Below are 144179 nucleotides of genomic sequence, written 5' to 3' on the forward strand. Positions count from 1 at the left end.
TTATGCTCTAATAAATTTGTTAGTCTCTAAGGTGCAACAAGTACTCCTTTTCTTTTTGCGAATACAGACTAACACGGCTGCTATTCTGAAACCTGTCATTAATAGAGGTCAATGAATGTTATGCATTCAGGTGCTGGCCTCACACTATGGCCACAGGTACACCTTTAAATCCAGACTCTTATTAACATATTATATTCATTTTTTGCTAAAGCTTAATAGTAGTGATGCTTTTAGTAATCCTGGTGGCAAAATCTGCCCTTGAATTCGGGGCCAAAAAAAGTGCCAACAGAAATCATTGGCAATTTAGGGTTTGGTTCTGTTTTCCATGAAAATAGTTTCTCACAGAGCAGCAGAGCTAAAATTACAACCATGATCACTAGGTTTTCCCTGGATCTCTCACACAAAAATCAACCTCTTTCTATCCACCGGATGAGAATTCATTTTTTTGCGGAAAAATGTCAAAGAGAGTTTGGCCTCTGCACTCAACAGTCATCCTTGATTTAGATACCGAGTAAAATCTTTAAAAGCACCGAATAATTTCAGACCCTACATTCCAATGACTTTTCAATTAGACTTTGGCTTCTAGTGACTAAGTCATTTTTGAAAATAGGATTTAAGAGATTTTGAAAATTTTACCCACTGTTTTGTCTTACCTGGGCACAACAGGGCATACATACATACATTGACAAACATAACCCAATTCCACAAAAGAAGTGTAAAATGAACATTCAAGTCTCACATGCCCATTTCTACACACACAAACACACACATACCTTCCATTATACATTATAAAGGGCAAGTCCACATTATACTAAAAGTTGGGATATACAACTCTAGATTTTACCATCAGATTTTATTGTGCAGCAATAGTGGCGTGGCTTCAAGCAACATTTTTTGCATGGCACTATGGGTGAAATGACACATTTGCCTCCAAAGACTCAACTACCTATATTAATTGTCATCAGACTTCTAAAGGAGACAATTAAAAAAAATAAACTTAAGTTGATTCCTGAAGACTATGTTGAAAAAAATCAATTGCAAACAGGAATTAAATCCAATTGCAAAATACCTGTGGTATTAGGACATTTATAGAAGACAGCTAGAAGGTAAGTCCTAGAAAGTACTTTTAAATATAATTCAGTGTTAACTGTACGTAGCACGCATGCTGATTTCAATGGGACAATCTCCCTTACTATGAAGTGTGGAGACAATTAGGCGCTTAAGCAGAACTGGGACAAGAATGAGACAAAACTGAAGGTGATTAACAATAATAAACATGATAATATCTTGCATTTACATATCACTGAAGGTGATTAACAATAATAAACATGACAATATCTTGCATTTAATATCTTGCATAGAGATACTCTCATCCCAAAGGATCTCCAAATGTTTATACAACAGACACCTCTGCAGTGGAACACAGCAGCTGTCGAATAGCACAATAGAAAGATTACATGGGAGTTTATAGCTGGAAGTGGAGTATAACTTAGCCAACATGCAAGGAGACTTTTAGGTGGGCAAAATATGAGCTGGAATTTATCCAGGACACAGAGGATAACACCCCAGTCTACACAATATGCCATGGGCTCTTTAACAAAACAACTGAAACATGTCTTGATTTTATTTCTCTCCCTAAAGATGGATCGAAACCCAACAAGTAGTTTAAATGTGTTTTCATTCCAGTACTTTAAAAACTATCAAATACAGTACAGTAAATATGCTCTTCTGAAGTTGTATTGCCCATAGTGATATCTTTGTCAAATGTAACATAGTGACTTATACTGTAAAAAAACAATGCCTATTTCTGTACTATGACAGGTTTCAGAGTAGCAGCCGTGTTAGTCTGTATTCGCAAAAAGAAAAGGAGTACTTGTGGCACCTTAGAGACTAACAAATTTATTAGAGCATAAGCTTTCGTGAGCTACAGCTCACTTCATCAGATGCATCCGATGAAGTGAGCTGTAGCTCACGAAAGCTTATGCTCTAATAAATTTGTTAGTCTCTAAGGTGCCACAAGTACTCCTTTTCTATTTCTGTACTGACCACTTTCATACTGTGCTTGAATAAATCCAACTAGATGACACACCTATCATAGTATATTTTCAAATACTGGAATAAAACTAAATTAGCACATTGCCTTGTGTCATGAAGAAACCCTATTTTCATATCAAAAAGTAGAGATAAATATTTATTCAGTCATGATGACCTACAATATGTAAATTATTAGTATAGAGAAGAGGCATATATGTAGGGAGAATCTAACCCATCTATTTTGCTGTACTATATATTCATTATAGGAAAATACCCGAGTAAGAATATTGCACAAAGCCAAGAGAATCAGAATTAACAGTGATACCTTATATCTTGGTAACAGCTAACAGATAAGGAGTACTTGTGGCACCTTAGAGACTAACAAATTTATTTGAGCATAAGCTTTCGTGAGCTACAGCGAAGTGAGCTACAGCGAAGTGAGCTGTAGCTCACAAAAGCTTATGCTCAAATAAATTTGTTAGTCTCTAAGGTGCCACAAGTACTCCTTTTCTTTTTGCGAATACAGACTAACATGGCTGCTACTCTGAAAGATAACAGATAAAATCCTGACTATCAGGTTGAGTGAGTTCCTACACCAGGATACTAGACACTGTACTAAATAAGAGGGAGCCTTCTAGTCTCGCCTTACTTCTTACAGCACCCTCTACAGGAATTACATTCCAGAGTCAGGATCACATTGTAGCCAACCTGATCTTATAGGAAAGAACCACACAGACAATTCACAGCAGAAGACGGATTCCAATTACTCTACTCACAGATATTTTGGGGGTGCAGATATACTACTAGGTGGGGTACTTTCTTATCAGAATTTTATTGACAGAGTTGTATGCAGAGGGAGAAAGTATATCCAGCTCATATTTAGATTCACAACATATGTTGAATCAGACTCAAATTATCCCTTGAACTCTATACCTCACTACTAACAACCAAAGCTGATTCTTCTTCTCTTCTCTCTTCCTGTAGTGATTAGAGAACCTTCAATAAGTGTAAACATACGATCCTGTTCTATAGTTCCTCTGCACAGTACTTAGCTACTGAGCATTATTACCTACAAGGCCTTAGCAAAATGCATCATCCTGGCCAATTCTGCTCGCTAGTCTGCTGTTCACTTCAGGGTTCCATTCAGGAGTCTGAGCTACTCCCATTCACACATACAAAGTGACCCGTCATGTGATCCTGGTTGTGGTTTTGTTTTAGAGTCAAGGATTCCATTTAGTTACTTGAGTCAAATTGTGCCTGAGATCTATACACCCAGAATTCAATCAAGTCAAAAGAGATCTGAGAGCAGAATTTGGCCATTTGAGTCAAGGGCATTTGTATCTCTGATGTTGGACAATGGATACAAAAATAAATTTAAGGGCACAAGTCAGACAAATAATTTTGTGAATTTTAGATACAGTATTTAGGGTTTGCACTGGTTGGTAGAGTTAGGCTGACACAAGGCTTTAAAAGATATATTATTTTTAGTTTAAGAAAAACTGATGTACTGTTGCTTTTAAGTCATTTCAATTGTGTAATCTTTTCATCAAAAATAGAATATTTCTTACCCCTCTTAACACGGTGTCATTTGGATTAGAATACTCTAAATATTTTGGCTTTTCAAATGTTCTTCATTTAGAATAAAAACAAGCTGGAATATGTACTGTTTGAAACCATCTATGTCGTTAGATCACATCATCACATCATGATGCAACGTGATGTGCTTTCACAGGCTTCAAGTGAGCTGCAAGCAAGTGTATTACACAAAATAACCAGGGTAAAAATCAAAAGTACCAAGTTCAGCAGCAAATGTCACAGGCCTTCATATGCATGTTCCAGTATAGGAAAATCAAATAGACATTGACAGGTTTCAGAAACGGATTTGCACCTTTACGTTTAAGATTTATAAAAATAGGTCTAATCACACTGCTCTAAAGCACATCTATACAACTCAGAAATTAACAGATCCCAATATCTGTTAAAGGATTCCAACACAATCTCAAAGGACTCAGAAAAGCTCTTCCCAAAAAAAGGCGACAGTCAAACTCACCCACTTCAAGGAAAAACCTGATCAGAAACCACAGAAGGACCTTGTAACATGCTCTTGTGTAACTCAACAGTTTGTGCCTTAAAATTTAATTTCAGTTTTTTCACTGTTTACCAAAATCAAAAAGGAGGAGATATTCTGGCATAAACTACTAAATTTTTAATTAGTTTCCAGTTTAGTAAACGTGGCAAGATCCCTAAACACAAAATAGTACACACCTGCTTTCATTACCTTTTCTTCTCTTGCATTCCACTTGCTGAACAACATGTACTCTGAACAGTGACTAAATCCGTTTAAACTCAATAAAATTATTATTAGTTATATTTACATAGGATTTTTCATACTAAAAGGATCCCATTAGACAGGCATGACTTCCCCACCACTGAAATGCAACCATCTCTGGAGTGGAATCCAGCAGCTGATTTACAGTGCACAGCAACATTACAGAACACTACAGTATAGGGCAGGAAAAAAAGTAAAATACTGTACCCAACTGCAATTGAGTTAACCAATTGGCTCAAGTGACTCTAAAATAGACATTCTGATCTTTTAGGTACACAATACGTTTTAAAAGCAAGTATCCTGAGGGAGATGACTATATGATCTGCCCTATCCCATTCGGCCTGATGCCAGGAGTTCTGCACAACCTTTGATGAGCTTCCAACAACATTTACATACACCTAAAAATGATGGTTCTGCCCTTCAACATGCACATGCAGCTCCCACGGAAGTCAATGACAGCTGTGCCTGTGAAGCTGAGGGCAGAATTTGGCCTTACGTACTTCATTATCAAAAAGAGACCAAGTGAGCTCTTTTAAGAACTCAGTAAGTTTAAAAACCATCTAAGAAAATGCGCCACTGCTACAAAAGGACTTAGAATGCTCCAACAAAAACAAGTGCACAAAACTCAAGTTTTAGTAGTTGCAATGATGTGACTTAAAACAAATATATAGCAGAGAAATCAAAAGGAAGGTTTTGTCCTAATAAAAATAATCTTTAATTCATATGATGTCAACATTATTATTATTTTAGGGAAGATGGGTTGAGCTAGATATGATGTCTAAATCTTAACTTTAATATTCCTGACACTCATCAGTTTATTTTGGACCTTTAACACTATTTAAACACAATTTATTGTATAGGGTATTAAAATCCCTGCTTTGCAAAAAGAACAGCTTTTCCTCTTTACATTAAAAACAATGAATGAAGAGGTAGAGATATTTCTGGCATTGTCACTTCCTCACTATATTTAATTTTATTTATTTATATGGCAAAGCGAAAAGAGAAGACAACTGCCCAAGATCAAACAAGAAGTCTGTGGCAGAACCAGGTATAGAACCCAGATGTCCTGATTCCCTGCCCTAAGTTTTAGCTCACAAGAACATCCTCACCCTGTAAACAGTAGTGATACTGCAGTGAGAATATTTTGCAATTCTATACTAATACTGGTAAATTGACACATTTGAAGTGTGCAACACTAGAAAATTAAAAACATCACTGATTATTCATGTGGCTTATGGAAACTAGCACAAGAGTACCTCATTTCAGGTGACACTGCTTAGCTTCTCAAAGTGCTTGTGATGTGACTTCAAAAGGTACTTAAATGATTTTTGGGAAAGTAAATATTGATCTGTCCTATTCAGAAAATACCTTCAAAACCCTTGTGATACTGTACCATTACATGTAATTTGGGATTTTCATTGTCAGATTCTGAAGAGGAAAAGTGTAGTATGTCATATCCCCAGTATTTTTTGAACACTAATCACTGAAGGCCAAATCCCAAACTACTATAAATCAGTGTGGCTTCACTGAAGTCACACTGATTTATATCAGCAGAGGATCTGGCCTTGTTTCTTTAAACAACTGGAAAATGAAGTTTCAGTCCTCACCATGATGATGAGAACACATTTTACATCACATCAGGAAACAGAAATAAAACATTGTTCTAAGTTCTCTTGCAATTTTTAAAAGTTTTTAACTTCTGACTATTCTTATTTCATTTCTTTTACTGTCAATGAATTTGCTAACATTTTAGCTTCTGTATTGACCTCTCTAGAAGAGCTGTGTACTCAGAAAGAAAGTTAATATAGATACAAGGGAAAGCCTGCACTCAGGGACAGATTTTCAAGAGCTCAGCAGCTGTAAGGGAAGGGGAATAAGCTATCCAGGTATAAGGCACTTTTATACTGGTATAATTGCATTCACTCTAGAGCTGCTACAGGTATAAGTATATCAGTAAGAAATCACACCCCTAACTAAAATAGTTATTGTAATAGTACAAAAACTGTGCATAGACCAGGCATTAATATTTTTTACATTCCATGGTGCCAGGTTCCCAGCTAAAGTGACACATACTCCAGTAGACCCAGTGCTGACTCATGCCAGAGCCATTCCAGTGCCTTTCCTCACTTCTCCTTTGAAAAGAAACAGCATTCACATCTGTTCTTTAAACATCACCTTGTTTGGATTTAAGCCCCCAGCTCTCCTCCTCCCTTGCCCCTCCAAGTTACTTCTTGTACTCAAAGGCACAAGCTTCAGTAAAGCCAAAGCAGCAAAGAGGCATGCGTGAGCATAGTTTTCTTTAAACTTCCTGTTTCGGTGCAAATTCTGTATGGCTATTCTGGGACTGCCACTGCAGCACAAAAGAAAATCACCAAACATTCTGGGTAATCCCCTTCTGTCACTTTTATTCTTCTGACAAATAAATTAGTAATGATGTGTCTACTTAGGCATGGCATTGGGCAGCAGGGTGTTCTTTATTTGCAGTTAAGTCGGGAAATGAGTAATAGATTTCCTCTACAGTCACACGGGTGTTTTTGACTGGTTGAAAAGAGCCTTGCCCTGTCAATGCTTCAGCCTTGTTCCGAAAGGGACTAACAATATGTAGCACTTTCATAGTCTTCACATGCTGTTGAACACTTATTAACTAACTAAACCTCATAACAGCTCTGGAAGATAAGTAATTAGCCCCATTTTATAGATTCAGAAACTAAAACAGGGACAGGTGAAGTGACTTGCCCAAAACCACACAGGCAAGTCAGTGGCAGAGCCAGAAGTAGAAGTCAGGACTTCCTGATTGTCTATCTAAGCTCATTTTCCCTCAAAATTTCCAACCATTATTAACACAAGTTCAGTTCCTCCGCTGGTAGCAGTAGTGGATTGTTAGTGTAGACATTCAACCTGCAGATGGCTTAATTATTCTATCATCTAATCTTGCTTAGATCAGGTCCAGATGACATGGTGAGAAAAACACAAGCAGCCACCTATGCTCCTTCTACATTAGACTTCCTACCATTAGTCCCACCGATGAAGATGCAATGGTGGGAAATTTTAGCAGGGAAAATATTAGTGTAGACCAGAGGTTCTCAAACTGTGGTCTGCGGAGCACTAGTGGTCTGCGAGCTCCATTTGGGTGGTCCGTGGATAGTTCCCTCTAAGGTGTGTGCCTGGGCGGCTGCACATGAGAGAATGAAAGGCCATCCACCTAATGAGTGGAGCCGCGCAAGCTCCACTAATTAGGTGCCTGGACCCTGGAGAAGACGCACACGTAAGGTGAAGTGGTGGCCTTGGGGGGAATGGGGGTAGGTGGGAGGGAGCAGTGGTGTGAAAAGAAGAGGTGGGGGGGTGGGAATTTGGGATGTGCAGGCTCTGGCGGCCAGAGAAAGAGGTGACATTCCCCAGCTCCAGGACTGCGGCTGCTGGGGAGACACGGTCCTCCTTCCCAGCCTCAGCTCTGTGGCGGTTGTGACAGGGGAGTGACCCCCCTTCTTCCCAGCCCCAGCTCGGGGGCTACTGTGGCGGGAGAAAGGTAAGACTACTGATATTAAAATATGAGTTGTGTGCTTTTATTTGTAGAACAAAAAAAATTTTAATTATTTTTAAGGGTTTTTTTATATAGTGGTTTTATCCAAAGTGCTTTACAATAGTTAGCTAATGGTACAAACAACATTTAGAAAGATCATTAAGTGGTCTGCCGAGACCCTCAACAATTTTCAAGTGGTCTCCAAAAAGAAAAGTTTGAGAACCACTGGTGTAGACAAAGCCCCTAACTGGAATCTTGTGCTCATGTCTCTAGCCCATGCTGTCTTTCCAGGACTAATCTTACATTTGAGAGAACAGCTCAGTCTCTGTATCCCTTCTTCAACAAAGCTGAGATTGCCAGCCTATCTGCCAATTAGGGCCAAAGATTCATGCCAGTAAATTTCCCTCTGTAGAAAAACAAATTCATGGAAAGGGCTAAGGCCCAAAGAAGTCTGGGACAAAAATGAGTTATACAAGTTAATACACAGTGGGAAGAGTCGAAAAGGAAAAAACAAGTAAAAAAAATCAACGTTTAAGTTATTTTGGTTTCATTAGGTTTAAAATGGATCACTTTTTTCAAAGATTTTGATGAAATTTTTAATCAAAATCACTGTAAAGGGAAAATTTCAATAACCATTTTTATTCAAAAAAATCAACTACTTGTCAGAAATTTTTCACAAACTTTTTTTTAAACACAATTTTTTGACAAATGCATTAAAATGTTTGAGTTGTTCCTAATAGTGAGCTATTCTCTTCTGGGACAAAAAAGTATTTGTAGTAACTGACATTCGGCATGTATACAGAGAACTGCACTACTACACATATAACAGCATCTGAAGTAGTGGATCTGGGAACTCATAATTATGGAGCAGCCTTAAATTAAGCCCCCTGCAGTCTGAGACGAAGCCCATTCACCACCCTCATTTGCAGATGGCCCCGTAAATGCCTCAAAACCCAATGAAACATTTACATCATTCCACACCCAACTGCAGATGTTTTCTGATAATAAATTAGTGCTGCCTAGAACAATAAATCACCCTAGGTCATATCTGCAATGGCAGAAATTGACACAGCCCCACTTAAGTCAATAGATCTATGTTGATTTACACCAGCTGAGGATCTGCCCTATGTCTTAAGCGGATCCCCACCCCACACCCACACCCGATATTGTATGTAGCAATTTAGCTGTTCATTTACTACCTCTACATTAAAAACCCCCATCTGTGCTTTATGAACATCTTTGAGGCTTTTTAGTGCAGGGCCTTTTCTTCTGTCTTCATCATATCATCTAGATGGTCTTATTTGTGTTTAATTAATTTATGTGTAGGATTTCAATGCAGCTTTTGAAGTTAAGCACTATGTTTTTTCAGTGTCCAGGCTAGCAGACCAAGTATCTAGGACTGCAGTACTGCTTCTGCTTCAGTTTCCATTTAGGAACATCTTTCGCAATTTCACTTTTTTTAAGTTATGTCAAATGTAGGACTTGTGACATGTGTCAGACTGATAAACTTTGCGATTAATTTTTTCTCAAAAGAACAGGTACAGCTTCCCAATGCTGCTCTGCAAATGTGCCTCACACAATCCTAGAGAATCTCTACAGATGAGAAAAGATAGTTCCATTTTCCACACTCATTCTGTCCTAGCAGCCTTCATGGCTGACACAGCCAACTTGGCCCCTGCTGGGTCTGAATTACTACTTGTTTTCCTGGCAGAGAGGGAACAGCTGTCCCAACAGCAGTCCTCAGAGCCCTGGCCAAATACTAACATGTTAATTGGAGTTTGGAAAAAAAGAAAAGAAAAAGAAGAGCATGTTCTGAACTCAAGGCCCTCATGGGTCTAACTAGCCTCACTAATGTCCTTGAAGTCATTTCAGTCCCTCCCCTTGTCCATGGACCTGAGAAGATTGTGTCCCTCTTTAATTAATCAATCAAAAGAAAAAATCACGTGTTAATATGCATTTTAAAAGCACCTTTTCCTGTCTTAACAACTCAGCTTCTGGAATATGAAATAATTTTCACAACTGGTGAACTTGCTTTTCATCCTGTGGCTTCCCCTCCCCTATTGTCTTCCTGGATTTCACTCAGATTGAAGGCCTGATTCTCCACTACTCTGCACCTTGTGCAGTCATTCACATCAGTGCAAAGTGGGAGTAAAAAAAAACTACCAAATATAACGATAGCATTTTATGCCAATTTTGTACAGTTTGTAAATGACTACTCAAGGTGCAAGGACTATGGAGAATCAGGCCTTGAACTCGACTAGTCTATTATAGTGAGTTTCACTCTCTGATTCTCATTCACTACCACAATAGGACTAAGTGTTTCCAACAGCACAGAGGAATCTTCACTCAACCTCCACTTCTCCCTCTATCACTAATCTCCCTTCTTCCCTTTATTTTGCAGCTCCTCACATGCTCTGTTTATTCCCAGTGCCTAGACTTCCTCTCTCCCTACTCCCTCTTTGATCCTCTCTAGTCTGGTTTCTGCCCAGTCTACTAAAGCTGCATTCATTCTCATCCTCTTCTTTGCCAACTCATTCTCCTTGATCTCCCTGCCCCTTGTTACATTGTTAACCGCTCACTTATCTTCGAGAACCCCTCCCCCAATTTATCTGACGCTGCTCCTTCAACCATGCCAACTGCTACATCATCTTCAACTTCAGTGGGTCTTGTCTCCCTTGCTGCTCCCTATGGATCTCTCTGTGGACTTCCTCCATGCTGACCACTCTCAACCCAAGCTCTTTGGGGAAAGGGATATTTTCTTTACATATTTTTTTTAAACTGCCATGAAAAATGAGGCAGTAAAAATAGTATTTTTTATACTTTTAAACCAACAACAAATATTTCCATTACTACCAGCTCAAATCAAACATTTCATAATTCCATACCTGAGCAAAACTCTCATCAATTTAGAAGTTAGCACGGTTTAAAACTTTTCAAACTTTTTCTTTGAAAACAAACAAAGAAGCCCTAAATTTGGGGGCTAAAACTACCTGGAGGCAAGCTAATGAAAAGGTAGAAAATTAAAAAGATGATGATTAAGCAAAATGATCGAGAAGGATAATTGTCTTAATTAAGGTGTTCAGGTAGCAAGGTGATGGGCACAATATAAACATGAGAAGAATAGAAAACAATATAAAATACCTCATGTACCTTCTGATTCCATTGAAGTCAATGGCAAAACTCCTACTGAGCAACACAAGATCAAGAGCACACACCCAAACTGTGTGCATGAGGGGGTGAGGGCAAAGGAGTGGAGAACTGGATGTAGGACTCCATTTGTCTGCCTGTCTTGTGTGTGTGTGTTGGGGTGGGGAAGGGTTCTGGTTACTATTTCCCTAGATTTTTTTCTTGTAAAAAATTTGCATACCCTTGTTTCCACTTCAAACCGCTATTCTGAAAAATCCACATAGAAAACCTATTTAAAAAGAAACTTTCAAAATTACCAGCGAAGCAGAAACTCTCATTCTCGATGACTCGCTCGTGTTATTGCCCTGTACGTGCTGCTGACCTGTGTTTCTTTTTTTCTCCCTTCCCCCAGAATGAAGACCTGACTCTGGACTCTAGTCAAAGATATCCTCAAGGTTTCTCATGCTGTTCTACAAAGGGATGAGCAATCAAGAGGGTGATGACCAGCAGTCTTAGCAGTTTTGGGAGAGCCAGAAAGATGAGGGATATTTAGAGACCCTCAAACTTAATTGAGTAAAATAATAAAATAAAATAATAATAAAAATGGGGGATGGGGGTCTGCAAAGAGAATTTTCAGATTTCTGTCTTTTCTGCTGTAGAAGTGGAATCCAGGCTGCCTGATCTGAGGACTGAATATGCACTGCTGTGATATTATGTATCCAGTTTTACTGGAAAATTATGGCAGGGTTAAATTCACCCATGACCTAAGAGGCCAGCACAAAGCAGTCTCCCTGACTCTTGTGATATTACTATGACTCTTGCAATATTTGGTATCCAGCCTCAGCTGCTGGAGTCATACAATTTCATAAGAATCTCCACTTTCATTTTTAATAAAGTCAGTACATTTCTAGGCATCAAAGTTACAGAGAAAAACTTGAAAATGTGAAATCTAAAGACTTAAAACCCAGTAGGTTAGTATAAAGGACCCCAAATGTATTACTTTTTAAAAAATACTGATTTTTTTTTTTGGCCAATCTCATAATTCTGACCTGGCATCTGGATCTATATGCCACTTAAGTCTCACTTGGGCCCTTAGGCCGCAATTTGGCACTTACGCATAGGAGGGTAAATTCATGCCCTTCAATAGTCCCCACTGAGCTCAATGGGACACTTCGGAGAGGTGTAAAGTTGCTCACATGTGTAAGTATTTGCAAGTTTGGGCCCTTAGGGCTTAAATGAGATGTAAGTGATATAGCCTTTGCAGTGCCCTCTGCACCCAAAATAAGCTGAAAGTTTAAGGACTGCTAGGTTCCACATTTTGTTGCAGCATTTTCTGCACATTCTGATAACTTCTAGGTTGGTTTTGCTGTTTTTTTTTCTCCATTTAACTACAGAATCTAAAGTAGCCAGCAGTATTAGCGAGTACTACAAAAATAGCCATCCCATTCCCCTTTCCAAAGTTAGACACAAAAGACAGAGAAGTGCAGGAAAATGGAGAATTCAACAACTCACTAACCTAACAATGGTATGTCTTGCTTTTTTATCTCTCCTTTCGTCAGATTTGTTCTCTTCATCTCCATATTATTCTCGCTCGCTCTCTCCAGTTCTTACTGTGAAAAATACCATCCCATTTTAGGGTCTCAGTCCCCACCTCAGCTCTCTCTCAATGAAATTACCTCCAGCACATAGGGTGAGCGTACATTCTGTGCTCCAGTTATGCCCTCAAACTAAGGCTTGCATGGGACTGCAGTAATGCCTAGGTCTGTCTTGGCTCTCTGCACAGGGCAGAATTATACACTTGAAGCCTAAATATGCTCCTATTAATTGCAAGGGAATTTTATCACTGACTTCAGTGGAGGCAAGATCAAGTCCTCTCCTGCTTTTTCTCTCCCCTACTAATAGTCTTCCCCACGCTCTCCCCCTACCCTTGCCTCCCCACGAACGACAACCTCTCTGAGTATCCCCTTCTCACATGGTACCTTCTTTCCCCCACACTTCTTCACTAAAGCTCACTCTACTCTCCATGATTATAGCATTGGAGCATAAGAATGGCCATACTGGGTCAGACCAATGGAAGATAGGATACTGGGCTAGCTGGACCAACAGTGGCTGGTGCCAGATGCTTCAGAGGGAATGAACAGAACAAGGCAATTATCGAATGACCCATCCCGTCATCCAGCCCCAGCTTCTGACAGTCTGAGGTTGAAGGACACGCAGAGCACAGGTTACATCCCTAACCATCTGGCTAACAGCCATTGATGACCTATCCTTCCTTGTCTCATCAAACTCTTTTGCCTTTACAACATCCCCTGGCAATGAGGTCCACAGGCTGACTGTGTGTTATGTGAAGTACTTCCTTATGTTTGTTTTAAATGTCCTGCTAATGAATTTAATTGGGTGACTTCTGGTTTTTGTGTTACATGAAGGGGTAGATAACACTTCTTCCCCCACTTTCTCCATGCTTACTCATGATTTTTTAGACCTCTACGCATCCTTCCCCCCTTAGTCATCTCTCTTCTGAGCTGAACAATCCCAGTCATTTTAATAAAAAGAAAAGGAGTACCCGTGGCACCTTAGAGACTAACTCCTTTTCTTTTTGCGAATACAGACTAACACGGCTGCTACTCTGAAACCAGTCATTTTAATATCTCCTTATACAGAAGCTGTTTCATACCCCTAATAATTTTTGTTGCCCTTTTCTGTACCTATTCTAAATCGAATATATCTTTATGAGAGAGGGTGACCCGAACTGCATGTAGCATTCAGGGTGTATCACAGATTTATCCAGTGGCATTATGATATTTTCTGTCTTGTTGTCTATCCCTTTCCTAGTGGTCCCTCACATTCTGTTCACTTTTTGACCACCACTGCACAGTCCGTCCTTCCACAGACTCTTCAACTGTTAGCTGCTACGGAGGGAGCGGATGAAGGGTACTCATCCTCTCCCCTCATATGCTAGCTGCCTGGAAGCTTAGCCTCTTCCTCCAATGAACTGCCCAAGCCGCCCAGAGGGAGAGCTGGCTCAGCAGCAGCCAGCTAGCCTGTCACTGACAGGGAGCTCACAACCGCCTCAACAGCAGCAGTGGAAACTCAGGGGCTGCCACACTGACAACTCATGATACGTTTTAGGACTAATGATCAATTTGCATTTTGGTGGCTAGCGTCACAACAACACAGTCTGGATGTCTAACTTAAAAAAAAAAAGCAAGCAAGCAAGCAGAGATTAACACTGGCACTTCATAGTCCCATAAACCAAAGTTCAAGTCCCAAAACCTGCATCTCATCCCTCCCTGATGTAAATGGAGAGAATTTCACCTTTGATATCCAATCTCATTTCTATTTAATCCTTTTCTCTCACACTATCAAAGTTCAATTAAAAAGAAACTATGCTTACCAGCTCCAGTGCTTTAATAGCTCCATCCCTTAACTCCCTGTATTCTGCTCTCAGAGGAGATCTGTATTGTGCTGTCTGACAACCACCCACCCACAGACACATTGTATCCAGCCTATTTTGAGTAGAATACAAGACACACTGTACCTTAACACAAGGAAATGTACTGTACAGTCCGTAGTCATCAGTGAATATTACCCATCCAAGAGAGGGCAAGGAAATCTCTGTCACAGAGTCAAAAGCATGAAAATGCACTTTTTAAGTCCTCTGCAAGAAAGATAGATAAATATTCTAATTGAAAATTAAACCAAGAGGCATGATACTAGCAAAGTATATTTATTGTGTTAACATATCATTTGTCTTCTGGGCAAGCTACTAAAAGGTCATTTGTTCTTCATTGCAAGTGTTGACAATAGTTTATGTTGAGGGTCTAACTTAAAGGAACAATGTCAAAACCCTCTGGCCCAAAATGACCTTTTTACATCAACATAGAAATCTAAATCTTGTAGTGAGGATAGTGGTGATGTTTACATTTAGTTTCTCCCCGCTTGTTTCAACTCCCCCTTTCTACATAAAATACCTCACAAAAGAGAAAATGGACTGCAAAGTTAATGCACTTACTGTATGCCTCTAAATCCTCATGCCCAACTCCACCATTGCTGCCCGGTGCCAAAGGCAAGAGACTTGCTGATGTGGCAAGTTCCCAAATCGCTCTCTTGCCAAGTAAAAGGGTGGAGGAGTGAGAGAGGAAGAAAAGAAAATGCTAGTATAGCCTCTTGGAGGAAAATGAACATATGATACCATATTTTTGCGAGGTAGAGGGGGACAGGTCTTGACTGCTTCTTGCTTTGAAAAGTTAAGGAGACTCCATTCTGCTAACTGAGTAGAGCAATTTTTGGAGGCAAGTGGCCAAGCCGTCTCTCAGAGGGGCTTGGCTGTTCATAAGAGGAGGGACCGCAAAATTGGGAAGGTGATACTAATGAAATAAAAGAGGCTGATACACATGAAAGAGTAAAATTCAAGGAAACATAATAGCTTAAGGGAGTGGCAATGCATTTGGAGTCTAAAATCTAGCCCACCCTCAATGGATTATCACTATCCCATGGACGTTCATGCAAAATCAGCTTAGTGGTCAAATCCTGATCCTGGCAAGATGCTGAGTAACCTCAACTCCCATTAGACCAAGAGTCTTGTGGGATCAAGCCCCAGGACACAAGAAATAGCATACAAATAGCACTAAGTGGCACCTCAGGAAAAAAAGCCAAGGTCTGTACAAGGTGGGTGAGGCAGTATCTTTTACTGGATCAACTTCTGTTGGTGAGAGACAAGCTTTTGAGTTTATACAGAGTTCTTCCTCAGGTCACCTGTAGCTCAAAAGCTTGTCTTTCTCACCAACATAAGTTGGTCCAATAAAATATATTACCCTACCCACCACGTCTCTCTAATATCCTGGGACCAACACTGCTACAGTAACACTGTGTACAGCAACGGAAGTCTGTTTGCAGTGCTGTTGTAGATGAGGTCCCAGGATACGAGAGAGACAAGGTAAGCGAGGTAATATCTTGTGTAGTGAAAGCTTGTCTCTTTCACAGAAAGTTTTCACAGCTTGTCTCTTTCACAGAAGTTGGTCCAATAAAAGCTATTATGTGACAGAAGGTCTGTACACACATGGAGCCTTAATTACCCATTCACTCCCAGAGATGGTCCCTCTAGGTCAGGCCTGAGTGGCGTGGCAGAGTAGGGGAGGTTGTACCACTGCTGCCTATATCACATCCAGCCTGCAGGACCCTTCTGCCCGGCCCCTGAGCTTCTGGCCCAAGAGGCTTGCCCCTGGCCCTTCCCCTGCTGTCCTCCCTCCCCCACAGCCTGACCTAGCCGCACCATGCTCTGGGCAGTGGGGCTGCAAGCTCCTGGGGCAGCACAGCCGCAGGCACCTGCCTGACCCAGTGCTCTGAGCTGTGCTGTGCATTGCTGGCTCCAGACGGACAGCATGGCTGTAGCGCTGCCAGCCACCGGTGCTCCAGACAGCACGGTAAGGGAGCGGGTGGTTGGATAGAGGGCAAGGGAGTTCAGGGGCGGGGGTGTGGATAGGGTTTGGGGTGGTCAGAGGGCGGGGAACAAGGGGGTTGAACGGGGGCAGTTAGGAAGGGGGGGGTTGGATGGGGCGGCAGGGGCAGGCTTTCCGGGGATGGTCAGGGGAGAAGGGGTGGTTGGATTGGGCAGGGTCCCAGGGTGGGGGGAGGGAGTCAGGAAGGAGAGGAGGGGTTGGATGGGGCAGTCAGGGGCGGGGGGTCCAGGGGACAGGGAGGGGTGGATAGGGCAGGTGTCCCGGGGGGGCATCAGGGGATGAGAAGCGGGGGGCGGAGGCCGGGCCACGCCTAGCTGTTTGGGGAGGCACAGCCTCCCTAACTGGCCCTCCATACAATTTTGGAAACCTGATGTGGCCCTCAGGCCAAAAAGTTTGCCCGCCCCGGGTCTATACTATACCTGCTCCATTCTATGGGAGAAGAGAGGCCTTCCGTATCCAGGGCTATCAATCCAATACTTTTCAGAAAAACTAAATTCACTTAACAACAGGTGTTAAAATTTGAGATTCCTGGAAGCATGCTGAGTCTTCTCGTCACAGACTTCACAAAGAGGGAGTTGCAGGCAGAAGGCACACATTATAGGCAGAATGCTGCAAGGTGAAAGTGTCTTGTAAAGTAGTATTGAGGGGGTGGAAGGAGAGGTTGCATCACCTTTCAGGAGGCAGTCAGCAATTTGCAAAATTTAAGTGCAAAAGAAGTCTCAAAAAGACAAATTTCATTTTCCTGAATATGCAGCTCTGGCTGCCATTTGTGACAAAGTTCACACATTTTAGTGCTGCCCTGTCACATCTGGGTAGCAAAAAATGGCAAAGTATAGATGCCATGACAAATAGATGAGATTTTTTTCTCTTTAATATTCTTAGGTTCAGATTTCCCTTCAACATGTAGAGGGAAAAAGAAACCCTTGCAAAGCAGCTTCAGTTTAGTTACTTGGTAATTTTTAGAAAAATTAAAAATAATTAAAATTAAAACCATGAAAAACAAGCTGTGCCTTATGCTTCTTGAAATTCTGGGAATTATAGTAAATGGTTGTTATTATAAACAAACTATATTCATATTACACACACACATACACACCCGCATTAGGCATGAGCTCCATTGCAGATCTCTGGATTACAATATTAAGCAATTTTCTAGAAGCCCTTTTCTTTGTGCCTGTTGCACAGACCACTGTTTTAAAGAAAAATATATGAACAAGACAGGCAAGGCAGATACATTTTAAAATATGGGACAGAGGTTGTGCCCCCAATTATAGTTCAAATCAGTTCAGCTATTTCTTTTCCATTTATGTAAGGAAATACAAGAACAAACTGGTTACAAGGTCATCTAACAATTTCTCTTGGAAAGCATTTGTGGAAATCTGGCTGTATTTAATACTAGCTATATACATTTTCAAAAAAGAGTATTGTGTAGGTGGGGTCTGGAGAAGTAAGGACAGTAAGTTCATACTATGTCTGGACATGAATTCCATTTGGATTTCACATTTGGTGGTGGCTCTGGGAGGCCGGAGGATGTTACCCAGCCCACAGATGGAAACTCTCCTAACGGAAAGTCAGAAGCACAGTCAGTCACCAAGGGGTTTTGGTTCTCTCACAACTGCATGAAATGGTGTCACTGAAACAAAACAAAAGCATTAAAAAGGTTACACTGTAAGCCCTATTTCCCCCTTCCTTTTTTCCAGTGAAACCTGTACTGTGTGTGTATGCTGGTACTCATCAAAACCAAAATTCTATGTAGTAAGAATTAAAAAGTCAGAGCATGCTGACTTGAGGTGGTATCCCCTCCTTTTAGCTCATGCATGCCTTCCGAGTCAGGGTCTTTTATTAAATGTGCAAATTAACACTTCTCTTTTGGTAGATTCTATCCTTTTACCTCTGTGGCAAACCCCATCCAACTGACGGGTAACTGAATTGAACTGGGTCCCAACATGGAAATTTTCCCACACCCTCGTCACCTGTGTCTGCATCCAAACCAGCATATCTAAGTTGAATCCAGCAGCCATAGCCAGATTATTTTAAACTGCAAATAGTATACTCCCATTACTTCAATGCGGCCAAGATTTCCACCCATTAAGAATAACAAGGAATTCATTTTGCAAAGTTGAAGCTAAAAGGGCCTGATCCAATTCCTACCAAAGTCAACGGAAAGACTCCCATTCACATCAGTGGAGTGGATCGGACCCTAAGGTACTCTTGGCAGAGCTAGGAGCCATATCCTTCACAGATAGTGAAAGAATTGTTGTAAATGCCAGTCAGAATTACGCAGTATGAGAACAATCGGTACTTACACAGGGTTTTACCAGTTCAAAGCACTTGGCAGGCAATAAAGTAAAACAAATTACAATTATAATCATCTCAGACTTTTCAATATATAAAAAACTTGAGACATTTTTTATTTTAATGGTTTAACTAAGGAAAGAAGGCATAGATCCATAACAAACTATTTCAATATAGAAGTTACATGCTTGAGAAAGGAGGGGGTCGGGAAGAGGAGAAGTGAAAGAAAAACAATTGCCCCAGCAACATTTCTCATGGTTAAAACAAACAGTAAACTTTAGAAGTAATAGTGACCAGTTAACCAGGAGTGATGCTTCCTAGATACCCTTTTTTATCAATGTTTTTGCTTTCATGCCATCTTCTATATGATGGCTATTAATACAGACATATAAAAATGGTCAGATTAGAAACTGTGATAGGCAGTTGATGTTGTCATGAAAAATGTTATTAGCATGGAATAAGGTTTCTAGCTCAGGCTTATTAATATTAGTTAACGCACAGAAAATGACAGAAATCAAGAACATTCCCTGAGATCATTTTTCATTGCAAGGGCTTCACTGTGGCAGGAGTAGATGTTATGATTGTGTTAATAGTTATGGGGCTGGCTGTTTCATGATATTGGCATGACTGTGTTCAAAAGAAAACTATGACACAGCAAGTGGCCACATATTTGCAATTTGTTTACTGCTTTTTTTTATCCCTCAATCCTCACCAAGTTTAATTGCTTTGAGATAATGAACTATAAACAGCAATGGTTACAGTATGCAGTTGACACACAATTCCTTCCTCCTGGCTTAGTGAAGTCTTCAAATTCAGAAAGCTCATCCAATAAACTACATGACAATTGTAATGGAGGGAAAGGCAGCTTTGTTTATACCATTAACTTTCTAGCTTCCAAACATGGAATAATGTAAGTTCACCAAACTGGAAAGTACCATTGAAGTGCAATAAACAACAAAATGTCAGTTGTTGTATCAGTAGCATTTCATATCTAAAGGCAATGAGTTTATTAACTTCCATGAACTTACAATAAAATATGCACGTGTCATTCGTCTCAGCTGTTTGAACTCCAGTAGAATAACATGGATTCTCACCTCTTCAGCATGGAACAAAGGAAGTCAGTTCTTCCCAAAATAAATGTTTCATTTCATGCAAAAAGTATTTATTCCCATAGGTATTTCTGCTTTCAACAGTTTGGACAAAGAGCACCTAAATACCTAAGAGATTGTTTTTGTCTCTGTTAATAAGCAATAGAACATAACAGCACATCAGAATTGTTCAAGAACTTAGAAAATATCCTTTAAAGCTTCTAAGACACCAAAACACACAAGAAGGTAAACAATCAAGAAACCCTCCTTACATCAAAGATAAAGGTTCTCTGCTTTTCCTTTCAATTGGTCCCACTTCATCTCACTGTAATGTGATAGAGCTAATGATGAGCAAACCTCCAAGGGTTCAGATATAGTTAGGTATAGACAAACTAAAGAAAATATGAATGCTTATAAATGAATCATACAAACTTTCTGAGGTCTTACCCTCTCCCTTCCTGTTCTTTGCATTCCATCTGTCTCTACATATCTCATACTACTCAGATCTGCTGTGCTCCTTTCTCACTTCTCCACCAAAATCTGCTCCTTGATATCACTCCCTGCAAATCAAATTAAATCTTGGAGATTGTCTCGCATGAACTCAGGGATTTTTACCTCTCCCCAAATCTTTCTCCTCTTAAGAACATAAGAACGGCCAAACTGCCCAGTATCCTGTATTCTGACAGTGGCCAATGCCAGGTGCCCAGGAAGGAATGAACAGAACAGGTAATCAAGTGATCCATCCCCTGTTGTCCATTGCCCATTCTGGCAAACAGAGACTAGGGACACCATCCCTGCCCATCCTGGCTAATAGCCATTGATGGACCTATTCTCCAGTAATTTACCTAGTGTGTTTTTTTAAACCCTATTATAGTCTTGGCCTTCACAACATCCTCTGGTAAGGATGTTCCACAGGTTGACTGTGCATTATGTGAAAAAATACTTCATTTTGTTTGTTTTAAACTTACTCCCTATTAATTTCATTTGGTGGCCCCTAGTTCTTGTGTTATGAGAAGGAGTAAATAACACTTCCTTATTTACTCTCTCCATACTAGTCATGATTTTATAGACCTCTATCATATCCCCCACTTAGTCATCTCTTTTCCATGCTGAAAAGTCCCAGTCTTATTCATCTCTCCTCTCCATGGCAGCCATTCCATATCCCTAATCATTTTTGTTGCCCTTTTCTGAACCTTTTCCAAGTCCCTTTTTTGAGACGGGGTGACCACATCTGCACGCAGTATTCAAGATGTGGGCATACCATCGATTTATATAGATGCAACATGATATTTTCTGTCTTATTATCTATCCCTTTCTTAATGATTCCCAACATTCTGTTTGCTTTTTTGACTGTTGCTGCACATTGAGCAGATGTTTTCAGAGAACTATCTAGAGTGACTCCAAGATCTCTTTCTTGAGTGGTGACAGCTAATTTAGACCCCATCATTTTATATGTATAGCTGGGATTATGTTTTTCAGTGTGCAGTACTCTCCCCCTCCATTGCAACAAGCCTACTCTTTGCAACAGTCTGTCCATCAGTTCTCAGAATCAATGAGGAAGCAGGAAGACAAGACAAATACCTGTATGACTAAACAGCAAGGAACTGGCCAGCCCAGTATCTTCCATAAAATGGAGATCCACCATTAGTGAAACCAATAGAATGGAGTATAAATAGTAGCAGGTAAGTTATATGATGGACATTAGGAGTGCTAAGAGGGAATTTGAAAATTAGATAGAAAGAGTGCTGGTGAAAGAATAGATAATCAATTTGAGCAAAAAACAAAAATCAATATTTTAAAATAATTTTCTTTCCAAATGGAACAAAGTGTTGAGATTTCAACATTTTCCATGAAACAAAACTGATCATTTTGAATCAAAAATTGTCAAGAAAAAATGTCAACATACTTGTATTCAAAAGACATGAAATTTCAAATGGAATCCATCAGAAATTTCCACTTGAAAAGGAAATCCCAGAGAGGTCATTCTGAATTTATTTCTCAGTGTGTCAGGCAAGGGAAAGTGCACTGTCCCCTGCAAGGCTCACTTAAAACAGAAAATACCAGACCAAACCAATCCAAAGCAAACATACTCTGCCAGTGCATTGTTGAAGGAGGTGGTAATGAGATGGGATAAGGATGAGATGGAGGAAGTGGTGATGGGTGGGAAAGTAGCTGAACCCTCTCAGCAGCACAAGGGCAGAAGAGGGAGAGGGCTTCCATATACCATCTTGGAGCCTAGGTCACTGATTTCATGATTTTGCTTCCTGCAATCTCTACAAGGGGGCCCAGATGTTAGCAGGGGGCAGGAGTCAACGTCCAGTACCCTGTGGAGCCATCTCCAGAGAAAGTACACAGTTATTGTTGGGTACTGCAAGGATCCCAAGGAACTGTTGGCCCCATTTCCCTCCCTCCCCTCCCAACACATGTATAAAAAATCTCAGTCAAGAAACTGCAGTCCTCAGTGACAGAAATTTCAGTCCTAAATCCCTGTTGCCCACTCCAAAGATTCAGAGTAGAGACAGGCAGCCCCACAGCGAACCACACTAGCAGATGTTCGGACTCACTACATACAAGGCCTGTCCAGAATCCCCATGTAATAAAAATCCTAGTTAAGGAGCTACAGATTATAATGGTCAGTGAGATAACACCAGCCAAAATCCATCCCCTCTCACTAAAGATTGAAGTGGAGGGGTATACAGCTCAGCAGCCCTATAGGGAACCTCACAAGTACATGGTCAGTCCTGCAATATATCCTGTGACTAGGCCCATCCCATATAATGCAGATGTTCACCCTTGAACCAATTGCATGCTGTCCCAGTATATATGAAAACACCGACTCAATCCTAGAAGGCCACATAATGTGACAAAACTCAGTTACCACTCACAAGTGACAGTGCTTTTTTTTTTTGTGAAACAGCAAAAAAATAAAATAAAATAAAATAAAATAAAATTATACTGACATTTGCATCCAAAATGAAAAATTTCAAAGACATCAGTGGATTTTCATGACACATTTTGCTTTCTTTGAAACGGCAATTTTTGACTTTTTTTTAAATCTGAAAAATTTTGACCAGCATTAGTCATGGACAAAGAAATAAACAAAAATAAATTAAGCCCATCAGAAGCAGGAAACGTAAAATAATCTTTCAGTCCATTGATAACCAAGGAGTAAAGTGAACTATTAGGAAAGATAATTATACCTTCTGTACAGACCAATCATGCAGACCTCTATTAAAACAAAATATTAATTTAAAAGTTAATTTCCTTTTCACTGTTTATGCTCTTTGTTCACTTTTTCATTGCTTTCCGCTTTGATGACTAACACAGATGACATGTTTCTAGAAAGTTTCACTTTCAAACTCTAATACACAAGTGCAATGCTGTGAAATTTAGGTTACAAAATTGCTGAGGAAAGTTTGTTTAAAAATAAAGTTTCCATAAAAAGAATTAAATCATGGAAACATTTGGAAATGTTTAGATTTTAGATTCTGTAAAAATGCGGGGGGGGGGAGGTCATTTTGTTAACTTTAAACAGAATCTAAACTTTGGGTCACATTTCACCTGACAAAAAGAAAAGGAGTACTTGTGGCACCTTAGAGACTAACAAATTTCCTTTTAGCTGGAAATGGGAAAGAAAAAACCCAAATGGAAAAATATCGACCTTACTGTTTTGGGCTACTATCAGAGGGGTAGCTATGTTAGTCTGTATCTACAAAAGCAATGAGGAGTCATCTGAAGAAGTGGGGTTTTTACCCATGAAAGCTTTTGCCCAAATAAATCTGTTAGTCTTTAAGGTGCCACTGGACTCCTCGTTTTTTTGGCGCTACTATATATACACACACACAGCATAGACAAGACCCTGAGTATACTAAGAAGGATGAAGAGGAGAGGTCCCTATTATCCATAACTTCTTCCTGATTTGCTCCCTCCATTTCCTTGCATGATCTTAGGAGAGTTACCATTTTCCTCCTGCCCCATCTCTCCTACTGTGTGCTACACCCACTACGCCCACTTATCGCTCCTTGTTTCAAATCAAGTCATCAGTTCATCTATAGATGCTTACAAAGCCTAGCAGGAGGAGGTCCTGAACCACATTAGGGCCCTTGATCACTATTACAATACAAATAATGAAATTTCCCTAAAAATTAACTTCCCTAAGTGGCTAAACTTGACCAAAATAGAGCAGAATGTCAAATAAGTCTTCAGCATGGAGTAGTTTGAATTTATCTCCCTGATAATGGATACCACTATTTTCTTGGAGACCAAGCGCCACTGAAGTTTCCCATAAGAATCGTAGCTTTTTGATGACAATGTGTTATGCAAAAAAAAAAAAAAAAGTCTTGAAAATTTCATAGGCAACATCAGACTTATACTTCTGAAAGGCCTTAAAGTAGTGTGGGTGGGATGGGGCAGGTGATCGGGGTTTTGAGTGAACTCCCCTCCCAATTGTGGTACTGAATGATAAGATTGGACCAACCCATGTACTACAAGTCCTGTGCAAGCCTCCCAAAAGATGCATGATCCCAAGCAATAGTTTGCATTATTATACCTACGGTTGATCTCAAATGTGGCAATGATGGAACACACATAGATCACCAGCAGAACTCTAGGGTAGAATTTTCAAAAGCATTCAATACTGTTATTAAATCTGCTTTCACTGAAGTCAGTAGAAGTGTCACCATTTAATTCCATAGCAGTAGAGATAGACAAATGATTAGCACATCTGAAAATACCATCCTCTACAACAAAAGCAGAAAAACCAGCATCAAGGTCTCAAAAATCCACTTAAAAACATTCACAGAATAAAGCCAGACTGAACCGTACAAAATCACCCAACAGGTCTCAACTCTAGAATATTTCTTTGTCATGATGACTGGCTTCAATTAGCAATAACATTTCTGATACTTCACTCCTCAGCTTTCCTTCCAAAAACCCCACCCTTTAAAAAATAAGTTAATAGAGTAGTACTGTAGTATTATACATCACTGGGAGAAAAACAAAGGTGGGAAAAATGTGATAAAGAGAAATAAATTGGCATTAAAAGAAAAAGAAAAAACCCAAACACTATCTATTACCCTGGTCTGAAATAGGTTAATTCTGTTTGACTCCTGGATATATTGGCTGAGTGGCCATTGGCTAAGACCTGAGGCAGTTGAGGGAGGGATTTCAGTCTGGAGGAATTTGCTGAAGGGAATGTGGGTTTGAAGTTGTACTGCCCTGCTGAATGGCAATCTGATGATATGTGGTAGGGAGGAGAAAGGGGAAGTGCTACTGCTGTGTACAGTTTTTGCAATAACTCATCTAGCACTGTGTTTTTAAACATATAATGAGGGTGCCCAGAACTTTACATAAGCACTCTTTGGTAGAGAGTTGTTTTTTAGAACAAAATAAAAGTAAATACAGTCAAGTTTCTGCCATCAGTATTCCTGTTGAGTAGCTCCTTACTTGGCAAATGGTACCATTGGTTTCATTGCTGCTACTCTCAAAGCAAGATATTTTCAACATGTGTAATGCGGGAAGAATCTGACCCTAATTATGGACAACAGTGTGAATTCTAACTATGGATGAGAGTGTGAACCTCTGCTGACACGGAATTCAGTAGGAGTTTTATCATTAACTTCTGTGGCAACAGACCATTAATTGTGACTGCTTTTAAATAGTGTGTGAATTACACTGAATATCACCTTATACCACGACAGTCCTATTGAAGGCAGTGGAGCTATGTATGAAGTATGGTGCTACTCAATTTGAGAAAGAGTTCTCTCAGTCTGGCTCTGAGTAAATAATACAAGACTAAATCTTTGTAAGAGTTCACCAGACAAAAGATTCTAAAAACACAAAATATTCCCCAAACACGGACACCTGAAAGGGTGCAAGTTTAAAATTGCATTTAGTACAAGTTGCATGGGTTAAAGCAAATAATAATTAGAATTAAACCAAATAAAATGTTTGTCAGAATGGAAAGAAAACAAATCCTGAATCTTGACAGCAACATAAAAGCACAATTCTTCCTGTTCCTTTCATAATGTCTTTTCTATTGAGTTTCATTCTGACCTTCCATTACTTTTCTAACACTGAAGAATACTGCCTTTCAAAATTCTTCATGTCTCTGCTCCCTGAGCCATTATTCCTGTTCCCATTGTTAAGAGTTGTTAGCTACCATTATTCCAATATGCACTGCAGTCTTCCATATCCAAAAGAGAGGCAGGAACTTAAATACTTTTGAGAAATATTGAATGTTTCTCTCTTCTTTCTAGAGCCTACATCCAAGTTTAGAAATAAAATGAAATAAGAAGTTATCTAACTAACTGACTAACAGTTTATTAAATACATCAAGAGATTGAATATCATGAAATCAATTTCTTGTTGGGGCAGGGGAAGATGGGGAGAGGAAGACACTTTTTTGCAGTTTGACTGAACTTAAATAGACATTGTCCTGATGCTGTAATTGTTCCATGCTCAGAACATCTATTGAGTTAAATGGGAATCCGAAATCCAGATCAACTATAGGATCAGATTTGTTTGGGAAAAAGCCTGCCCATCATTTTGTGAACACAAAACAGACAGACATTGGAAACAAATTTAACTTCATAACTAGCCTACAAGAGTAAACAAGCAAATCCTTCTGCATACAAGGAAACACACGAGCACACAATTTTGCCACATAAGAACCAACTCCTGCTCCCGCTGAAGTCAATAAGAGCCAACACAATCAGGCCCTGGGAGCAACAGTCACAGCATTAGCAACAGTTAGGGATCCTAAAGAATCTGCACCACATCTCTAATGCAGGCTGGATTAGTACTCAGACATAGCCAGGCTTTGCACAAGGGGGAGGCCTATAGCACCAGTGCAATCCTGCCACTAAGAAAAGGTGAAACGTTGGGTCCAGTCCATAGCATCTAAGATCCACACATCCAAAACCAAACTCAGGTTCCAATCCTACAACTGGACCCAAGTGAGCAGACCTTTGCACTCCTGTGGGGGGATCTACTGATTTCAGTGGGGCTCCATGCAGGCCCACAGATCCCATTACAGGATCAGGGACTTAATTCCTAAAAATACTGAAAGATGGAGCTGCCATTTTAAAATGGGGGTAATAGATAAAAGGAAGCATTAAAAAAATCTCAGAATATTAATTTTTCTTCTCATTCGTTTCTAATTGCCACTTTAAAGTTTAATACTGCAAATTCTTTCCTTATCAATGCTATTTTTTCTTGCACTACAGTCACTATTTTTATATAATTTTTTTGTGCTCCTGGAGAGTGTGTCATGAAATCACATCTCATTTTTGTTCGGCTCCCAGGTAGAAAGTCACATACAGTGCTATTTGAGTGCACCTCAAGACAAAGTCAAACAAACAATCTATCACAGGACACAGTCTAAAAGAGACAACTAAACTAAGCAGTAAAAAAAATTCAGTTTACTTTATACTAAAAATATTTTTTGCAAACAAGAGATCAATAATCACAAAACATACCACACGTGTGGCTTTACACTTCCTAAATGCTGTACAGTCATTAACTAATTCAAAATTAGATTCAAAGAGACTAAATTCCACCACTGGCTTTAGGAGTCTGTCCACCAGGGGCATGCCCCCTCTCCCTCATTCCCCCTCGGCTAAGTGGTGGGGAGGAGGAGAGGGACAGACAAAGCCTCAAGTCTGCACACTTATTCCAGCAGAGAGTTCTCCTCTGATAAGCAAATTCTCTGCTGGTCATTTGTGGTCAAAATCAGATCCCTTTCAGCCATCTGAGTGGTACAAAGGGACCAGATCGCAACAGAACAGTGTTTACCAAACTTCTTACTAAGGTGACACATGTTGTCTTTTTGTGCACACCCAAATTCATTGGGGCGGGGGGAGGATGGCGGCAAAAATCATAGGCCAGCATTCTTCTCCTCCTCGTCTCACCAAGGGGGTGCCAACCACCCACATCAGAACCCTCTGCCCAGGCACTGCAACCTTAATCTAGCCCAAATGAGGAGGGGAGGCCTCAAGGAGATCCACCATTTGGGAAACACTGCGATAGAGCAGTGTTCTCAACCAGGGGTATGCGCACCCCTGGGGGTACACAGAGGTCTTCCAGAAGGTACATCAACTCATCTAATTATTTGCTTAATTTTACAACAGGCTACATAAAAACACTAGCAAAGTCAGTACAAACTAACATGTCATACAATGACTTGTTTATACGGCTATATATATAATACACACTGAAATACAAGCACAATATTTATATTCCAATTGATTTATGTTATAATTATATGGTAAAAATTAGAAAGTAAGCAATTTTTCAGTGACAGTGTGCTGTGACCCTTTTGTATTTTTATGCCTGATTTTGTAAGCAAGTAGTTTTTAAGTGAGGTGAAACTTGGTGGTACACAAGAAAAATCAGACTCCTAAAAGGTTTCAGAGTAGCAGCCGTTGAAGTGAGCTGTAGCTCACGAAAGCTTATGCTCTAATAAATTTGTTAGTCTCTAAGGTGCCACAAGTACTCATTTTCTTTTTACTCCTAAAAGGTGTACAGTAGTCTGAAAAGGTTCTGAGCCACTGCAGTAGAAAATCCCTGCTCCAGCATCTTGAAGCCAAACACTGTGGAAGAAATGTATGACTTGTGGATGGGATGATAAGCCTTGCAAATTTAGACTCTCAATTCAAAGACTGCACAGGTCAGGAGTGACCATAAAATGGTAGGATGGTGGATGAGTGGAGTGAAATTAATTGGTAATTTCCCCATCCAACCCCTAATGGATTTAGTCCCCCATCACAAAAACAAACACCTCGCACCATTTTCCAGTCTCAAAAAAAAAAAAAAGAGTAGAAACAGAAAGGGTCACAAAAATGCCTAGAGGCATGCAAACACTTTCACATGAGGAGATAAATAGGACTTTCTAGTTAAGAGAGGAGGTTGAACAATAGGGGACATGACAGAGGTGTGTAAAATAATGAATGGTACAGAGAAGGTTACTTGCTTCTATTTACACTCTCATAATACAAGAATAAGAAGGCAGCCAATGACATTCAAAGGCAACACATTTAAAATTAAATACACTTTAAAGAAAGATAAACATTTTTTACAACACATAATTAACCTGGAGAACTCATTGCCACAAGATACTGGGACCAAGATCTTAGCAGGATTCAAAAGCGGGATTAGATATTTATATGGAGGAGAAAATCCACATTTGCATTAAATCTAATGGAAAATGAATAAAGGGTTATAAACCTTCATGCTTAAGGGCATGAGCTAGAACTCAGGGGTTAATAGAAAACCCCCTATGGTCAGGTTATTCCACAATTATCAGTTGGGTGGTTTCCTATACCTCATTGAAAAATCTGGTACGGTTGCTGTCAGACAAAGGATACCAGAGAGAACGCTAGTGTCAGATACAGCAATTCTTATGTTCCTGCACATGACATTGAACCCTTGTTGGCAGTCTCAGCAGAGTGGGTAAGCACTGAGTAGGTCTGGAGACTGAATTAGCCCCTCATTCATAGCAAAGGTTGTACATTTCAGTGAAGCACATGGGTAGGGCGGTGAGGGGTACAGCTTGCTTTGCCACGTTTAATCTGTTCTGAGGCTAACCAGAGGATCATCCATCTGGCATGTTGCACAAGTCCTATGAAATATTCTTAAAGAAAAATATTATTAAAACACCCCAAATAATGGGAGTGCTAGTTTTTCGGTCCACTAGAGGAAGAGCAATTGTTGGGGTGTTGTGTGTTCTGGTACTTAAAAAAAACCACCCTGAATTATTCATTTCAAAAAGAATACAAACACAAGGTAAAGTATCACATACACTTTATATTCAGATATGGGGGGGGGGAAGATATGGCATTTTAAGTAAGCCAGTTTTGTGTCTCTTCAAGACACAAACAATACGCATTGAAAGAAATAAAGAAAAAACCCTCAATAAATAATGCCACTATCTAGCCGCTCTTACAAACACTGTTCAACACCAAGCACTAGAAGAATAAAAATTAATTGAGAAATATGGACACAGATTCAAAACAAGACTTGCTTCTCTTCCCAGTCATCACAGTTTAAAGGTGTGAACCTGATCTCTAGTTTAAAAACACAACAACTGGATTTCATTTCTCTGATTCATACCCACCTTGATGAGCGGATTAAAAAGCCAAGGAAACTGAGCCTAAGGCTAATCAAATCACAGTGCAATTACTGTATTTCCAGCTATCACTGCTGCTTCTCTCACTTTTTTTTTTTTCAGGCTAAACTGAAGATGGTCTGAGGTGCAGGTGAGAAAGAAAAAAAAACTGATAACTATATTAAGTATTAACTTCCAGCACTGGGGTTTGCAGAGATGATGTATGTTACCAACAGTGGGGGCAGAGGGAAAAAGAATGGAAGTGGAATCTCTGGAGTTTAAATTTGCTCATTAATTTGAGTCATCTGAAGATGGGTTATTAAATATTTTATCATGCATATTGATGAAAAAAACTGAAAATCCATTTATAAAAACAAACAGAAAAATAATTTTTCAGAGCGCTAGGTCAGGTCAATAGTTGCATAATATCTGTATTAGGCTACACTAGACTGGAACTTAAAGATCAGAAAGTGAAAAGCCTTGAGGTCTACGTGGCACAAAGAATGGAAGCCATAGAAACAGAAGAGACAGTGAAGTGGAAGCTGGTTAGATGAAAGATCAATACATAAGAACGGATGTGATGGAAACTCAACAAGATGCAAGTGGAAGTTTGTTTCATAAGGAGCAATGGCTCACATAACAGACAGGGGTTGTGCATTCAGGTTCACAGGAACACAGAGAGCTTGCTATTTGTGTTTGCATTTATTCAATGGGATGCTTTTGATCCCATTTATGGGGACAAAATAATAGTGTCTGGTCTGCTTGTGGCATTTCCACTATCCAGGAACTGAAATACCATGAGAAGACTGGATATCACATCATTTTAACCACATAAACACCCACCTGGGGTATTTAAAAAAGCCAGCCTAAACCACAAAGATACATTTAAACACAAATATTAGTTTGAAAATGTCTGCCACAGTACTGATACAAAGTAAATTCTGAGTGCTCTTTTTCACTATGTGTGGGTTGGTATGTCCTTTTGCATTTAGACAATCAGATAACAGCATATTGCTGTTCATGGATATATTCTAAGATTTAGACCTATGTAAGAATACAATGGAATATTTCTCTCTCTGACACACACACATCCCTACTAGCAGAGTACCCAAAAGCTTCATTTCTCTTATGGGTAGCAGCCAAATAGCTGCACAAATCAAAAAGGGATAGAGGGAGTCAGAAATTAAAACAGATTGGATTCACTATTCATTATTCCAGTTCTACACTGATGTAACATTACTGAAAATGAGAGGAGTTACACCCACGTTAAACTGAGATAACACAGGTTTCAGAGTAGCAACCGTGTTAGTCTGTATCCGTAAAAAGAATAGGAGTACTTCTGGCATCTTAGAGACTAACAAATTTATTTGAGCATAAGCTTTCATAGGCTAAAACCCACTTCATCGGATGCATGCACTGGAAAATACAGTAGGAAGATTATATATTATATATATTGTGATAGGGCAAGGCCAGATGGCTATAGAAAATTAGTCTCATTGGGATCCGGGAAGTGGGCGGGCGAAGCCCATCCACCGCTAAAGGATCACCCCCAGCCTAAAAGGGGGATCCACAGGACCTAGATACCCAAAAAATTCCAGGGGACAACTAATGAAATAACAGGGACAGGAGTGTGGTCAAAGGGTCAAATGAAGGGAACCGGATGGGGACACCGAGCAGAGAACCCCGGACAGCGCCCACTGCTCCTCAAAGGCGTCAAGGGAGTCAGAGGACTCCGCCCAGAGGAACTCTGCCTGGATGCGTGAACGGACCGAGGATCGGAAATAGTTCCCACAGTCACAGGAGACTCCATCGGCCAACCTCCTCACTCTGGTTTTATAGATGGCCATTTTAGCTAGGCCCAGGAGGAGGCTGACCAGGAGATCCCGTGACTTTGTGGGGCCACGGATAGGGAGTGCATAAATAAGAAGGTGAGGGGAGAAGTGCAACCAAAAACGTAATAAAATATTGGTGAGGAGCCGGAATAGGGGCTGCACCCTGGCACACTCCAAGTATATATGTGCCAGGGTATCCCTCGTGCCACAAAAGGGGCAGGTGTCTGGGATTGAGGTGAACCGCGCCAAGTACACACCCATGCTCACGGCTCAATGAAGGAGCCGCCAACTGACATCCCTGGCGGGCCTTGGAACTAAGGTGGAATATAGGCTGGCCCACGGGGCTCCTCACCCTCCAAAAGTGGCAGGAGGACCCGCCATTTTGTATCAGGGTGGGACACGAGGGTGAGGGTGTGAAGGGTGTGGAGCACGAGCGTGTAGAGATGTTTTCTTGGCGCGGTTTGAAAGCAGACCGGCTGCATCTCATGCATCTCAGTGAAAGGATGAAGGGGTCAGTTGGGTCCACGGGGCAGGGGTCCAATTAAAAGGTCCGGTGGGCCTGGGGTAGGGGGTGGGTGGGGCATGCCCTCGTGCAGGACCCTATCGAGATAAACCCGAGCAGCGGGCGGCAAAGCGGCCTTCGCCTCCTGAAGTATGCACCGGGGAGTACAAGGTCTGGAAAGCTCCATGTGCTGAGCGAGCGTCAGGGGATCCAGCCAGTCTCCCCGGTCATAGTCCAGGAGGTCTCCGACTCTTGTAACCTCTGCCAGGACCAACCTCTGGCGCACCGAGCGGGACTCCGCCACCTGCACACGAAGCTGGGGGTTGTGTAGCAGGGACTCCACGAGGAGATCTGCCCCCTCGGTGGCCGCCACAGACCTGGTTGTTGAAAAGAATTTCCAGGTCCGGAGGAGATCCTGGTGGAAGCCTGCAAGCCCGGAGAGGTCTCGCGGAAGACCTCTCGGATGGAGATAAAGGAGCTGCCGGTCATATCGGAGCCCTTGGAAGCGGTGCAGGAAGGCATATGCCAGTATGCTCCATAGCGGACTACCTGCACCATAAAGGAGCCTCTGCAGGGTCTGGAGGTGGAAGACATGGACCTGAGTAAGCAGACATTTCAGGCCCTGCCCTTCCTCCTCCAGAGATAGATGGAGAACCCCTGCAGGGACCCAGTGCAGTCCTGACCAAAAGAACTCCAGAATCGATGTCCAGAGGTTGGCCAGGAAACCCGGGGCCGGGCCCAGGGTGTTGAGCCGGTACCAGAGCATGGACAGGACTAGTTGTTTAAGCACCAGCGCTCTCCCTCGAAGGGAGAGGCACCGGAGTAGTCCTGTCCATTTCCGGAGCCGCTCTATCACCCCGCCCTCTAAATTCTGCCAGTTCTCCGATGGAGAGGGATGCGTGGCAGAAAGGTAAATGCTGAGATAGAGCAGCGGACCCGTGCTCCATCGGATGGCTGAAGCGCAGGTGGGCGGGAGCTCGCCTGCCGCCAGTCCCCTACCACCAAACCAGAGCTCTTGACCCAGTTGACCCACGCGGAGGAGGCTCCGAATACATGGCCTGGCAAGCCTCCACCCACGCCAAGTCACCCGGGTCCTGGACCACGAGGAGCACGTCATCAGCGCACGTCGACAGGACCAGCCGCAGCTCCGGCTCCCACAGCACCAACCCTGTCAACCTCCTTCGGAAGAGACAGAGGAAGGGCTCGATCGCCAGAGCGTACAGCTGGCCCAAGAGGGGGCACCCCTGCCGTACTCCTCACCCGAAGCTGACCGGTTCGGTCAGGGTCCAGTTGAGCCTGACCAAACACTCTGCAGAGGCGTACAGCGCCCAGAGAAAACCCACAAACTGGGGTCCAAAGCCAAACGCTTGCAGAGTGCTCAGGAGATACCCGTGATCCACCCTGTCGAACGCCTTCTCCTGATCTAAGGACAGGAGGGCGAATGACAGACCATCCCTACACCCGAGTTCCAAAAGGTCCCGGACCAGATATGGGTTGTCGAAGATGCTGCGGCCCAGGACGCTGTAGGGTCTGGTCTGGGTGGACCACGTCCGCCAGCACAGACCCTAGCCGCAGCGAGATTGCTTTTGCCACGACTTTGTAGTCCGTGCTGAGGAGCGAGACGGGACGCCAATTTCGTAAATCGCGGCGGTCCCCCTTCTTCAGCCATAAGGCGAGCACGGCTCACCTGCATGAAAGAGGGAGGACCCCGCTCTGCAAAAACTTGGCCCAGTTGGTGACTAGGTCTGGGCCCAGGACGTCTCAGAACACACGGTAGAACTCCACGGTCAGCCCGTCCATGCCAGGAGATTTATTGGTGGGCATGCGACGGAGGGCTTCCAAGAACTCGGCCAGAGTGAGAGGCAGCTCTAGCCGGTCTCAGGCGCTGACCGTCGGGAGCTCCTGCAAGAGCACTCTGCAAGCATTAGGATTGGTCGGATCCAGGGAGAAAAGGCTTGCGTAGAAGGCTCTCGCCCTCCCGCACACCTCCACCAGATCCGTGAGGGGGGTGCCATCTTCCGCCAGTAGGCAGATGACATGTTTTTAGCCCCCCTCTCTTTCTCCAGGGCGTAGAAGAAGCGGGAGCTGCGATCCATCTCCTGAAGGAGACGGATGCGGGATCGAACAAAGGCACCCCGGGCCCGATGGTCCTCGAGGGTCCGGAGCTCCTCCCGCTTCTCCCGGCACGCTCCGCAGAGGGACGGATCCTCGGGGCTGGCTGCCAGACGCCTTTCCAGCTCTAAGACCTCCCGTTCCAACTGCTCTATCGCCACATCCCTCCGTTAGCTGGCGCCCCGGGTGTAGTCATGGCAGAAGAGCCGGGCGCGCACCTTCCCTAGGTCCCACCACCGCAGCGCCGAGGGAAAGGCACGCCGCTGCCCTCGCCAGGCCAGCCAGAACTCCCAGAAGGATGCCACGAAGCCCGCATCCTCCAGCAAGCTGTTGTTAAAATGCCAATAGGCCGGCCCCCGCCTCTCCGCGCAGAGGGAGGCTGTCACGGTAGCTATATGATGGTCAGAAAATGGGGCCGGCCGGATGCTGGAGGAGTGGGCTCGTGAAAGATGAAAGCGTGATAAATAAATGCGGTCCAACCGGGAGTGGTGCGACCGATGGGCCTCCACCCGGACAAAGGTGTACGTGGAAGTGTCATCCAGGTGGTGGTAGCGCCAGACGTCCACCAGGGAGTGATGTTCGAGTATGTCCTGGAGGACGGCGGCAACTGCCGGGCTCTGCTCGGTCCCCGAGCGGTCCCGCTCCTCAAGGGTGATGTTAAAGTCCCCTCCCAGCACCAGGCACTCATGAAGATCCAAGGTGCCAAGGAAGGCAGACACCGGCTGATAGAATTGCAGCCGCTCCGGACTCGCTGCAGGGGCATAGATGTTGACGCGGTTGACTACGAACCCCTCCATGCGGACCCGGAGGTGCAGCAGGAGGCCAAGCACAGCCTCGGCAACCCCCAGCACATCGGGCCATAGGTCAGGGGAGAACAGGGTCACCACTCCAGCCGTACAAACTGTGAGATGGCTAAAGTAGACCCTATCCCCCCAATCCAGCCGCCAGCTGTCTTTGGCGGTCGGATTCGTATGGGTCTCCTGCAAGAAAACCACAGAGTACCCCCCTCCTGAAGGAAGGAGAGCACCTGGGACCTGCGGAGACCCATCCTACAACCGCGGGTGTTCACTGTTGCCAGGGTAAGAGGTGTCATGAGGAGGGCTGGGGGAGATCCTCGCCGGCAGGGACACTCACGGCTCCCGACGGGCCGCGCAGCAGTCCGTGACCCACCCCGTAGGTGAGTAAGGAGTCACGGAAGACGCGGACTCATTGGTAGACCGCGGCACCCTGCCTCCCAGTCCTTTTACCCTCCCCCATGAGGGCCCTTGCGGCCCGGAGGATTTGATTGAAGTCCCCCCATCGCTGGAGAGCAAGCTGTACTTTGTTGCAGGAGCCACGAACGTCTTCTAGAAACTCCCGCAACTCCTCTCGCAGCGCATGGGGGGCTGGAGTTATGGTCTCCCGGTTACTCCCCAACGGGGCCCTTGGTACAGCCCCGTGGCCCGCCGAGATGGGCAGACAGAGTGCGGACCCCCGACGGGGCTCCTGATAGGTTGGTGCCTCGAACACTGGGGCGTTAGGGGGCGGCGGAGGGAAGATAGCAGCCCCGGTGGATCGGGATGGGTAAACACAAAGGCCGCTCCCTAGGGGTCGTCTATTGGCAAAGGGAAGAAGACAGCCCCAGGGGCGGCAATAACATCTCGGGAGGTGGACGGGATAGGGACAGGCGCAGGGTTAGAGGTGAGAGTCTGGGCGGGGAGAGGGCTCTCAGTGATGCCGGGCACGGGTGGATTTGGCAGCCATGGCATCAGGAGGTGGACTCTCTTCTTTAGGGCCCCCTCCCGGGAAGGAGGTCAAATGCTCCTCACCAACGAGCAGTGCCCCTGGTGGCTCAGGTCCCAGCCGTGTGCCACTGGCCGTCGCCTCAACAGGCTCGGTGGCCCTTAGCTGGGTGCCATCTGCAGCCGGGTTGATGAAGAAGTCCGGGGGCTCCTCGGAGGTGAGAGTGAAAGCAACGATTAGGGGGAGGGAGCATGGGGAGAGGGGGGCTGGAGTGAAGTCACCCAGATCGAGGCCTGCTGGCATAGGGTCGTCCTCCCCCTGGGTGACCGGGGTCAGACCCAGGGCCTCCATCTCCTCATATATGGATGGGAAATCATTTTCCGCCACCCCGGGATTCTCCCCGTCGGCACCTGATGCGACGGTTGCCTCGGGGCACACTGAGGTTTCAGATGGCGCCTTGGGGGCCTTGGAGGGGAGGCACTCCCGTGGAGGGGAGATATTGCCTTCCAGTGCTGCCACATCTTCCCCAGCTGGCACCGGTGGATGGAACACACCCATGGGTAAAGCAGAAGGCTCCAGGGGTTAGGGGTCAGTCTCTGACACAGGGTGAAATTCCAGCTCCTCTTGCTGCACTAAGGGAGGGGGGGATACAACAACATGGCGGTGGCGTGAAGAGGGTTGAAACAAAAATGGGGAGTGGCACAAGTGCATGGGAGGGGGCATGGGCACACGGAGCGAGGGCTAAGCAGGCTGGAGGTAGGGCAGGGAAACCAAGGGGCTAGCCTTAGAGGCTGGGGCAGGGCAAACAAACAGAGGCTGCAGGAGGAAATGGGCGGGGCAGGCAAACAAACTGAAGCTAGTAAGGGGGGCTGAGGCAAAAAGCAGGGGGCAAAGCTACAAGTAGCAAATAGGTCAGGTAGTAAAGGGTAAAGCTGTGGGGTGGGCAGTCCGGTGGGGGGGGCACCTGCACCCACGTGTGCTTGCACAAGTCTTTTTTCGCTGGCTGCTGCTTCTGGGCCAAAGGGTGAAAATAGGGCGTAGCAAGCCAAGCAAGCAGCTGAGTCCAGAGGCAGGAGCTAAGGCAGATGGTATGCAGCCAGTGGGGGTGGTGGAGGGGGCAGTAGTGGTGGTAATAGTGGTGTGGGTTGGGGGGGACACACAGATGGATCAGGGGGCAGCTCCACGCCACACCCCCTGTGTCCCTGGAAACACAGTAAGGACCCCCATCACAAGAGCACAGTTCAAAAGTTACTCAGTCTTAGGGTCCCCTCCACGGTGGTCTGCAAAGTCTCTAGGTGCTCCCCCACTGGTAGATGGTCCTCCTCTTCTCCTCCTTGGGCTTCAGCAGCTCCAGGCAGCAGACTCCGCAGCAGCAACAGCAGCTCCAGGAACTCCAGGAGGTGGTCCAGGCAGGCAGAAAGGACCCCTCTCAAGTGGTGGTGGTGTCCACAACAGCAGTGGCTGGGGTCCCTCACTCCTCCTCTCTGGGGAGTGGGCTAGCACCCCCCCCCCCGCTCTGGTGCTGCAATTGGGGGTCCAGCACCAGGTAGCAGAGAACAGGGAGTGTCTAGCCCAGCCAGGGAAGCAGCTGGAGCAGCAGGGAGAGCTTAGGGCCTAGTAGCAGCAGGAGTAGCAGCTTCCCATCTCCCTCCAAGCTAGAAAGCTATGGGAGAGTAGTGGGAGAGAGAGAGATTCGCTCCAGGCTAAACAAATCCCTGGTACCAGAATAAGTGAAATGGCAGCTGCTCCAGGTCAATTAAGACACATGGGGCCAATTAAGAACTTTCCAGAAGGCAGGGAGAAGGCTACGTTGATTGGGACACCTGAAGCCAATCAGGGGCTGACTGAAACTAGTTAAAAGCCTCCCAGTCAGTCAGGTGGGTGTGCATGTCAGGAGCTGTGGGAGGAAGTTGCGCTGTTGGAGAGGCTGAGTAGTACACACCATATCAGGCACAAGGAAGGAGGCCCTGAGGTAAGGGTAAAGTGGAGCTTGAGGAAGTGAGGGCTGCTGTGGGGGAAGTAGCCCAGGGAATTGTACATGTCATGTTTCTAAAAGGTCAGCTACCATAGCTGATATTATTAGGGTCCCTGGGCTGGAGCCCGGAGTAGAGAGTGTGCCCAGGCTCCCCCCACACCTTTGCCCCCTGATTAAATCACTGAGACTGGGAGACAACAGAGACTGTGCAAGGAAGGATAGCTTCTCCTCACCTCCCTCGCTGGCTGATGATGAAAATGGCTCAGTAGACTGTGACTCTTGTCTCTAGAGAGAGAAGGGTTATGTGGAGGGTCACAGTGAGCCTCTGAGGCTAGCGAAATCTGCCAGGAAATGCGGGACCCACGGAGGCAAGGATAGAGCTTTGTCACAACTGGTATTAGAAGTGGGATTTTGTTCACAGCGTGGCGGAAGAAAGAGGTTTAAAAAATAAAGTGTGCACTGGGGTTTTGGATGTTTGTTTGTTTGTTTGTTTGCTTTCTACCACAATGGAGGAGGTGGTAAGAGCTCTGGTACAAGCCACCGCAGCCCAGCAGGAGGCCAACCGGATTCAGGCAATGGCACAACAGGAGTCTATGCGGCTACAGCAGAAAACCAATCAATTATTGATGAGCCAGGAGACCCAAGATCGTGCTCTCTTGAGAGAGGTGGTGGACCAGCTGAAGATCCTCACCACCCAGGCCCGGGGGTCCAACGGGACGCGAACGCTGAGGGCCACTGTTTGTCTGCCAAAGATGACGTCAGGAGATGACATAGAGGCATATCTCCTCTCATTCGAAAGGACTGCTCAGCGTGAGGCATGGCCCCAGGAGCAGTGGGCCAGCATTCTCCCCCCTTTTTTGTGTGGAGAGGCCCAGAAGGCCTACTTTGATTTGCCTGCCACAGATGCCACTGACAATACCCCTCTGAAGGCAGAGATCCTAGCACGATCGGGGTAACAGCAGCAGTAAGGGCCCAGAGTTTCCATGAGTGGAAATACCAGGAGAACAAACCCCTGAGGTCCCAGCTATTCAACCTCATACATCTCGCACAGAAGTGGTTACAGCCCGAGGTGTGCAGGCCAGAGGAGATTTTGGAGATCCTGGTCACAGACCATTACATGCGGGGACTGCCGCCAGTTCTCTGCAAATGGGTAGGCCAGAACGATCCGTCCATGTACGACGAGATGATCATACTGGTAGAAAGACGGATGATAGCCAGGGAACTGACCCGACTACCCAAGGAAGGCCTCTTTCGAAGCAAGCACCCTGGAAGGTAGAGCAGCCAAACCCCCGGGGAATCCTAGGTGGAAGAAAGGGGGGCTGAAAACCAGCGGGGACCCCAGAAGGAAGGGATTGGCCTGAGTGGGGGGAACCCCGGGACTAAACCTCCTAACCCCCAGGATAGGGGAGTGATTAAAAGCAATTATAGATGTTATGCATATGGGGAGTGGGGACACATAGCAGCACAGTGTCCCAGCACCGAGGAGCCTATGCAACGTAACTTGGGGGATTGGGAGGTCCCATGCTCCCTTATCCACCTCGTGGGGATCGCATTAGCCCAGCGTAATTACACCAGGCCAGTGAGGATAAATGGAGCAGAGACTACAGCGCTTGTGGACTCTGGGAGTGCTATCACCCTCATATCGGGTAAGCTGGTAAAAAGTAGTCAGCTGCTACAAGCCAAACGCTTAGCAGTGACATGCGTGCATTGGGCCATGAGCCATTACCCCACCATCCCAGTGGAGACAGAGGTTCAGGGAAACCCCATTGAGGTGACCGTGGGCGTAGTTCCTAAACTCCCATATCCTGTAGTCATTGGGAGGGACTATCCATGGTTTGATAATTTACTCCCTCTGGAGAGGCTGGAGGGAGGTGGGGACCCTGAGGACAGCAACTCATCTCTGGGAGAATGTCAACCCCCAATGTTTGCTGAGATTTCTCAGGATCTGTTCTCAACCCCGCAAAAGACCCAGAAGACAAAAAAAGAGAGAAAGGCCGGGAAGGCCTTGGGAACCCGGATCTTGACCCAGGGCCAGAAGACTTCCCTAGTAGGCAGAGGGACGCGAGCAGCCAACAGAGAAACTTCCACCACAGAAGGTGAGCCAGAAGCTGCCCCCAGCCATGATGGCGGCGAGCTGTTGGAAGAAGCAGAAGCCGGCCCCTGGGAGCTTGGGCAGGTTAGTCCCAGGAGAGAGACTTTTGGGCAGGACCAGGCGGAGGACCCCAGATATGATAACACCAAGGAAGAGGTGGCCGAGATCAATGGGATACCTGTGGATGGGAAGGTCCAGGGTCCCGGACCTTACTTTAGAGTGAAGAAAGATCTCCTGTACCACGTGGTACAAATGCAGGAGCAAATGATACAACAACTTCTGGTGCCACGAAAACATCAAAAAGCCATATTGAGTCTCGCCCACAGTCACCTGTTTGGAGAACACCTAGGGGTGGAGAAAACCCAGGCATGGATCCTGTGGAGGTTCTTCTGGCCAGGAGTACATGAAGATGTCTGGCAATACTGCACCTCTTGTCCGGAGTGTCAGTTACATAGCCCTCTCCCGCACTTGCGGGCTCCTTTGATACCTCTTTCAATAATAGAGGTTCCTTTTGAATGGAAAGCCATAGATCTGGTATGGCCCCTAGAGAAGACAGCTTGGGGCCACCAACATGTGCTTGTTGTACTGGACTATGCAACCTGGTACCCAGAAGCTGTTCCCCTGCGCAACACAGCTTCCAAGACAATAGCTAAGGAGCTAGTACAGATCTTTGCCCAAGTTGGGCTACCCAAGGAGATACTGACTGATCAAGGGACACCTTTCATGTCCAAGTTGATGAAAGATCTCTGTTCATTGCTCCATGTACAAGCCCTACGGACCTCTGTATACCACCCGCAAACAGATGGCCTTGTAGAAAGGTTCAATAGGACGCTCAAGGCCATGATCAGGAAAGTGGTGAGCCGGGACGGGAAAGATCGGGATACCCTCTTGTCTTACCTCATGTTCACCATCCGGGAGGCTCCGCAAGCCTCCACAGGTTTCTCTCCATTCAAACTACTATATGGGTGCCACCCTTGGGGCATATTGGATATAGCCAGAGAAGCCTGGGAAGAGGAGCCAAATCCCGGAAGGAACATAGTTGAGCATGTACTGCAGATGAGAAATCGGATAGCCTGAGTTATGCCCATTGTACGGGAACACTTGGAGAGAGCACAGGAGACCCAACGAGCCCACTATAACCACCAAGCAAAGCTTCGACGGTTCCAACCAGGGGATCGGGTGATGGTACTGGTGCCCACAGCAGAAAGTAAACTGTTGGCCCAGTGGCAGGGACCCTACGAAATAATCAAAGCTGTGGGAGAGGTGAACTATAAGGTGCGGCAGCCAGGCCACCGGAAATCGGAGCAAATTTACCACATCAATCTTCTAAAACCTTGTCACGATCGAGAACCATGCTTAGTCATGCAGGAGACCCTTCCCCAGGAGGATAACTTACACGAGCAAGTGAGTATATCATCTGACTTGATGCTGATCCAAAAGATCGAGGCAGCCGACATGATTAATCGCAACCGAGATGTGTTCTCTACAAAACCAGGGCGGACGACTGAGACCTATCACCATATCTGCACGATCCCCGGAGCCAAGGTAACATTGAGACCCTACTGAACCCCAGCAGCCAAAAGAGAAGAAATCAAGGCCAAAGTAAAGAAAATGTTAGAATTAGGGGTTATTGAAGAATCTTACAGTCAATGGTCCAGTCCAATTGTTCTAGTGCCTAAACCTGACGGTACCATGAGATTCTGTAAAGACTTTTGCCGACCGAATGAAATATCCTAGTTTGATGCATACCTCATATCACGCATCGACAAACTGACTGACCGACCAGGTAGTGCCAGATTCTTGTCTACACTGGATCTGACCAAAGGGTACTGGCAGATTCCACTGACCAAAGAAGCTAAAGAAAAGACAGCATTCTCCACCCCGGATGGGCTATTCCAGTACACCGTCCTCCCTTTTGGGCTACATGGGGCCCCAGCCAAATTCCAACGCCTCATGGATAAGCTGCTGCGCCCCCATACTAGTTATGCAGCTGCATACCTAGATGATGTCATCCATACGCCAGACTGGGGAACCCACTTGGAGAAAGTTGAGGCAGTACTGCGCACCTTAAGGCGGGCTGGCCTCACTGCTAATCCCGCTAAATGCGCTATAAGGCTAGCAGAGGCTAGGTACCTGGGATATATTGTGGGAAGGGGCATAGTGAAGCCCCAAACGAATAAGCTAGAGGCAATTCAAAACTGGCCCCGGCCGACCCGAAAGAAGCAGGTCCGTGCGTTCCTAGGCGTGGTAGGCTATTACCAATGTTTTATTCTGCACTTCGCTACTAGGACAAGTCCCCTAATGGACCTGGTGAAGGCCCGAGGTCCAGACATGGTAAAGTGGACCGACGCAGCAGAGGGGGCATTCACAGTCCTTCGGACGGCCCTCTGTAATGACCCCATACTCATAGCCCCAGACTTTAACAGGGAATTTATTTTACAAACAGATGCTTCCGAGGTGGGGTTGGGGGCAGTTCTGTCACAAATGGTGGGAGAAGAGGAACACCCGATCCTCTACCTAAGCAGAGAACTTCTCCCAAGACGACAGAAATATGCAGTAGTGGAGAGAGAATGCCTTGCTGTCAAATGGGCTTTGGAGACACTGCGTTATTACCTCTTAGGCCGGCGATTTACTCTTGTGACGGACCATGCACCCCTCCAGTGGATGCAGCGGAATAAGGAAAAGAATGCAAGGGTCACCAGGTGGTTCTTATCCCTCCAACCATTCCAGTTCTGCATATGGCACAGGGCTGGATGCCACCATGGCAATGCTGATGGTCTGTCATGAGCATACTGCCTGGCGTCCCAAGATGCCCAACTCTATGGTGTTGAGCGGGGGGAAGGGATATGTGATGGGGCAAGGCCAGATGGCTATGGAAGAGTAGTGGTAGATATATTGGCTCCAGGCTAAACAAATCCCTGGTACCAGAATAAGTGAAATGGCAGCTGCTCCAGGTCAATTAAGACATGTGGGGCCAATTAAGAACTTTCCAGAAGGCAGGGAGAAGGCTACGTTGATTGGGACACCTGAAGCCAATCAGGGACTGGCTGAAACTAGTTAAAAGCCTCCCAGTCAGTCAGGTGGGTGTGCATATCAGGAGCTGTGGGAAGAAGTTGCGCGGTTGGAAAGGCTGAGTAGTACACACCATATCAGGCACAAGGAAGGAGGCCCTGAGGTAAGGGTGAAGTGGAGCTTGAGGAAGTGAGGGCTGCTGTGGGGGAAGTAGCCCAGGGAATTGTACATGTTATGTTTCAAAAAGGTTAGCTACCATAGCTGATACTATTAGGGTCTCTGGGCTGGAGCCCAGAGTAGAGGGTGTGCCTGGGCTCCCCCCCAACCTTTGCCCCCTGATTAATTACTGAGACTGGAAGACAACAGAGACTGTGCAAGGAAGGATAACTTCTCCTCATCTCCCTCACTGGCTGATGATGAAAATGGCTCAGTAGACTGTGACCCTTGTCTCTAGAGAAAGAAGGGTTACGTGGAGGGTCACAGTGAGCCTCTGAGGCTAGCGAAATCCGCCAGTTAACACGGGACCCACGGAGGCAAGGACAGAGCTTTGTCACAATACACACACACACACCCCCCACAGAGAGAACATGACACAATGGGTGTTATCATATACACTATAAGGAGAGTGATCAGTTAAGGTGAGCTATTACCAGCAGGAGAGAAAAACGACCTTTTGTAGAGATAATCAAAATGGGTCATTTCCAGCAGTTGACAAGCACGTGTGAGGAACAGCAGGGAGGAAATAGTTTTACTTTGTGTAATGACACATCCACTCCCAGTCTTTATTCAAGCCTAATTTAATGGTGTCCAGTTTGCAAATTAATTGCATTTCAGCAATCTCTCACTGGAGTCTGGTTTTGAAGGTTTTTGTTGTTGTAATATTACGATTTTTAGGTCTGTAATCAAGTGACCAGGGAGATTGAAGTGTTCTGGTTTTTGAATGTTATAATTCTTGACATCTGATTTGTGTCCATTTATTCTTTTATGTAGAGACTGTCCAGTTTGGCCAATGTACATGGCAGAGGGACATTGCTGGCACATGATGGCATATATCATATTGGTACATGTGCAGGTGATCAAGCCTCTGATAGTGTGGCTGATGTGATTAGGTCCTATGATGGTGTCCCCTGAATAGATATGCAGACAGAGATAATGCAGTGGTGAATCAGGTCCAGTTACTACACAATGTGCCAGATTCTCCTCCCACTTACCCTGGTGTATATCAGGAGTAACACCATTGGTTTTATTGGCATTATAATAGCGTAAAACCATGTAAAGGAAAGAGAATGGAAAATGAGGCCTAATGTCTTTAGACAGACATACATATCATGTGACGTTGGCCTGGGTTGCACATCACTCTGTCATTTTACATGAGGCAACAGCCTTGACAGGATAGGCACCACCTGAAATAATCTGTGTAATAATGTGCCAGATATATCTATGTAAGCATTCATAACGTGCCTAATCACTGTGGTATCTTTTGATGGCATTCCCTACTCCTCCAATGACACAGAGCACCAGAACCCAGCAGCATTTTCACAACAGAGAAGTGGACCTGTCATCAACAATTTTTTCCCCCTCACAGAAAGACAATATTGTTAAAAATAAGAGAGAGTATAGGTGGATTGTCAAAGGAAGATGTGGAAAGCTGGAGATCAGGATGCTAGCAGCAGTAGCTACTTCTCTCTAAATTCTAATTTAGAGATTGTTAACTACTGTAAACATCTTTAATGTTTTTATTGGATTTTATTAGCAGAAGTTTTTAGAGATTTAATTTTAATCTTGCTTTTACTCTAACAAACTGATAAAAAAACTCAATGCATCACAATAGGTGAATACATCAGAATCTTGTTAATTCACAGCCATGACTGGGAGACCCCATCTGAACTACTGAACATGGGAAATTATCAAGTGAATATATAACAAAACGTAAAAGAATAATAGCTCACCAAATGCACTTTGTGATTTTATTTGGGGAACTGTAGTTGAGTTTTACTTACTTGTGATAGCAAATAAACTGCATGATATTTTATAAAATTAATGCAGTCTTAGACCGGATTCTGATTGCTTGTAACTCTACTTTTACACATGACACTTACACCAGTAAAGCTGACATTAGAATCAGGACCTTAGTCCGAGATCTCATTAAAGCATGTACTATGGACCAAATTAGTTTCCCAACAGAGATACACAGGGGCAGGACCCATGGAACATTTTCTTTTAAACTTATTATTATGGGACAGATGCTGATCCTATTACTTATGTTGAATAGGACCTTACTGCCTGAGTGGTTGCAATTATGTTAAGGGAACCCACTAACAGAGTAAGGTATTATTCAACATGAGTAAGGGTATCAGAATCTGACCTTAATTGCTGAGGTCCAGAAACATCTGGCTTCTTTCACTCATGCTTTACAAAAATGTAATTTAGCAATCAGTTATTGCATCATTGAAATATTCTGATTTATTTATTTGATGATGTTTTAGAGATAGGAAGACTTTTAACAGATTTAAATCTGAAGAACTTCTGTGCAACCAGATGACTGAAGTTGGCTTGGTTGTTTCCTGACATGGTGAAATAGAACAATTTTCTAATGGTGTGTAGGACAAAAACTGATTAGGCCCATTGGCTTCTGCGCGATCTCCAAGAGCTTCTTTCCAGGTCAATCAAGAGAAATCTGTGCACAATGTATACATTTGTTGAGCAATCAAAACCCTACCCTTGAGCTTACAGGCGGCTCTTGTTATTGAATGAAAAAAAAAAAAAGAAAAGAAATGGTGCAGCCTTTTTTTAAGGTAGAGAATAATAAATTCCCAATAATAACAGTAATTTAAAACCCTGTGGTGAAAGTTGGTCGTATTGAAGATAATTTTTTTCTATGAATGAGAAAATGCTGAGAAAATGCCAGGCACACGCTTGGTGAAAAATAATTTAGAATATGTAGTGAATCTATTTTCTAATAAAAGGTTAAGAATTTTTGTTCCATAGTGTATCATACATCTTACTGGATGTACCAGTATATGTAAACCCTTATTTATTACATGCAAATTTATATGTAGTATTACATATAGGGGGAAACCCAGTTTTGTGGTTAAAGCACAGAACTAAGAACCAGTTGATACAGATTCTATACCCTCCTTTGATGTTGTCTTCCTGTGTGACTTGTCTAAGGCAAAAAACCTCCATATGCCTCCATTTCCTCTTTTCTAATATGGGGATAATAAAGTTACTACAAAGAGGTGCTGAGCCTTAATACATTATTTACTTTGAAATCCTTAGATGGAAAGAGCACTATCAATTATGTTTAAGTGCAGCAAGATCTGTAAAAGTGGGCTCCTTCGAACTCAATTTAAGAGTGTGGAATGGGACAACTTCCCACCCCAGAGCCCATTTAATTCTGTGAACTCCTGGTATGACAGAGGACTGCAAAAGTCTGGCTGCTGCACTGCAAAGTGAATAGACATTTTGGATCGTTGTACTCCCTCAAATGAGAGTTTTTACCTGTCTGTGTTTTTTCATTAAAAAAACACACAAACAAACAAACAGTTTAGCAAAGCCACACTTGCAAGTTGATTTGCAAGAGATAGACTCTTAAATCTGTTCATAGCTCTGTTTGTCTGCAGGGCTTTCCTCACGGGTCTGTGCATATAGCTTGCACGATTGGCCATAAATGTTACATTTTGTGGTTTGAGAACCAAAGAGCTCATCCCTACAATGAGAGGAGACCAGGTTTTTCTGCTTTTTGATATAAAAAAGATCTGAGCTTTTTCTTTTGTATGGAACATGCTCATTTCCAGGTCACTTACATTTACAACAACTCTTCCAGCTTTTGGGATTTGGAAAGCTGAAGCTCTTGTGAAGATTTGAAATAATCCAATAAGATTTAATTAGTCAACACACTGCTCTTGCTTCAACAGTAAGTACTTCTGAAGAGCTGCACCTTTTTTTACGGAACAAAAAAAATGAAGTACACCAATAGTATCACATCAACTTTCAGAGTTCAGAGAGGTTTAAAATTATTGGAGCAGTTAATTTTTTCTATAATTACTTTAATTTGAAGAGAACTAGGCAAAATACCAAACTGAAAAAGAACCTCATTAACAGAAAAATTCACCAGTCAGAAATTAGGGTTTAAAATCAAAATACACAATTAAGAACAAAAAAAATCACACTGAAAAATCTAGAGCAATAACCCTAAAGTAGTAAACCGTAAAGTGCTGAGGCTTGTATTTGTCCTTGTTGACTGCTGGCTTCTGGGGACAGTAGAATAACTCCTCACATTCATTGCACTTAAAACTGCAAAGGGAATCAGGATAGAGTCTAAAGTGCTTTAGTTGAAAAATCAAAGATAAGCAATACACAAGAGGAAACAAGCTTTCCTTTTCAGTTGTATATTGCACCACAGTGGATAACAATCATACCTAAGGATGGATCAGCTAAAGGTCAAACCCTTTTTATAGCATGTTGACAATAGGCTAAAATATTTAGCACCACTGTGGATCCTTCCGTTGGGTTAAGAGCTTTTCAGTACCATGTAATTGTATTTCCTAATGACTTTGAGCTTTCAGTTCAAATTTTAAAAGAAGTTGATCACTTCTGTTTAAAAAACACGCAAATCACCCTATTCAAGGATTTTTCTTCATTTTTCAAATTGAATTCACTGTGGCAAGTCAAAATTAACTAAGACAAGTCTCATCTCTAGTCTTCTATACTTGACATAAATATCCTACTACAAAATGAGGTAGAGTTGACTAATAAGAATTGGTTTTAAAGAGGAATGAAATACATGGGAAACGGACACATGTGTATGTGTTTTCCATGGTGAGGGCTCATTGGTTCTCCTGGCCACATATGCCTCAAACTCATCAAATAATGGATTTTCCCCTATGCCATGTATCACCATTTCCCCCTTTATAGGCCCTGATTTAGTAAAAACAGAAGCACATGTCCAACTTTAAACATGTAAATGGTCACATTGAAGTCAATGGAACAACTCATGCTTAACGTTAGACATGTGCTTAAGTACCTTTCTGAATCAGGGCCATTTCGCTCACCTGTATTCTTGCCATCCTGGGCCCTGATTCACCATTGACTGTACAATTTATATTGGTGTAAAATGGGTGTAAAATACTACTATTCTGAACTGATAGCATTAGGGGTTGCTCTAGCCACAGGCACATTGTGCAGCTGCTTAGGGTGGCAGATTTGGCCCAGCCGCCACTTCGTCATGATGGGGGGCAGCCAGGCCAAATTTAAGTGGCATTGCAACTCCCTGTGCAAGGTGGCAATGCCACTCATATTTGGTGGAGGGGGCAGCTGGGCTAAATCTGCTTAGCTAGGCCTATGAAGGAGGTGGGGGACACACTGAAGTGTTGCTTAGGGCAGCAGCTTGTCATGATGGTCCCTTCTGACCTTAAAGGTCTCTGCATCTATAAGTAGACACATTGGACGCTCACTTCGCGCTGATGTGCATGACTACGTAAGGTGCAAGGTAATTACAAATCAGGCATGGATCGGCTCTGTACCATGCCAAGGAGGTCATTGGAATCCCAACTCTCTTCTGGATGGCTGCTAATAATGTTCTGTGCCTTGGCCAGTGGTGGAGCACACATGCTCTTCCCTTAGAACCCCGGTACTTTACCCGATTCTGTGATGCAACAAAGCTTCAGTCGTATAGGGACCAGGTGTTCCTCAGTGAATTCCAATCTCAGTTTGCCAACATGGTAGCTTCAAAACCATTCACTAGTGGTTCAAAGTATCAAGAAAAGAGGACAAAGTATCCTTGTTGGTCTCTGCTTTTATCATCCCTCATCAAATAAATAAATCAGAATATTTCAATGATGCAATAACTGATTTCTGCCAGCGTGTCAATTTTTATCTATCACACACACACACCCCTACCTTTCTATGGTACGTACAATACTTGAAAAATGAATGGACAGTGGGGAGAGATTTCAAATCAGCATTTATAGGGATATATTGTGTCCTCTATGTCCATTTTCAACTCTATTTCCTCTTTCGTTGCTCTTTAGTGTCATCTTTCATCCTCTCAACTCTTAGCAGAGTGAAGGAGATCAGCTTCAGTGCATTAAGCCATAGGTCTAAATAACTCTTCTATGCACGCATGTGTTTCCCATTCGTGTCAATGAAGGTTAGACACATGGATCAATGGAGAATAGATATCACAGTATAAGGCTTTAGTATGGATCAGTCTGTCAAAACGCTGTAAGGGAGAGTGGCTTTCACCTGCATCCCCACCCTACTGAGATTTAGGACTGGTTTCAGCTCCCCTCCCCCGCAAAATTTACAACATGGATTGCAACATGGGTCATCAATTTACACAATGTAAATCGGGAGTAACTTCACTGACTCCAGTGGAGCAGTCCAGATTTGTTCAGATGTCAGTGAGAGCAGAATTTTTTCCCATGGTGTCTGGGAATTTCTTGAGAATTCATTCAAGAGGCACACTTAAAGGCATAGCGTCTAACAGAATCTTAGAACAGTTTTAAATTAGTTAAAAAAGTAGTCCCAAGTTCTACAGCTGCCTCCAAGCCCATCTGCTTTTTTTGTGGTTTTATAGTCACCCCTCTTCCCCTCCCCACACTCTATTTTTTTAATATTATTTTCTCCCTCGTTGCTGTGTGGGGGAAAAAAAACCACTCAAACATCAAGGGAAAGGGACTGACTACCCAAAGGAAACAGTGAAACTGATTATACACGTGGGCTAGCATTTTTTAAAAAGCACTCAAGCAATTCTCTAATTGTGCTCCCATTTCAGGCATTTATAAAACTTCCATTGATTTCACTGGAAGCAGAGGCTGTTGCTGAGCACTTGTGAAAAATCACACCCCCCTCAAGTGCTGTCAAAGGGACAAAGATAGCAAACTGGAAAAAAAAAAGAAGAATGTTCTTAATCCTGGGTGTTATTTGTAATAGTAGGTCCCAATCATGCCTGAGTGGAGCAATTTCAAGGATTGAGGCCATAGTAGCTAAAAGAAGATATTTCAGACAAAAGCGTGATGTTGAAATTGGCTGTGCCCCTTTAAACCAGCTCTCTCACTTGAAATCCAGTCTGGCCAAATTCTGCCAGTGGGTGTGGAAGAAGAAAAGGAGTACTTGTCGCACCTTAGAGACTAACAACTTTATTTGAGCATAAGCTTTCGTGAGCTACAGCTCACTTCATCGAATGCATGTGGGTCTGGAAGGGATGACAGGATGTGGTGGACGGGGTCCATGCAGTGAGCACAGACGAGGGTATGCGGGGGCAGCTAGGTGAAAACAGAAAAAACAAACTCTCATTTAGGGGAACAAACTAAGAGGTCAAAATGGCTAATGTCCATATTTAAATTTACATTTTAGCTTTAAGCCTAAAACTTGCCATGAATTCCTTTTTCCCTACACTTCCTCCCTCTGACCTTAAATTCAGATAGCTTTAAAGGTTAATCCATTTTCTGGTATTTTTTGTCAATCCCTACATCACCTGCCTGAGTTCCTGGACTATCTTAATCAAATCTCATTGGGGCGGGGAGGGAGGGGGGCTTGCCCAGTTAACACGATGAATACATGATGAGATGAGTATATTCATTTTAAAATCAGGATCATTTTTTAGAAAAAGATTTTTAAGAGTTTAAACTTCCTTGCTCAGGACTTGACTGATGGGGATTAATAAACAAGATTTAAACGTAACTAAGGAACATATTCAGACTTCAAACAGGATGGATTAGGCTAAGTGTACTCTGTATCCACCAGAACCACAGAGCTCCGTACTCAAGACCAGCCAGAGCTAAAGGAGCGTGTTTATGCTTTATCATGTTTGTGCTCCACAACATACTCTACAAAACCCAGACAGGTGCCTATAGACTGTTGTTGGAATAAGAAATCCAGATCCAAAGCCTCAAGGAATTCATTGATAACTTTCCCACAAAATCATGTACCCTCTTTATTACACACAAACATTTTAAACCTGATTTTTCAAAAATGAGACCTTTTCCCTTCCAGAGAAATCAGTTTCCTTGAGACAAAGAGGCTGGGTGCATTCACGATTTTGGAAGTTCTTTTTAGTGTAATTAACACTGAATATATAAAAATCTGATCTGTGTGTGGTTTCTTTTATAGTAGCAAAGGTTTCTTAGATGAAACAGACCCATGTTCCTCATCTCATATAAATGTATTAGTGGAAAATATAAAACCTAGGGACCAATCTCGAAAAAAAAATCTCGTTCTTGAGCATGATCCTTAAGGATGTAAATAGTTCCACAGAAGTCAACAGTATTATTCACATGAGTAAGGTTTTGTGGGGTTGTACCCACTGTGGTTATTTTCTGTAATTAGTGCATGATTAGAATATCTTTTACTTTGCCCCGCAAGTTTTCCTTTAAGCTCCAGTGTTCTAGGCTCTGATTTCTTAAATCCATTCCCTCACAATGGAGAAAGATGCTTAAAATAAAAATGGAGGAAAAGAAACTCAAAAGAAAACACTTTTTTTTAAATCTGTGGAGAACACAGATTTTATCTAAACCAAATTTTTTTTGCTACATTGGCAGTTGATGCAAACTTGATTGACACAACGCTGATGACACCCCACACAAACCCATGGCTAAGAAAATTGCTATAAGTAGTTTTGTTATCTATTTTTTTTGCCCCATCTTTAAAACAGGTAAAAGAAGGTTCTAAGACATCACACATAATTTACATGCAGTATCATTTTATGGAATTTTGCAGGGTGTTAATTAAAAGTTTTAGTGAATGCTAATCATCTATCATTTTCACTGGTAATCTCTGCTCAGCCATATGCTTCACTTTTACACCTGTACAGTATTTCCAGCCAGTTCCTTTAAATTGTTTTACTTTCTTAGAGTAGTATTAGTATTAATATTTAGGAAACAAGGCTGCAACCTAGATTATAATTACCTGAAGTTTATTTACTATATGTATTCTCCAGCCTGTGTGAACCTAGTATGCATGAACTAGAGTTATGCACCAATGCTGTACTTAATAGCCACCTGTGATGCTTCATGGATGTTTTAAAAATGTTTGCATTAATTCAGTGCGTGTGGGAGGTGCAGTACTGACAATCCTGGAGACAGGGCAGGTACAGCACTGACAGCATCAGTATAAGATTCTCAAAACACTGTACAAAGTGTTTTATGCTTTCAGCCCTGGGCCTCCTCGACACTCAACCAGCGTCAACTGACAATCAGTGCCAACTGCAATAGTAGTGGTGTTGTAAATAATGTGCACACTTGTCTATGAAGGAACTGGACTCAGGAAGCACAAGAGCGTGAGTTCAGAGTTCTATTTTTGACCAGACCACGTACTTTATGTATGAACTTGACCAAGTCATTCCCAGTAAATATGATAGATGTTCAAAATGGGTACACTGCTAGGTTCCTTAGCCTGGGCTCCTCCTCACTGGGGCTCAGATACCGTACTGAGGTCCGTCAGGATACCTCTCACAGTAGACTGTGCTGATCTTCATAACAAAAGTCCCTCTCCTTTCTTGCATGCTTTGACCAGCAATAAAACAATGCTGACAATTAAATGATCATCATTAGGATTTAGTGTTAAACTCCATTGAGATGAATGGCAGCAGCACTAACCTCCAGATAAGTAACATATAGCCCAATTCAGTTCCTGTGTTTGGTCTTTTCTCCACCATTGTCAAGTATAAATAGCCTGAATGTCGAGACAAATCAATCAGCAGTATGCAGTAACACGGGCATTAAAAAAAGGAGAATCAAGACTCCAGCCCAATGCTTTTTAACTCAGTAATGAATACAAAGGCTGGCTACTGTACATCTTGTTAATTAAGCTCAGGGTCACAAGTATTAGAGGTGAAGGAATATCCTGGTGATTGCAACAAGTTTCAACATGACTCCAAGCTTTGCTAATAATCACCTGAGCAAGAGAAATAAATGCCTTGGGAGGACCCAAAGCAGGGGAGTAAGAATCAGTGATGTTGATACAGCTCCTGAAAACTCTTAATTCTAAGCCATGGAGAAACGCCAGAGAAGGCCAGTCCTGAGGGCTTGAAGAAGGTGCAAGTTATGTGGAATTCCATTCTTGGCTCTCCCGCTATTAACTGTGTCACACTGGGCAAGTGACTTAGGCCAAATATTTTTCAAGTGCAGACACTAATTTTGAAGGCCCAACTTGAGACACTTTAATTTCCCTTCCAAATGCAAAGAATGCATCCGATGAAGTCAGCTGTAGCTCACGAAAGCTTATGCTCAAATAAATTTGTTAGTCTCTAAGGTGCCACAAGTCCTCCTTTTCTTTTTGCGAATACAGACTAACACGGCTGCTACTCTGAAACCTAACTTTAAGGGGTTTCAAGTTGGGCAGACAAAAACAGAGATACCCAGGAATCAATGGCTGCTTTTGAAGACATGGGACTTAATGCTCTAACATGCCTGATAAACACTCATCCACATGAGGAGTGACACAAAGCTGCCTCATCCCATTGGGACTTCTGGGAAGAATTCTGCTGCTGAAGAGTCCACCCAGAGCTCATTAACACAGATGAAACAACCCTTTTGCTATACCCCTTCAATGAGAGCAGTGTACTGCCTCCATATTCCCAACTCGGGATGTGTGAGGCAGAGCCCTGCCTTCTCCTTGGGAGTAACTTGCACACAATGGGGCACAACGAGGGGCAAATTCTTGCACTTGAGGGAACCCAAGGTCTGAGATTTCACTTGGGCATTTGCTGCTGCAGGTATCCACAAGGCAAAATCTGGACTTTAATCTTTGTGTTCCACTTTCATTGTGCATAAAATAAATAATACACAGCTGCCAGCTGCTGTAAATTCACAGCATTTAGGTGTTTATCTTAAAGCCCAGGCTCCTGAAGCCATGTGATTATGTGAGAATCTCAGCTTAAAAAAAAAAAAAGCAGCATCTAGTCCTCAGAGTTGTGGAGAAAAGCTTGACAATGTGAAGTCATGAAAACCACATGGCAAACAAAGAGAAACACGTCCCCCACCATTTTTTTTAAATTTCATGATTTTAAAGCCAATCTCAGGATTTGTAAGGACCTGACTCAAGATTTCTGAATAGTCAAGGTTGGCAAAAGAAGCAACAACACTGACCTACATGACAGAAACATGTTAATTAACATATACAAAGGGCTGACAGCACGTCCAGTGGATAGATCACACGACTGAAAATCAGAGAACCAGGAATGTTGGGCTCTGCCATTGTGTGATAAAGACAAATCACAACCACTAAAAGCCAGAGTTTTGCTATCTGTGACACGAGGCTAATAATATGGTACTCATCCCACCAAAAAAAAGCACTTTAAGATCTACCAAGGCATAGTACTACATACATTAAGTATTATTATCAATAATAAATAATAATAATAATTAATAATAATATAACCAGAAAGTGCTTGAAGATCTTGAAAGTTACTGTGTAACTGTAAGGTATTAGTGGGGGAGAGATGGTGTGAAGATTAGTACAAGGGAAAAAAACTATTTCTTTTGCTATCCCTTGTGCATCCAACTAATGTACAGCACTCATTTTCCAAGTACCCTCATTCCTATTTAAACAGCTGTTCTTTGGAGAAAATCTGTTTAAAATCATTTAGAAAACTAGAGTTACCTATTGCAAATATTAAATAAAACTGCTGGGAGTTTCCTAGAAATTTCACAAAACAGTAGGAAGCAAATTCTTTGTTTTCCACATTATAAGCCTAATAACACTAACAAAACATACTCATTGCACTATTGCACATTTTGCCATTTGAATTCAGATCCCTCAAGAGAAAAATACAAGAAGCAGAATCACAGGCTGCTCTGGACGTGGTACTGTCACACACTGCACTGTAGGCTGAACTAAAACATGCTAAAGGAAAAGCTGCACCCAAATTGTGTAACAGCTCCCAGAGTTCTGGGAGTTTTTCAGAGAGACATTATTAAGGACACAAGAGCAAACTATCTCACTACATAAGAAAGATAAGAAGTGTAGCAAGAGACCACCTTGGCTTAACCAGGAGATCTTCAATGATCTAAAAATCAAAAAAAAAAAAAAAAAAAAAAAAAAAAAAGAGTCCTACAAAAAGTGGAAACGAGGTCAAATTATAAAGGACAAATATAAACAAACACACAAAAGTATGTAGGGACAAAATTAGAAAGGCCAAGGCACAAAACGAGATCACACTTTCTAGAGACATAAGGGGTAACAAGAAAAGATTCTACAAATACATTAGAAGCAAGAGGAAGACCAAAGACAGGGTAGGCCCATTATTCAATGGGGGGACAGGACAATAACAGAAAATGTGGAAATGGCAGAGGTGCTTAATGACTTCTTTGTTTCGGTTTTAACCAAGAAGGTTGGTGGTGATTGGACGTCTAATGTAGTGAATGCCAGTGAAAATGAGGTAGGATCAGAAGAGACTAAAATAGGGAAAGAACAAGTTAAAAATAACTTGGACAAATTAGAGGTCTTCAAGTCACCTGGGCCTGAGGAAATGCATCCTGAAGTACTCAAGGAGCTCACTGAGGAGATATCTGAGCCATTAGCAATTATCTTTAAAAAAGTCATAGAAGATGGGAGACATTCCAGAAGACTGGAAAAGGAAAAATATAGTGCCCATCTATAAAAAGGGAAATAAGGACAACCTGGGGAATTACAGACCAGTCAGCTTAACTTCTGTACCCAGAAAGATAATGGAGCAAATAAGTAAGAAATCAATTTGCAAACACCTAGAAGATAATGAGATGATAAGTAACAGTCAGCATGGATTTGTCAAGAACAGATTGTGTCAAACCAACCCGATAGCTTTCTTTGACAGGGTGACAAGCCTTGTAGATGAGGGGAATTGGTAGATGTGGTATATCTTGACTTTAGTAAGGCTTTTGATACTATCTCGCATGACTTTATCATAAACAAGCTAGGGAAATGCAACCTACATGGAGCTACTATAAGGTGGATGCAAAGCTGGTTGGAAAACCATTCTCAGAGAGTAGTTATCACTAGTTCAGTGTCATGCTGGAAGGGCATAATGAGTGGGGTCCCATAGGGATCAGTTCTGGGTCTGTTCCATATCTTCATCAATGATTTAGATAATGGCATAGAGAGTACACTTATAAAGTTTGCAGGCAAAACCAAGCTGGAAGGGGTTGCAAGTGCTTTGGAGGATAGGATTAAAATTAAAAATTATCTGGACAAACTAGAGAAATGGTCTGAAATAAATAGGATGAAATTCAATAAAGGACAAATGCGAAGTACTCCATTTAGGAAGGAACAATCAGTTGCACACATACACAATGGGAAATGACTGCCTAGGAAGGGGTACTGCGGAAAGGGATCTGGGGGTCATAGTGAACCACAAGCTAAATATGAGTCAAGAGTGTAACGCTGTTGCAAAAAAAGTGAACATCATTTTGGGATGTATTACCAGGAGTGTTGTAAGCAAGACACGGGAAGTAATTCTTCTGATCTACTCTACTCTGATTAGGCTCAACCGGAATAGTGTGTCCAGTTCTGGGTGCCAAATTTCAGGAAGGATATGGACAAATTTCAGAGAGTACAGAGAAAAGTGACAAAAATGATTAAAGGGCTAGAAAACATGACCTATGAGGGAAGATTGAAAAAATTGGGTTTGTTTAATCTGGAAAAGAGAAGACTAAGAGGAGACATGATAACAGTTTTCAAGTATGTAAAAGGTTGTTACAAGGAGGAGAAAGAAAAATTGTTTTTCTTAAGCTCTGAGGATAGGACAAGAAGCAATGGGCTTAAATTGCAGCAAAGGAGGTTTAGGCTGGACATTAGGAAAAACCTCTTAACTGTCAGCGTGATTAAGCACTGGACTAAATTGCCTAGGGAGTTTGTGCAGTCTCCATCACTGGATATTTTTAAGAGCAGGTTAAACACTGGTCAGGAATGGTCTAGGTAATACTTAGTCCCTCCAGGAGTGCAGGAGACTGGATTAGATGACCTCTCGAGTTCCCTTCCTGTTCTATGATTCTATGAATATGAACCATGATGCTGAGCTTGCCTTTGCTTTATATAAATAATATTCATATAAACACTGAAAGAAAACCTCAGAGGCACTAACTCCATACAGTATGTTTGTTAATCTTCAGGATCATGCTATGAATCCTAACTTCCTTGGTACTTAGGTTCTTTTGTTGTTGGCTTGACAGTGAGAGAAAGGGAGCTCACACGAGTTTAAAGACATAATTGATGTTGTTTTATGGTAAATTTGCCTAGGGTTTGGAGTATTTTTATAATAGGTTTTTCCCATGATGCTCATCATAAAGCTCCCGATTCTGTGCCTGTGAAGCATTTTACAGATGGGGAACTGAGGCACAAAGAGACCATCTTGTGCCTTGCCCGAGGCAATCCAAGGAAACCCCTTGCTAAGCCAAGTCCAAAACTCAAAGCTCCTAAATTTCAATCTAGTGCCTTGGCCACAAGACTATTCTTTCTCTCTCATTGACCAGCATCTTCTATATGAAAATAAAATACATAAAAAGTGACTTGCAATGGCTTTGCCTCTGTGTGCTTGACTTCATGCTGCACAAGGATACAATTAAGTACATCATCATCATGGCCAACAAACTGACTACTTATTTTTATGTGTATTACTACCATAGCACTTAAGAGCCCTCATAATGGACTGGGACCCCATTGTGCTAGGATTGTACAAACACAGAACAGAAATGCACTTCACCCAGCTGTCTGGAACTGAAGCTTTCTGAACTCTCAGTTGCTAAGTAGCAAGAGAGACAAATGAAAAATGGTGAAGACAATTAAAATAACTTATGAAAAAATTTTTCATCAAAATTTTGAAAATTCTAAAAATTTCAGCCAGCCCTATTGAGCAAAAGAACACAACAAAGTGATAGTTATGAGGCATCGTATGTCCAAAGAAGGATTGCAGCCAATTCTGGGCTACGAGCACCAAATGTTGCCATCTTTCAGAGGACACAGTGAGATCCTTACCGTGGCTGACCCAGGTTGCATTTCTTCAAGGCAAGGACCACGTTTGCGTGGACACTGCCTAAATGCACTGTAGGAAAGTCTGGAAATAAATAAACAAATAAATAAATAAATAATACATTCCACACAGGGCCCCTCCTAAGGATTTTCAGTCCCATCTTATAATAATTATGAACTTTCTGAATCACTTTTTAAAAAAATCACTGAAGCCTGGCCCCTTAGGTGACATAATGATTAATTAGAGAAACTCATAGGAGGTGGCTGGGAGAAGTCAGGGGTGTATAGTTTCGCTGAAGTTAACCTATGAGAAGTCAGGGTTTGTACCTACCACATCCTGTTGAAGAAGCGTGGGGGCTGCTCCTTAAGACAAATGGATTTCAGGGATCTGCTAGAAGCACAAGGCCATGCACACAGAGCCCCTGTGATTCTGCACTGTCCCCAGGTCCCCCCTGCAACTTTCCTCCACTATCTGGCAGCACAGTTTCAATGAAATTTTGCTCCCAGGTATTTTCTCTGCTTTTGACAGTTCCTAGAAACCCCCATTTAAGGTCCCAAAAGCAAAAGGGGCTCTGTAAGCAAGTAACTTTCCCACAGACTCTGTACAAGGTAGATAATTCCCATCCATCATTACCTCCATCCCACACCCACCCACCGTGTCTCCTCCCACTCCAGTTAGGCTCCACAGGGAGTCCTGCTTGGGTGAAGGGATAGTCCTGCAGAGGAGGCTAACCCTGTCTAGCCAAATGTTTACAGAAAAGCACTAGCACAAGGACGCATCAGGTTTAAATATCTGGATAGGAACATTAACCAGTTTCTCCTCACAAATCCACTCTGGTGCTATCTCCATTTTATAGGGAGGGAAACCAATGCAGTTAAGTAGATTGCCCTAGGCCACTCAGTGGTTTAGAGCTAGTCCACCCATCATTCCTGACATCAATGGAGGCTCAGAAAAGAGCAGGGAAGAGCTTCCACACCTCAGGTGACAAGAGCAGCATTAATTTTTTGATGACGTGTTTGTTGACTCTTGTCTTGTCATGTACAGCAGGAATAATGTTCATGGGATTAGAGCAAACTTGCAGCAAACAGCTCTGATAATCAGACATCTCAGCTTCACTTGGTGTTTCATCACCTGCCAACCCTCTGCTTCAAAAGTGAAATATTTTTATATTTGAAACAGAAGTCTGTAAAATAGGAGCCCGTAATTAAAAATCCACTAAAATCTGCAGAAAATGTAAAAGTAAAATGATATCAAAGCTTAAAAAGTAAGGAAAAACCTGCCTATTGCACAAGTGCAATAATTAATTTTCATAAAGAGTTTTATTATGCATTTGTTTTATGGAATCATAATATACCAGTGCATACTATTGCTTAAAACACATTTGTCACATAACCCACAACAGTATATGCTGGAAATATGTAGAAAGGATACTACGCAAAAAGTAGCTAAACGTATTCCATATTATGGATCCATATACAGAATGCAAATGATTCTGACTAAGTATTCACAGGAGACAGTCGCTAGGGTGCATGCTGTGAATGTATATTATGAATAATGCATAAAACTTGGCTAAAATCTTAATAAGTCCGTTGACATCCTTTGGGGTCCAGAGTAGACTTGGATCCCAAAGCATGTCAATGGCATATTGTTATTCTTCCCCCCACCTCCTTTAAAAAAGAGACCTACCTTAAAAACAAAAGGAATTAAACCACCAAAAAACTCTTTTCTGACTTAATCCCAAAATTGAAAGCAAATTCAGGGTTAAGACTGGAGCTCTCTGACTTTCCTCACTCTCTTGTGCCTGGATGCTTCACATTAAACCAACATGCTCATGTGACTGTTCTGCAGTGATGAATTGTGGATGGGTCATTATTCCTCTACTCAGAATCTGAACACTAAGAACAGAGGGTTCCCTCTGAATGTTGAAGGAAGGAGGGCAAGCAGCTATACTGCACTGTCCCCCCAAGCCCTGGACACTGTGAGTGTATAGGGAGACTGAGGCACACTGGAAAGCAACAGCTGTTTACCATAAATATCCCCATATCAGTACATATTCCAGCTGAGAATGTCAGCGATGCACAAAGAAAGAAACTGATCAAACTGAGCCATCCTGATAGATACAGCTTGCCACATAAAAACAGATAAAACTGGTAAGGAAAGTTATGGCAGGATTCTGAGTGAAATGAAAAGGATGGACCATTCTATTTGAGCACACAAATATACTGTATTCGCTCAACAAAAACTGTCTTACGTTAGGGAATTAATCAGTTCATATCTTTCCCCAGAGTATAGTATCAATATGAAGAAAAAAAATAAGTTGTCGTCACTTATTTAGGACTGTGTAGGTTCAAAACTGTACAAACAGTAATTAATTACTCCTCACAACATCTATCTGAGGTGGGAAATCTGTATTACCATCTTTAACACATGGAAAGCTGAGAAACAGAAAGATTAAGTGACTTCTCCAAGATCTCAGAGTCCATTGGTGGTAGATCAGGACTAGAACTCATAAGGTACTTGCTCCCAGCAGACACAGGCACTCTACTAGATCATGTTACCATATATAAATTTATACAGCCCAAATACACTAGATTATATTATGTAGGCTAGGTAACAGGTTTTGACTCAAGTCTGGAGGAACCACACCATTTTTACATTTGAGTCTGTCAAACAAAAACAACCGTAAGATCCTATATTCCATGATCCCTTTTTCCAGAGTACAGAGGAGGAAAGAAAAGGATAAGTTTCCTGGAGACAGTCTGAATCAGCCTTGCACTTCCGCCCAGAGCAAGAGAGCACAGAGAAAGGAGGGAGGAAGGAACTGCATGCGTAATAGGCTGCCAAGTCCTCCCCCTGGAACCTGGGCAAAAGCAGGAGGCCAGGTTTGAGATGAGATTCTGCATTTTGCCTTAACTTGTTGGCTAACTGCAGAATAGAGCTGAAAAAGAAATGAAATTTTTTGATCACAGGAAATTTTAATCTTTTTTTCCCCCCAAAACTTTCCTACAAGAAAAAATTTATTTTCAATGAAAAATAAAAACTGAAAAGCAAATCTATTTGTTTTTTAAAAGTATTTTGGCTAAAACATTTCCATTTTCACTAAACATTGTGGTTTCCAAAAAACCTCATTTTCAATAAAAGATTTTGGTTTTTGGATTCCAAGTTTTTAAAACAAACAAACAAACAACAAAGTAATCAAAAAGTTAATTTTCACAGAAAGATCTTTTCATTTTCAACAAAAAGCCATTTCTTGATGAAAAATTCCACCAGTTCTACAGCAGAACCTGACTTTAAACTTCTTTGCACTTGTGCACCTCCAACATAGACGTGGCAATGTCCTTGGCTGTGTTTGTTTATGCATAAACACATGTAATCTCTTTGTACTATCTCACAGTGTTCACCATTTCCATATGGCATGTGAGATTTCTGGGTGGTTAAAAATGAATTCACTGTAACCAATTCATATTTTTTTCTTTGCTAGATGTCTATAAAGTTTATCACAAATACAGTATATAAAAGAACAAAGATCAGGCCTTGACAGAACAATCCAGTCAACCTATTTTACCTTTGTAGCTCACTCTGCACCACTATTTGTACTTACTACTAGTGATATTAGCAATTGCTTCCTTATTTCCTCACTCCTCCCAGATACCACCATCAGAATAACAGAGAGTAAAGTCTCTTGGTAGCACTTTCCTTCTCAGTGGGAAGCCAGAGTGTTTGATACAAAACCTAAATTAGGCCTCTGGAAATTGGTAATGCATAAAAAGAAGCATTTTTGTGTCACAAAAATTATTATTATAGGTTACTGTTAACCCTTGGAAGATGGAGGTGAGTTCCGCAGCTCCCCACTGGGTTATACACTTGCTCACAAATCCTAGGCGCTGATACCTTAGCGGATATTTCAGGTGTACGCCCAGATAAAGAGAACAATCCCATTGACCTATCATGGTCCGATAACTAGCTTAGATGTAAAAGCTAGTAGTACTTCCAGTTAAATAAAAAGGATCAGCGCAGCATGCACAGGCTGAAATGTTCCTGCATCAGGACAACATTTGACAGGGTCTAGATACAAAAGGAACAGTGGAATGAAGGGGGGGGCAGAAGAGACAAAAATCGGGCCTTATTGCATGGCTTGTCTTTTTGTTCTGTGTCTGTACACTACCTAGCACAACAGGATCCTGGCTCCGGACTCAAGCTCCTAGGTACAACAGTCATACAAATAATGAATAATAGCATGTTGCTTAAGTCACTTTCTTGCAAAAACATACCTGAGGCTAATTTCAGCAGTGTTGAAGCTGGAGTTGTGGGTGTTCAGTAATTTTATTTTAAAAAAACAAAAACAAAAACAAAATATTTTTCAGAAGAGAAGTGAACGTGCCCTGTGCTTGAAACCCAAAGATCTCAGTGTGTTTTACAAACACTAGGGTCCAATCCTGCTGTCCTTACTGATGTGAGTAGTCCCAGAACTAAACATGTGAATAAGGGCTGCTAGATCAATATAATTAATTCTCACATCACCTGGGAGAGAGGGGGGAGCTATTTTTGTACCCACTTTACCCATGGGCAAACTGAGGTACAGAGGAGTTAACTGATTTTTCCGGCATCACAAAGATAAGGTAGTACAGCTGGGAATAAAGCCCTGACATTCTGACTCTCGATCCCCTGGAATTCCCCCACTATGCAACACTAACTCCACTGAGTCCCACATTAGTAAAAAGTAGAATTAATTTTTTCAAAGAGGTAAAAGTGCAAAAAAAAAAAATCTATAAATAAACTGTAATTTGCAAGTTATGAATCAGCACTGCTGAAAATACCAGTGCTAGCACCACTTTATCACAACTTCATTACTGGGAATTACAAAGTTATCCCCATTGCCAATGAACTTTGTGGTCAGAACCCCATCCCTGATGTTGAAAGAACTGGTCTCTAATTAAGATGCTAAGATGCTGAAGCCACAGCACCTCCTGGAGCATGATGCGAGTTGCCCCAGCATGACTCACTCATCACTCAACTTGATTCCCAAACAGAACACACAATACTGCAAATTCATATCTGTTATCTGACTACATGGTTTCATTCAAGTTCTGCTTATCCTAAGCTCTTCTTTTTCCTTCACACATGACTACTTCAAAGGGCTGTAAACTGCTCTCTGAAACGCAAAAGCAGCTGCATATGAGTAATTTCCCCTAAATTTAAATTAAAATACATTATTAAAAAGATTAAGTAATGACAGCTACTTGGAAAGCTCAAAAGAAGAATGGAGCTGCAATTAATTGGAGGATGGAGTCAATTTCTAAGTATACCTAACTCATATAAGGTACTGGGGAGCGAGTAAGGATAGGTGTATCTCATATCTTCATGAACAATCAAAGGTAGAGAGCTGTCTGCTAATAATTTGCACTTCTATAGCACCTTTCATCCAAAGACTTGAGTGTTTTGCAAACATTAAACCTCACTACAGGAGCGCTGTTAGGTAGGTAGATATTTAACAGACTAGAAAACTAAGGCACTGAGGGTCAGATCATGAACCCCTTCCATCTGTGAGAGCTATTACTCACACAGGTAACCTCATTCTCGTCAATGGTACTATTTGCACAAGCAACTACTCACCAGGAAGAACAAGGGGCGCACAATCTGGCCCACAAAGATTAAGCAACTTGTCAAAGGTTATACAGTGCCAGAGAGAGAACTTCTGGGGTTTATTCCTAACTCCTAGTCCTCTGCTCTAACCATTAAGCACAAAACTGCCTCTCCTGGTGTAACCTTCCATGGTCTTGGCTGTTTCAACATTATCTAATGACAGGTTTCAGAGTAGCAGCCGTGTTAGTCTGTATTCGCAAAAAGAAAAGGAGTACTTGTGGCACCTTAGAGACTAACAAATTTATTTGAGCATAAGTATCCAATGAAGTGAGCTGTAGCTCACGAAAGCTTAAGCTCAAATAAATTTATTAGTCTCCAAGGTTCCACAAGTACTCCTTTTCTTTCAACATTATCTGTATGTCAGTGTCTGTGGGGAGAGAGCTCACTGCCTCCTAAGAAATGAATAGAGTTCACAAACCTCACCACACTTGCAACACAAATGGAGTGCAGATTCAAACTTCCTGAGGTGAGTTAGCCCCTGCTCTTTCCATCTGTAAATTTAAAAAAAACAGTCCAATCTGTAACATGGGGGAAAGAATTAATCAAATCCCAAAACAGGACAGGAAAAAAACCTTTCATCCTTCCTCACTGCCCACCCCACACCCAGAGTTTTTTTAAATACTAACTTCAGTAATTCACATTTATAAACAGCACTTGTGTTTCAGCAATAGAAAATTAAGACCATCTTTTCTCAAATGCACAAAAATTATTTGCATACAGTGTTGTTGTGGCTGTGTTGGTCACAGGATATTAGCGAGATAAGATCGGTGAGGTAATATCTTTTATTGGACCAACATCTGTTTGTGAGAGAAAGACGCTTTCAGGCTTAAGCAGAACTCTTCTTTGGGTCTTGGAAAGGTACTCTGAGGCCATGTCTACATTACAAAATTATGTCACCTAATGACAGGTTTCAGAGTAGCAGCCGTGTTAGTCTGTATCCGCAAAAAGAAAAGGAGTACTTGTGGCACCTTAGAGACTACAGCCATGCTATCAGAGGCTCGTTCACCTGCACATCTACAAACGTGATATTTGCCATCATATGCCAGCAATGCCCCTCTGCCATGTACATTGGCCAAACCAGACAGTCTCTACATAAAAGAATAAATGGACACAAATCAGATGTCAAGAATTATAACATTCAAAAACCAGTCCGAGAACACTTCAATCTCTCTGGTCACTCAATTACAGACCTAAAAGTCGCAATTCTTCAACAAAAAAACTTCAAGAACAGACTCCAATGAGAGACTGCTGAATTAGAATTAATTTGCAAACTGGGCAAATTAAATTAGGCTTGAATAAAGACTTGGAATGGATGTGTCATTACACAAAGTAAAACTATTTCCCCATGTTCATTTTCCCCCCACTACTGTTCCTCAGACGTTCTTGTCAACTGCTGGAAATGGCCCACCTTGATCATCACTACAAAAGGGTTCCCCCCGCCCTCTCCTGCTGGTAATAGCTCACCTTACCTGATCACTCTCATTACAGTGTGTATGGTAACACCCATTGTTTCACATTCTCTGCATATATAAATCTCCCCACTGTATTTTCCACTGCATGCATCCGATGAAGTGAGCAGTAGCTCACGAAAGCTTATGCTCAAATAAATTTGTTAGTTAGTCTCTAAGGTGCTACAAGTACTCCTTTTCTTTTTATGTCACCTAAGTTATGTCAACATACAGCTGCCACAGCTATTACAACACTTGCGCATGTCCACACTACGCTCGTTGTGTCGGTGGCGTGCGTCCTCACAGGAGTGATTCTATCGATTCAGATTGTAGCATACCCTGGGTAGCTATTGCACTGTGCAACTCACCACTACCCTGCACACAGTATTTTGGGAAGTTTTTGCAATGCCTCATGGGGCCAAAATGAGTCACACAGGGGTAAGTGGGAGCATGGGCTCAATTTCCCATTATACAGTCTACTCCATCCCATAATTTCATCTGCATCCCATAATATTTCATGCCTCTTTTCAAAATCCCCACAAACCTGCTTGCCCCTCTTTACAATCCGTCATTTGTGATGGAAGCTTGGATCCTGCACAGCTCTGCACTATTACGATGAGCACTGCAAGCATAAGGTGCCTGATCCTGCAGTATTTGCTGAGCTGCAAGAGGAGCCGTGGGGAACATGATGATTCCTTGGAGGATAGATTGCAGCAGGACAGAAAACAAAACAAACAAAGAAAAACAGTTCAAGGTTGTTGACGGGGTTCACAGCTGCAGATGCGGGAGCACCAGTTCTGGGCCCGAGATACAAATATTGACTAATGGGATTGCATTGTCATGCAGGTTTGGGACGATGAGCAGTAGCTGCAGAACTTTCGGATGCACTAGGCCACATTCCTGGATCTGGGTGACGAACTCACCCTGGCCTTAGTGCAACAGAGGGACACCAAAATGAGAGCTGCACTAAGAGTTGAGAAGCGAGTGGCAATTGCACTGTGGAATCTTGCAACGCTAGATTGCTAGCGGCCAGTCGGGAATCAATTTGGAGTTGGGAAATCCACGGAGGGTGCTGTTGTGATGCAAGTGTGCAGGGCCAATAATTGCCTCCTGCTACGCAGGATGACGGCTCTAGTAAATGTTAAGGACATAGTGGATGGTTTTGCAACAATGGGCTTCCTGAACTGTCATAGGGCAATAGCTAGCACGCATATCTCTATTTTAGCATCAGACCACCTTGCCACAGAGAACATCAACAGAAAGGGCTACTTTTCTATGGTAATGCAAGAGCTGGTGGATTACCAGGGATGCTTTACCGACAACAGTGTGGCCTGGTCAGGGAAGGGACATGATGTGCGCATATTTAGGAACACAGGACTGTTTAGAAACCTGCAAGCAGGGACTATCTTTCCTGACCAGTGGATTACCATTGGGATGCTGAAATGCCAGTAGTGATCCTGGGAGACCCGGTCTCCCCCTTGCTCCCACAGCTCATGAACCCGTACACCAGCAACCTCGGCAGCACCAAGGAGTACTTTAGCTACAGGCTCAGCAGGTGTAGGATGATAACTGAATATAACCTTGGTCGTTTGAAGGGTTGCTGGCATTTGTCTACTTACGAAATTGAACCTCAGTGGAAAAAAAAAATATCCCAAATGGTTATAACTGCCTGCTGTGTCCTGCATATCATCTGTGAAGCAAAGGGGAAAGTTCCCGTCAGAATCGAGGTGGGGCTAATAGAAGAGCTCAACTTGGAACTATATGGCTCAGGGAGGCTTTAAAAGACTATTTTAATAGTGAGCCAAAGTAGTGTGCTCTACCTGGCCTTTCTCTTTTGCAGCCCAGTATGAATCTTGTACTGAGTGCAGTGTGTAGGAATAGAACACTGTCTATGCACCTATTAATATTATCTGTGAATGATGTTAGGGGCTCTGTGACAAATGAAGTAACAGGAAATTGGTGGGTGTAAGACTGCTCAGGACCAGCCAGCATATGTTGTGAAGATAAATATGAAAATAAAGATAAATTATGTTCCAAAACCAGAATGTTACTCTGTAACCAGGCAAATAAAAAAAATTAGAATGTAATAAAACTTAATAAATTAAGAAAAAAAATGTATGAAGTGGAAAGAATAGTCATTTCCATTTCACGTTCACATACACCAAAGTGTGCCTTTTAGAGGTCAGTTGATGTGAAGCTGTAATTTTCTTTAATGTCCATCCAGGTGGAGTGGTAAGGGTAGAGCACCAACCTCTAATGCCATGTGGAATGTGGAGGTGGGAGGTATAGGGAGGTCCTGACAGAGAGCTCTCTATGGGCTGCAGAGGGAGGTGAGCATGGGCTTGTTGAACCTGCAGGTTTCATCAGAGTCTGTAGCATCTCTGTTTGCCGTCTGAGAAGCACAAATATCTCCTGCTGCATGTCTCCCTCTCCTTTTCCTGTGCCTTTCTCCTCTCTCCACTCTACACTTGTCCATGCTGTCTGCAAGGGTGATCCTCCAAGCCCTGTACTCATTCTTTGACGCCGCACTGGCTTGCAGGATCTCCTGGAATATGTCATCCCGAGTCCCATAGGGGGTGCATGAACTACTAGATGCGGGAGGCTAGCCCCCAGCCCCACCCCTTCTGCCCATGGCCCTGCCCCTTCCACCCCCACTGGAGACCAGAGCCCCCCCCCATGGCCGCAACCTCCTGCTCCAGGCTAGCCCCCTCCCAACCCGTCCAGCGCCGGGAGGGCAAGCCGCGCAGCCCCAGCCAGGCCCCCCCACACAGGGGGAGCCACAGAGGGGAGCCTGGGGACAGAGCGAGGATGGGGTCACAACTGGCTGTTTGGGGAGGCACAGCCTTCTCCAGCCTATGACATCCACCACATATGCTGAGTCCTCTCCTTTCTCCTTCTTATCTGGCTCAGGCATTCCCAGGTGTAGTGGGGGGACACCCTCAAGGCCACAGTACCAGAGGCTGAAGATACAGCACACAGAGGTACCATTGTCAGTGTATCCATGACAGAAATAAAAAAACTTAAGATACTGAACTCACTCCCCTTGATCTCCACAAGTTGTAAGCACTACATTTTCTCTTCTCCTTGAGATTGATACAGCACAGTGTGAGTCACAGCACCAGCCATGGTGAGTATGGCCTGGGGGTGAAGGATAGTTGGGGATAGCTCACAGGCGTGAATATGTGTGGCCAGAGCAATGGAAGTGAATACTGGCATTCTTTTCCATAGGCCAAGGTGATTTTAGCTGATCTCTCACTCCTGAGGGTAACAGAGGCAGAGAGAGCACAGCCACTGCTGGCATCCCGATGCCACCACAATCCATATGCTGCCAACCTGTGTACTGCAATGGTGCCGGCTACAGTAATTGCTGAGTGTCATGGGAAAATGTCCTACAGCAGCAGGAAAAAAAAATAAGGCAGCTGTCCTGAGAAATCTTCAGCAGAGGATTGCAGAGTACCTCCAGGAAAGTTTAGTTGGTGTTGGTCCTGCTTTGAGCAGGGGATTGGACTAGATGACGTCCCAAGGTCTCTTCCACCCCTAATATTCTATGAGTCATCAAGTTCTCTACAGAGGATTCACAGGACATCCTGGTGCACATAAATAAACTGCTCTGGATATCGCCCCACCTCCACCCCCCCAATTCAAGAGCGGAATTAAAAGCTGATAGCAACTCTACCTCTCGTTTGTTTCACCACCTCTTCCGGCACAAGTAAAAAAGAGTAAATCAACAGATGTGTCCTGCTGTTTTAGGGGTTCCATCCCGGTAATTTCAAAGCCAATTACCTATTTATCAGAGGTTCTTTCCCCTACATCAGGCTCGCCCATGCTCCCTGTCAGGACTGGCTGGATTGCAGTGGAGTCAAAAACATGTACTGGCTTGCTGGATCCCCCAGTCATCTGTCTCCCATACTCCTCCTCCTCTTCGCTGTTCATGGTGAGAGCCTATGACTTGGACTCCTCTCAAGTGCTCTTGGGGGGGTGGAGGTGGGGTCTCCACTGTGGACGGCATCCAGCTCTGTGTAAAAGCGCTCAGTCTGTGGCTCCACACCAGATCTATTGTTCACCTTCCTTGCCTTCTGGTACACCTGCCACAGCTCCTTGGCTTTCACTTGGCACTGGTCCCGCTCATAGCCTCTCTCCATGTCCCAAGCAATCTGCTCATCGATGTCCACATTTCCACAGCTGGATCGGAGCTGTGTCTGCACAGCATTCTCTCCTAGCAGACCCCGGAGATCCAAAACCTCCTTGTACTTCAGGCAGGAGCACGTGTACAGCATGGAGCCAGCATGGTCAGGTGGGCAGTCGCGCACAATAATGGAGAGTTGCTAGGTGTGATCTCAGAGCTGGGCAACCAGGAAAAGGAATTTCAAAAATTTGTAGGGCTTTAAGGTGGAGGGGTGGCTTCCTATCCACCTGCCCCCTGAGCAGTGGAGTTCACAGCAGTGACCAGAACGGTCAGGGAGGGGCATTGTGGGTCAGCTCCTGGAGGCCAGTAACAGTCAACGCAAGTAACACAGTGTCCACACTGACCCTGCATCAACCTACTACATGGACCTTGACTCTATGCTGCTTAGGGAGGTGATGTTAAGTTGGGAGCGTGGGGGAGGAAGTGTGTGTGGGGGAGGGAATTAGTGGGTTATAGATTGTTGTAATAAGCCATAAATCCAGTGTCTTTATTCAGTTCATGATTTTTAGTGTCTAGAAGAGTTATGAATTGAAGCTTCAGCAATCACTTCACTCCTGAATGAACTCTCACAGAAAAATTATAAAAAAGACAAAAATACTGCATCACCTGTAGGTGAATACTTTTCACAAAGTGACCGCTCTCTATATCTGACCCCTCAGTCCACATCCTCAAAGGAAGCCTCCACAACACCTTCAAAAGACAAGCCTGGGAACTTAAATTCATAACTTTGCTAGACAGTAAAAATCATGGACTGAATAGACATACTGGATTTATGGCTTATTACAACAACCTGCATCCAATGAAGAGAGCTGTAGCTCACAAAAGCTTATGCTGAAATAAATTTGTTAGTCTCTAAGGTGCCACAAGTACTCCTTTTCTTTTTACAACAAGCTGCAACTCACTAAACCCCACCGCTGCCCCCCCACCCCTTTCCTCCCCCCTCTGCTCCACCCCCCCCCAACGACTGGAGAAGTGTTAACAGGCTACTTCATCTTGAATGATCCCTTGAAATATGTGTTAACTACTTATGCTAAAAACTATGTTCCACCTTGTATATAGCTGTGACACTCTGAATACACTTCCCAGACCTGAAGAAGAGCTCTGTTTTGTAAGCCTGAAAGCTTGTCTCTTTCACCAACAGAAATCAGTCCAATAAAATATATTATCTCACCCACTTTGTCTCAAAAATTATTTTGCAGTTTAATGCTGAGCAGGATTCCATTTGATTGCAGGTAGCATCTAACTCCTGAATGGCCACTTAGGTGAAAGCTTGCCTACTTGATTTGTCAGTACATATATGATTTCTCCTCTCACTCCTAAATTTCTTTTGCAATCGCTTCCCCATACAAATGTTCCTTACCTGTGTTGTATCTATAGGCTGTTCAGAATTGGATTAATTGGTAGTTTTCTGCAGTTACATTTCTTTTTCAACTGATGTTTCTTTTTATTTCTTCTGAAGTTTTCAGTGTAAAACAAAACAGGAATAACACCTTTCTAAAATTACTACTATCCCACCATCCTCCGTTGTGACATTAACAGGAGACAGGTTTCAGAGTAGCAGCCGTGTTAGTCTGTATTCGCAAAAAGAAAAGGAGTACTTGTGGCACCTTAGAGACTAACAAATTTATTTGAGCATAAGCTTTCGTGAGCTACAGTTCACTTCATCGGTTGACAAGAACGTCTGAGGAACAGTGGGCGGGGGGGATAACATGGGGAAATGGTTTTACTTTGTGTAATGACCCATCCACTCCCAGTCTCTATTCAAGCCCAAGTTAATTGTATCCAGTTTGCAAATTAATTCCAATTCAGCAGTCCCTCGTTGGAGCTTTTTGTTGAAGAATAGCCACTCTTAGGTCTGTAATCAAGTGACCAGAGAGATTGAAGTGTTCTCCGACTGGTTTTTGAATGTTATAATTCTTGACGTCTGATTTGTGTCCATTTATTCTTTTACGTAGAGACTGCCCAGTTTGACCAATGTACATGGCAGAAGGGCATTGCTGGCACATGATGGCATATATCACATTGGTAGATGCACAGGTGAATGAGCCTCTGATAGTGTGGCTGATGTGATTAGGCCCTATGATGGTGTCCCCTGAATAGATATGTGGACACAGTTGGCAACGGGCTTTCTTGCAAGGACAGGTTCCTGGCTTAGTGGTTCTGTTGTGTGGTTGCTTCAGGTTGGGGGGCTGTCTGTGAGCAAGGACTGCCCTGTCTCCCAAGATCTGTGAGAATGATGGGTCATCCTTCAGAATAGGTTGTAGATCCTTGATGATGCGTAAAAGAATAAATGGACACAAATCAGACATCAAGAATTATAACATTCAAAAACCAGTCGGAGAACACTTCAATCCCTCTGGTCACTCGATTACAGACCTAAGAGTGCTATTCTTCAACAAAAAAAACTTCAAAAACAGACTCCAGTGAGAGACTGCTGAATTGGAATTAATTTGCAAACTGGATACAATTAACTTAGGCTTGATTAGAGACTGGGAGTGGATGGGTCATTACACAAAGTAAAACTATTTCCCCATGTTATTTCCCCCCCCCCCCAATCCCCTACTGTTCCTCAGACATTCTTGTCAACTGCTGGAAATGGCCCACCTTGATTATCACTACAAAAGGTTTTCTTCCTCCCCCTCCCCGGTAATAGCTCATCTTAAGTGATCACTCTCCTTACAGTGTGTATGATAACACTCATTGTTTCATGTTCTCTGTGTGTGTATATAAATCTCCCCACTGTATTTTCCACTGCATGCATCTGATGAAGTGAGCAGTATCTCACAAAAGCTTATGCTCAAATAAATTTGTTAATCTCTAAGGTGCCACAAATACTCCTTTTCTTTTAACAGGAGATAATATTCTCCAAAGCTAGGAAGCATACGCTGCCCTAAATTACATTGCAGTTGCTGGCCTGAGCTTTAATAGGAAGGCTCCCAGGGATCTCATTCTTTCGGTATTGACAGCATTTACTGTTTTAAAATATTTTTAACCCAGACATTGAAGTTCCAGCCTAGCAGTCCTTCATGCTAATCCTAGCCTGGGTTGACTGTTCTTAAGGGAAAGCATTCAAAATATTGTAACAGTACATCAACTTTGACCTTTTTCACTTCAAAACATAAGACTTCATTTAAAGGGGAAAAAAAATAGATTCCAGAGGGAATCACTGAACTACGACCTGCTTAAAATAAGTTTTGCTTTAGTGCCTGCATGGTGACTCAACCGGCCAATTTTCCAAACACAAGACATTTCTGCTCCTGAAGATTCCAGTTCAAGTGCTGGACTCTACTTACTTGTGTCAGACCAGAACACTTTGTTCCATGGCTTCACGCAGTGAATTCCCAGATATCCATAACCTTGCCAGATGTTGGCGTACATGTTGGCGTACACAGGTCATAAGTAGAGCTGTCACCAGACTGATTTTTTTTTTTTTTAAAACAGGGGCCAGTCAAATCCGTAGAGTTTTGCTTCGCAATATGTCTATTAAACTGCAAGCATTTCCCATCAAAATTCAGCAGTTTAGAAATATTTATATGGCTTTGATAAACATTTCATGATAAGCTGGATTTCTGGGGGTGGAGGGGAAGGAGGGAAATATACAGTTAGCAACTCAGCAAATCATTCTCAAATAGGGTCCGCCAGAGCGTACCCATCTCACTGGGAGTAACTGCTTTGATTTTTATTTTTTTAAATCTGCCACAGGCATTAGTAACACTAAATGAGTCACCATTGGCTTCTCTGCTGCAAAAAGTTTCATCAAAACACTTCATTTGCTCTGCAACAGGACTTCAAGAGTGGTACTTGATATAAAAAAAAAAACCTGTCCGTTAACAAGTTTAAAAAAAAAAAAATCGTAGGAAATTGAAAGTCCAGCATAATTTCAGGCCAAAGTATTTCCTGTAGAAAAATATTATTCTCCAGCAAAACTCCACCAAGAAAAATAAATGTAATTATTCTGAACACAATTATTATTACTAGAACTATTACTAATTATGTTACATTTACACAGCACCTTTCATCAGAGCATCTCTAAGTACTTTGCAAACAATAAATTTCACAACACCCCTCTAGAGTAGGAAATCTCACAACAGCCCTACTATTATCCCCATTTTACCCACAGTGGAACTGAAGCGGAAAGAGATTAAGGAACTTTTTCAAGACAAGGAGAGTAAGAGGTAAGAGCTAGGAGTTTTGATCGTACTCTGATGCTCTAACTGCTAGACAAACTCCTTTCTTTCAAATGCTTCCACAAAAACTGGAAACACAAATTTTTTCCCCTGAATTAGAGCCTTTGTTTTGTTTCTATTTTAAAAGGGGGAGGTGGGGGGGAGGGGGAAAGAAACCAGAAAAGATTCAGACCTTAGCGAGAACTATGTTCCTTTAAGAGCTGATCCATTTTAAGTGGCATCTATGATATTTCCATGCTTGTTTCATGGTCATGACGATAAAAAGGAAGTAATTTGCTATCTATATCACCACCTACTTGAAAGTCATTAACCAGTGAACACAAAAACATTTCTGCACAATGCTCTAACTTCTCTGAATTTGATCGGAGAACTGAACTGTCAACACTAAAATGTGTTCCCATGTGTTTGTGGGGAGTTTTTTAAATGAACATAAGGGTTTTTGAATCAGGCCACTAAAATTTAGATATTTAGACTTTTAGCACACTCTAATCAATATTCTTTTTGTACAGGTACAAAGTGTAAAACAATTAAACAACCACATACTGGTTCTGTGACAACAATTGACTGACTCTCTCTGTCTTTTACTCTCCCTCCCCCGCTACTAATTCTACTTCAACGTGGGCTGTACCAGCTCACCAGAACCCTGGGCACATACTCACATTCCTAGCCTGCCCCCTTGGGTCGGTGCCATCATGTCTTCCCAGTACATTTAGCCATACTAGCTAAATCAAAGCTAGCACAAGATGCCTACCAAAGCTGCAAATCATACAGTACCTCCAATTGTAATGTAGACATCTCCTAAGACCCCACTCAGCAAACCCCTCCCCCATAAAAAACCCCCCAAAACCTGGCAATACAGATAGGCCTTGCATCACACCTTTAACATTAATGGTCTGACAGACCAAAGGGGAAGTAAATTCCCAAAGGGAATAGCAATCTCCAGGCAGTAATCCCCTCTTGTTTAAGACTGAGTCCTGTTAGCTTGAGTACCTCAGCTGATCATAACTGCCACAGAATCACTCAAGGATAGAACTGGTAGGCTGGACCCCAGCCACTTAGGATTTTCTATGCTAGAACTAGAGCTGGAAAAGCAGCAAGCAATTGTATTTGTCACCTCCAGATTAAAAACCCTATTTAGAAATAGCCAAAATTTTGCCCCTTCACTACTATAGACACATAGCAACAGATATATTTATTAAATAAACAAACAAACAAATAAAAAAGACACCCCTACTACAACAAGCCACTCCACTGTACACGCTTCTCCCTCCAGGGAGAGGATGAGAGAACCCACAATCTGTGGCAGATGTGTAGTCACATTGCTTAATGCACTACTGGAAGGCATTCAGATACTACGCGGGTGAGCCTAGAATAAAATCCTATATAGAATAGAACAGAACCTTCTAGCCAAGTGCATGGGTTTGAAAGCACATTTGGAAACCACTGATTCCTGAACATCCACCAAAAGCTAGGGTTCAACAAGAAGTCCCCTCGCAAAGGTCGTGAGCCTGCTTCACCAACAGCAGACCACCCACTCAGTCAGAGACACTGATAGAACATCTTCTTTGATTCCCCATTTTCCTTTCCCCCCCTACCCACAGAGATCAGTTATGCCTTTTTTGGTCTCAGCCACAATTAAGTAGCCCTCATCTGATCCCCAAACTCTGTTGAATCTTATCAAGTCTCTCAGGAAACAAGAGCTAGATTCATTAAGCTGGGTGTCACTGGCACACTGGAGATATTGCAGCCCATATTGCTAGTGGCATGGGGCCACTGTGGACAGAAAAAGACATCTGTAATTCTGGCCAACTGGCCACAGCTGCGTTTAACAATACACTTAGAGTAACCCCCCGACAGAATAACTCCTGCGATGCAATCAATCCTGGCAACAGCAAAGAAAAGGGGAGTTCCCCAGTCTTCCATCATTCTTCCTGCTAGAGACTCTGGTTCAGAGCCTCTTAAATACTCCGGGGCATGGCCAATCCACCCGGCCTATTTGAGTGCTTTTATTAGAAGGTCTGTTGGGCCTAAGATCCAGAGAACAATATTATGAATTACCTCCAAGCTTCGTAAAACCTGAGCTGTCACTGGATTTAAACAACCTGAACTAACCAAGTTAATTGTCCCCTGGAACAATTCTGCTGCTCAGGCCCTTCAGATGTGATGGTGCAGGTGAAAAAGCCTTTCTTCACCTCCTACGCACCCAGGCATAAATCTGCAAACATTATTTATGCTGCAGTCAGACTCAGTTTGGAACTTTTGCTGACTTTCTTCTTGTTTCTTCAGTCTCAGGTCACCTGAATACCTTGACAACCTGCAAGGATGAATCGAGCACAAAAAATTATAGGAAACAAGTGTATCAGTGACCAGGCTGGTCTGGTGTTTGTATGAAAACTTAAAGGAAAGTTAAACAAATGTATTTCAGTGTTCTAAAACATGCACCACATTGGCTTGGAAAAAGGGGTCTATGATTCAAAATATGGCCCAAAAGGGACTTGCTGCTCCCCAACCCCTTAAAGAAAACACACACACACACACACACACACACACACACAGAGCACATGGACGTTTTTCATGGTGCATCCTCTAAAATGTTGATCAGTTACCTGAAACTTCTACTGATCCAGGTTTAGCTGTATACTTGCCCAATCCTTTAGTTGCCTCAGTTTTAAAACATCATAACACAACATATTTGGACCATGAATACTTAAAATTAATAGATTTTACAGCCAGAAAAGACTATTCTGATCCTTCAGTCAGATCTCCTCCACAAAACAGGCCACAGAAGCTTGCCCAGTATTTTCTGTATCAAGTCCATAACTTCTGTTTGACCTAGGGTGACCAGACATCCTGATATTATTGGGACCATCCTGATATTAGGGATTTTGTCTTAGATACACAATTATAATCCACCCTCCTCTTCCCCGCCTAAAAAAAAAGTGTCCCAGTTTTTCACACTTGCTATCTGGTCACCTTAGTGTGACCTATAGCATAAATCAATAAATACTTAGGCATCTCTATATGCTTAATTGCATGCTTGAATAAGCACCAAGAGTGCTGCACTTTTAAATAATGAATTTTTTTTTTTAGTCCAATCCTCTAGCCCTCTCTCAGACAAATTCCCATTGCAATCAATTGAGCACTAGAGCGGACAATGTGCAGGTAAATGTGAAGTGTTGTTATGGATTGCATTTTGGTTATTTGTATTGTTATTTTTGCAATTTTATTATCTATTGTTTTATTTACTTTATTATTTTACAAATTATGCATTTAGATTACATAATTCAAAAAATTTAAATTAACGCTGATCTTCCATAACATAAGATTTTAAAAAGGCTCCACTTCCACGAAGTACTTAAGTACATCACCAACTTTAAATACTGGCTTCATCTGGACTGAAGTGCTTAAAGTTAGGCATATTCACAAGTACATTGGGGCCAAAAATCCCTGAACAGACATAAAAATACATCCAAATCCTGTGCTCTGCTTCTGGAAACTTTATTTCCTCTTTACACACAGTCAAAACCTGACAAGAGCTCACTGTCAGATTATGCAGGAAATCTGCAAGTTTCACCAAGGTGTGATCTTATACTTTTTCACACATTATTGTATCATGCCCTGCCAGAACACTAATGTATGCACAGTTCTAAAATAACTCATTTTATTACAGCACAACACTGAAAACCCTACTAAAAACCCAATCAGCAGAGCTCTAGAGATTTGCTCCTCCGTCACTTGAAAATAGATAAAGGGTCACAATTGCTTTTCTTACCAAGAAGGCTGGGAGGGGCAGGGGGAGGGGGGGTAAGGGTGCCACAGACTCATCATTCCAAATCTTTTTATTGGAACTCTGTTGATGTCAAATTAGTCTTTGGTCACAGTGCAATGGGACAGTGGGATTTAGTACAATTTAATTGATTTGCAAACTAGAAATATATTTTTTCTTCTCTCAAATTTGAAACTAACTTTTTTTTTGCTGGCCTACTTTCTTTTAAGTTGCTTTTTAATTATTTATGAAAATGCAATAATGCATTACTTTGCTGTGCAAATGTTGAGAAGGAGATAGTGTCTCTTTCAAGCAAAGATAAACCCCTATATAACCACATACTTTATTTAAAGGCATTTTGCAGGTAATACTTTCATTTCTCCTCTCCTCTTTGTGTGTGTGTGTGTGCGCGCTTGATGGAATAAAAGAAAACAAACACGTGTACAGCTCCATAGAAAAGCAACACATGGTCTGCTGGAACAAAATATTAGCTCTCTCGGTCTCTCACGACAGATTAGATAGATTAGATAGAAAACAAGAAAACTAATCAGGAAACAGTATAAGGGGATGAACTAAAGCCCACTGAAGGCAATAAAAAGGATAGCGTGGGTCTCGAACTGTAACTAGAGGATGAAATCCTGGTTCCACAGTAATCAAAGAAGCCAATAGCAAAACTCCCATCAATTTCACCCAAATGCTGGTATTTTTAAAGAGGCTATGAGAGTTATGCATTGAAATCCCACTGAATTCCAATAATCATTGGGTGTCTAAATCCCCAGGTGCCTTTGAAAATCTCAAGCAGAGGTGAGCTGTGATCATATCATATCATAGACAAATTGGGGGTTCAACTTTTACAGGCTCTAATCATGCACTTACTGAAATTAAAAGCAAAGTTCCTGTTGACTTTAGTGGGTTCAAAATTAGGCCCCTAATGCCAGTCTTGCAGCCAATGGACATTTTGGGTGTTTCATGACTGCGTGCTCATAATCTAGAGAAAGTATTGGCCTAAGGAAAAAATGACCAGCAAGTACTACAAAATGAACACTGACATTTAAACATTACATAAAGCAAATGGCAATATAACCAAGAAAACAGAGTGAAACGCCCCCTCCCCCACCACACACAAATTTAAAAAATTTAAAAATTAAATACTTTTAAGGAAGAACAAACAATCTCTTCTAATGCCAACTATGTAATATGGCCCCAATGTTATTCCTCTAAGCCCAATTCAACACAAATTCCACGAGGTTTCTGCAACCACTGCAGCTCCCACTCATGCCGGCTTTCACAGCTCATGCATCACAGATTATCACATCAGAGAGTTTCACTGAATCTACCATTCCTATTATTTCACCACAGCTTTAAAAACTTGGAAGTCAAATGTTCAAAAAATGTGTAAGTGACTTAGGAGTCTGAGTCCTCTTTTTCAAAAGTGTGTCAGCACAAAACACTTAGGGCCCCAAAAGTCAACGTGACTAAGTATCTAAGTCCCTTTTGAAAATTTTACCTCTAGGCCTTACTTCAGCAAAGTACTTAAGCAAATAGCTTAACTTTTAGCATTGCTTAAATGTTTTGCTGAACTGAGACAGACTTAAGCATGTTCTTAAAGTTAAGCACACACTAAGTGCTTGACCTAATTAGGGCCTTAGACCAGTTTTTGCACAGCTCATGTGCTATATTCTGAAACAAATTTATGATGGGAGAAAAGCTCAGAAGTGTTTCAAGTCACCTTTATTTGGAAGGAGCAAAATGTATAAAATATTCCTATCTAAATAAGTATATTAGGGTCCATGATTTTAAGAATAAATATTTTCCCTCCTATGACTGGTAATAGAATAGGATTTTGAAATTAAGCACAGCCAGAAGAAAAATACTACATGGATTTTAAGACTTGTCAGCCCCCTGTGCAAAGGAGATTTTAAAATAAAGCCTTATTGCTCATTTTATATATATCATATGCAGAATATTCTGCATATAACTCCTGTTGATATTAATGGCATTTTATCCAAATCTGAGCCATTTTCCCTAATACAACTTTTTTAAATTTAGAATCTCTCTCAACTGTCCCTTTATTTAAAAAAAAACAAAACAAAACAAAAACAAAACCACGTTTTCCACTTTGATACTTCCAGCTAGGAGTTGCTTCATCTATCAGCACAAAAATTCAGCTTTTTGATGATCAATAGGGAGCGCTTTTGCATCAGAAGGAGCAAGATTTTTTCCTCCTCCTCCTCCTCTGCCTCATTCAAAGCATCTCGTCCATCTCTATCATCCGAGGGCTTCTCTGTGACCTATGCGAAGTGAGGTGATGGCCTCATTACAGTTCCTGGTGGAAAAATAGTTCAGACCACCAAAACCACCAAACTGGTTGCCCTGTTAGCAATATCAGACAATTCAAGGAAGACATTTTCGACCCAGCAGATCACTTAAGCATGTGTCTAATTTTAAGCATGTAAGCAATCCTACTACCATGTGCTTAAACGGAAACACATACTCAAGTGTTTTGCTAGATCAGGACCCACATGGGTAGGGAGGCTGAACTCCCTTATCCCTTGAGTTGCTCCCTGCAGATCGAATTTGAGATGAAGCAGTGCACATCACACTGTTGCTGCACCTTTGGGGTTGATTGAGGCCTTCAGTTTCCAGAATTGTTTATCCATTGCTTTTCACAAGCACTAAATTCACATGGATATATATATTCAACAAAATGTTCTCATTTGTAAACTACCTCATGCAAGACTGAAAATGGTAGATTATTCCCTACAATTGCAGAATTTCCATCATATTATCCAAAATGTTACTCACCTCAGGCATCTCTGTTTATAGGAATGTCACAAGTACCTCAATAATCTCCACATGAGCCCTATCTTTGTGGGATGTCAGCAGTGAGTATGAAACTGACTGTCTTCAACCTGAAACTGTCAGGTTTGCACCGAGAACAAAAGAGCTCATCCTAAATTTGTAGTTATCTAATGCATAATCCCTGCTTGACACCTGGTAACTTTAACTCATTAATTATCTTAAACTTGATCATCTTAACAACAACAAAACTTTTTGCAGGATATACAGACTCTCCCTCCCTCGAAGGCTATGCTCTATCAATGTTCATTCACAAGAATAGGACTATAGTTTATAAATGGGTGACCAATATAAAACCAGCCCCAAGCTCAAACAAGCATCAGTAGCTGCCATATACTAAATATACAGTCTTCCCCTAGATGTGTTTGAGCAAAATATTGTATTAATGTGTAAGCTATTCCAGGGCCATTAACCTTCCTTTTCTGATTCTTAAATAGTCTGCATACTATTCACTGGTATTAAATTATGGTTACAATTAAGTTGTAGTGGTATATATAAGTGACTTGAATTCAGGTGTTTTATTATCCTGAATTTCCCTATATTTATTATTTGATTGGTAGGACCTGATCTTGCACTCCTTGCCCAGGCAAAACTCTGACTGACTTCCTTATACAGAAAGGGGGAGGGGCGAAAAGATTTTCAAAATAACTAGTGAATGTGGGTGTCCCTCCTGAGACACTTTAAATAGGCCCAATTTTCAAGAAGTGTTGAGCATTAGCCCTCTGAAAATTAAGCCTCTCAGGTGTCTCAAATTGGGCACCAAAATCACTAGTCCCTTTTGAAAATCTTGGCCATTATATTTAGGGCTATATGGGTATATAAAGATTTTGGCCTAAGCATCAGGATTTTAGACTGAAGTTAGTGAGAATTTTTCCTGAATAAAACACCCAGAATCAAACAAACTATCATCCTTCGAGTCCCATAGAACATATTACACCTGAAGAAATTTAGATCCCAATAGTAACCCGGTACTTTTGAAATTGTTTAAGGAAAAGTCTTTTGGGGGGGGGGGCATGAGGAAGAGGAGAAAGAAATGGGATAAACAAAGAGTTAGTTTAGACATGTTACATACAAGATATCTTTCCCAAAAATAAATACAGAAATCAGAATACGTCTTAAAATCACCTTGAAACTGCCTGATTTCCACTGGTTTTTAATGGTCTCCGAGTTTTTCTGAGTTTAAACCTGCTTCATGAAGCTCAGCCTCCTGCTAAGAAGCAAGTTGCTGTTTCATTAAAAATTGCATCCCCCACTAAGCCATCACCTTCAGCCCCCAACTAAAACCTCTCCAGTGCATCATCAAGGATCTACAACCTATCTTGAAGGACGACCCATCACTCTCACAGATCTTGGGAGACAGGGCAGTCCTTGCTTACAGACAGCCCCCCAACCTGAAGCAAATACTCACCAGCAACCACACACCACACAACAGATATTGTTGCCTATCCTTGCAACGAAGACCGTTGTCAACTATGTTCACATATTTATTCGGTGCACCATCATAGGGCCTAATCACATCAGCCACATTATCAGAGGCTTGTTCACCTGCACATCTACCAATGTGATATATGCCATCATGTGCCAGCAATGCCTTTCTGCCATGTACATTGGTCAAACTGGACCCCAGTCTCTACGTAAAAGAATAAATGGACACAAATCAGACATTAAAAATTATAACATTCAAAAACCAGTTGGAGAACACTTCAATCTCTCTGGTCACTCGATTACAGACCTAAGAGTGGCAATTCTTCAACAAAAAAACTTCAAGAACAGACTCCAACAAGAGACTGCTGAATTGAAATTAATTTGCAAACTGGATACAATTAACTTAGGCTTGAATAGAGACTGGGAGTGGATGGGTCATTACACAAAGTAAAACTATTTCCCCATGTTTATTCCCCCCACTGTTCCTCAGACGTTCTTGTCAACTGCTGGAAATGGCCCACCTTGATTATCACTACAAAAGGTTTTCTCCCCACCCCCCACCCCCACATGTTCTCCTGCTGGTAACAGCTCATCTTAAGTGATCACTCTCCTTACAATGACAGGTTTCAGAGTAGCAGCCGTGTTAGTCTGTATTCGCAAAAAGAAAAGGAGTACTTGTGGCACCTTAGAGACTAACAAATTTATTAGAGCATAAGCTTTCGTGAGCTAGTGAGCTGTAGCTCACGAAAGCTTATGCTCTAATAAATTTGTTAGTCTCTAAGGTGCCACAAGTACTCCTTTTCTTTTCTCCTTACAATGTGTATGGTAACACCCATTGTTTCATGTTCTCTGTGTATATAAATCTCCCCACTGTATTTTCCACTGAATGCATCTGATGAAGTGAACTGTAGCTCATGAAAGCTTATGCTCAAATAAATTTGTTAGTCTCTAAGGTGTCACAAGTACTCCTTTTCTTTTTGTGAATACAGACTAACACAGCTGCTACTCTGAAACCTAAGAGAAACAGTATCACCATTCACTGATAGGAGATACTAAAACAGCGACAAGAATTGCTTTAAAAAAATTCAGTTAACTTTTTAAACGATATATTCTAACTAAGTAAACATTTATTTAACTAGCTAACATATTATAACTATTTCCTGCAGGTTTTGTTTATATCAAAACTAAAGCATAACGGGCTACCATAAACTGAAAACGTTCAGATATTTGCATCTATTAGTTGTGTTTGTCCGAAAGTGGGTGAGATCTTATATCAGCTTAAAAGGCTGCCCCCCTAAACCCTATTAAAAGTTGCACTGATTTAAATTAAAGATGCGATTTTAAACCAATTTAAATGAACAGTTGCAAAACATACTGTGGACACTCAATCAATTTAAACCTGCCATATCTATTTATCTTTATGCAGTGAGGAATCACTTTAAAATACATAGATATAACAGATTCAAATCAGATTAAGCATGCACAAACTGTGTATTACAGTGGTTTAACTACATCTGTTTTTAAACACATTTAAAATTAAACTGGTGCAACTTTGAATACAGTTTCTAACATTATTGGACCATGAGCAGAAGTATCTCCCTAGTGAGATGACTAACTGCCCATTCTTTATTTTAAGAGATGCCCCTTAATTGAAGCCTGATCCTGCAAAATGCTGAGCGCCTCTTGGGAGGTACTGAACACTCTCAAATACCCAAAGGGGTACTCAGTCACTAAGCGGTTTGGGAACTGTGGCGCCAAACCTCCTGCATCTTAGAACAGACCAATACAGGACACACTTTCCTCAGGATTTTGGTTATAATCATGCCAAGGATCAAAAGACCCTAATAGCAATGTATGATTTTGCACTGTATATGATTCTGTAGTTGTGTGAAGTTTTGTATCAGTTGGGAGGTGCTGCCTTTAAAAATAAGCGTTGACCTATATTTTTCAAACAGTTTATTTCCTTGAAATATATATGGTTACCCTGGTTCTTAAACTCTGATCACCCCAAGCTGCTACCAGCTTCTCAAGGATTTCATTTAATTTAAAAGTCTAACAGAGGGGAGAGGGAAAGAAGACTTTCTATTAAAGGACAATTCGCTGAAGGGGCTTTTAGCTGAAAATTGTCAGCTTTGCTGAGGGCCAGTGGATCAAATTTAACACTAACAAAGTACAGCTGGTTGTGTGACTCATCACAGTAAAAGGTGGTGCTCAGGGCGACTCAAGTTCGATTTTTGGTGTTGTTATTGGGTTTAGGAACTGTAACCTAGGTGAGCAAAGATTTGCTAGGTATTTGATGCACCAGGCAAAATGGCATTCTTACAATCACTTGCCTCCCAAGTGGATGGAAAGCCAGCAGGAGATTAGTAATTGTCCTTGTGCCTCTGAAAATGACCACTATTAATAGATCCCAGTGAGGATTACCTATGGGCCTCAGTCCATGTTTGAGATCCAAAGAAAAATAGGCAGAAAGGCTGAAACAGACTGAAGATAAAGCTCTCAGAAATATTAAAGGATACCCTCCTCAGACTGCCAGGAAGCATATGTTTTCCGCAGACTGAAAAATAAAAGCATGTGTGCTTTGGTAAGCAATAAGGAGAACTTGTGCAGACTTTGCATTTTACATATTGAGAAAACATCGTATACATCTACACCATACACATACAGAGGGTAAAGGAACCAGGAGGCATAAAGGACAAAGTGCTTCAAGGATGACAATGAATCTTATAAAAAGAACAAGGAGTCCGGTGGCACCTTAAAGACTAACAGATTTATTTGAGCATAAGCTTTTGTGGGTAAAAACCCCACTTCTTCAGATGCATGGAGTGAAAATTACAGATGCAGACATAAATATATTGGCACATGAAGAGAAGGGAGTTCCCTCACAAGTGGAGAACCAATGTTGACAGGGCCAATTCGATCAGGGTGGATGTAGTCCATTCCCAATAATAGATAATGTATTGAGCCTTGGTATAATGTTATAGCCCTAAGGAACTCTTTTATGTACTTCTAAGGTGCCCATAAAGAATTCAAGCTCCCTTGACAGCCTGTATAGGAGTGCAGCGTAATAATCTTTGGGAGGGAAGAGATAGCTCAGTGGTTTGAGCATTGGCCTGCTAAACCCAGGGCTGTGAGTTCAATCTTTGGGGTGGCCACTTAGGGATCTGGGGCAAAAATTGGGGACTGGTCCTGCTTTGAGCAGTAGGTTGCACTAGATGACCTCCTGAGGTCCCTTCCAACCCTCGTATTCTATGAATCCTCTTCCCTGGGCAAGCTCCACCATATAACTCTATACACAATGCCAATGAATAATATCCTAATTAGAGATAGTCAGACTTAAAGTTTTGGTCTAGGCCTCCTCCTGAGCACTTTCATTTCTCCCAAAATTACCAGAGGGGTAGAGAATGGGAGGCTTGGATTCAAATCTCCCAATCCTACAATTTTGGTCCCTGTATGGAACTCAATCAGAAAAAGTGTCTTTTCAGGATCCAGTACTGACCCATCCCAAAAAGAGAGAAATCTCCAACAGCTCGCAAGTTTTCAGCACCATTCAACCTGAAATCATCTCTGGTTCAGCCTCAAAAATCAGTCCTTCGCCTAAACTTAATCTGGATCGGAACATTACCACATAGGACTAACTCTCAGATGAATGTGTGTACACATGTGAATGTAAAAAAAGGAGATTAAACTGAGGTATAAAAGGAGAGCCTGTAGTATGTTAAACAAAACCTGCATTTTGTAAAGGTCACTCCAATGGTATAGGGCTCATTTCTGTGGTCTTTTTTCAGGCAAAGCTTTCAGTGCCTTAAATGGGTGTATCACCTTGCCTGTTCAAAGAACAGAGGGTTATTTATATGCAAAAGTAGGGAAAAGCTACTTCATTGCTAACTGGAAGAAATACTCTTATTAGAATAGCAATCTACTTATAATGGTCAACAACATTACAGCTTACAACAGCACCACTGCAGTCTTGGCAAGGTTTTATTTTTCCTAAACTTTAGAAAACTTGTTCCACTGACTGCTCTGTTTTTTGGTTCATTCTCAAAATCCAGATCACAGCAGTTTATATCATTATAGGTAGGAGTAACCAGGCAGAAACAAAGCTCATATATACCCACACCGCATTATAATACTGTCATTAGCACCAAATCAAACTTATTGCTACTCTATACTCTAGCTATACGAACATGCGCACACAATAGAACTGAGTTAACTTGAAATAGAGAATACATCTCTCAGATGCTAACTTGCTTACAAAAGATGATTGTGGCTTTAAAGTTTTGTATTCCATATAGTGTAACACTCTACCAAAACAGTTTAAGTTCAACAAAAAGTTCTGATGCAAGGCTTCCATGCATAATGGCCATGTGTTTATCAGGTTTTCATGTTCATAATATGAAGACATGACATATACATACTATGCATTCACAAAAATGCAACAAATTCATGTCAGCCTCTCTCTTTAAGAGCAGAAGAGTTCTATAAGACAAACATTTGGATATTACTATATCTAAACAACATATTCACCTCTCCCCTACAATCCCAGTTAAGTATTTGTAAACTGCATATTTTACACAATGGATCCACTTTTTAGACAAAGATGAATTTTCTACCACTGGGAAGGACTGTGGCTATTTAAAAAAAAACAGATATAGTACTCTGATCTTTATGAGGTATGTTTCTGGAGAGAAATACTGACATAATTTACAGGGAATTTTGAACAAAAGACTAAAAAACATCCCTCATGTACAAGAATTTGATTTAAATCTTAGCAGTTGATTTTAGCTAGGCTGCTGACTGCAAGTTATAGATAAATCAGGAAAAAAACACCAGAGAGACACTTTCTTCCAAAGGTCTACAATTGGAATAAAATGCCTTTATTTTATCTGAAATCAAGCTTAAAGCTGAATTCTTTGAAAGAGCGCAAAACACATCTTTATGAAAAACTTTTTCCTAATTTTAGGACAATTCTAACTTCAATTTCGCAAGAATTAATAAACAAAAAACTAAACACACGTTTGGTATCAGCCTCTCTTTAAAAACGCTCGTTCACATCAGGCGTCCTTCCTATAATCCTGCTGAACGACTATTTTTTTTTTATTGAAATGTTGAACGCCTACAAATCTTCCACGTGTCTATTTCACTGGCCTGCTGCTTTAAAAAAAAATGCCTGGGGTCATTATTTATGAGCAGAAGGGAAACAAATCACTCAGATTCAGTCCGTTTGGAGATTCCCACACTTATTACCCAAAATCCCACCGATTTCCATTGGTTCTGCCCTTGATCACACTACAGTGCTGAGACTGAATGCAGTCCCTAGGGAACAATGATCATGTTCTCCTTGACAAACTGCTCTAGTTATTCTAGGATCACAGTTGGGTTAAAATAAAGTCCCTTAAATTTCTGTAAAAAGTTGGCAGAGTTCACTCCCACCTCCAGAATTGGAGGAAGGGGAACATTAGAACAATATGCGGTGCATTGACTGACAGACCATATTTCTCTTTGATCTATTTTCTTTTTGATAGGAAAGCAGTTGAAATGACTGAACCAAGCGCATTTAATCCATTTACCAGAGTCAGTCTATTTCTTAAGAGCAATGAGGTTTGCAAACTGTAAAGAACATGCTTACTGAAATATCTAACCAGTCTCTTTAGGTTGCTCTCCCCACGCGAATGTGCCTTGCTCCCAGCGGATCGATACTCTGCAAACTGCAGCTAGCATAGTCAAACATTTCCAGACCCAATTCGAGTTTAACTCTCCCTGCCTTCTGTTGTTTGAGCCCAGTGCAAGGGGGAGTTCTCAGGGCACAAGCCCTTAAAAGCGGCGCTGCAGTTTTCACTTTACACTCACACAAACACGAAAAAGTAGGAGGCAATTAAAATAATTTAAAGCTTCCTGTCTGCGAGATCCTCCGGAATCCAGAGGGATGAGCAATGTTCTTGCCACTCCAGGAGAGTTCCCTGCCCTACAATCCCACCCGGTCCCCCACCCCCCTGCAATCAATGAAGGGGGTGGGAGGCGTGACAAGTTGCTCTGAACTTTAGGAGGTGTGCAAGAACCTGGAAACATCCCACCAGCGCTGACGGATCGTCCTCAAACACCCCACCACTCACCCCCTTTCACTGAGGGGGGGGGGGGAGTTTGCCCGTTTAGTTTCACGCCTTCCCCAAAGGCAGCTGCTCCCCACCCCCGTTCTAAAGCCAAACTCGCCCCTTTCTCCTAAGCCCCAACGCCTTCAGCCCGTCCCCATTCAGCATTGAATCACATTCCCCCTCCTCGCCCCTCCAGCTGAAGCTGGGAACCCAGTGCTGAGTGGAGAGCAAGCCCCTAAGGCAAAGCTCTGCTGCTCTGGACATCTGCCCCCCTCCCGCTACCCGCAACAAGCCAAGTTAAAACGGCTCCGTGAGAGCACCTACCCGGTCTCTTTAATGTCTCCTCTTGCCGTGGGATGCTAAGTGATACAGGACTGGGGGGGCGGGAGGGGAGGGCACCGGAGGTGGGTATTGAGTTGATCTCTTCCCTTTGCGCTCTCTCTGTGTGTGTCTCTCAAGGACGAGGTGAAATCCCTTTGCTGGTCATGAGGCGGCTTCAGAGACAAACAACACAATGCGAGTGCAAATAACAAAAGGAAAAGAGAGAGAGAGAGACTGGCAACGGTGGGGGAGGAGAAGCTTTCTGTGCGATCTCCAGCCACCCCAGACGCCCTGGAAAACGGGAGGGGGGCGAGAAGAAGGGGGAAATAAGCGGCGAGTCCCTCTCTCACTTCAGCTGTCTTCTGATCTTTCCTAAACAAACCCTGACCTCTTTCCTGAAGCGCTTCCCCCCCGCTCCCAGTCCAGCCAAATACACAGAGCGGAATTTGCTTTCGTCTCTGCTATTGCAGCTGAGTGTCTAGATTGTAAATAACACGCTGATTATTGACACCGTGCAAGGATTAAAACCAATCTGTCCCCCACTTAAAGAAGCACTATAAATATGCAAGGGGGAGGAGAAATGATTATTCCCCCCACCCCACACACGCCGCCTTGTTAACTTCTTCCCAATGCAAAAATGATTGCCGATGCCTGGGAAATGATTACCTGGTCCCCTTCCAGGAGAGTCCGCTCCACTCTCTCTGTTTGCTAAGAATAAACATCCGAGAGTTATCGTGTGGATGCCTGTGCTTGTGTGTCCAAAGAAACCTCTTGTAATGCATGCAAGTGACAGACGGCTGCAAACACACACACACACACACACACACACACAGTCTGAAGAGACCACTGCAGCCAGCCTCTTGAGTCTCTTCCTTTAGCTTCCTCTCTTAATCCTCAAGCGCCTTGGCTGGACGGATCCCCTATTTTTAGAAGCTGCTAATTTTTAAAAAAGGGAAAGGAAAGTAGTTTGGGGCGCTTTTATTGTTCCCTTCCCTTCCCCACTCTCCAAAGCGGCGGAGAAATCAGTGCAAGAGGCACAGGCGACGGGGGATCGGAGCTGAAACACAGTCACACACACTATAAAATGTGGCGGGTTTGAAACAACAGTCCTCATCCGAGTCATCCTCACCCACCGTCCGTGCTAATGGCTTAGTTCCTGCTTTCCCGCACGGCGGGGGGCAAGAAGCCCCTCTGCTTTCCACCGGTACTCGGAGAAGTCCTACACAAAGTTACATCAGCACCCGACAGCCCTTAGGTAAAGCAGAGCATACGTGGGCTGATTATCCTGTGCTCAGACTACAGCACAGCCTTGCCCACTAGCTGGGTCCAGCTCTCTCTTCCGATTTTACTTTCATTTACTTAAAACAGCTGCGGGGTTGGTTTTGTTTTTGGTTTTTGGCCACACAGCAAATCTAAATCAGTCAGTCAATTGCACACAATAAGGAAGAACGAGGGAGATCCACTCACTATTACCGCTCCCTACAACTACACAGGACGAAATATGGGTTATTCGTCTTGGGGGAGGAATAAAAGCTTTGATCCACAATCTCTCACTCTCTCTCCTGGATCTGAATGCTCTCTCTTACTTATTTCTGTCATTTTTCTTCAGAAGCTCATCAATTGACTGCAGCCATGTCTCCAGGCATTCCCAGCATTTCCCAGAGTGCACCACCACCAACAGGAGATCAGTGACCACATACTGTTTACTCTTAATACCAGCAGGACTACAGCTGAAGTTGGATGATGATATGTGGCTTTGTTGTGGGGGTTTTTTTCAACTTGAGGGTGGGGGAGGGGGAAGAGGAGATTGAGGGGATAGCGTGTGCGTGTTTGCATGGTTTTGTTTCTTAACAGTCATTTTCTGACTGCGTATAAAACAGTAGTTTGAAGGCAAATAGACTTCCTGGTCACATGCAGCATACACACACCCATCGCTCACAATGCATTCAGGTGGAAAAAAGTCATCTTTATATCTATACTCTGGAGCTGCATGGGTGAAGGAGAGGCATTCTGATTTCTTTATTAATAAAGTAGCATTTGCACTTTTTAGAAAGGGGAATGTTATAGGATCTCTCGCAAGAGTCTTATTTTTAATTGTCTGTTTTGTTCACATGCTTTTATAAACTGGATAAACAGGTTCAGCATGATTTTAGATTGATTTGTAAGCAAAGAGTGGAAAATGAAGAACCTATTGTGTGCCAAATTGTTAAAGGAAAGTAAGTCTGGTTATTATTCCTCTCCACAGTGAGAAGAAGTCTTATCTTCTACAAATATTTGATACTTGGCCCAGTCCAATAATTAACAGACCAATCAAACAATTTAACTACTTTTTCAGGGACTTTAAAAGTAATCATATAGGGTTCATAAGCATTATAATCATTTTTGTCTTCTTTGATGCATTGTGTGCGATCTTTTCAATCTGTATCCCTCCCAAAAATGATTTTACTCTGATGTAAAAGGACACTAACCGTTAAATGCATGGATAACCGTTAACTGTGGATTCACTAATGCCTCCAAATCTCTGCAGAACAGGAATAAGGAAAGAATCGTCCTCTCTTTCTTTTTCTTTCTATCTATCTACAAGATTCCAGAGAGGACGAGAGAGTGTGCTTCCTCTTTTTTCACTTCCTTAGTACCTGTAAGACAATAATTCCCAATAAGATCTTGCATAGAGAGGGAAGAAATGGGGGCAAAAGACCTAACACACTATTGCTGCCCAGCACCTGGTGCAATCATTTATACCATTGCAAAATGGGTGTAAAATATTTTCCATAACACGATGGCAGCATTTTACACCAACTTTGCAATGATGCTAATTAACCACACATGGTCCCAGGCAGTGGTGAATTGGATCTAGCAACAGAAGCCTGCACATTAGTTGTAATCAAATATCATTAAGTAGAGCTGAGCAAGTTTTTTCTGCCAAACTCTCCCATCTCTGACCGCCATTTTTGTGGCAAAAAAAATGTAAATTTAGCAACACTGAAATGTTTTATGAATTTGAGCCAGTTTCCCCAAAATAATTGGGTATTCTTTTGGGGTTTTTTAGACAAAAGGCAACACATTGTTTACAGCACTTTTAAAACTACTTTACAGAGTAGCAGCCATGTTAGTCTGTATTCGCAAAAAGAAAAGGAGTACTTGTGGTACCTTAGAGACTAACAAATTTATTTGAGCATAAGCTTTCATGAGCTACAGCTCACTTCATTGGATGCATTCAGTGGAAAATACAGTGGGGAGATTTATATACACAGAGAACATGAAACAATGGGTGTTACCATACACACTGTAACAAGAGTGATCAGGTAAGGTGAGCTATTACCAGCAGGAGAGGTGGGAGGGGGAACAAGGAACCTTTTGTAGTGATAATCAAGGTGGGCCATTTCCAGCAGTTGACAAGAACATCTGAGGAATGGGGGGGGGGGAATAAAATAGTTTACTTTGTGTAATGACCCATCCACTCCCAGTCTTTATTCAAGCCCAAGTTAATTGTATCCAGTTTGCAAATTAATTCCAATTCAGCAGTCTCTTGTTGGAGTCTGTTCTTGAAGTTTTTTTGTTGAAGAATTGCCACTTTTAGGTCTGTAATCGAGTGACCAGAGAGATTGAAGTGTTCTCGGACTGGTTTTTGAATGTTATAATTCTTGACGTCTGATTTGTGTCCATTTATTCTTTTACATAGAGACTGTCCAGTTTGACCAATGTACGTGGCAGAGGGGCATTGCTGGCACATGATGTCATATATCACATTGGTAGATGCGCAGGTGAACGAGCCCCTGATAGTGTGGCTGATGTGATTAGGCCCTATGATGGTGTCCCCTGAATAGATATGTGAACACAGTTGGCAACGGACTTTGTTGCAAGGATAGGTTCCTGGGTTAGTGGTTCTGTTATATGGTGTGTGGTTGCTTTTCCACTGAATGCATCCAATGAAGTGAGCTGTAGCTCACGAAAGCTTATGCTCAAATAAATTTGTTAGTCTCTAAGGTGCCACAAGTACTCCTTTTCTTAAAACCAGTTTAGTTTTTCAGTTCAAAATTACTTCTTTCAAAGTTTACTTCAATTTTATTTAATATTTTTTGTTAAATATAAAATGCTCAAAATTCAAACAAAGCATTTAATATCATGTTGAACGAAACATTTAATTCAACCTGAAATAAATTGTTTCAACTTTTTGATTTGCCAAAAATATGAAAAAAAAAAAAATTTTCAAGTCAGCCTGAAACAAATTCTTCCCCCCCTCCCCGATACTTCTGGAATTGCCAGTGAACCAATCAATCAGTTGCTTAAATAGCTCGAGGCATGAGTAATGAGCTATTAGTTAAGGTTCTTCCTGTTAGGCTGGATGAAATGTGTCTAGAGTGAATGCCCAGACCTTTCAGAGCTCCTCATAAGCCCCTCCCACATTTCCCACAAGCACTACCTCTCCCTGCCTGGTAATGACTGACTGGGCAGACCCTTTAAGCATCCAATTAGTTCCAGGAAAGAAAGCAAGTAGGGTGATGGAGACCAAGATTGGGGGAGCAAGGAGAAGAAGCCAAATGGAGCATCCTGATGCATTTTATTTAAGATCAAAAGCACAGTGGGTGTGAAGATTGTATTATGCTCTCCAGGATCTGTATTTTTCTACTTGTACAATAGTCCAAAGATGTTCAATGGAAAAGAAAGTTGTAAAAAGCCCCATTGGCCTGATGCCAGGTATATTTGATCCTTTCTTAAATAATGAGGTCACTTTGTCTTGCAAGCCTCTGTACCCCTATTTCCCAGCAGTTTTAAAAACTGATAATGTCATTATAAATGCCAATTATCTGTTTTTTATGAGGGGTGGGGAATAGTCCCTGTTTTATTTTACTTTAACAAAATGTTACCATTCCCCTACTGGGTCCTTTCAAAATGTTTGGCCAGGAAAATGCTTCTTATTAGAAGATAAAGCTGTGCCCTCATTTCTCTCCCCTCCCAAACGTTTATAGCTATCTGATGTTAGAAGAAATAGTAGTGTTTGCTAGCTAGTACAGCTGGGAGAGGGTTTTAAGTAACTTTCTTCCCTGGATACCCCCAAAAAGTGTCAAAATTCATTTTAATTTTGCCATTATTGTTAGAAAAATAGCATAGAGAGGCCAAGGGTACCAGGTTTTGTTCTTAATATTGCATTTGCAAAACTTGACTGGATTTCAGTTTTCCAAACCCAAGGAGGGGTGCTTTGGACCTGGGTTCTGTTTTATTCAAATCACTTACATTTAGGGAAGGGTCGGCAACCTTTCAGAAGTGGTGTGCAGAGTCTTCATTTATTCACTCTAATTTAAGGCTTTGCATGCTAGTAATATATTTTAACGTTTTTAGAGGGTCTCTCTCTCTAAGTCTATATTATGTAACTAAACTATTGTTGTATGTAAAGTAAACAAGGTTTTTAAAATGTTTAAGAAGCTTCATTTAAAATTAAATTAAAAAGCAGATCTTATAAGTTTAGTGCAGTGGTTCTTAACTTGGGGTGCATGCACCCCCTCTGGGTGCGAGATGCCCTTTCTGGGGGTGCGAGACGCAAGATTTTTTTAGAAGGTAAATCATCGAAAACACAAATTAAGCACAGGCACATAAGTACAATTACTTTGTTTCATCAAACCTATGTATTTATTAACAATATACAAACAAAGTTAAGTTTTCAAGTTAATTGTAGGGTAAGTTTTGATAAGGGGTGAGAGAACATATTTTGAGAACTCCAGACAGTCAGCGGGCTGAGCGGGGCCAGGTGTAGTGTATTAAATTTCTCCCTGTAGGAATGTGCTACTTGTGGTGTACTACTTAAGTCTGCCAGTCCTGGTGCTCTGCAAGTAGCACATTCCTACGGGGAGAAATTTAATACACTACACCAGCGGTCTGGGGTTCCAGCTGCCGGCTCCTGCCAGCCGCCGGCTCCGCTCAGCCCGCTGCCAGCCTGGGGTTCCGTTCACCCAGGCTGGCAGCGGGCTGAGGAGGGGCGGCGGCCGGGACCCCAGCTGGCGGCAGTGTGCCAGTAAAAATCAGCTTGCATACCACCTTTGGCACGCGTGCCACAGGTTGCCAACCCCGATTTAAGGTCTTTGGATAAAAAAGATTTCAACCTATCACTTTGTTTTTTCCCCAGAAGAGACATTTTAAACACAAGCCCTACTTCATTCATGCATCTTGTGTGTTTCTCTTTGCAGAACTGGGGCCATGGAGAAAAAACACACACTTTACCAAAGGGTAGCCATGCATGCAAGTTAGCTACCACTATGCTTTCCCTTTTCATCCCCCTTAAAAATAAGCGGTTTGTGTTCTCTAATACTTCATACCACTATTCCTACCTAACCAGAGTGGGTGAGAAATGCTATCAGTCTGATAATGGTAGTGTTTTATATTTACTTTGATTGCAATGGAGAATCAGGCCCACATACTCTAAAATGGCATCTTCTTCATGCCTGTGAAGCTTACACCACTGTTATAACCTTAAAAAGTCATATCAAATGCAAGACACTGACTGAAAGTTTACAGGCCTCCTTATTGGTATCAGAGTCCACCAGCATTCAGGCTACTGTGTGAGAGTTATCTAGTTAAAAGAACAGCCCTACCTGTTCTCAGACTGTCGTATTGTCGTCCTTGTCTTTATGTACTGAGCTTTTACTCTCTTCTGCATCTTAAAATTATCCTATTATTTGCAGAGATTCCTGTGAAAAGAAAAAAACTTAATTTACAATAGAACAATCTGCCTCTGTGCAGACCCTATCCTATCCCATCCCCCTCCACAAAAGCCAAAACAGACTCCTAGCTACAATATGTCTAGCCGACTTTTGAGTAGTTCTCTAAATAAAGCCATACTGAAGATCCTGATTCATTAAATGATGCTATTGTTTGTCCCTTGTATAAAATGTTCTGTTTATCCATGCAGCTTTTCTTTTGTTGGTCGCCCTCACACTAAATATCTATGAGATAAAATTAATTGCAGTAGAAAACGTAAAAAGGAGACTTAATTTAGGTTAGTTACCAATTTAGGTTTTGTTAAACAGAGAAAATGTGTGCATGTTTTGGGTGGGGAGATGGAAACAAAACTCAAGGAGGAGAAACAGAAATATTAATTTAAAAAATAATCAAGGCAAAGATTTTTTTTCCAGGATTTCGGTAGAGAAGAGATCATAGTTTTGACATTCCCCCATAGGTGCAAGAAAATTTTTAAAAAATTAGCTAACTAAAACCAAAAGCGAAGCAGTCTACTCTGATTCGCTCATGCACAGTGAAAAGGAAAGTAAATATTCTAACTGGTGATAAGTTCAGTTTTAAAAATCTTCAGTTCTAATAATTTAGTGAGGCCTAACATCCTGCAACCAGTGAAGGCCCCAATCCACTCACACACCCTGCTTAGCTTTACCACCAGGAGTAACCACATTGATTTCAATAAAAGTACTGACATGCATAAAAGTTAAGCGAGTGCATCCGTGATCAGGATACACAGATGAATGAAGACAGACGTGGATGGATTCAGCAGTTAACAACTTAATATATTCCCCACCCCATCTTTCACATACCAAGCATTTTATTTGTGGCAGTGGGTGGTTACAGAGCTTCCACCATATAACTTATAACTGGAGGTCAGCCCTCCTCATCCTACCCCTAGGACTCAACTACTCGTGCCCTCTCATTTCTGAGGGGTTAGATTGTTGTAGGGGTTAAAAGCCCGTTAAGCTTCTTCCCAAACTGGATACTGGCTGCAAGTTGCAACAAACTAAAATTCCTAAATACTTCCTTTTCAACGTCTACTTTTAACCCAACTGTGCCTCCTGGACACTGAGGAGGGTGTGCGCACACATACGCACATGCATGCGCGCACACGCACACACACACCAACAATCACCAACCTCTGCCAATTTTGACCCAGTAGGAAAAATTCCTTCCTGATTCCCAAATAGGCAAGCAGTTATCCTAAAACACACCAGTTCCTATCATGACTTACAGGAAGGGAGGGTAGGGCAGCAAAAGGGGTCAGATACCCCAAAAGCTTGGAAAGGGTTGTAAATTACTGAGGGGAGAGCACAAAGTGAATCAGTACCCAGCTTCTGCTGTCTGTCCAATGACAGGTGAAGAGTCTGTGCAGGATGAATGGCTCTGCCCTTCGTTTTCAGGCATGTGCTCTCCCTCCCTTCTCTCTTGGCTGCCTATCCCACTAACAGTCTGATCAATATCCCCACCTAGTGTTGGTGGTGCAGTGGAGGCATTTGCAGGATCAGGGTCTAGTGAGTTAGTGTTTAGTTAAGTAGATCTCTTGACTTCAAGTAAGGACGACAGCCTAAAGTTTCAAAAGTGAGAAGTGATTTTGGCTGTCCAATACAGGTGCCCAATTTGAGGGGAATTCGTTTTCACAGAGCAAAGGCTCATCATTTTTGAAAATCAGGCCCCTTTAAAATAGACTTAGATTGGGCATTGAAAAAATGGAGACACCCAAAATCATTAGCGATTTCTGAAAATGTAAGCCTTCTTGTGTAAGCACTGGCAGGATTGAGTGCTCAATATGTTATCAGTAGGGCCTACCAAATTCATGGTAATGAAAAACACGTCACGGGCCATGAAATCTGGCTTCTGTGCGCTTTTACCCTATACTATACAGATTTCATGGAGACGAACAGCGTCTCTCAAATTGTGGGTCCTGACCCAAAAGGGAGTTGCAGGGGGGTCACAAGGTTATTTTGAGGAGTCACAGAATTGCCACCCTTACTTCTGTGCTGCCTTCAGAGCTGTGTGGCCTGAGTGGCGGCTGCTGACTGAAGGCCCAGCTCTGCAGGCAGCAGCGCAGAAGTAAGGGTGGCAATACCACTCCATGTCATCCTTACTTCTGCGCTGCTGCTGGAAGCAGCTTTGTCTTCAGAGTTTGACCTCTTGGCCAGCAACCAGCGCTCTCCAGCTGCCTAGCTCTGAAGGCAGCATTGCTCTCAGCAGCAGCACAGAAGTAAGGATAGCAGTACTGCAACGCCCCCTACAATAACCTTGCAACACCCCCCACACACACACACGCAAACACCTACCCACCCCTTTTTGGGTCAGGATCTCTACAATTAAATAGCTGAAATCATGAAATTTACTATTTTAAAAATCCTATGACCATGAAATTGACCAAAATGGACAGTAAATTTGGTAGGGCTCTAGTAATCAGTAACACAAGTGAAGGAATTTTATATGCTTTTTTTTTAAATGGATTAGTCATCTCCACAGTGTCTCTTTAAAACAAAAGGGGAGGGGAAAAAAGGAAGGATCTTGTAAATGACTGAAAATATGACTTCATTGCCCTTCATTACTGGAACAGTTTCTCATTCTGGATATAAATCCACCTTTGTGACAAGGGACCAAAGTTTCAATATGAAGGTGCAGTAATGGGAAAGCAGAACTGCACAAAACTCAAGAATTTACACGGCTGATTTTTTAAAGAGTATATAACACATTTGTAGCATGCCTAACATACCAGCATCCAAGCATTGTGCAATATACTGAACAACAACAACAAAAAGAACCAAACAAATCAAATGCAAAGCCAAAGATATTCTGCATTTTAGCTAAATTTGCTGTTAACCTATGATCTCAGTTTGAAAATGATAAGAAGGTATACAATTTGGAGTAAGATGACAGGTTTCAGAATACCAGCCGTGTTAGTCTGTATTTGAAAAAAGAAAAGGAGAACTCGTGGCATCCGATGAAGTGAGCTGTAGCTCACGAAAGCTTATGCTCAAATAAATTTGTTAGTCTCTAAGGTGCCACAAGTACTCCTTTTCAATTTGGAGTAAAGCACTTCTTTTCATGAAAAGCTGTTTTCTTTCAGTCTTATCATTCATAGAGCTGCACAAGTTCTAATGTCAGTTCAAAATTACTATCAAACACAAAGAGGGGAGTAAAGTTCACATACAAATAAAAACATCTCATTGCAACAGGAAAATCATTGATAAAAGTCACTGATTTAAAATTGGTTATGGAGTTCTTTTTCCAAAATAATTGCTGGGTTTGGAAAAAACACTACTTTAAACGGAGCCTACCAGTGGCATCTGGATTTCTAGGGAAAGAGCTGGATCTCTGCTGGTCAACAACTCTGCTTTGCATATTAGATTTTGGTTTGCACTTTTCTCAATATTTGCATATTGTTATTTGTCGGGTGCCCTACAGTAATTGAAATTATAAAAATATTTATCAGTATAATCAAGCCCACACACATATACTTTTTTAAATGTTCATTACATCAACAGAAAATGTTCCATACAAATAAACTTGTTAGAAACTGAAACACTGATTCTCTACTGCCTAACACTTTGGTCAGTCATTTACAATTGCTCAAAGTGGGGATGAAATGGGCGCAACAGGCTGTATTTTGAATTGCTAGAATTTTGCACTATGGTTGTACAATATGAACGACTACAGAAGGGATGAGAAAGTGGAGAATCAGGCTCCAAGGATTTACCATACTGGATCTGCCCATTGGTCCTTCAGGTACTTCAGCTACTAGCTATGTGTGCAATACTGTGGTGATTCCTTCCCAACTCACGTGGGAATTGGGCTGCATCCTGAAGATGAGCTTTGATTCTTTTTATCTTAGCTTGCCTAGTCAAAAGTATCATCAATAGTCATACAATTATCCAGGCCTCCTTAACATTTCAGTAACACTATTTGACTGGTTGTGAAACAGGAAGTACCACATGCCATAAGAAATAAATTATAACTGTGTAAGAAAACACTTTCTTAAAGTTATATCATATCACAAAACCATATTCAAATAGTAATATTTTATAAGGACATAAGATAGCAGGTAATCGGTGTCACAAGTTAGTTGACACTTAAATGCTATTGCCACTAGAAAATCCAGATCACCCATAAGATTATTTTACAGCATTATATCATGATACATGCACCCTTAAGAATAGATGGTGCTATCAGTCTCACCTATAATACACCTGCACGCACCACTTCTAATTCTGTCTTCTAACTAGTTATATGATGCATTATGTGAAAATAAGTTTTCCAGTTTTACATATTGAACAATGATGGCCAATGCAGAAAATCAAATAGCAGCCAGTTAAGTCAATGAATCTAACCTTTTTATAAAATGCATAAGCATTCCTTCACAGACAGCTTTAAAACAAAACAAAAAAAAACAGTATTTTTAGTGCACATTTGTGAAAAATATGTGCCAAAGATTGTCAAATAAGTGACTTGATATTTCAAAAGTACTGAGAAACCAGCAGCTATCCCTTGAACTCAGTAACACTTATTTGAGTCTTATCTGAATATGGTCCTGGGTAGCTGAAGTTGGGCTTCTAAGGAAAATTATCTGTGATTGGTGCTACCAGAAGATTTGTTAAAAATTATTATTAATGAAGAGTGATTTGAATGACAAAGGGATTCTAATACATTTGGCTTAGACTAGGAGGACATACAAAGGCTGTGTGGATACTGCAGTGATTGGACTAGCTGAAAGGTTAGAAAATTCTGGAAAAAACCAAAGGCCTACAATATACCTTTTTTACACAGTACAAATTCTGCAGTGGCTAGGTGAGCAAACAAACCAAACTCCATTCCACTCATCTCGATAGGAAGCAGAGCTGATGTCTATGTCCCTGAGCTAGTATTAACAGACTGGCACTCTAGCCACAAAAATAATCTAGTAGGCAAGCAACTTTGTTATGGACTTTCCAGCATTACCATAATGCTTCTGAAGTCACATCCACTCAGAGACCAGCCACCAGTATTTGGAATAAGTGTCTGTGTCTCACAAATTCATACTAATGCTTTAGTGGTTATTCATGGTTTTAATTATTCTTCGGTAAGGTGCCCATAGCTTTCACAAGGCTGAATAATTATTATTAGTTGGGGAGATTTTCAAAGGCAAAAACAACAGATAGGTACCCAACTCCCTTTGAAAGTCAGTGATAGAGCATTCATTTGATGGAAGGGCTAAGAGCAGATGCACAGGGCAGTAAGAGAATGCATTGAGAGGGACCCTGGAACCCTGGGTATGGTCATTATTCATAAAGAGGAGCTTTTCAAAGAGAGGTAGCCAGGCACCATTTGTGCCTTTGAAAAGGCCCCACTTTATGAATAATGAAAATATTATTAATAACTAGTTGCTAGTGAATGGTACATTTCTCTTAGCTGCTCCATTCCATGAATGCTGAACAGATCATTCTTCTCCTGCCCCACCTTCTCCCATTACAAACACACAGTTGTTGAGTGGTGGGATTGATATTGAGAACAATATCCCTGTCCTCACCTGTCCCATCCATGTCACATCATACAACCAGCTCACTGTTGAGTAGTGGGATTGCAATCTCTGTGGTGACTCAGCTGGTCAGAGGAGCATGCATGTAAATGAGCAAGACATGGTTTTGGCTGGATTGATTTCATAATATGTAATGTGCAACATACTGGCAGTCTGACACGTTACTGCAGTTCACAAACTCATCTCTTCACTCCCCCCTGTTCCTATGATCAATTCTCAACAGGCAGAGGAATATCATACTGCAAGAATGCAGTCCGGAACCCACTCACTTCATGCACGAGCGTCCATGAGAAATGGATTTGGAGGACCAGTGACTGATGCCCAGCGGGCTCAGTGTTCATGGAGGAAAAATGGCAAATGATGCTACCCTGTCCTGCCTCAAGTGTTCTATCAGTAAATGGCAGCTTAAATCTCTATGGGCAGGGCGGGGGAGTCCTTAGGAGCACCACTCATGGAGACTGCTAGCGACTCGGCTACCTATGTCACCTCTCCAGAGAGGCATTGCTCACCTGCAAATTATCTGGCAGAATGGGGACTGGAGCCACCATGTGCTTCTGCAACCTTTGGCTCCCCACATATACTTTCCACCAATGGTGGGAGTTCTCAGACGGAATCAGTGGTGGCTAAGGGCACGGATAATGGTCAGACGTGCACCTCTACATTTTTAATCCATAATCCAACTCATGTATTGCATACCAAGGCCAAAAGTTAGAGACACGAGTTTCAGATTTACATAGGAAAGGAGATAAATACACACACAATGATTTGTGCTAAACTACAAATGTATTTGACAAAACCAAGTGAAATACCTCTTATAAAAACAAATATAATAACCATCTTAAAAGTACATGTATTGAGTAGAATTATTTTGAGAGCGTGATCATGATGTACAAGATACCCCTTCTAACATATGCATGAAGTTCATATGTACACAGAGAGCATACTTGGTAGAGATGACTGTAGCAAAACTCCATTTATTGTAAAGAACATGTTCAAATCACAAATTCTGTCAATACTTTGCTATTATAATCCCAATTACAGCGCTAACAAAAATAAAATAAAAGCTACTTCACTACAAAAGGATTCATCTGTTTATAACACGATACAGTAAATGGGCTGTTACAGCAGAATGGGCTGTTATAGCAGAAATAATGGAGACACAAGACAGAACTGGAGGGGGGAAATCAAATCAGTATCTTAGATTTCTGTATACTAATGTGAGAAGATGGGGAATAAGCAGGAAGAACTCGAAATGCTAGTAAATAAACAACTATGACAGAGTTGGCATCACAGAGATTTGGTGGGGTAATATGCATGACTGGAATATTGGTATAGAAGGGTACAGCTTGTTCAGGAAGGACAGGCAAGGGAAAAAAGGGAGGTGGTGTTGCCTTATATATTAAAAATGTATACACTTGGACTGACGTTGAGATAGAAATAAGGGACAGACTTGTTGAAAGTCTCTGGGTAATGATAAAAGGGGTAAAAAACATGGGTGATGTCATGGTAGGGGGTCTATTACAGACCACCAAACCAGAAAGAAGAGGTGGATGAGGCTTTTTTTAACCAACTAACACAATCATCCAAAGCACAGGACTTGGTGGTGATGGGGGACTTCAACTACCCAAACATCTGTTGGGAAAACATGATAGCAGGGCACAGATTATCCAACAAGTTTTTGGAATATATTGGAGATAATTTTTTATTTCAGAAGGTGGAGAAAGCTATTGCGGGGAGGCTGTTCTAGATTTGATTTTGACAAATAGGGGGAAATTGGTTGAGAATTTGAAAGTGGAAGGCTACTTGGGTGAAAGCGATTGTGAACTCTACCATTTCATGATTCTGAGGAATGGTAGGAGGGAGAACAGCACAATAAAGACAATGGATTTCAAGAAGGCAGACTTTAGCAAACTTGGGAAGTTGGTAGGTAAAATCCCATGGAAAGCAAGTCTAAGGGGAAAAACAATTGTGCGTAGGAAAGATAGGAAGCATGACAAGAGACTACCCTGGCTTAACCAGGAAATCTTCAATGATCTAAAACTCAAAAAAGAGTCCTACAAAAAGTGGAAACGAGGTCAAATTACAAAGGATGAATATAAACAAATAACGCAAGTATGTAGGGACAAAATTAGAAAGGCCAAAGCACAAAACGAGATCAAACTAGCGAGAGACATAATGGGTAACAAGAAAACATCCTACAAATACATTAGAAGCAAGATGAAGACCAAGGACAAAGTAGGCCCCTTACTCAATGAGGGGGTAAAGACAATAACAGAAAATGTGGAAATGGCAGAGGTGCTTAAAGATGACTTCTTTGTTTCGGTTTTAACCAAGAAGGTTGGTGGTGATTGGACGTCTAATGTAGTGAATGCCAGTGAAAATGAGGTAGGATCAGAAGAGACTAAAATAGGGAAAGAACAAGTTAAAAATAACTTGGATAAATTAGAGGTCTTCAAGTCACCTGGGCCTGAGGAAATGCATCCTGAAGTACTCAAGGAACTCACTGAGGAGATATCTGAGCCATTAGCAATTATCTTTAAAAAAGTCATGCAAGATGGGAGACATTCCAGAAGACTGGAAAAGGAAAAATATAGTGCCCATCTATAAAAAGGGAAATAAGGACAACCTGGGGAATTACAGACGAGTCAGCTTAACTTCTGTACCCAGAAAGATAATGGAGCAAATAAGTAAGAAATCAATTTGCAAACACCTAGAAGATAATGAGATGATAAGTAACAGTCAGCATGGATTTGTCAAGAACAGATTGTGTCAAACCAACCCAATAGCTTTCTTTGACAGCCTTGTGGATGAGGGGAATTGGTAGATGTGGTATATCTTGACTTTAGTAAGGCTTTTGATACTATCTCGCATGACTTTATCATAAACAAGCTAGGGAAATGCAACCTAGATGGAGCTACTATAACGTAGGTACAAAACTGGTTGGAAAACCATTCTCAGAGAGTAGTTATCACTAGTTCAGTGTCATGCTGGAAGGGCATAACGAGTGGGGTCCCATAGGGATCAGTTCTGGGTCTGTTCCATATCTTCATCAATGATTTAGATAATGGCATAGAGAGTACACTTATAAAGTTTGCAGGCAATACCAAGCTGGAAGGGGTTGCAAGTGCTTTGGAGGATAGGATTAAAATTCAAAATGATTTGAACAAACTGGAGAAATGGTCTGAAATAAATAGGATGAAATTCAATAAGGACAAATGCAAAGTACTCCACTTAGGAAGGAACAAATCAGTTGCATACATACACAATGGAAAAATGACTGCCTAGGAAGAAGTACTGTGGAAAGGGATTTGGGGGCCATCATGGATCACAAGCTAAATATGAGTCAACAGTGTAACACTGTTGGGAAGAAAAAAAAAAGGCAAACATCATTCTGGGATGTATTAGCAGGAGTAAGAGTACCCAGAAGTTACCGACTACAGGACAGGCCCAACAAAGAAAATAACAAAATGCCACTAGCCATCACATTCAGCTCCCAACTAAAACCTCTCCAACGCATCATCAGGGACCTAAAACCTATCCTGAAGGACGACCCATCACTTTCACAGATCTTGGGAGACAGGCCAGTCCTTGCTTACAGACAGCCCCCCAACCTGAAGCAAATACTCACCAGCAACCACATACCACATAACAGAATCACTAAAGCTCACGAAAGCTTATGCTCTAATAAATTTGTTAGTCTCTAAGGTGCCACAAGTACTCCTTTTCTTTTAACCCAGGAACCTATCCTTGCAACAAAGCCCATTGCCAACTGTGTCCACACGTCTATTCAGGGGACACTATCATAGGGCCTAATCACATCAGCCACACTATCAGAGGCTCGTTCACCTGCACATCTACCAATGTGATATATGCCATCATGTGCCAGCAATGCCCCTCTGCCATGTACATTGGCTGAACTGGACAGTCTCTACATAAAAGAATGAATGGGCACAAATCAGACGTCAAGAATTATAACATTCAAAAACCAGTCAGAGAACACTTCAATCTCTTTGGTCACTCGATTGCAGATCTAAAAGTGGCAATTCTTCAACAAAAAAACTTCAAGAACAGACTCCAACAAGAGACTGCTGAATTGTAATTAATTTGAAAACTGGACACAATTCACTTGGGCTTGAATAAAGACTGGGAGTGGATGGGTCATTACACAAAGTAAAACAATTTCCCCATGTTTATTCCCCCCCGCTATTCCTCAGACGTTCTGGTCAACTGCTGGAAATGACCCACCTTGATTATCACTACAAAAGGTTTTCTTTACTCTCCCCCCCCCCGCTCTCCTGCTGGTAATAGCTCACCTTACCTGATCATTCTCTTTACTGCGTGTATGGTAACACCCATTGTTTCTTGTTCTCTGTGTATATAAATCTTCCTGCTGTATTTCCCACTGAATGCATCCGATGAAGTGAGCTGTAGCTCACGAAAGCTTATGCTCAAATAAATTTGTTAGTCTCTAAGGTGCCACAAGTCCTCCTTTTCTTTTTGAAGATACAAGAAGTAATTCTTCCACTCTACTCTGTGCTGATTAGGCCTCAACTGGAGTATTGTGTCCAGTTCTGGGCGCCACATTTCAGGAAAGATGTGGACAAATTGGAGAGTACAGAGAAGACTAGAAAGGTCTAGAAAACATGACCTATGAGGGAAGATTGAAAAAATTGGGTTTGTTTAGTCTGGAGAAGAGAAGACTGAGAGGGGATATGATAACAATTTTCAAGTACGTAAAAGGTTGTTACAAGGAGGAGGGAGAAAAATTGTTTTTCTTAAGCTCTGAGGATAGGACAAGAAGCAATGGGCTTAAATTGCAACAAGGGAGGTTTAAGTTGGACATTAGGAAAAACTTCCTAACAGTCAGAGTGGTTAAGCACTGGAATAAATTGGTAGGGAGGTTGTGGAATCTCCATCATTTGAGATTTTTAAGAGCAGGTTGGACAAACACTTGTCAGGGATGGTCTAGATAATACCTTAGTCCTGCCTTGAGTGCAGAGGACTGGACTAGTTGACCCCTCGAGGTCCCTTCCAGTTCTATGATTCTACTCAGTATATGTATAAATATATTGGCCCAGTTCTCCAAACTTTAATCAGGCAAAACTCCCTTTGGCCCAGATAATCTTTTTCCATGGGGAGGGAAGTGGGGAGGTGAAATATCAGAGGAATCTAGACCTTGCAGAGATGTATTTTCTCATTGTCCTGCCCGGATTAGAGAGGCGTGGTTTACCCACACTGTGAAAAAGGACATGGTGACCACTCTCAAATATGGCAAATCCCTGAGGATTTTCAGGAAGGCAGAATCATGTGCACGAAGAGATTAGCTTCACACCAGCTCTGTCCCCTATTGCAGCCACACTACCAGGAATCTTTTTCTGGCTCCTCAGAGGTGAGGGATATGGTCTACATGTCCTGGGCCTGTTTTATCATTGCCAGATTTCCACCGGCTCAGATGGTGAATGTTGTGTATTCCCCAGTCTGAACCCTTTCCCCTAGCACAGACCCCTCAACACTCAGATCGAAGGAGAACAATCTGGCCTGTTGATTTATCTAGGCAATTTGCCTCGGTAAAGGCTGAGGCCTCCAAAGAGATAGATACACACACACACACACACACACACACAAGGTATGTTAATACCTTTGCAAGAACACATTAGTTATTTATATGATTTCTTGGTCTGCTGGGAAAGCTTGTTTGTAAATATTTATTCTTGTCTTTAGTGAAGATTTTTTTTCCCATGATGTATTGAATTCTTTCTTCAAGCCTTTGTTAGCTGTGTTTGGAAGAATTCCAGACAGCAAAGATGACAAACTAACAGTACAGTACTTCAAACACAACACTTTTAAAAAAAAATTGGGGGTCTCACACACTAAGCTAATACAATGAAGCCATTTCACACCAGCCTACTCAAGAGAAGCTTTTTATTTCAAAGGCAACAATGCCTTCTCCCCTTCAGCCCCCAACCCCCCCCCACACTAGTTCTCTGCCACAAGATGTAATTGAGAATCAACAACTATAACACATGGTGTCCCTAAATTCATGATCATCTTTAGTTATGTAAGGAACAGAGTCAAACACTCAAGAAAGGACTCTGTATATGTACATACTGCAATCTCCAGTACCCTTTTTCTATCTAGATAGAGAGCACTTTATGATTACAGATAAACAACAAAACATAGAAGTTTGTTTAAACAGATTGTTTTTGTAATGAGTTTGTTGCAGGTTTCTTTTCACTCTGCAATGTTTATGGCTTGTGGAGCCATGATATCATAACCTGAATCTGGACTACAGTGCTGCTCTTCTTGCATCTCAGCTTGTTGTAGAGGCAAATTACTCCATAAATTTCCTTAAAACTACTAGAAATGTCTTGCAAGCAAACATATCCTTTAGAATTATGTAACTGATTTACATTCATAGGGAACAATAGACAAAAGAACCTAATATCCCCCCACCCATGAACCACCACCAGCACCAAATAACTAGATTAGGAATGAGTGAACATTTTAGTCGAATTTCAAGCCCACTCAAACATGGTGGGTCTGAAAATCTGACTCCTTGGAAGTTGGTGGGTTTGTGTTCTGCTTAGAGAAATTGCAGGGGTGGTAGGGGAGAGATAGAAAGAAAAAAACTTCATGGAATAAATAAGATGAAAAATAGAACAGAGATTTAGAAGAATGAAAATCAACTACAGAGAGACAATCTAAGAAGGAGCAAAGAAGGAAAATTTTAATAAGAAACTAAAGACAGAATAGACACCATGTATAGGGCATCCTGAGCCCAGCCCAGCTTGTGGGAGGTTTTGTTCCTAATGTATAGCACAGGCTTAATTTTAGCTAGAAAAAAACAACTATTTTACATTTAAGCTCCCTTGCAGGAAGGTGGGAGGAGGGGACTTTACAAGAAGAAAAATAAACTAATTTTATGACCTCAAGAAATAATTCACAAGGGACATGATTATACTCACAATTTTGCCGCTGTGCAGAGTCCCATTGAAGTAATGGGAGTCTACATGTATATAGCCAGAGTTTGTGCTTGGGGTAACTAAGTACGGAAGAAGCGATCTGCATGAGCAAGCCAAAGGTTTGCAAAACCTAGAACTCCACAAGGTTTACCTACCACTGTACTAGATTGAGATTAGCATGCAAACTACTCTCCAGAATGTTGTTAAATATGCATTTTGGGCTAATAAGTAGGCATTAAAAACCCATTATAGTTAAATGTGGAAATATTTTAAAATGTGAAATAAACCAAAAATTTTATTAAAGAGTTCATTTTTTCTCTCACATGAGTTTTACACCAACAGCTTCATTGACTTCAGTGCAGTTACTCCTGATTTACACCAGCGGGAGCAGAGAATCAGGCAGGATTATATGCATGTACACACACATACCCTCCCACATAGAGGATATATTTTACTGTGCTTCTCAAAGTAAATACTTACGGTAAATAAAATAAATAAGCAAAGCATTGCAAGTTAGTATAGAAATATTAATAAAAACAATGCATGGTGGGACATGGATGACAAATCTAACTATCTACCAAGCATAATAGATAGCTCCATTATTGAAGGTTTTTAAGAACAGGTTAGACAAACACCTAACAGGAATGGTCTAGATAATACTGAGTCCTGCCTCAGTGCAGGGCAATGGACTAGATGACCTATTGAGGTCTCTTCCTGCCCTATACTTCTATGGATTCTATACAGACATACAAAGACAATCAGAAAGACAGCTTATAGCTAATACGGAGAAATGTTAACCATTATTTGGGGCTACTTCTTTTTCCTGAGAAACGGTTAGAGGACTGCAAAGTGGTTAAGTATTAAACCAACACGACTCTTCTAATTTCTCTGTAATTAATTGGTTTTGTAACAGATATTAAGCCCTGCAGTATTACTTGTTTGGTTGTCTAACTGTTACATTTCTGAGTTAACCTATAATTTAAAAATATAGTTAACATGCATCTCCTTCTTATCTTGGTCTTTTACTTTTGCCTGCTTTGAAGAAAGAACATGTAACCCCCTCTAGTGGAAGAAGTCTAAAACTGTAACCTATAATGGCTGATAACGATAAGAGATGAAGAAGTCGCTGGAATCTAAGTGGTCGATGAATTAAATTCCCTCTATCATGCATCATTTCAAACACATTGTGTCGGGAAAGGTGCCGCGCCACTCAGATTTCTTATTTCAGCACGCAGGAAAGCGCTTGTAATTTAACAGTGAAATGAAGGAAACAAGCTTCAGGCCAAGCATCCTGTTTTACTTTAACAAGAACACAAATAGGCTGAGCCACCCTACAAGGTTTCCTTTTAACAAAACACCCACTTCTAAATAGAAAGTTCTTTCAGAAAGTGGTTTCTAACACAATGTAAAAAGTTTTATTTTTTTAAAAAAATAAAATCAATAGATGCAAAAATATCCTAACTGTAATTTTAAGTCACAAAAAAGATTTGATATGATGCACTTGTTCCTCCAGGTGTACACTTTCTTTATAAATTTAAATGGATGGACTTGTTTCCATATTTCTCTCCTCCATAAATGGAAATGAAGTGCAGCATGCTAAAGTTGTGTTCTCATAGTGTGAGCATAGAACTGTAAGCTATTCTCCTGAGCTGTTTATTGGACTGATTCTGTCCAAGTCCTTATACAAGCCATTTAGCCTCTCCGCCTCAGTTTCCGCTTCTGCACAATAGGGGGTAACACAATCTTGATTACTGGAAGCTCCTTAAAAACTGAGGTACAGACTGAGTAGTGAGTACCTAAGCTAGGAGGTATATTATACATACATACACTCTCATACAGTGTATCCACACAGCATGGACTAAAATCCCAGAATCATTGTCTCATCATGAAGTATAAACCCGGGATGATTCTTTACGGGACAGTGTCTTTGGTTGTTCAAAAGTCCCAGTCAGGAAATGATATACTACAAAGATAGTGACTCTCACAGTAATTTGACACTTCCATGTCCAGTTGAATGCAGGAAGTGACATTTTATAGGCACTATCAAAGCTCTCTAAACCTCCAAAAGTCTACACTTTGGGTGAAGGTTCAAACTGGTTCTTCATTTATCCAGACTAGCATTTATCCATCAAAGGCTTGAATAACATCCCTACAGGGGCTAGACCCACAAAGGGGATGAGAATTCCACAAGTTTGTACTCAGGGAATAGATTAAACCATGGTAGAAGGAAAAGGCTCCTTAGATCTAAGAATCTGCTAATACTATTGCCTTCGTAACAGTATGGTTCCTAGAGGACTGGGGAAAAAGAGAGGAAGATGCAAAGTTAACACCAATGGTTTGGATGAGGCTGGGCCATGAGTTTGGTAGGAAGATGATGCCAGAGAGCAGCCATTTCCTTGTCCTTTCCCTTGCTGAGCTACAGAGCTAGAATCTCATTGATCACCCATGAAAGGGCTTCTGCAGGGCTGAGGGGGAATTGGAGCGAATTGAATCAAGCCCGTGCTTCCCCTATTATGTTTTACAGCATGCAAACAGAGAAGTTAGGTAAAAACATAAAATACTCTTCTAGATGGCTACAACGCAACATTACTTTACTTCTTAGAAATCAGACCACCACCACAAGAACCCAAAGCAGGCTGCTCCCTAAACGGAGAGATTCACAACTCACCCTCTTTCTCTAGTTTGGTTGTCTGCTAACTGACTGGTACTCAGTAATTGCATGCTTCCCTACAGAGCCCCCTTGCCTGCAAGCTGGACCAGGAAACCCCTGAGCATTTAAAACAATTTAAATACAATTTTTCCATACACCACATTCTCTTTTGTGTCTTTATTACACACATTTTGTTCCTCTGAAGGCAAATACTGGGAGTATTTGGGATTCCACTTTTCTTTAAAAACAAAAGCGATCCTCCCCTCCCATCTTGGAAGTTGACAATTACCAGTTAATACAGTATTTACATATATCTGCAATTAATGTATAACCCCCCAAACGTTTCACAGCTCAGTAGAGTTTTCAAAGGCTATTTGCACTGACTTACAGGGCATAGTTATCTCAGCAAATGATATCCTTATTAGCGTCTTTCTCTCTCTCAACACACACACACAGTCTTTTCATTAAATGTTCGTATTTGCAACTAATTTTCCAGCATTTGGAAAAAATGCTATAAATTAGGTACAAGTGTTAAAAATTGAAGATGTTAGAAAGCATCAGATGAACATGAAAAGCCTCTTGTAATCAACACATTTGGCTAGGAAATACCCATGATTGTGATGAATATAAATTAACTTCTTAAAAGCCTTCTTTCAAAAAGAAATGTGTCATTTTAATATGTTGCTATATGTTATCTGCACTACAGTAATAAGTCATAAACCACTGATATTTAACAGTATCTATTTATTTCAGGGACTTCACCTGCTCAGATATTTGCATGGGCTCCCCTCAGTTGAGTGTTCACTAATTTGCATGTCAAAATGTGCGCTCACTTTCAATACACAGCTAGTTAAGTGCTCATGGAAAGCCATGGTTGAGAGCTCTCTTTATGTTTTCATATAGCTATGCCAATATTCACCATATCATTAAGTGTGCTATAGATGGGATTTTCTAGGGATCCTATGAAATTCAATGGGATTTGGGCACCTAAGTCCCTTTGTAGAATGTATTATTCTGCTTGTTCATAGGAGTAACCACTTTTGTACCCAGAAGTTTCTTTAACATTGTCGAAGTCCCTATATTCACCAGCAGCAGCCTTCCCACTGTTCATTTTAAACTAGATTTCCCTGTGCTTGGGCAGCTTGGAAGTTTTGGCAGGCTTTACAAATAAGTGCGCTGCTTTTAACCTCGGGGCTTTATCTGTGTTCTTACCATACAAATATATCATCTTGAGTGTAATGTTGGTTTATGGCCAATATGTCTTTTTAAGCAGATACAGTGATCAAAAGAGCATTGTGAGAGGGTATCTCCCCACACTGGCCCTGATAGGGTTAAAACCCAGCCTGGAGGGCTGCAACGAAACAGCCAGTTAGGGCAGTGGATGGACCAGCCAATCAGGGCCCAGCCGGTCCATATAAAAGGAAGATGCAGGCCCAACCAAAGGAGTCTGCTATAGGAAGCACAAGGGAGGGGATCAGCTTCCTAGAGGGCTGCAGAGACTAGTACTGGGAACAGGCTGCTAGGACTTGCATGCCTGAGGCCCTGGGAAGAGGATGAAGAAGCCAGAGGCAGGAGCTGAAGGTGCTGGAGTTGCAGGGAAGTGGCCCAGGGACTTGAGACAGATTGGTGGAGAAAGAAAGGAGAGGCAGCGGGCAGCTGGTGTTTACAGGGTCCCAGGGAGTAGTGGGTGGGCCTGGGTTCTCCTTCTCTTCCTCCTTCCCCCCCCCCCCCCACACACTGCTGAAGAAGTGGCTAGGCTGTAGGCTGCCAAGCAGCTGTGAGGAACGGCTAGACTGTTGCATAAGGAATCCCCCAGAAGGGTGGATGCCGGAGTGTGACATGGCTGGAGGGTTGTGCCATGAAGCAGAAGCAGTGAGACTGGAACTGCAGTGGATCTGCAGGTGGAGATGAGGATGGGAGAGCCACCACCACCAGAGGGCATACCTGTTGACCAGAGCTAATTCCCAAAATAGCCAACAGGAGGCACCAGTGTGGTGAGTGACCCTGTGACATGCACCTGTTGGTTCCCTAGGTCTGGAAAGAATTAACTATTCAATTCATCGGATGCATTTGGTGGAAAATACAGAGGGGAGATTGATATACACACACAGAGAACATGAAACAATGGGTTTATCATACACACTGTAAGGAGAGTGATCACTTAAGATAAGCCATCACCAGCAGCGGGGGGGAAAGGAGGAAAATCTTTCATGGTGACAAGCAAGGTAGGCTATTTCCAGCAGTTAACAAGAATATCTGAGGAACAGTGGGGGGTGGGGTGGAGTGGGGGGAGAAATAACATGGGGAAATAGTTTTACTTTGTGTAATGACTCATCCATTCCCAGTCTCTATTCAAGCCTAAGTTAATTGTATCCAGTTTGTAAATTAATTCCAATTCAGCAGTCTCTCCTTGGAGTCTGTTTTTGAAGCTTTTTGTTGAAGGATAGCCACTCTTAGGTCTGCAATCGAGTGATCAGAGAGATTGAAGTGTTCTCCAACTGGTTTTTGAATGTTATAATTCTTGACGTCTGATTTGTGTCCATTCATTCTTTTACATAGAGACTGTCCAATTTGACCAATGTACATGGCAGAGGGGCATTGCTGGCACATGATGGCATATATCACATTGGTAGATGCACAGGTGAATGAGCCTCTGATAGGGTGGCTGATGTGATTAGGCCCTATGATGGTGTTCCCTGAATAGATATGTGGACAGAGTTGGCAACGGGCTTTGTTGCAAGGATAGGTTCCTGGGTTAGTAGTTCTGTTGTGTGGTGTGTGGTTGCTGGTGAGTATTTGCTTCAGATTGGGGGGCTGTCTGTAAGCAAGGACTGGCCTGTCTCCCAAGGTCTGAGAGAGTGATGGGTCATCCTTCAGGATAGGTTGTAGATCCTTGATGATGCGTTGGAGAGGTTTTAGTTGGGGGCTGAAGGTGATGGCTAGTGGCGTTCTGTTATTTTCTTTGTTGGGCCTGTCCTGGAGTAGGTGACTTCTGGGTATTCTTCTGGCTCTGACAATCTGTTTCTTCACTTCAGCAGGTGGGTATTGTAGTTGTAGGAATGCATGATAGAGATCTTGTAGGTGTTTGTCTCTGTCTGAGGGGTTGGAGCAAATGCGGTTATATCGTAGCGCTTGGCTGTAGACAATGGATCGTGTGGTATGATCTGGATGAAAGCTAGAGGCATGTAGGTAGGAATAGCGGTCAGTAGGTTTCCGATATAGGGTGGTGTTTATGTGACCATCGCTTATTAGCACCGTAGTGTCCAGGAAGTGGATCTCTTGTGTGGACTGGTCCAGGCTGAGGTTGATGGTGGGATGGAAATTGTTGAAATCATGGTGGAATTCCTCAAGGGCTTCTTTTCCATGGGTCCAGATGATGAAGATGTCATCAATGTAGCGCAAGTAGAGTAGGGGCATTAGGAGACGAGAGCTCAGGAAGCGTTGTTCTAAGTCAGCCATAAAAATGTTGGCATACTGTGGGGCCATGCGGGTACCCATCGCAGTGCCGCTGATTTAAAGGTATACATTGTCCCCAAATGTGAAATAGTTATGGGTGAGGACAAAGTCACAAAGTTCAGCCACCAGGTTAGCCATGACATTATCGGGGATACTGTTCCTGACGGCTTGTAGTCCATCTTTGTGTGGAATGTTGGTGTATAGGGCTTCTACATCCATAGTGGCTAGGATGGTGTTTTTAGGAAGATCACCAATGGACTGTAGTTTCCTCAGGAAGTCAGTGGTGTCTCGAAGATAGCTGGGAGTGCTGGTAACGTAGGGCCTGAGGAGGGAGTCTACATAGCCAGACAATCCTGCTGTCAGGGTGCCAATGCCTGAGATGATGGGGCGTCCAGGATTTCCAGGTTTATGGATCTTGGGTAGCAGATAGAATACCCCAGGTCGGGGTTCTAAGGGTGTGTCTGTGTGGATTTGTTCTTGTGCTTTTTCAGGGAGTTTCTTGAGCAAATGCTGTAGTTTCTTTTGGTAACTCTCAGTGGGATCAGAGGGTAATGGCTTGTAGAAAGTGGTGTTGGAGAGCTGCCTAGTAGCCTCTTGTTCATACTCCGACCTATTCATGATGACGACAGCACTTCCTTTGTCAGCCTTTTTGATTATGATGTCAGAGTTGTTTCTGAGGCTGTGGATGGCATTGTGTTCTGCATGGCTGAGGTTATGGGGCAAGCAATGCTGCTTTTCCACAAGCCATTACCCTCTGATCCCACTGAGAGTTACCAAAAGAAACTACATCATAGGGCCTAATCACATCAGCCACACTATCAGAGGCTAGTTCACCTGCGCATCTACCAATGTGATAGATGCCATCATGTGCCAGCAATGCCCCTCTGCCATGTACATTGGTCAAACTGAACAGTCTCTACGTAAAAGAATGAATGGACACAAATCAGACGTCAAGAATTATAACATTCAAAAACCAGTTGGAGAACACTTCAATCTCTCTGGTCACTCGATTGCAGACCTAGAGTGGCTATCCTTCAACAAAAAAGCTTCAAAAACAGACTCCAACGAGAGACTGCTGAATTGGAATTAATTTGCAAACTGGATACAATTAACTTAGGCTTGAATAGAGACTGGGAATGGATGAGTCATTTCACAAAGTAAAACTATTTCCCCATGTTATTTCTCCCCCCACTCCACCCCACCCCCCACTGTTCCTCAGATATTCTTGTTAACTGCTGGAAATAGCCTACCTTGCTTGTCACCATGAAAGGTTTTCCTCCTTCCTCCCCCCCCCCCCCCCGCTGCTGGTGATGGCTTATCTTAAGTGATCACTCTCCTTACAGTATATATGATAAACCCATTGTTTCATGTTCTCTGTGTGTGTATATCAATCTCCCCTCTGTATTTTCCACCAAATGCATCTGATGAAGTGAGCTGTAGCTCACGAAAGCTTATGCTCTAATAAATGTGTTAGTCGCTAAGGTGCCACAAGTACTCCTTTTTTTTTTTTTTTGCAAATACAGACTAACACGGCTGCTACTCTGAAATTAACTATTCATATTCCAATTGCTAGCTGTGACGAGGGATAATATACCCCTAGTATTTTGATGCGCTATCTATATTTAGAAATACTTATGGGCTAACCCACACAGTTTGTACTTTGTCAAGAAAAATGGAGCTATGGAAATGCTATCAGTGAGGGCTGGGAATATCAAAGTGGGGAGGTGACAGATGTTCTCTGATACTCTTAGCAGAGTTATTTGCAACAGTTGGTAAAAAAAAAAAAAAAAAGGTTATAACATCTGACCAAACCAAGGTAGTTATTGCCTATTCAGAGAAGCCTCCATGGGTAGCTATCTGTAGTTATTAGGTCATTGGTATTTCTGGTAATGAAGAGAAATGTATACAAAAATTACTGGTTTATGCATGTCTATTCACTAAAACACATTTCTATAACCTCTAGTCACTGGACTATTCAATAAAACGGATTACAGTGTCTGTGCCTTACGTAAGAAGGATCCAGCCCTCCTGATTTGGTTAGTTTTTGTTTGGCTCTTTGCACTGTTCATTTTTTTTAAAGTACAAACACAAATCTAGCAAAGTTAGTAAAACCATTAATGAGAGGTTTCTTTCCTCACCTACTCCCAGAAATATAAATTCCATTAAACTAATGTTAAAATATTCCAATTAAATGCTTTGTCCATTTTTGACCCTTCAGAATGCCTTAGAATGCTAACTAGCCTTTTCCATACTTCCAGTTGTATGAATGTTTAGGACAATGTATCTTATGTCTAGGTCCACAGTCTTCCAAGGTTTATTAAAAATCAGTGGAATGTATTGTCTATTTACTTGCAGTTAAAAGAGGTCTATAGCTAAACTGGCAAGCTATAGCTGTAGTTGAACCAGGTGTTAAAGAACCCAGGATCTGTTAGTGATTATAAGGTCACTATGATTTATTGTTAGCTGTAATTCATTACATATGTAATGTATATAACAGCCAAATACTATGTATTTTTATGTGAGTAAACACATTTAAGTAACTGCAAAGCATAGAAAATAGGGACAACATTGTGGTCTCTGAGGAAATAATTGTGGTGTGTGAAACTCCAGTCATATGGAAGTTTGTTTTTGGTTATATATCTAACCCATCCAAACTTTTGGGCTTAGAAATCTCAGCAGACTTTCACAACCTCCAAACATTTCTGATGCTCTGAAATGCAGAGTAACCTTCTTCCCCCAGCTTCTGAGATATTTCAACTTCCCAGTTCTCTTAAAGCCAAGAGATATTAAAGGGTGCAACATTTAAATTAAAGATGTGGTATTTGAATGTTATGGGATTGCTAATGAGATAACGATTCTCTCTCTCCTTGGCCACAGACAAAATTCAGCTCTATTAGTAGTGATTTAGTGTCAGAGCTTTAAAGGTAATTAGGTACCTAAAGAAGCAGACAGGCACTTTTGAAAATTCAACTAGATGACTAGGTACCTAGTGTGAATTAGGAGTTTATGAAAATCTTAGTAAGCACTTATTGTCTTTAGGCACCTAATTACCTTTAAACATCTAGGCCTTAGTTATTACTATAGTATGCTGGTTTTGTAATACAAATAAATAAATTGGGGATCTCAGTCCAACTCCTGGGGGACAAAGGTCTACATCACAAAACCATCCTCACCACCACAGCTGGCACTAGGTCAGACTGAAGACTCGTTAATGCTGCACTGTGGGGAAACTTGTACTGCTGCTGTGGGCGTAGAGGATTGAAGACTTCAAGGCTGCCAGGCCTATGTTTAACTGTCATTAGACTTCAGTAAAGTCTCAAATTGATATATCATCTTACAAATGGTGCAATTACACATACTTGCACCATTATACCAGCACTGAATAAATAGGTGTTATGCATAACATGCAGGGGGTAATTGCCAGAGTAGCAGGAGCAGTGCTCAAGCATTGTGCTGTGAGACCAGACGGTTCCTATTGTACAATCTGCCGCCTCTCGCTCAGTGCAGCGGTCAGACTACAAAGGAGGGACTCGCAGCCACAGAAAAAAGGGAGAGGAAGCTCTAAGGGACATGTGCCCAGCTGACTGAGTCACTGCCCTACCAATGGTTGCTATGTGTCCTGCACTCTCTGACCAGCTCCTTCCCCTGCCCCTCCCACTCTTCATCCTGTTACAATGAGTGGAAGAGCCAGGAACTGCAAAGTAGACAGCTCTCAAGTGCTTCTGGCTGTGCAGAGGAAGAATTAAGCCCCAATAGCAGCAAAAGTAATTGCTCCCTTGAGTAGTTGAGATGGTGAGGAAAGACTTTAGAGAAGACAGAACCTTGGAAGCAGAAAACAGAAATTATCTTTCCAAAAATTAATGGAGTAACTAAAGGAGAATGGAGGACATGCCAAGATTTCAGAGCAAGTCAGTGGCAGAAATGGAAACAGATCCTGTGCTATATTCCCTCATGATCTCATTTTAAAAAGTTAATGTAGTCAGATTTGAACAAAGGTCTTCATCGGTGAAAGTTAGGACATTACCTGCTGTGCCACGTAGGCCCTGACATGATTCCCAACAGGCATTTGTTGTGCCTAGCTTTAAACTTGATGGGCTTGAAGTAAGGCAGGAAACAAGTCTTCAGCTTGGGTTTGGGTCCCTGCTGCTGGTGGTAGTTAGAGCACTACTCTACCCTTTGTGTTTATGCAAGGTTTCCTATACCCTTTCCGATACTAGCAAGGAGGGAAAGCTCTTGGGGAGCTCAACCTCCAAATGGCCAGAAAGAAATATGATCACCCCTCATGAGATCCTAATGCTAGACAGGCTGGAAGCAAGAATAGCTACGCTTAAGCAAAACGTCACAGTATTGATTACATGGAGCCAAATTCTCTGCAGATGGAACTCTGGAAGTCAATGGAGTATGTCAACAGGGAATAAGGCCCATAAATTGCAATTGTGCATGAATATTAATAATAGCCCCTGAACAAAAGTACTTTCTGCCCCCGGGTGAGGCAATGTGCTTTCTCAGCCAGAGTGGTACAATGCTTCCCAAGAGGCAGAAAGGGAAAATGACTTCTAGAGCTGCTATTTGGGGACCAATCCAGCTCCCACTGAAATCAATGGTGAAATTCCCATTTTCTCCAACGGAAGCAGCAACAGCAGGGTTGCTAGGAGTCTGGTTTTCAATGGGAATGTCCAGTCAAAAATGGACCCTGGTGGCTCTGGTTGGCACTGCCCACTGTGCTGTTAAGAGTCCAGTTGGCAGCACAGCAGGGGCCTGGGGCTAAGGCAGGCTCCCTACTTGTCCTAGCTCCTCAAAGGTTCTGGAAGTGGCCGCCAGCTCCCTGCAGCCTCTAGATGCATGGGCGGCAAGGGAGGGTCAGCGCACTGCCCCTGCCCTGAGGGCCGGCTCCGCAGCTCCCATCAGCCAGGAACCGTGGCCAATGGGAGCTGCAGGCCTGAGAGCAGTGCAAGGAGGTCTAATTATGTTTGATTTAGGAGATGCTGCAGTTTTGTGGGGGATATTATATATATCCCCCAATGATGAGCACATTAATACAGAGGTGAGTATGAATCTAGTGAATGAGACTCAGCCACTTGTACTGGGTGGTGCATTTTGTATCTTAGAAGAAAAACAAAACACACTTTCCTAAAAATAGCCAGAGTGGTAGAAACAAGAGCCAGTGTTCATAGAGTCATAGATACTAAGGTAAGAAGGGACCATTATGATCATCTAGTCCGACCTCCTGCACAGCGCAGGCCACAGAATCTCACCCACCCACTCCTATGAAAAACCTCACCCATGTCTGAGCTATTGAAGTCCTTAAATCATGGTTCAAAGACTTCAAGGAGCAGAGAAGCCTCCCTCAAGTCACCCATGCCCCATGCTACAGAGGAAGGCGAAAAACCTCCAGGGCCTCTCCAATCTGCCCTGGAGGAAAATTCCTTCCAGACCCCAAATATGGCAATCAGCTAAACCCTGAGCATATGGGCAAGATTCACCAGCCAGATACCCAGGAAAGAATTTTCTATAGTAACTCAGATCCCAGGTCTGACTGAAGCTCACCATCACTAGTGCAAGTGTACAGTCAAGATAAATATTACATTGAAAATTACCATTATTAATTGAATGGGACTTCTGAACATTTGTGCGTTTACCTTTTTGCATTTCACTGGGGGGATAGGACCCAAGCCAAGGCTTCATCCATTCCCTACCAACAAGGGAGTAACCCTTACAACCGACTAAGGTTCAGGTAGCTAGTACAAGGATGTAAAAGTGTATGTGGGCGCAAGGGAGGTGTGGTTCTTATCCCATCTTACTCCCCTGGGCCATGGAGTAGCTCAAGTCCAACCCTCAATATATTCCTATGTTTTCAGTTAATTTCACCATCTCTGTGCCAGGCCCTAGCACAATGGTTCAATAGCACTGCCAGGATGCGAGTATTCTTCTTTAAATCAAATCCACTTAGGTGCCACAAACCATCCATTTCATCCACTAGATAACAGCTCATGATAAGAAATTTAAAATATATTTACATAATACATGGAACTATGTAACCTTTAATTACTGGCCAAGTTGTTAATATTTTAGAATGTTTCATTAATGCCAGTCAACATGGACATGTCTTTGGAAGAGGAAAAATCCAAATACCAGGATTGCTAGTTCATGCTGATGGCTATGGCATTCCTAACTAACAAAATACTCAATGAAAATAGACAAGCTTGCTGGATTTATTTAAAAGAGGGTCTTGAGAAAACCCTGCCATTTTGGTAATTAAAATGTTCAATTCACTGTGCCCAGCCATTTGATAGCATCATCATCAGCCAGGTGAATAGCTGGCAGCCTGCTGTCAAAGTAAGTCAGCAGACGTTGGTCAAGGATACGTGACAGTCTGAAGTTGACTGCATCTACGTTACGGGTAGTTAGGGAAACCCCATTTAAAGAGACTGGCTGCACAATTGCCTTGTCCTGTTCAAAACCGTTCAGGGATGACCACAGGTGCCTTGGCAGGTCAAAATCTGGTAGGAAGATGGTTGAGTCGGTGGTAAGAGTGATTAACTGCTGTCATTGATGACCACTCATTATGCCAAGCAGACTCCACCGTCATGTCCTGTGGTGGCATAAGAAACCATAAAGAGCATCTTGACGACAGGTGAATTGTTGGTGGTTGAAGAAGTCAGAGTACAGAGACAAGTCGCTGTTCTCACAGATCTTGGCCAGGAGCATGATGGAGGCCCCCTCATGGTAAATATGGGGCAGTGCTATGTTAAGTATTAGCCACCATGGCAAAGGAGTTTCAGATAGAGTACTAGCAACAATGCACATAGCTTTGTTAAGCTCTACATCAACCAGCCTTGTGTGAGAGGAGCAACACTAGACAGAAGTGCAGTACTCTGCTGTTGAGTAGCAGAGGGCAAGGGTTGATGTTCTAAGCATTTGTGTGTGTCACACTCCCTATCAGTACCTGGCCCAGGCCAGGGAAGCTAGTGATCCAACCAGTGAACCAAATTCAGCAACGAATCTTGCTCATGTGCCATCTGACTGTGATCCCAATATATTGGGGGACATTAAAAAGCATCAATAAATAAGTCATAGTTAAATGGTATAAGTCAGTATGAAAGCGGTGTATGATATTTTGGACCAGATTCTGTCTCCCTTAATCATATTGGATAGTATGGTACTCTGCTAGCAGTCCCATCAAAACCAATAGAAGCAGTTGAAAGCAGGGTGGATACATTTTTTATTAGATATTTTCAATTGGAATTAAATTTAATTTTTCCCCCTTTTAAAAACAAACATTTAAAATATTTTGCAATTATGACAAATGCTGAGGCCTAAATATATTTAAAAAAATCATTGAAATCAAATTAAAAAATATTAAGCAGTAAGCATTTTCTGCCAAAGTTTTAAAGAAATCAACTGGTGGAAGTCACTAGCGACACACCTGGAACCAGAGTTTATTGAAGTGCTAAACCAGCTTTTGACAGCAGCACCCTCTTCTGCTGTTGCAGAGAGAATATTTTCTTAATTTCAGTTTAGTCAGTTGGTTCAGTTCAATGACTGGAGGATTCCAAGTTAAGAAACAAAATTGGGAGCTGAAAAAGGAGAAAAGCTTGTTTTCCCTCTTCTACTTGGTACGAGAGAGTGGAGATTGATTCATTATTTCTAGAATCCTGAAGAACATAATGATCAGAAATAAATCAGTTCAATTCACAAAAATAATTTTAAAATGCTGTTTCTCCATTTTTAATTTAATTCTAATTTCTATCCAAATAGAACTTGACAAAAGTAAAAATTTCTTTCACCATTTCTGATTTTTTTTAAATCAAGTTAAACTATATAATTGTTTAAATAAGTGTGTATAGATCCTCCTAGTTAGCAAAAAGACCTACCAAATTTAGTGCAAAGACTATATTTAGTTGCAAATCAACATCGATTTAATGATCACCAACCAATGAGGATAAACCTTTCTTTAGGGAAATAACGAAGTACAAATCCAAAAGATGATTTAAAAAAAAAATTTAAGTCAAGGTTTCCTGCTTGGTGATTTAATCAATCCATGCCAGTTGAAAGTCCGTATTATCTGACAATATGTGAAATAAGCTGGTGGTCCAAGAATCTAGAAGTTCTGGGAATCATGTCTAGTTCACCCATTGGATAAAATGTTCATGTAGTGAAACAATCACCACAGTGGGCAGTAATTAAGCAATCTCAGCTGAAAGGAAAAAAATTACTTTCCCACCTCCAGAGGTAGTCCCTCCAGATCAAACTGAGGCATAAGAGAAGTTAGCTAGAGGAAATTTACATTCCCACTGATTATTCCTTATGACTGCATTAGAGATTTGTAGGGTTGTTGGAGCTGGGCTGCTGGCAGCCCATCTTTCATGTGGGTTCCCTCTTTTTTTAAAATGTGTTTCCCCCAGTTGATTTGGAGAAGCCTAGGTATGGTCATATGCTTCAAGTAGCATCTCTGGAAAGGCAGCATTGTCAGATGAGGGTTAATGTAGATAAAATAAATTTGCATTGAATTTGCATTTCGCCTTTCGCTACAGTTAGGAAAGAAGAATGGTTTTGTGGTTCAGGCACCAGGCAGGTTCCATTTCCAACTCTGTCACAGGCTTCCTGTACAACCTTGGACAAGTCACTTAGTGTCTCCGTGAATAAAATCCACATGGGTGAATTTCTTCCACCCCTTGTTTTATTTAAATCATAATCTCATCAGTACAAAGTCTGTCACTCTTGGCTGGGACCTCTTTACAACTGTAATACATATAAATTGTAGGGTTATTGTGGTTTTTTGTATGTAATTGTGCTTTTAACTCATTGTCAGGGGCACAAAGCATGTGAGACTCCCCTTTGCGATTTACAGGCCTAAATAAATCCCAAACTTAGAGCAGGTCCAACATTTTTCCAGTGAAAAAACATTTTGAGAAAGCCTTTGGAAAAAATGTGTCCTGGTTTTATGTCATCTCTACCCAAAATCTACTCGCAGTTCTGCTAGTAACCTCAAAGAGACCAGATTCTGAATGGAGGAGACCAAACTACTGTCACATTTCTAGTGCTGATCTCTCCTACTTCAGGGCTCATGCACATTGGTATAAGTCTGGAGATACTTGTGCTACTGCCTCTCAGATAGTATCACCTTGTGACTAATCAAATGGATGTGATGTCTACTGCTCTTAAACTGGAACTTTTTACAAGCACTTAACCCACTTGAGTATATTTTAAATGCCAACAAACAAAACTAAGGCTGTGTGAGCCTCTCACATAAAATCCAAGACTTGTTGCAACTCATTTTTTCAAACTGCACATTAAACACTAATAGATTGTGTACTGTAGATGCTCAAAGGTATCAACTGTTTCTAAAGCAATTCAAGTTATGGGGAGAGTGAATATAGAGGAAGGTCCGAAAACACTCTTAACAGGAAATTGTAACTGTACTTCCAGTAATAACTGGACTGAGGAATTTTGGGGTGGTTTATAGATAGTGACCCTTACATGAGCAAGACTTATTTTTGCTATGTGTATTTGACAAAGGGAGTTATTGGACTCAGAATCTGAGCAAGTTCCATAGTAGACAGACACACATACCCTAATATAATTGGAAGACAGTAAAGGAAAAAAAAACCCTTCATGCTTCTAAGAGAACAGCAAATAATGGAGAATAAAACATCCTTTTAGATACCTAACAACGTCCCCTTTACAGTCTGTTTGGAAAGTGAGACTGAGGCTGTTCAAAAACTAATTCTAACTCCTCCTGATTCTGAACAAGTTCTCTGAATCCTGATCAGCAGAATAACTAGATTATACCTCAGCATGCACCTAACAGAGGGCCTGCTCCAAGTTCAGTGTCCTCACAAATTCTTCTCTGACCACAGACAACTGGATTAACTAACATATGTATAAAAAAGACAGGCTTCCTTTGAGGTAAATGTAGAACTAAAAATCTTAAAAGCTTCTTAGGCCAAGTTGTATAAATATTTCCCACCTAATGTCCTTTTCCACCTAGCAGGCAGCCTTTTTAAAAGCACTCCTAGGTTTCAGAGTTTAAATAATATGAAAATGAAAGCGTTTTGATGAAATTCTATGATATTAGGTACATTATGTTCCCTGAAACATGGGGACACTTATTCAACAGCATTTATGCTACATATACTTGAAGTTTCCCAGAACATCTCTACTTCTCACTATGTAACACTTTCCATCTGAATACTTTAAAAACCATGTGTACATCCTGAGTGCTCCTGTGAGATACTCAAATATATCCTCCCCGTTTTAAAAAGTTAGAAACTGAGGCACTGATCCTTATACATGCTCAACATTATGCATGAGTATAATTCCACAAAGTCAACAGAGCAACCCCAATTTGTAAAGTTAAGCATGCGCATAAGTGTTTGCAGGATTGGGGCTTAAAGTGACTTGCCTGAGGTCACATAGCAAGTCAGTGGCAAAACTGGGAATAGAATCCAAGAGTCCAACTCTCCTGTTTTAACCACCCTCTATACTATAGTTTCAGTTACTTTCAAAAACTCTTTCCTACTATGTAAGGTAAACACATTGATTAAAAAACAACCTACCACTGTCAAGAGCCTCAGTCCTGCAAGCACTTAACTCATGTATAACTTTACTCATCTTCATAGTCCCACTAAAGACAACATAAGTTAAACAGATGCCTAAATCTTTACATGATAGGGTCTAAAGTTGGTAGGTCTGAATGTGACCATACCATTTTCCTGATGTTTGCATGTAATTAGTTGTGTGGTTTATCCCCATAAGGAAAATACTTCAGTACTATTCTAGTTTAAAAAAAAAAAAGTCCAAACAGTCACACCAAACCATAAAGTATAAAGAAAATTTGAAAAAGACAGCATGTGTGTACAATGTGAGGAGGGAACTTATTTCTGCAGGGAAGCAGATTTCTGACTAAGCTTTCAGGAGGCTACAGATAGGGCATATAAATATGTTTGCTGAAGATGAAAAATCAATTTGCCAGTATTTGCATTAGAACTTCCATTCTATATCACTATAATCATGATATCACTATATCAAAGTTATAGTGATATGAGAGAAAAAAATAAATTTCTGGAGACAGGAAGAAGAGTTCAGTCTTTTAAATTCCACTGAATGTGGTAATTCTTCAGGCTTAGCATAATTGTGAGCCTTCAGAAGTTTCTCATCACTGCTACTGAGTGAAATCACGAAGGAAAAATGTGAACTGGTTCAGGGTGAAGCAGAATCCCATGCGTACTCTAGAAAGCGCCAGGAGAATCTGCAATATGGAAAAGTTGGTGACAAACAATATGGATGAAAGCTTCTGCTCAAATTTGTTAGTCTAAGGTGCCACAAGTACTCCTGTTTTTAATATGGACGATGTTCTATCCAACAGCCATACCCTAACCACTTATCCTACTGAACCATCTGAGGCTTTCACAGAGTTATACACCAGAAGACAGAATCAAGTTCCTAATGTGTAACGGTGATCTACACGTTATGTAGCATTTGTTCTACAATGCATATGCACTTTTTTTACATGTGGAAGTGACACTAGCTGCAGCTAGTGTATTTCATGTTACCATCCCACTCAGTTTGGTAGAAACTGAATATCATGCTAAACTTCCTGCAAAGTTGTGGTAGTGAAGTCTCCCAAAGAGCTCAATGGATGAGCTATGGTCAAATCACTTATCAGGGGTGCTGAGATAAGACCAGTTTTGGACCTGCATCCCCATCCACACGTGCCACAGGTGATGACAATTGTGAAAACTAGTTCCAGTTTGCAATTCCCCATAAAAGACTACCTTCAGTATTCTACTGTCAAACATACAGACCGCACGACCCCACCATTTCCGCTCCACTCTCCCTAGAAAAGCTTCTATGCCCATGATGTTGCAGCACTCCAAGACCTAGGTGTTTGGAACCAAATCTTCCCATTATCCAAAAGACCTCATAGGTGGAATTGGTCCAAGAGTTTTAGGTGGTGTCAATACATACTCCACATATAACCACAGAAGTGTGTGGTGATGACTGCACTGTAAATGTCAATTTTTGTTTGCAGTCTGACACGGTGTTCATTCCAGAGAGGAAGCTGAAGTTTTCCCACAGATGCACCAATGGCTGCACCAATGCACTTCGTAATGTCATAGTCAATCATTGCATCTCATGAAACAACACTGCCTAGTAGCAAAATTTGTCAACAACCTTGAGTAGCTGAATTAGTTGCAGTACTTCCTGGCGGAGGCTAGACCATGGACTTCTGTCTTCTTTAGGCCGGTTGTTACATCAAAACATTTTGCTGCTCATGCAAGAGCAGTTAGTGAGCAACTGTATGTCCCTTAGGTTATGGGCCAATAAAGCACAATCATAAGACAATTATTCACAAATTGCTGTTCACTTCACTTTTGTCTTCACACACAGGTGATGCAGATTCAAGACACCTCCATCCATACGGTACTGTATATAAATGCCACAGTCAATGTCTCTGAATGCATCTATTACCACAGCTGCAAACAAGATGCTAAATCTCAGATCAAGAACACAGCCTTGGTAACAATAAATTTAGCTAAGAAGCAGCATTGGTCAAGGACACGAACCTGCATGAAAAGATTAACACTGAAACTTATCGGGGTATCCAAACTTATGGAGGGCTCTCTGCAGGCCACCACAATTTACAGGGTCAAAGGCTTTAGTATGAACAACAAAAGCTACATATAGATCTTGAATCTGCATATGACATTTCTCCTCAATTTGCAGGAGTGCAGAGATCATGCCTGAAGTACCTCCCCCAGGACTGAAGCCACACTGGCTTTCAGGTGGTATCTTCTCTGCAAATTGATCATGTCTAATTGGAAAAGCATGTTCGGAACTTTATCAAGTGTGGTTTGTTTGTTTGTTTGTTTGTTTTTTAAACAAACAAACAAACAAACAAGCCTTGCATACATGAGCTCAGATTTCAATGCTGTCATATTGTGGTTGGCTACTGGAGATTGACTGACTAAATCGTTTTAGAGGATGTGTTTTAAATCTCACGAGCTGATGATCATACCACATACATGCTCCCCACATTGCACGAGTGATTTTGGGGTCCAGACAGTTTTCTTGGCACACAATGACAGCCAATTAAATGCCAGTGACCAGAGCGGGGATGAATCCATCTTGTTTTGTGCTTTGTTGCTTGCTGAAATATTACTGTTGTGATGACTCTTGTTCTCTAGCACTCCAAGGCACAGTGTACCATCTAAGTTCTTTTCCCCCTGCACCATTGTGTGCCAGTTACTGTAGGCCAATCTTTGTGATTAATACCAGAGTTGGTTGAAAAGACACCTAGGATGATTTATTTCTTGCACGGATGAGCTGACTCAATGGCCTTGTCAAAGAGTTTGTAGAATTTTTCTTTGATCTCATCAGAAATGTAATCATGGGTACATATGTACTAATGATTATTACAACATGTGCAGACATTAAGTTGAGGTGTAGGACCACCATGAAATCATTTATTCCTTTTTGGTACACAATCAAGTGTGCTTGCAATAGATGTCCAAGTAGCAACCCTACCCCCACCCCATATCATCTCTAAGGACTTGCCCATCCAGTAGAATGTGAATCCAACACGGACCTCTTCAAGATGGGACTTGCTTAGAAGATATGTTTCACACAGTGCAGCCATATCAATGTTGTATTTGGCAACTCTTCTGATGAGTACAGTTAACCTTTTGAGCCACCAGCCTCGGAGTGCAGTCATTCCAGGATGCAAAGTTCAGTGTTCTTTGTTGCAGCAGACAAACAAGTTAACAATGAAGCAAGCAATATTTAGGGATCCTTTTCTCTCCCTTTTTTGGACTGGGGAAAGCAGTGCCACCCTAAGGAGAAGGATATGGACGCCAATGTCACTCCAATTCAATGATGAACCATCACTCTTGCACCATCTATATGCATGTTTGTGACAAGGGACCCCCAGCAGCACCCTCTGCCTGCCCTGTTGTCACTTGCCCTTCACCACAGGACTTTCAAAGAACAGAAAAAGTGAAGAATTAGCAAGAAATTGTTGTTTGAAGTGCACAAAAGTTGTGCATAACTAGTAACGCTCTCTTGTCCTGGCTAGCCATTTTGTCCATTGGTACAGAAGGTTGCAACAAGTGGGCTGACTAACAAAGATGCAGCACTTTGTGAGGAGCAGAACAAACAATTGAGACAATCACATGCAGAATGCATTGAAGGCCAAAGGGAAGTGGTACAGTACCTGGATTGGGCAGTGGTGTTAAAGCTTGCCTGCTAACACCACTGAAGATTGAAGCAGAAAGTGGCTGCTCCACTGAAGTCCATGGCCCTTGACAGCCCTGGTTTGAATACAGCAGTATGCCTTCTTGACCAGTTGTTTATCATGGCTAAGGAGTCTGGTCTACCTCAACATGAAGAGCCTTTTCTCTGGTCCCTAACCTATCTGGTGGGGAGGGCCCTACCAGAAGTTAAACTCCTCACAGCATGGCTCACAGGGTCATTGGAACTCATGAGCCTTCTCACCATGTCAAGGTGCAGCCCTCAAGAAAAGTCATATACACATCTTAAAACTAAGTATGTGAGTAGTCCTATCAAATTAAATGGGCCACCCATACTTTAAGTTGGACACATGTATAGGTCTCTACAGGATCAGCACCACAGGTGAAATTCACCCAGGCACCAAAGGTGGGTGACAAGCAGTGGTGAGCTGGAGCAAGTTTGCACCGGTTCGCAGGAACTGGTTGTTAAATTTAGAAGCCCTTTTAAAACTAAATTTAACAACCAGTCAAAAGCGGCTCCTTAGGCGCCGAATCCGTAGGTGCTCTGGGGCTGGAGCACTCATGGGGAAAATTTGGTTGGTGCAGAGCACCCACCAGCAGCTCCCCACTCTGTGCCCAGCCCCAGCTCACCTCCCCTCTGCCTCCTCCCCTGAACGCACCACACCGCACCGCTCTGCTTCTCTGCCCCCGTCCCCGGTTTCCTGCGAATCAGCTGTTCGCGCGGGAAGCCGGGGAGGGCTGAGAAGCAAGCGGCGGTTTTGCGCTCAGGACCAAGGAGGCGGAGCGGAGGCAAGCTGGGGCGGGGGGGGGGCACGAGGAGGGCCGCCCATGCCGCAGCCGGTAACCCGGGGGAAGCTGCACAGGAGAACTGCTCCCCGCCCCAGCTCACCTCCGCCTCCCTGGGCCTGAGCGCAAAGCCACCGCCTGCTTCTCAGCCCTCCCAGGCTTCCCGTGCGAAAATCTGATTCGCGGGAAGCCGGGTGGGGGGGGGAGAAGCAGAGTGGGGTGATGCGTTCAGGGGAGGAGGTGGAGGTGGAGCGGACGGGAGCTGGGGCCGGGTGTGGAGTTGCTGGTGGGGGCTCTGCACCCACCAAATTCTCCCCGTGGGTGCTCCAGCCCCGGAGCACCCACGGAGTCGGTGCCTAAGGTGCCACTTTTGATGTGATCAGTGGGGGTGTGGCCGCTTCTCCCGCCACAATACCCCACCCCTAGGAGCCAGAGGGACCTTCCAGATGCTTCCTGGGAGCCACCCCAGGTAAGCACCAATGGGTCTCCCCACCTCGTCCCCCAGCGAGTCCCTCTGACTCTTAGGGGCAGAGCAGGGTAGGCACCCACTATGGCCTATGAGACCCTCCTGCCCAGTTTTGGGGGCAGACAGGGGAGGGGGGTGGATGGGCAGGGGTACCGGGGGTGGGGGTGGGCTACGACCCCCTTGTGGGGTGAGGAGGGAACCAGTTGTTAAGATTTTGGCAGCTCATCACTGGTGACAAGGCTCTACATAACCCTTAAACCTTCACCAATGAGGCTAATAAGCCCATCCCAAGCACATGGAAGATAAGTCTTCAATACCATGCTGTGCTGCCATGCAATGGGTATGTCTGCCATACCTTCTCTTTATACATGCTCCCTATTATGGGTCTATTTCTATCACTATCTATATACACTTTTAAAAGTATGCATTATAAAGTTAACTAATGGGAGGCTATATTATATCATTTAGTCCATCTCTCTGATGATTCAGGATTTTCCTTGTATATTCATAAGTGTGAATTCAAATACTGTTATAAATGTACCATTTCCCTTGAGAGACTGCTCCAACTTTCTCCCTCTCACCATGAGAAAAATTGTCCAACTTACGTTTTCCCCTTTCTTAATTTAATTCCATTACTCTTAATTATGTCTCTGCATGTCAAACTCAAATGATTCCTCTCTACTTTTTGGTATTTATGGCCTTCAAGAATTTGTACTTTGTTCCCTTCCCAGCTTTGGGTTGAGTCATAGCCAAGTTATACACACACCTGTAACCTTCCTCCAGAAACCTGATCGTTTTATGTAATTAACCTTCTTTGAACTTCCTCTGTTTTGTCAGTCTTTCCAATGAGATGCCAGAACTGAACGCAATATCCCATGACACAATGTCTGCATGTACACGTACTGCTTTGGCCTTTTTGCTGCTCTATTATATTACAGATTCAGGTCTAATTTTCTACCTGCTAATCACTCCAAAGACACTTTAAGATTTTGTCCCTCATTTGTCTGTCGGATTATCTAGCTTGCATTTGTGTATTAACTTGCATTTTTCTAAGGTCTGGCTTACATGCAAAAATTTGTACTATTTTAGCTACGCTGGAATGGGATGGTGAATAAGCTATACCAGTGTAACTGCATCCATACTAAGGATTGTACCAGTATTACTATATCCATTTAAAAAAAGTCATATCCCTAGTGCCAGTTATATGGCTACAAAAATTGTGTGTAGACCAAGCCTCATGTAAGTCTGTTTTCTGCCCCATGTCTCATTTCTTTAGGGCCTTTTGTGCTCTCTCTGTTCTGACTAGCATTTACAGTATAAATTAAATAAATATATTGTCAAAAGTTGTAACAGGCTACTCATCCCCCAGTAGCAGAGGCTACAGAAAGTTGGAGTTTGGGCAGCGGGGGAGTGGAGGGGGGGAACTGGTGGAATGGGAATGGAAACATGTTCTTTTCAGTGGGGAAAGCTGCTTGTCATGAACTCTAAGGGAGGCAGATGCTGCTGTATCAGGATTGTGGCTGCATGAAGGTTTGTGATTTTTAAGCAATGTGCTCTCACCTTGCTCCTTAAGATACCCTTTGGTCATAGGATGTGTCTATCCTGTCGTACCCTTGTTGGTTGAGTGTGGTGCTACTGGTGCTGTGGCACAATTTCCCCTCATCAGGGTGTTTTTCTCTCTCTCACATGACTCAGCCCTCTGCCTGGGTCCCTCTCAGAGTTCTATTTCCACATTTGGGGTAATAAAAGGCCTCACAAACAAGAATTCTACCCTCCTTGGGCTCCTTTTCAGCCCACCTTCCAGGCTCAGTTACTTCCTAGTCCCTTCTGTGTTACCTGTAAGTCACTGAGACTCTGGGATAGAGTCCTGATTCTTTTCAGAGTAGCAGCCGTGTTAGTCTGTATTCGCAAAAAGCAAGGAAGTACTTGTGGCACCGTAGACACTAACACATTTATTTGAGCATAAGCTTTCGTGAGCTACAGCTCACTGCATCTGAACTACCTTTCAGTCTTCCTTGCTCTGGGATAGAGGCAGACTTCCAGGCTGCTTCCCTGGAGTTTTTCCAGACCCAGCTTCAGGGCTCCACAGGAGTCCAAAGTGAATTTCTCAGGTCTTCTAGGAGGCCCAGGTGTTTCAGGATGTCACTTGACCCCAGTTAGTCCAGCCCCCTTAGGCTGAGACACAGCTAATTATGTCACAGGTAGGGCTGAATAGGGCTGCCTAGCTCAGGCCTCCCAGCCCTTAAAAGGGTAGGCCACCCTATCACACCTTGATATGACAACATACACATATATAATATATTATGGGTTGGATTAAACCACTACGCTGGTGGGTGTAACAGCTGCCTTTCTTTCCGGGTAAGGATAAAAAGCAACTGAGCGCCTTTATGGAGCCAGACATTTGAAACAATAGGAGACACCATCCAAAACACAGGCATCAGGGTTTGAATGGAAGCTGAATCATGTGGCCCAAAAGGCTTTCCCTGGGAACTAACAAAGCAAATGCAGGTGCTGGGACATTGCTTGATAGGAGTGAGTGTGAGAGTGAGAGAGAGACACCCATCCACCCCACAAAAAACAGAAACCAAGAAGGCAGAAGAAAGCCAAGGAGACAGCCAGAACAAGCACTGAGAGTGTAGGCCTGAGAGAAAGCCTTGAGAGATTTTTGGGTACAGTACTAGCTGAAACTGTGAACAAAGAGACTCTCTCCTGTTTGATTCCTACTGTGTTCAGGGCAACAGGATTTTCATACAATCCTGTTTATTTACAGAGAAATACTTGACTATCATCACTCCTCCTCCTCCTCAAGAGTCTGCAGGACCCCAAATTTTGGCTGGCCGGCCGCTCCGGTACAAAAGGACTAAACAATACTAGTAATGGGAGAATGAATACGTTTCCCAAACTTCAAAATACCAGACTCTAGTTTTATCAAGAGATGATGGTAATCTTGCATGTTGCAAGTCACAATATGAAATAAATGCATCCTGTCTGGGTCTGCATCTTTTAATTAAACCTAAGTATTTAAAAAGCCAAATACAAACCTCTAATTGAAAAACTTTACAAATGCATATCCTAAAAATCATCATTTACTGCTGCCTCTTAAAGAGATTTGTAGATCAAACAAATCTAGATGCTCACATAGCTAGACTAATAAATCTGTACATTTGAAGAGATGTTTCTGCAGTACTGAAAGCAAATATCATTTAAAATATTTGGGGCCTACTCTGGTGGTTGTTAAACAGGCAAAACTCCCATAGAAGTCAACAGGGATACACTTGTAGTTCAGTGTGTACTTAAGTGCTTTCCAAGATCAAGGGCTCAGCATTTTGAAGCACTGAATCTCACTCTAGGACCTATCCATACTGCTGCAAGTTTGTGGCCAAAGTGTAACTGAATTTATTTTACCTTACTGAGACCAAGGCAGAGAGGTCTGTCCCGCTCTGAAGTACTCCACTCCTAGGAGCCCTGGTGACCAATTGCTCCCCAAAGCAGAACAAAACTGTGGGGTGCAACACAGGTTTGTCCACTGAAGACCAATCCAAAGGGGTGGGGATACCCCACCCCCCAGTGTTGCTGTCTAGCACACTGTGCAATTCTGGGGACTTGACGCACTTCCTAATTTGGGACAGGATAGCACACAGCACTTGGGATCACAACATACAGGAGCAACTGAAAGGTGGTCTCACATTAGACAGATGCTTAGATGTGGAGCATGCAGTAGAAGCCACAGAAGAATGGATAAAAGCCCGAGGAAGCACAACACACCCAGAAGTACATGACGTGAGACAACAGCAAAGGAGACTGCTGGCCAGGGTTCCATCGCCATGGTGAGATGCATTTACTGTAGGAGACGACATGAGAGGTAAAGTAGAAGTGCCCTGCACTAGGACAGCTTTGTAAGGAATGGGGCATGTTGAACTATTTTAGCAGTGTATGGAGAAGAAGCTCTCAGAAAGATTCAGTCAGACTTGTACAAGAGAGGGATAACATTATGACTCTCCTCGAGTCCAAGAGCATATCAGGTTCAGGGTGTTGGGAAAGGAAAGCAAAAAGGGAAAATACCAACCTTTGTGCATGCAACAATGTTAATATGGAAATGTCCTGTGCAATTTCAACTGGATAGTGGAGCCTCCTGCAATGTGATTCTTCCAGGGTGAATTGGACTTGGGCACAGCCATTACAAAGAACAGGCACAATCTAACATACAACAAGAGCATAATACAACCTAAAGAAAAAATGTGACCTCATAGTAACTGACTTGAAAAACAACAGATGGTACCAACTGAAGTTTGTGGTGGTGGATGATAAGCCCATAAGACGACCCCCCCCCCCCCGTGTGGAATACAGCTATACAAAACTATGGATCTGATCAGAATTCAGCATCAGAATTTTATAGCTGCAGTATAACACTCAAAAGAGGGAATCCCATGGACAATGGAGACAATTGTAAAAGCGCAGGGGTGTTTTTAAAAGCACCAGGCACCTTGAAGGAAAGCTGTAACTGGAAGCAGACCCCACAGTGGAATCTGTGTGCTTACCACAAAGGAAAACTCCAGTGGCACTGTGCTATCCCATACACAGCACATGAAAGTCTGCAGAGCACCTCACAGCACAGGTAAGCAGCATGGTGGTGATAAATAAGTCAAGTACTGGTAGGGGGAGAACCATGTTTTCCAATGAAAGAGGAGCCAAATGTGCAGGATGGAATCATATTTTGAGGACAGAGTACTGATCGTGGTCAAGATGCATTTGCATTATTATTTGTAGTACTGTAGTGCCAAGGAGCCCCAGTCACAGACCAGGACCCCATTGTACTATATATGGTACAGAACAAGATAGTCCCTGCCTTGCGCTGTCATTCACAGAACAGATAAGTGGGCACTCCCCATAACAATTTGTGCTTGTATTAGTCACAATGTCCTTTTCTTAATTGTGAATTCTCATAATAATGAACGCCTAGTAAATTAATTTTCCCCTTTATGTAACATTTGTTCTACCACTAGCCTGTGATAGCAATAATATACTAAAGCCAACAAAACCGAGTATTAATCAAACCAAGCTACATCCAAGAGCATGGAGCAGCCCATCCTCACTATAGAATGATTGCCTATAAATGCATGTACTGAACTGCCCTTCCATAGGAAAAAAATCTGAACAAACCCAGATAGTTACCTGCAAGACGACTGCGCAAAGCTGTTTCAGAGGAACTATGACTGCTGTCCTTGCCCAGGATGAAGAAGAGATCAATCGTTTTATCTCCTCCCTGCCCCCTGCTGGCTGAGCATAGTAGTCATTGTTTAATTAGCAAAGAGTGAAGCTGAATGCAGGTTAATTTGAAAAAAAAAGTGGAACTTTAATAAACCCCATGCACTGCTCTGTCCATGTGGCTGAGTAGTTTCCAGCCTAGTAAATCACTGTGTTCCCGGTTTTCCTGGTCTCCCGTCAATAATAGTCCCTCCAGGGAACATAGGCCCTCTGTCTCCACTTCCACTGATTGACACAGTTATGACTTTCCAAAAAGAGTCATGGGGAGTTAGACACATCTTCCATTAGCTTCAGTGGATGATGCATCTAAATCTCCTAGACTGCTTCAAAAGAGTCAACCAGTTTCATTGAGAGTATGCTAACCTTTTCTATAAGTGAGCATGGGAGTGGGACGCAAGTTGGGAGAAGCATTCTTATACTTTCCCTTTCTTTGTTTGCTCAGCCACAGAGCCGGCCCTAGGTCAGAATCTAATAATAATAAATAAAATACATATTATATATACACATACAAAATACTGCTACATTTGTGTGTATATAGCTAAATAAATATCCATAGAAACAAGTGCCATGGTTTGAGACACATTGTTACACTATATCAGAGAGATCCAGTTACAGTATTGCCTACAAACAAACGCTATAAACATTGCTTTACTTGAGAAACACTCATTTGTTACATGAGTTTCAATGGCAGGATTTATAATCCCTTTTAAACAGCAAAATAAAGGTTTTTTTCTACTGTCAGAGAGCCGACAAATGTACCTATGCATCTTTGCCAATAATTTCCACTGTAAGCTCTTTGGGGTAGGATCATCGTTTTGTTCTGTTTATTCGTTCTGCACTAGTACAATGAGGTTCTGGTCCATGACTGGAGCTCTTAGCCACTACCACAATACAAATAACTACTCAAGGAAGAGAACATGTTGGAGATTAAAACTTTTTTTTTAAATCATAACAATCACAAAAGTTCCCATTCTTCATTACATAGAGAAGGCCCCATATTTAACTGAATGTTACTATACAGTTCCAATGTGACTGTGCTTTTTCTCACAAGGGGTACTGTTAGGAAAATGTTCATTTTCTAGAGCTAACCCCACTTTTTTAATAGTCCTAAACTTGAGCAGGAAGAAATCTGCTAATGTCTTACCTAATCATTTATGTACACCATTAATTCCTTGACCTAAATTCTGCAAAATAATGTCATACATTACCCAGGAAAACAACAAAATAATCCCAAGAATAATACAGATACATTTGAGTTTTGTTATGATGTAATTGAATAGGTATACATTATCTATCCAGTTTTTACCATGAAGTGACACTTTCCTTGAAAATGCAAAAAAGATATTAAAGATAGATAACTTTTTGTGCCTTCAGATCCTGTCTTGACTCAGAGCTGAAAGGCTGTTGAAGTTAGCCTGTTTTTAAGTCCCTACTGCATCAGTGAAAGGGCACATGTTTTGTCAATTTACAAATGCAAAAAAATTTCCCAGGCAGTACATACATCTTTGTACTATTGGAAGATCCATGAAAAACTGGTGGATGCTTTTAATAATGCACTTCAAACTGGGTTGGCCACCTAGAAGGTGTTGTATGGTTTAAGTTACATAGTGTTTCTTCCATCATCTCTGAATGGATGAACCTACATGTGTTCTGGAAGATCTGAACAATTCTCTTTATTGTTCATTGGGAGAAACTGCATTTAGTTTGCTCTCTGCAAGAGCTGATAATAAAAAATCAGCAAAACCCTCCATCCCGTTACGTGAACAATGCTCAAGTTTTCCTGGGTCTGTCAATTTCTGGGAAAGAGTGGTTTACTATCTTTCATATTTTTTGTTCCCCCCCCCCCAATAAGGGTGCACTGCTGTGCTTATTTCTCCTGATATTAAAAAAAGAGTGTGTGTTTTTATACTGCCCTCCACAGTAGCTGAGGTCTGGTCTACAATAAAAAGTTAGGATGATGTAAGTTGCCTTCCTTCGATCAAATTGTGCACGTGTCTACACTCATATTTGTCTCCAGCCAACGTAAGTGCTCTGTTATGGCAATGCAGTAACACCACCTCCCTGAATGGCATGGAGTTGCAGTGGACCTACTGAGGTCAATGTACAGCAAGCGTAGACCATGTGTGATCTATGTGGGCCCTAGCAGTCCTCCAGCAGGTGTCCCAAAGAGCCCAAACAAATTGTGACCACTCTGGTCACAATTGCCCACTGAGAACAAAAGAACCCCCCCCACTTCCGCCCCATGCCCACACACACACAGTAAAAGTTTCACATTTTTGAAATGCTTTTTCCTTATTGCCCAGCCTGGTGAGCACACCTAGTGGCTCTCCCTTGTTATGTGCAACTGCCCATGCCAGCTATGTGCTCTGGACACCCTCTGCCTGGAGTAGACAGGAGATATTGCATCTCCTGGGCTGGTGGAGAGAAGAAACAGTTCACGCACAGCTACAGAGTAATTGTAGAAATGTGGATGTCTACAGAAAGATTGCACAAGGGATGCAGGTGAAGGGGCACAACAGGGGTCAGTGACAATGCTGCATGAAAGCAAAGGAACGGTGGCAGGTGTACCACAAGGCCGGGGAGGCTAACAGTCAGTTTGGTGCAGACACAATTTTACTATGAGCTGCATGCCATACTTGGTAGAGACCCCACCAACATCTTGCAAGCACCATGTATAGCTCAGAGCCTGAGACAGAGGACCCTGCCATTAACAGCAAGTAGGAGGAGGCACCTTTGACAGGGGAAATCCAGCTATGCTGTGAGCCAGGACTGTTCAAGACTCTGCTACAGTCTAGCCAGTCCTGCCAGCTAAGCAGGCTGAGCCCAGGGGGAAAAGTGTGTGCATGCATGGTCTCTTACAATGTTTAGGTGTAAAGATGGCACCTGGCCCAACCCCAACTTAGCAGGACACGGGTATTGAGGTTTCATTATTTTTGCTTGTACTAGAAGAGGTATGGCCCAGCAGATAACTACTCTACCTTTTTCTTCTATACAGTTGGAGGGGGCCCCCCCAACATGGAGCAGTTTGTTTAGGTACACAGGGAAGTCCCTTATATCCTCCTGAGAGATCTCAATGCTGCTTTCACAGTGGTATCTGCAATCCTCACCCAAAGGTTTCTAGGGATGGCAGCCTTATTTCTTCCTCAGCAGTAGGACACTTTCTCATGCCAGTTGGCAATAACTTTGGCACACACCATTGCAATACACAGGCTAGAAGCATACAGACCTGGAGAGCTTTGGGTTGCCAGCAGCAGCTGTGCTCTCTGTGCCTTTGTTACCCTCAGGAGTGATCTGAAAGTTAAAATCTCCCCTGCCTGTGGAAAACAGTGCCAGTGCTCAGTGCCATTGCCCTGCACTCATAGCCACGGAAATAGGGGCCAAACTTTTATTGTTTCATGCAGCTGAACAATTCCCTCCTCATTTCCCCCTCCCTCTGGCAGGCCATACTCACCCGCGCTCTCCAGTCCCAGCTATGCAATGCAGAGGTGCTTCAAGCTGGTGTCCACAAGTATGTTTTGTTTTAGGGGAGCAAGGGAAGGGAGTGCAGAAAGTTAACTTTCACTTTTCATAGTGACTATAAATCCAGTGATACATCGATGTATTTTATCTGTAGCTGCTGCTGTTGAGGCCTTGAGGGGTTCTACACCTGAGGAACATATGATCCTGGGGAGAAAGAGGACATGTTCAGCGAGTTCCTGCCAGCCAGTGCTGCATCAGACCACAAACAGTGGGCCTGGAGGGTGAATATGGCAGACACCATGGAGAAGGAAAGAGCAGAAAGGAGGCAGGCTCTGGAGCCCCAGCAGGAAAAGGAGAGGGTGATGCATCAGGACATAATGGGACTTCTCAGGCAGGAACCACAACATGTTCAACAATCATGGGCTCACCTCCCTACATCAGCCCACATGGCAGCAGGAGCCATATCCCTACTCCTAACACTCAGTGTGAGGGGGACAACTACAACTTTGCTTAAACTGACTGGTGAGAGCCAGTTAGCTGTATATGCAGCCAAAATGGACTGAAGTAGACATGAATATTTCCTCTGGTAACTTTCTGTCCTGTTAATTTAATTTTAGAAGTTATTGTATTTGGTTTTTATTTGCATGCACTTTGCACTGGTCTTGGTACGCAGTAAATTTCTATTTTTTGGAAGTTAAACTCATCTTTATTAGGCTGCAGAAGGCCTAGTGCTACTCAAAATGCCCCTTACTTGTTATTGGCCACAGAAGCCATAGGATTAGCCAAAAACATGGTGTAATAATTATAAATGTACAGCAAGCCCCATATGATTCATAGGTGCGTTAGCACACTGTCACTCATAAATGCACACCAAGCATTACACAATTCCTGAGAGCCCCCAAAACATCCAGGCCAGGTAGAGCATAGTTTATGACACAGCGTTATTGTGGCTGACTGTCAAAGTGCTCTTTCAAGGCCTTCCTTATAGAGCTCTTCTACTGGCCTCTGTGTCTGGCTGTTCATACTCACCAGACAGGTGCTCCACCCTCACTTTCCACCCTGGCGGCAACTTTCCCTCCTTTGCTTCACACATATGGAGGATGCAGCAGGCAGCCATAACTAATGGGATATTTTTCTTTCGAAGATCCAATCTACTGAAAACACCACCAGCATCCCTTCACCAAAAGCACATTCAACTCTCATTCTGCTGTGCATCCACTGAGTCAGTAGCTGAATCTTTCCTTGGTGCCATCAAAGTGGCCAGTGTACAGCTTCGTAAGCCAGGGGAGCCCGGGGAAAGCTCAGTCCCCCAGGATCACTACTTGCATTGCATCACCACCAAAGGTAATCCACCGGTCAGGAAAGAAGGTCTCTGCTTGCAGCATTTTGAACAGTTCTGTGTTCTTAAAGATGGGAGCATCACACACTTTTCCTGACCAACCCACAGGGATATCAGTGAACATCCCCAGTGCCTCACAACATTTGCATAATCATAGAAAAAGTAACCCTTTCTACTCATATACTCTGAGGCAAGATAAGCTGGTGCAAAAAATAGGGATACACCTGCAGTCTATCACCCCACCACAGTTTGGGACTCCCACTGCTACAAATCCATCCACTACTCCCTGCACATTGCCAAGAATCACATTTCTGCATAACAGGAGATGATTAATGGCCCTGCACACTTGGATGACAACAGCCGCCCACTGTGGATTTTCAAACTTCAAAATGATTCCCCACTGACCAGTAGCAATCAGGCATTGCAAGTTTCCAGAATGTGATCACCGCTTGCTTTTCTCAACTGTCAGTGCAGTTCTCATTCTGGTGCCCAGGCATTGTTGGGCTGGGGAGAGTTCAGCCCACAGCTCCAGGAATGTGACCTTGCTCATCTGAAAGTTCCGCAACCATTGCTCATCATCCTATGCCCACATAGGTTGTGATCCCACCAGTCTGTGCTTGTTTCTCAGACCCCAAAGAGATGCTCTACCTCCTCTAGCTGCTCCAGGAATGTCACCAACAACCTTGAATTGGTTTTCACTAGGTTCCACGACAAACTGTCCTCCAAGAAATCTTCATGTCCCCTGTTGCTGTGGATTTTCCTGCAGCTCAGGAGATACCGGAGGATCATGTGCCCTGTGTCTGAAACATTCCTAACAATAATGCAGAGCTGTGCTGGCTCTATACTTCTGTCAGAGATGGCAGACAGCAAGAAGTGCCATGCAGAATTTAAAATAAAAAGGCATGAAAAATGATGGGATATGGATGGCATTAGGGGATGAAGAAAATTACATGATGGGAACTTGACCCCTTACTCCCAGTGACTCATTTCTGCCCCCCGTGCATTGCCAAAATTTCCCAAAATACAGTGCACTAGAGGATGATGAGTGGCACAGTGGGATACCTACAAATGGTGTGTCCCCCTGCCCTCCATTATGCAAGCACTCCTGGTGAGTATGCATGCAATGCTGACACAAGAAGTCAAGTATGTACGTGCACAAGTAATATACTAACTGAGGCAGGTTTATGCCAACATAACTTGGGTCAGCCAAACTTCGTAGTGAAGACATGGTCTGAGTACCTTCTAATAATACATTAAGCAACATAATGGCTTTTGCCAGGGATGGTTCATTCTCTCTGACCTTGCCTTGGGGGAAGAATTGTATGTTCAGAGGAGTATTTTGTTTGGGTAGGTACACAAGCATTCATGCTACTGCATGTTTATGTTAGAGAAGGCAAGCTGAAGAAGTGCACCTTACCCCTGAAGTGGACAGCAATGCTGTTTGTGATGGCTCTGAGGTCCCGTAGGAGTTCATTCCAGTGTCTTGGGCCAGTGCCTGAGAAAGCTCTCTGTCTTTCACTGACTAGCTTCACCTTATAGTAGAAAGTTCCACTCTGCCTGATGAGCAAAAATGGCAACCATTGTCTTCATCATGAAGCTTTAGGTGATTTTTAGATATACTGGGCACAGGTCATTGAGTGCCATGAACCAGTGTAGACAGAGGACAGGTAAAACATGCTGGCTGTAACCTGTGTTTCTGAAGAGATGTGCTGTAGTATTTTGTATTGATATATCCCAGCCAGAGATCTAATGTTTGTATGTGTGTAAGCAGGGGTCTGTATTCAGGCAATTAATGCCTAAGAATTAATACATTTTGTAGTACTTGAGATTTTTACAACTCAATTTTTAATTTTGTAAGAGAGATTCCCTTGCAAAAGATCAGAGTTCTGTTGTAGCATTGCACACAGGCTAAATATCTATTCTTCCTGGGTGAACTCACTCACACCCAGATATTTGACCTAAAATTTGTTAGAATTTTCATCTCACTTTTCCTAGATAGGATTTGTGGAGCATCCTCTTAATTTGAGACTCAAGTTTATCCTACCCTTCAATTCACAGGGACTCTAAACAGTATCAATTGAGTTTTACGTGCAGCCGAGACATTTTTCCCACTCCAGATGATTATAACTAAAGATAGGTCCACCAGATAGGATTGTAGGATAGATAAGCTAGGTGGGAGAGGAAGTCAAGGTAGCAGATAAGATTCATATACCCAGATAGCTTGACTGAGATAAAAAACTGAGTAAACAAATCACAAATAGCCATTTGGTTTCTGGATCAGGAGAGGTCCAACAATATAGCATATGTGTTAAATTCCTTTATACAAGAGGAGAATAAAAGTCATTCTTCTGAGAGTCAGGTCGATTTTAGTTTTACTAATACAAAGAGGTAGTTCAATACAGAGGGTGACCTTTGTTAAAAGGAAAAAAATCTTCAATATCTGGTATTCACTAACAGCAGGTGTCTTGGTGCTGGCTCTTAAATGAAGCAAGAATCCTATTATTATTTCCTCTTGCTTTAATGATGAAGTTTTACTTTCAAGTTTGTGTTTAGTCTCAGGCAATGAATGTTCATTTCCTCACTGGTACTTGATTCTGGGTCACTTCTTTTAGGTCCCTTGTCCTACCATGAGGCAGTGTTTACTGCTGACAGATGGAGATGCTGCAGGTTTAGTTTTCTAAGTGCAGAAACCTGGAATGAATGAAATGGCCGTAAGTGCAACAAGATTGATTTCAAGTTTACAGGCATCTGGCTCCTCCACACTCTGAAGGCCTTGTTGTCTAACTGTGAATTGCATCCATCCTTATTCAAATTGATGGGATATTCTACGAGGGAGAGAGCCAGGCATTGCCACTCTTGGAATTGTTTAGTCTATACCAACTTTTATTTTTCTGGCATGGGACTACAGCAAATCAACCTGGCAGGAAATGTATAGACAACATCATTCTACCCAGGCACTGATAACAATGATTAGTTTATTGTTGGCCAACAGTATTCTCTATCTATGGTACTTTTATAAGCCCATTGCCTAAGTATCTCAACACCCCAACTGGCATAAGGAATCATCATCATCATCCTCATTTTACAGGTGGGGAACTGAAGGACAGAGAGAAAAAGATTTGCCCAAGGTCACACCAAAAGCCCATGGTAGTTCAGTGAACTGACCCCAGGACATCAGAGCTCCTGGCAATCACTCTTACCACTGGGCAATTTTTCTTTTCATTATTGATAAATCATTAAAATCCATTTATTCATGGTTGAATATTGCTGATATAACAGAATGTTTGGAAGCCTTCTTAATCCATTGCTAGCTTCAAGCACTCAGCAGCTGACCTCTCAGAAATCTGCCACATGCCATCTTTCTGTCTCCTCATTGGTTGGGAGATAGATAGATGGTCCTGTGATCACCTGCCACCATTCCTTTCTTGGGGTTATTTCCATCTCTATATCTGATGCGACTAAAGTACATACATTAGGCTTGTTCATCACCAGTGGAAACGGGTGCAAAAGACTGCTGGAGACCCAGTTTTGATAAACATCCAGATTTATGGGTGTTTATCTGAAGCACATCCAAACTGTTAGAACCATTTGAGTCAGCAATACGAGTATGGAACTTCACCAGAACTTTCTCTGCATGATAAATATGAAAATATTTAAGAAGTAAAGTTGTGCCACAACCTACTTTCTGGTGCTAGAACCAGAAAGAAGGTTGTGGCACAAATATACAAATATTTTAAAGACATAGCTTACTGTTTCTCCCCCTCTCCCCCGGAGAGTTTCATTAAAGGTTCAGTTAAGCTAGGAGAAAAGGTTCCAACTGGTTCTTATTTTATCTAGACTGATTCTGTCCTACTCTGAAACCTGTCCTGAAGGAGTTGCACATATATCCTTTCTTAACATATCATGTTAACTGCTATCTTAATCTAAGTGGTTAGCTAAAATCTCTCAGCCACCTAATGGCTCTCACATTTCTCCTATAACATTAGCTCTACAGGGCCAGTATTAAAGAGTCTCAGGAACAGACGTTTTTCAGTTCTCTTACTAAAACTCAGCCTGTATCCTCTTCATGGCTCACCTAGTTCTTCCTCCTTTTTGCTTTAATAACTACTACTCTTAAGAAAACTGAAGTGGTGCATGGCTGTATATTGGCTTGTCATCTTTGAGGTTATGTGCTGTATTTAGCTCAAACCTTAGAAAACGGTTTTCTTTCCCTGTAGGCTTCCCATAGTAGTACAAGCCAGTGAGTAATTGTCATGGAGTGCTGCTCTCCAATACACTCCCTTGTGATTCTGTGGATGCATTGCACTCAGCAACCCCTCAGGTTCTTTCAGGTAATTCTCCAGGTTTAGGTTGGTTCAAAATATGTACTGCCTTCATGGAGTATGATTTATTAAGGCTTTCCACAAAGTGTAACTTACTTCATTAGTTGCCCAAGGTCACCTCACTCTGTGTTCATGTGAGAGTCCTCATCAGTACTTGCCCTTATTAAGGAGACCCCCCAGCCCAATTCCTGGAGCCGGGGTTCTAATTCACATGGACACTTTCTCATAACAGAAGTCCCCACCTCTCCTCCTTGAAGCTGGATTGTAGTTAGCTGGATTCTTCCTCAGCTGGCCTCTTCTCCCTCCCCTGCAATTGAACTGCAGGCAACTTTCCCCTGATTGTATCTGCCCTGCTTTGAGGAAGGAGGCAGTATGAAGGCTGGTCCCTTTCTCCCAACTCATCCCCAATTGGCTGGGCAAGGGGGGAGCCTTACTGCATTAATTCTGCAAGGCTCCTGGCCCCAGCCATTAAAGACACAGAGATGGAATTTCCTCCAAGCATCATTCATTCCCCAGACCATTTAAAAAATAAAAAATAAAAAAAAATCAAGATCTCCTAGGTACATGCATGAGTGTGTATATATATATATATTATATAAATATAATCAGGCCTTTCAAAATCTTGAAGGCTGCACTATGTGATGGGAGTCGACTGACCACTAGGCATCACTACCCTTAAGGGGGCAGACTACTTCATCACAGCTCCATTCTGCATTGTCAGGGATGCAGGTGTATGCCAATTAGACTTTGATGTCTGACTGAAGAGGTAGGGGAATACAGTTCAATCTCATAAGGTGTAGGTTAACTACATCCCTGAAATGGAGATGCACAACCTTGTATTTCCCTCTCCCCCCAATTCACTTTTAAGGCATTTCTAGAATTG

Source organism: Dermochelys coriacea, chromosome 1 (genome assembly GCF_009764565.3).
Source record: "Dermochelys coriacea isolate rDerCor1 chromosome 1, rDerCor1.pri.v4, whole genome shotgun sequence".
Taxonomy (NCBI): Eukaryota; Metazoa; Chordata; order Testudines; family Dermochelyidae; genus Dermochelys; species Dermochelys coriacea.